Source organism: Emys orbicularis, chromosome 1 (assembly GCF_028017835.1).
Source record: "Emys orbicularis isolate rEmyOrb1 chromosome 1, rEmyOrb1.hap1, whole genome shotgun sequence".
Taxonomy (NCBI): Eukaryota; Metazoa; Chordata; order Testudines; family Emydidae; genus Emys; species Emys orbicularis.
In genome coordinates, this window is record NC_088683.1 from 223,891,441 (window position 1) to 224,035,619 (window position 144,179).

At 45.1% G+C, this 144,179-nt stretch overlaps 1 protein-coding gene across 1 annotated transcript; it reads right to left on the reverse strand.

Moving 5' to 3' along the window:
* Window positions 1-19,797: 19,797 nt before the first annotated feature.
* PDK3 (pyruvate dehydrogenase kinase 3) lies at window positions 19,798-104,661 on the reverse strand. The gene is made up of 11 exons (XM_065407026.1): window positions 104,556-104,661; window positions 71,823-71,964; window positions 59,043-59,114; window positions 50,065-50,249; window positions 48,057-48,146; window positions 37,462-37,539; window positions 36,559-36,635; window positions 34,786-34,887; window positions 34,421-34,531; window positions 23,245-23,358; window positions 19,798-21,121 (listed from the first exon to the last, which is right to left on the reverse strand). The coding sequence occupies exons 1-11, from the start codon at window positions 104,659-104,661 to the stop codon at window positions 20,978-20,980; spliced, it is 1,221 nt and encodes a 406-aa protein (XP_065263098.1). The 3' UTR covers window positions 19,798-20,977.
* Between the last annotated feature and the right edge of the window lie 39,518 nt (window positions 104,662-144,179).

Genomic DNA, 144,179 nt, shown 5'->3' on the forward strand with positions numbered 1-144,179 from the left:
TACTTAAATTGGTGCACCTTGTGCATTAATAGTGTGGGGTTGGGTGGATAAAATGAAACATACTCCCATAGGAGGTAGAAACCTGGAAAGCAGTAATAGGAAGCATGTATTGAAGGGATGAGCAGATTTATAGATATTCGCAGTGTGGTGTGTAAGGTTAATGATAATTTGTCTGAATAGGCAGAGATCATATCACAAAGCAACAAGGAGAGAGCTCTTTTCCACATAGCTCTGACGTGAAAACATCTAGAATAGAGTGTTCAGTTCTGTATACTTGTGTAATAGACATTTAAATACATACACTATCTGTCTATACACACACACCCCTAATCTAATATACACAGACACACGTTGGTTGGTTTAACTTACCTGGAAACATTTTAAAGATGAGCTAAACACATATAACATGTGTAGGTGACAATTATGTGGGGACATTAATGACCATTTACAAATATTTCAGGGGCTGAGTACCAATGAAAGAGAGGAAATATTTAGAGTAATGCAAGAGGGTACTGATAGGCAGAAAGTCATACAAGGAAAATTTTAACTGAATATCAGAATACAGACATTTAAAACTAAAGTAGTCAAACATGAGATGGCATACTGCTGGGAGTAATCCTGAATTGGCCTGGGTACAGGCTCAATGATCTAACAGGGCTTTTTGCCATCTCCAAAGTATATGATTATTTTAATTAATTCTAGGCATACAGCCAGCCTGATCTCCCCTTGTTGCTCTGTCTGCTCTTTCCTTTTCATCTTCTGTTATATTCTCCTTCTGCACCTTTTCATTCCTTCTTTCATGTTAATATGGGTCCAATCCTGCTGTCTTCACTCAAACAAGATTTCCTTAAGCGAAGTTGCAGTTTTGCCTACATAAAGACTGCAGGATTGGCTAATAGAGTCACCTCTTTCTTATTCACAACCCCATTTCCCTTCCTTTCTCTTACTCAAATTGTCTTTAGCTGTGTTTCGTCCAGTAATCCCCTTCCTTTCTGTCCTCCTCGTTTTATATTGAAATGCTCTAAATTGGTTTAAAAATCATCCTGGTGGCTCTGCCACCACAAAGTTCTGTTCTCTTTGTTGTGAACCCCAAGAAGAGGTAATTCTTCCCGCCAGTCATTAACCTGGGGGAGATATTGCTGCTGGCTGTGCTGAACTAGAAGCAAGAGGGCACACAGCCATATGAGTCATTGCAAGAGCAACTACAGCAAGAGGATTTTAAACCAACCGAGATATCTCTAAGAGGCACTTTCTAGAGTAGAACCACTCTTTAGGGTGGCCCACAGACAATAACGCTCCTCTGTCAGCCCAAGTGAAGCAGCAGAGTCTCCCTACTCCCCTTCCAAAAATGGTGTGGCCAAGATTAAACTCCCCTTGTTACAATGTACTCCTGGGCTTGACCTTCTTTCAGCTATACACCTTGATATGCTCATCCACCCGGGACTTCAGTGGAGTGACACCTGTAAAACAGCAGAATTTAAACAGCTCCAGGAACCATTGCTTCAATGAACAAACTGCTTGGGAACTGATTTTTGATACATGATGAAGTTTTCTACTGTGAATGCTGAGTGGGTTGGTAATGTATTTCAGGCAAATGTCACTCTTTTTGGCAGGGCATGTGAGCATGTGCATTAATACACGGAGGGGCTTCAACACAGCCAGCTTGCCACCTAGTCTGGAAATACAGTCAAGTGGAAGAACACCACCAAGCAGAGACAAGTTGAAAAGCAGCTCTCACTTTATTCAGCACAGACCTAAGTTCTAGCTTCAAGTGCATTACAAACTAACTCCCACATACAGTTTCCCTAGGGCAGGGAAGAGTGTTAGTATCTAGGTCTGTTCGTTAGCCTCAGATTGAATTTTGGGTTTGACTTTTTGATGCTCTGATACTAAAATGTGTAAACAAGGGACAAAGACATTGTGATGTTGCTTCTGCCTAGTCAGCTGGATTTGTTAGTACAATGGGAACAGATAAGAGCAGTTGACGTGTTACTTGAGAGCACATTTTAAGATTGCCTCAACCCCTATTACAATGCAAATTCAAGCAACCAGTCGGGAGGGGAAAAAGGCTTGGGGGGGAGGGGAAGGTATAAAATACTAAAAGACCAAAGAAATGCCTGTCCCTGACTGGAGCACAACCTCACTCCTTACCCCTCCCATGGGGTACAAGAGGGGTGGGATGAAGACCCTAGACCCAAAATGGAACATGACCCTAAGTTGTAAGGGGTGGGACTGTGGGCGTGCATTGAAGGTATATTTGGGCCTGCTAAGAAGGCGGTGGTGGGAATAGGGAAAATGGGGAATAGGGAATGGGAAATGAGTGAGCATGGGGAATGGGACATGAGAATGGGGAATAGGGAACGGGGACACAGGCAAGGCTCTGAGGCATCAGAGCTGGGAACGGAACACTGGGAAACAGACTCTGCCAGTGGGTAGAGCTATGGATATATTTGCTTGGAACTAACCCCAATAAACATTGCATTGCCTGCACTTCGGACTTCTGGTCTTCTGCTTTCTGTCTGCGCGACAAGAACCACGGGAGGGGTGAAGGGAAGGCCCTCTAACAAAGAGGAGGTTACTTACCTGTGACTGGAGGTTCTTCTAAATGTGTGGTCCCTATCTATATTCCACTGAGGGTTATGTGCATGCACCATGTGCTGGGAGCCGGAGCTTTTAAAAGTAGTAGTGTCCGTTGGTCAGCACATGTGCACTTGTACCGCCTTGTGGTTTTGCCCAAGGCGATAAAGGGTAGGGTGAACCAACTGCACCCTCAGTTCCTTCTCCACTGCAAATCCACTAGACATCCACAGCAGAGGGGAGGGAGGGCAGGTGGTGGTATATGGATAGGGACCACACATCTTGAAGAACCTCTAGATACAGGTAAGTAACCTCCTCTTCTTCAAGTGATGGTCCCTACTGTATTCAGTTGAGGGTGATTGACAAGCAGTACCTAGCTAGGGAGGATGCAAGGAAGATGATGGAACCATGGAACAGAGGACAGCCACACTGAACAAGGCATCTTTTGCAGAATCTTCCACCAGGTCATAATGGGAAGAGAAGGTGTGTATCGAACTCCACCTGGCTGCCCTACATATGTCTGCAAGCGTCACATTGTGAAGTGTGGCTGGAGTTGATGTGTGCACTCTCACGGAATGGGCTCATACCCCAAGGGGTGGAGGCAGTCCCTATACTTGATAACAGAGCATAATGTACCCCAAAACCCACTTTGAAATTCTCTGAGTGGCGAGGTCCTACCCCTTAATACTTTCTGCAATAGTGACAAATGGTCTAGGAGACTTCCTGAACAGCTTTGTCCTCAGGCAAGTAAAAACCCAGGGCCCTACAGACATGGAGGGAATGAAGGCAGGCAAGCGTATAGGACGGAAGGAAAGGTATTCCATTACAAACACAATCTGGGTCCGTCCACCACCAAAGGAAGGAAAGAGCCTCAGAGTGGGTGGCGGCACAGTCAGTAGGGACTGCCTGGAGTGGAGCATCAGAGAATGTGCTCTCTCAGACAGCAGAAGCGGAGATGAGCAAAGGCAGTGACATATGTGCATGCCACCATGTGGCCAAGAAGGGAAACAAGTTCTGGCTGGGACTGAAGGATTTGAGATTACCGAAGCAATCAGGAACCTATCCCGCAGTAGGTAGGCATGTGCATAGACTGTGTCAATGCATGCCCCGATGAACTCCAGAGACTGTATGGGAGCAAACATCGATTTTCTGACATTTACACTGATTCCCATGGAGGAAAGCAGTAGAAGCAGCAGGAAAGTCTATGCTCGAGCCTTGTGTCTGAATTGCGCTTCTTGCTGTCAGTCATCAAGATAAGGGAAGATGAGGGACCTTTGTTGCTGGAGGTAGCCCACCACAACAGAGAAGACTTTGGTGAAGACCTGAAGCACAGTTGTGAATCTGAATGATAGGACCCTGTATTGGAAGTGCCAAGGGCCCACTGTAAACCTCAGAAATCGTCTGTGGGTAGGGTGGATAGCTATGTGAAAGTGTCTTGCATATCCAGTGCTGTAAACCATGTGCCTCTTTCTAATGAAGGTATGAGAGTGTGACCATATGGAACTTTGACTTGCATATGAAGCAGTTGATATGACAGATCTAGGATTGGTCTCCATCCTCCCTTTTTCTTGGGTAACAGGAAGTAGGTGGAGTAGAAGCCTGTCCCTTGGAAGTCCATGTGCACAGGCTCTATCGCCCCTCTCTGTAGAAGGGAATCCACTTCCAGAGCAAGGATACTATCATGAGAGTGGTCCCGGAGGCAGGATCAGGAATGTGGATGAGGTAGCATCATGAACTCAACTGTATAGCCATTTCAAATGACATCCAGGACCCACTTGTCCATTGTTCTTGCACTCCAAGCTGAGAGAAAGAGCATTAGATGACCCCCGAATGCAAGAACGGTGGGGTGCAATGTGGTTGTTGGCTCTCTAGATGCTCTCAGAAATGTCACTTACATGAAGATAGAGTGTGTGATGTCAAGGGCTATGGTGATGGGCCAGGTGGATAGGACCACTGAGTCTTTTGACACTTGTGGGGAAGCTCATAGAGGCTCATAGTGATGGAAAAATGGAGGAGCTCTGTACTGTTCTGCAGGAGGTGGCAACAGAATTTGCACTTAGGTGCTGGTGTATAAAGGCCCAGTGATCACAGGGTGGCACTAGAGTCTTTGAGTGAGTGTAATGGATCAGTCTTCTGGTTGAAGAGTTGAGATTCATCGAAGGGAAGGGTCTTGATTGTGTTCTGTACCTCCCTTGGGAAACCAGAGGATTGTAACCAAGATTCCCTCCTCATCATGATCCCTATGGCCACAGTGCTCGAAGACATGTCCACCAAATCTACCATGGTCTGGAGTGTCATCCTGGCAACCAATTTGCCTTCCCCTAAAATAGCCTGGAAATGGTCCTGCTGGAGAAGTTTGTCCACAAATTCTGGTAATTGGCCATAATTCAAGAAGTCATATTTTGCCAGCAATGACAGGTAATTAGAGATGCAGAACTGAAGGCAGACGGACTAAAAGACCTTACAACTCAGAAGGTCCAATCTTTTACCCTCCCGGGAGTGGAATGTGGGTGTTGCTGTTTGGCCTGCTCAGTAGCAGCTTGAATAACCAGGATATTGGGTGTGGGTAAGCAAACAAAAACTCAGACCCCTTTGCTGGTATATGGTACCTCTTTCCACCCCCTTTGGGGTGGGCGAACAAGTTGTCTGGGTATGCCAGACAGCATGGGCCAGTTGGAGAATGGCATCGCTGATTGGTAGTGCCACTCTGGTCAGTACCAATGCATGCAGAATGTCCAGTAACTGATGCTGGAATGTGGAGGGCCTTAACCACCCTCTGTAACAGCTCCTGGAACTAGTGGTAGTCATCCGGGTAGGGGAGGAGGAAGGAGTGGAGGATGCTGCTGCATCCAGAGACGAGGAAGGGAACCACTCCAGATCTGGTGGTACCAGGGGAGTCAGGCTGATTGGTGCATCCTCCAACCCCAGTTCTGAATATCTACTGGATGAAGGCTGGAGTGGTGAGATGGGGGACTCCCCTCAGGCAGATCAAGAAGGCAGATACTGGGGCCAAGATCAGGCATATTTGGTGGTTGCTGGGGTGGTCCCAATGGACCTGGGTACCAATGGCTGAGGGAAGGGAGGATGTTGCCATTGGGCAGGCAGAGACTTGGGATGCTCTCGCCGTCGGTACAGGAGTGGCAGACCATGCGCACTGAGTCCTCAGACACCGAGAAAGCGCACCAGACCCTGGTTCAAATGGTAGAGCCGTTGGAACCGAGCGAATCACAGAGGAGTGCTCAGGAAGACGACCGGAAGGTGGCAAATGCAAAGCAGGAGAGCGGAGTCCCTTTGGAGGCAAATGCATTGGAAGATGCAGGAATCTCACCTCATCTATGGCAAACAGTTCATGAGGTCCAGGAATCAACACTAGTCTCCAGCGGCACGTATTCCACTGATGGAACCAGAGCCAGAATGGGGACAGAGGGCTGTCTTGGAACCGATGATTCTCATGACTTTGGTGGTACCAATGAAAAGGGGGTATGAGGCTCAGTGACCAGGACCAGCGTGTCCAGCATTTTATGCTTCTTGTTGTGCTTGTGGGCCTTGTAACGTGCCGTTTCTCCACGGCTGGAACTCAGGGAGGATGTGGTGTCTTTCTTGGGTCTTGAGGAAGACTTACTGCCATGCTTATGTGCATGCTTCCTTGCCTCATGGCTAGGCCCCGGCACAGAGCCTATAGTGCTGGTACCAGCAGAACCAGACTAGAGCTCCATGGTAGGAGGTGCACTCCTCGACTGCTCAGGCTGATGTACAGGGAGGGTTCCCTGGCCTGGACCCGACTGTGGCCTCATGGCAACCCCCATGAGGTGTTTCTTGAGGTGGAAAGTCCAGCCTTCCTGGGTATGGGCAGGGAAGGAGAGGCAGATACTGCATCTGGATGCAACATGGGCTTCCCCCAAGCAATACAGGCAGCATTGGTGCTCATCACTGATTGAAAATGAACAAGGGCAGGAAGTGCAGATCTTGAACCCAGCATCTTTGGCATATTCCAGTACCCAGGCATGGGTACGGGGAGGCTGAGGGGGGGAGAGGTGGGAAACTGCCAAAGCAGCATCGCAAAGTCCTTGAAAACTACTACTAACACTAAAATATACTACAAAAACAATAAAAATGCTAACTATATTCAAGAATAAAACCGATTTTTTTCAGAAAAAATTGGAAAGTGCGTCACAAGGTACAAGACAACAGCAGAAGCTCTGACTTGGACCATGCGACAGTGAAAAGAAACTGAGGGCACATTCAGTCCACCCGCCCTTTATTGCCTCGGTTGAAACCAAGGGCACATCCGTGGACCAACAGACACTACTACTTTTAAAAGCTATCCTCAATTTACAAGTCCAAGAGTTCCTTTTTTACTGGATCACAGCAATTTATAATTAAGAGAGTCAAATGTCAACACACTGCATTCACGCAAATCTGCAGCAAACAAGATCTGGCACTTATTTTAAAACATTAAAACTATTTCTCGTTATCAAAGTGATTTATGCTGAGTTGATTTTTCTGATTTGGCTGTCTGAAGGGTCTCAGGTATGCATGCTATTCCAAATAAAGAAAACAAGGAGGATCTTTTAAATATTCATACTGTATGTGTACGTAAGTAAAAAGTGACAGAAAACTTTCCTGCATAAGAATTAACATTAGTTTTCATCAGAGACAAACTCATTTTAAGTCAAAGAGTGATCCAAATAAGAGGTCAATTTCTCTCCCTCATGAAATAGCCCCAGAGGTTTCAGCGAGACCACTAACATGAGAAAAGATTGCTGGATCAGGTCCAGCATTTGTATCTAGTTATACCAATCATCAATAAAATTGGTGCCAGCTACTCAGCCAGCTGCCTGGAATTTTATTTTGAAACCCTAGGTCCCCCAATTAGAGAGAAAACAGAAATCAATTCATTGTTAAAATCACATGAATAGTGACCTCAAACGTAGGCGCACAAAACAAGTTCATTCTTTAATTAGAATGCAGCCAATCAATGATGGCCCAGTGAACAAATGATATCATTACTGCACCACCAGACAAAGTGACTCCATGTATATCAGTCGCTTGAAATAACGGAGCTCCAGGACAATGCAACAGGATCATCTTGTTTCGGTATTTGGGTTTTTTATAGATGTTTGAACCTTTATCTCAAAGCAGGAGACTTGTAACATTGTCCAGTGCCACAAACATTGCTTAGGTATAACTTATGACTGGTAAAGTTATTTTCATGCCCCATTAAAATAAAGATGTTCAGTTTGTGTACTGTAAAACAAGAACTTTCAGCAAATAACACCATAATAAAGCATACAGTGCGATATTAAGATCTAATGCTTTTAAATATATCAGCAGATTCAGACTCTTACTGAAACATATTTGAAGATCCCGAGTGCATGATATCATGTTTGTGCAATAACAGTTAAACTAGTGTGCTACAATACAGAATAAACCTTTTTGGCTTAGACACATGATGCAGCATACACAGTAGTCCTCAAACACTGATGTACTTTGCAAAATTTTGGGCACTATCTTGCAGAAGGTTAGGAGTTGTTGATGCCAGCCTCTTTTAAAGATAAATGAAGGTCACCAATCTCCTGCTGGAAAAACTAAACCTTTAGTTCACCAACATCCTGAAGTACAGAAACTACCACTCATGCAGCATACAGAATGGTATATGAACAAACAAAATGAAGAGAGAAAAGAATAAAATAGGTTCCTCTAACTGAATACAAGGTTAAATAGTTTATTTGCAACAAAATGACTCTCTCTTATATAGTGACAGAGTTGTCTTAAGCTTAGATATATAAAAGAATCATTCATGGACCAAAGTCATGTATTAAATGTGCTTCTACAGAACAGTGGGTCTATTAACATAAAACAAACATAAGATCAAGGTGAAACAAAACAGGAAAAATAAAAAACTTTGCATAGGGAAAGAATACCAGTGAGAAGTCTATACCACAACACAATGTGCAGCATGCTAAAATGGGTTTCGCATTTTAGGTGCCCACACACTTCACATACATGGGAAAACCCGGTGTCACTTTTTAAAAAACACAAAAAATACTAGTGACCCTATCAATTGAAAGTAGTCCAGTGTAATACAAAAAGTAGCAACACTTGTGATCAATGTTAAAGAGTGGGATTGAAAGTTACAATAATAAGGGATTGTCTATATGAAAACATACTGCAAACATAATTTACTTGTTAAATTGGCATTGCTCTTTATGATTAAACTTGATTAAGTGTTTATTTGACCGCATTACTTTTTTTCCAATCATAAACAATTTCCAATTACTTAGATTAAGAGCAAAGTAAAAGAAAGTGTTGGCAGCTACCAATTTAAGTGTTTTGCCTTGCTAACCTTCATTCCAGCAGAAGCAAATGAGGTGCATACTGTCCTCAGAACAGGAGACACATAAAAAGGAATATGTTTGAATGAGAGATCCAAGAGCAGGTTGTCTCAAAGGCTGATAGGGAACAGTCTTCTAATGAATTGCTTGGAATGAGTAACCGGCCCAGCTGATGCTTTTGATCAGAATGTATATTAGATTTAATTTACTAATTTCATTTTATACTACGGTTTGAAAAATCAGTACAACCCCAATAAAAATGAACAGCCCCAATGGCAAGAGACACTATGAATACAGACAAATTTGACTCAAACAGTTTACAAGTTTAATTTTTCTATTAAGAAAATTCTTCAGACAAAAAAAATACAGTGTAGAAAATATTTTAAAACTGATTACTATTTAAGACTTCTGGTTACACTAGCAGAAAAAATCCACATACTGAATAACCAGATTGAATTGCATTAAAGAAGTCTGCAAAATAAAAATGTCTGAATAGCGTAATGGGAGATGAGTACTAGTGTCATAAATTGGGTCTTTGATGTGATCCCGTGTCCTGGAGCTACACATCTTAATTATATTGCTGCTGCAACTGGTAGCTCTCTATTCTAAGACAGCTACTGTCAGACATTATAGAGTACATACTGACAGTTTTTGCTATTTCAATGCTATGTAATTAACCAGTTCCTACCTCCGAGATGCCAACGGGCAAGCAGTGAGGAAATGCAATACAGATTCCTTACAGATAATAAAAATATTTCTTGAGGAAAAAGAAAGTGACCTCAGACCTAGCAATATATTTATTCTTGTAATTTAGTTGAGTGATTAGAGAAAGAGACTGGGAATCAGGGAACCTGGGTTTCAATCCCTTTATCTGCCCCAGCAGTGTTAGGTAAGTAACTTAAACTCCTCTCTGCCCCTATTTTTCCTTCTATAAAATGAGGAAAATTATACCGTACTTACCTAACCTTACAAAGAGGTCTGAGATTTTCAAGATGAAAGTTGCCTGGTGTCATTTTGACAGTTCAAATATCCAATGTTATCTAAGAACATTTAAAGCCACAAAGATGCATGCACAAAAACAAACATTACAACTCAGAAAAAAAAGAAATAGCATTTAATTATGGAAAAATGTGGTGACAAGACAAACTATCCAGACATACATATAAATACTGCACATTGGAATTTTAAATATTTTGCAAATCTATTTTTCTCAAATGTAAGTAACATATTCCAAGACAACAAATAATGCTTTTCCATGCAAATCCAGTCTTTAAAATTAAAATAATTTAGGTATGAAAAATAATCCACTATATACTCATAATAATTAACCTTCCTGGGGTTGATTTTGTCATCCTTATTATTACTGAACAGGAGTGCTTAATAAAAATTCCAGTAGAAAAATATTACCATCTATAGCTTAAAATTATTCTGAATTACAGTATCCGACAAAAGTCTAGCTACATCTAATTAAACTGGATTAGCATGTCTCTGAAAAGGATTTATAGCATAGGGGAAAAAAGCGCTTTGCAAATTCAGTCCCATTTCATTGTTTAATTCTTAACTTTGACAGTATCAAAAAGCCAAAGTCAGTAATTCCTCATCTGGTACATTAAGGATTTTGTTTTAAAAATGCATAAAATTTAAAAATAAGAGACACGTGTAACAGAACCAGTTCGCAGACTCAAATCATTATAAGTTTCCATCACACTTACCAAACAAGTGTATGCACTAGAGTTCTAAGCATTTTGCTAGCTACAGGCTCAATTCAGACACAAGAGGTCACATACTTGTCCTATTCAGCTGCAGAACTTTCAACAGAGCTTCTACAGTTTATAGGTCATGAAGCCCAAGATTTCACAAGGCAAACACGAGCTTCTGGATAGCTCAAGTGCAGGAACTTAAACTGGCAAGGAATCACTATATCCCAATGAAATACATGGGAAGTAGCCTACACTGACTGCTGGCATTGTATCCATTCAACTAAGAGAGAACACTAATATTGACAGATAGGTGAGTCACTACGACCACATGAAACATAGTGCTATCATCTCTTTAAAATGGCTGCAGGATCTGCAATTTTTGTAGCGCCTTGAATTGAGAAATCCTTGAAGGTGCTCTGATACAATGGTGATGCACACAACACCTAGAAAGGTAAGTTCTACTGCCCCACCAGCAAATGTGAAGGTACATTAGCAAATTCCCAAAGCTGCTTTTGAATTGCTTAATTATTGCTTGGGAATGAAAAATCCTTGAGCAAAACCTAATCAAGTTAATTGTCAGAAGTGGCTGTATAGATTCTTCTCAAATGCCAAATGACAGCTGGTCTGTCCAACATGCTCCTGGGACCCATAAGAACCCCACAGTTTGCCCAGGACACCCATGGTTTTAAGCAACAGCAATATCCACCAGTTGCCTTTTGCCTTCCTTCAGTCAGCAACTGGCCTGCCAGATCCCAGTAAATTCAGATCTCAAATTCTTTATGCAGCTTGAACCAGATTGTGACGTACAGGAGTGAAGACAATAGAAAGGTATTAGAATGGTCTCTTTCCCCTTTTGCTTCACTTAGGATTCACTTATCTTTTGCTTATATGAACGGTGAGATCAATCTTTCCCTGATCGAAGGACTATGTCCTGTCTACCAACAAGTTTCCTGAGACTTTAGCAGAAAGTTTGGAAGTCTTAAAGACATACTAGAAAAATGAAATTGTACAGCGAGGAATTAATCACTTAAATTTCAAGCTTTTCAGGGGCAACGGTCTTCATATGCATTTGCACAATGCCCAGCACTGGGACCCTCATTCTCACGGGGCTTCTGGGTAATAAATATCAAATAAAAATGGTCAAGATTTTCGCAACTAGTGATTTGAGCCGCCATAAAAGAAGCCTGATTTTCACAGAGTGGGCATCACTGGAAATCAGGCTGGTAACAAGGTAAGGGATCTGCAGTCTTTAAGAGAGTTAACAGGCCCCGCTGAGCACATGGCTGCTCAGGGTGGAATATAAAAGGAAGGGGAAGCTGGGTCAAAAGGGGAAATAAAGGGAAGAGTGTGTCCTCTCCCCTGCTGGCTGGCTGAGGCAGGCAAAGCCTCTGGAGATTATTTGCCTAGTGTTTCTCAGCTGATTTGGGTTTTTGTTTTGTTTTGTGAAGATTGTGTGGAAAGGCCCTTAAAAGGTTTGGTGATTTATTTCCATTCCCTTGCTGGCAAAATGGCCCACCAGCTTACAGACTCCAAGTTGTCTCCAGTTGAGCACCCAAAATCACGTAACAAACGGATAGTGAGATAAAAGTCAAACAACCTACAGCAATCCTTGCACCAAAAAATGCTGGACATCAAGTTTAGAGTGTGTATTACATGTACAAGTACTGAAGTTCCTTAATTCTTTATGTTCTTCAATATAAACCTTGCTAATGTTTTTTCTATATACATGCTACTGTGTATATGTCCCTCTAACAGGACAGCTTTTTCTGGAACCCAATATCAGAGTTTTGCTGTGGTCTCTGGGTATTTCAAAAGAGCACTTCATATTTACAAACTGTCACATTGACCAATTGACTGGTAGGTGGCAACTTACTTTATTTAAATTTACCACAGGACCCTTTAAGATAAAACAACTACTGCAGTTGAATCCACTGACATTGAGGCGAGGATAGGGAGTGTTAGGAGCACCTGTTAGTAATATCACATTCTAGGCAGTAATTTCCCAATTCCTAGCCAAGAGACCTGAGACTCTCACTCTCCTATGAATATGCTGAGGGAACAGCAACTAATTTGATTCAGGAAATACAAGTCCATCAGATAGACACAGAATGAAAAACAGCTGTGATAAAAGTCACAGTCATAAGCTTTTGAGTTTAGATTATAAATGAAAAGAGGAAAGCAAGTTTTATTCTAGGATCGCTTGGGAAAGCAGATTTACGAAGACATCAGATGAATGTGTGACATCCTTTTTCAAAAGGCTGGACTCAGTATGGTTTGTGCAGTCATGAGTAAAGCATCTATTAAATTCTACAAAAATGCCAGGGTCGCACATACGCTTTTTGAGTTGTCATACTGTTTAGTAAGCAGCCATCTTTTGACTTATGATTCACAACTCTGCCTACTTGTGCTTCAAAATCCTTCTCAAAGCAACTATTTTATTCAATTTTGTTGACTAAAATTTTTTACAAAAGTATTGCAGTGTTGTAGATTCTTGGTATGGTGCCTTCATTAAAGAACTGGGTAATATAGACCTTGCTAGCATGAGGCTCTAGCTACCTTAAAATAAGTCATAATTATTCCGAGTGTCACAAGGGCCACCAGAAGATGAGTTAACTAAAAAAAGAAATTTAATTTACATTTCCTTTAGATTGAAAATGAGAAGGCCTGGTTGTCAAAGTAAATTGTTTCTGACAAGGTTATGAGACTCTTTGGAGTTGTGTTCAGAAGTTCCCTAGAAAGCAAGAACCTAGATCATATTTGACAGGAATGCAACAACATATATACACCTATATTTATTAAACAGGTTAAAACTTTCAACCTTAAAAATCAATCCAGAAAACTCAGATTACCTTGTAACTATGAAATAAATACACCTGAATGAAACCTACTGAGAAGTCATGGTACTAGAGTAGCTCTTTTTAAGGAAGCAGTTACATCGATTACGTGCAGATCATAGATATAATTGAACATAAAACAACCAGAAACTAAGATCTGGCATTACTAAATAAACCTTTGGGGGGGGGAAAACCATTTGAAACTCCCAAACCTCTGTGTCCAAGATAACCCGGGAAAAATTCAAAATGGCTGATAATAAAAACAGAACAAACAAAAACTCCACTATTTAAGTACTGATTTTGTGACACACAGTTACCCTGGGCTCTATACGGAAGTACTTCTGACATCAAAAGTAAAATCCACATCAAATTTGAAGAAACTAATGGTATGTTTACAGTTTCCTTGCTAAAACTTCCTAATACCCCCATTCAGCAATTCACTTAACCACCTGCTTAACAAAGTCAGAGAAATTTAAGCATGTGCTTAAGTTAAATAAGTACTTAAGTATGTTGCTGAATAAAGGCCTAAAAAAGCCCCTTCTGATTAATATAAATCTACACAGTTGGTTAGTTCCCTTAAAGACCTCACCACCATATAATCTTTTTTTTTTTTAATTTGACAACAATGAAAAGAAAAAAGGAAGGAAGATTGAGCATATACAATGAACAGCTGGTTCCCAGATTAGAAACCATTCCAACACAAACAAAAACTCATCTCCATGGAATCTCTTGAAAAAAGTTGACTACCCCTCTCCACACACATCTAAATAGCCAAACTTATTCAAAGTTTTATTTACCAACATTATAACCCATGCGCCCTCAAGGGATTAACAATATGATAAAAGTGCTTTGGCTCTCGAGCATGCCAAGTGACCCAAAACAGTTACCATTATGAATACTTTTCAGTGACCTATTATGCCAAGTGATTCTACCAGACAGGTATCTGCACCATAAACCATCTGACAACAATTTCATGCTATGTTAGCAGTTTCAGCAGAGAGAGCAAGGAAGAAATGGACATGGAGTCTCACACCTGAAGGCAGTCCCTGCTGAACAGTTTTGAAGCACATTGGCAGAGCAGAGTGGGGAAACTTGCACAGCCATTGCCCATAGTTTGTAGATGGAGGGCTTTGATTTCCAGGACTGTCAAACTGGCACCTTTCAGGGGTATTCAATTCAAAGGAAATTTTCAAACAAATAAATAAAAGAAATAAAAAAAGGCATGCTACAGTACTAAGTGGCACACATCAAAGTATCATGTAAAACATATACAGTCCTACCAATATTACCTAAAGTGTTTTGAATTGTAGAAGAAAGGAGCAAATTTAATTATGCCAATCTGAACTACTTTAAGGCATCTTTAGTAATGAAATTAAAACAAATGAAATAAAAGATCATAAAAATTAAGTCAACAGAGAAAATATTTTACGGAACACCACAGATGGAGATTGTTTTAAGGACTGTTGATAGTTTAGGTCCTGATCCTGCAAACAGATTGACTTGAATCGGATTACTCTCGTGAGTAGTTAACACATGTCTGTAAGTGTTTGCAGGACTGAGTCCTGAGGTTGCTATATCCTTAGTAGTTGTGTTTCTTTAATAATCTTTTGATAAACTCCTCTTCCTATTAAATACTAAAATAAATCATCCTTAGTGTAAACTGCCTCAGAGGATTATTTTATCGCTGAAACACATTAGAATATTTTCATTCATGAGTAAGTGAATATCCAGAAAGAGGAAATGAAGAGCTGTTACAAAACCACAGCATCTTTGCTACAACCAAGGAAACATACATACTAATTAAATGACTAACAATAGCCAACTTGGCATGGATAGTGTCGAGAGATAAATATACTTGACCCTAAAATTTAGGTGTGTTTATACAAAATTATTTAAATCAGTCAAGCTCACTTTGCAATTTATAGCACCTTAGATGTAAGCATCTAAAAGCACTTTATAAAAAAATTAAGGGTGAAATCAACGGGAGTTTTGCCACTGACTTCAACGTGGCCAAGATTTCACCCAAATGCTTTGCTAGCTTGTGAGATCACACCCCACCCCACTGAAATGCAGTCACCTTTAGGTTGGAAGCAAAAACTGTTTCATAGTGAACATGAACTCTGCACAACACTTAAGGCCATTAAAAAAAATATATCCAACTGGAGCTATAGGCAGGATTTATAACTGGAGATAAAATTTGGCAAGAACACCGAGATGTACATCATAAAAACAAGAATGGCCATACCAGGTCAGACCAACGGCCCATCTAGCCCAGTATCCTGTCTTCCAACAGTGACCTGCATGACATGCTTCAGAGGGAATGAACAAGGCAGTTTATTGAGTAATCCATCCCGTTGTTCAGTCCCAGCTTCTGGCAGTCAGAGGTTTAGGAACACCAGCACATAGGACTGCGTCCCTGACCATCTTGGCATTGACAGACCTATCCTCCATGAACTTATCCAATTCTTTTTTGAACTCAGTTATACTTTTGGCTTTCACAAACATCCTCTGGCAAGGAGGTCCACAGGTTGACTCTGTTTTGTGTGAAGAAGTACTTCCTTAAACCTGCTGATTATTAATTTAATTGGGTGATACCTGGTTCTTGTGTTCTGTGAAGGGGTAAATAATACCGCCTAATGCACTCTCTCCATACCATTCATGATTTCAGAGATCTCTATCATATCCCTCCTCACTTGTCTCTTTTCTAAGCTGAACAGTCCCAGTCTTTTTAATTTTTCCTCATGTGGAATCTGTTCTAGACCCTTAGTCATTTGTGTTGCCCTTCTCTGTATTTTTCCAATTCTAATATCTATTTTGAGATGGGGTGACCAGAATTGCAGTATTCAAGCTGTGGGTGTACAATGGATTTATATAGTGACATTATATTTTTTGTCTTATTATCTATCCCTTTCCTAATGGTTCCTAATATTGTCAGCTTTTTTGACTGTGCTGCACATTGAGCAAATGTTCTCAGAGAACTATCCACAGTGACCCCACAATCTCTTCCTTGGGTGGTAACAGCTAATTTAGACCCCCTCATTTTGTATGTATAGTCGGGATCATGCTCTCCAATGTGCATAACTTTGCATTTATCAACATTAAATTTCATCTGCCATTTTGTTGCCCAGTCACCCAGTTTTGTGAGATCCCTTTGTAATTCTTCACAGTCAGCTTTGGACTCACCTATCTTGCGTAATTGTGTGTCATCTGCAAATTTTGCCACCTCACTGTTTACCCCTTTTTCCAAGATCATTTGGGTATGTTGAGCAGCACAGGTCCCAGTACAAATCTTTGGGGTACCCAGCTATTGACCACTCCATTGTGAAAACTGACCATTTATTCCTACTCTTTGTATCCGATCTTTTAACCAGTTACTGATCCATGAGAGGATATCCATACTCCTTCAAAAAGTGGGAAGGGAACTACAAAACCATAGGAGGACAGGACCTCCATTTTAAATATTATCCAAAAGATAACACAAACTGCAGCAGCATAAGATTCCTTTGGTACTATGCTGGGTCACCGGGGAAAAATACTCAGATAAAGACAGCACCATCTACAACATTTCCAGACAATACTTACCTGAGCATTTAGCTATTCCTTGAAAGTTTCATTTCCAAGTACTGACCCAGAAAGACCCCTTAGATTGAGAAATTTAGCAGAATCAAGGAGCACAAGGTTTTATGGCTTTTCTTTTAAAAGGAACTTCAATAAGTATCTATCAACATTAGGTATTTGAGCTACAAGTCAGCAGATTAAGTTCAAGACAGACATGCCAGAGGATGCACACCAGAAATAATAAAGTTAAACCACTCCAATCCCATCAGGGTATGAGAGTCAGTTGTAAATTCCCAAGAAGAATCTAGGAGACAGTATGCATAGCTCAGTCTCTCTGTCTTTGTTAATGACAAAGTGCTGAAGACGTCTGTTCTAATCTACCGCACTCTGTAACTCAAGACAAGGGGATACAATAAAGTTAGAGGGCTATAAATCTGAAATGGATAAAAAGAAATAAATTTTTACACTACATAAAATTTAACTTTTGAATTCAGTGCCACAGGATACTGAGGCAAATGGCCTCATAAGATTCAAAACAGGATTAGACGCCCATGAATAAGAGCAGAATCTTTAGATACACTAGCTAGGATCAACACTGCAACAACTATCAATCTTAATTTTTCAGGATGTAAGTCAATTTTGTTTTTCTGGGAAACTCTCCTCCCTATCAAACTTCCCCTGCTGACAATTCCTCTCCACTCCCACAGGCCAACATGCTGCAGAGGGAGATTACTTGAGTTAGGGAGGTCAAACCTGGGGCAGAAGTGAGCTCTGTGCAGGTAGGTAGGCTGGTAGCTTAGGTAAGGCAGAAAGGGAGAGGTACTCCTAGGGAAATTCTGCACAACTGCAGCACAGCAGAAAAATGCCCTCCCCGCAGAATCCCTTTGCTTCCTTGCAGAAAATGGTTTCTGTGGGGAAGCAAAGAGAAGCTTCACCAGTGCTCACTCACCCCTCCTGGCAGCTCAGACGCATCTGTTCAGGCAGCCACGAGGAGAGGAGTCTGGGGATGCCCTGGCCACCCAGGGACGTTAGTCCCAGCTGGGGCTGGAGGGGGGTGGGGTAGGAGGAGGCCGGAGACAGAGTTTCCCTTCCCTGCATGAAGCAGCCAGGGCTGGGTCAGATCAAGCCCCAGAAACTTCCCCTGGCTACAGGAAGCTCCTCACCATGGGGGATGTGTGTGTGTGTTTCTGGGTGCAGGGGGGTGGTGAGGCTCGGGGGGTTCCAAGGATGAGAAGAAAACAGAGGAATTAGGGGTGCCTGGTGGAAAGAGGACAGAGTAGAATCTGCTCTCATCTCCCCTCTCTGAACTATCAGGACATGCAGAGGATTCAACGAATAAATTGCTAATTGCAGCCATTTCAGAGGACATGAGTTTTCAAGTATGTAATAGGATGTGAAGAAAATGTACACGACACCAACTCCTCTTCCCTAGAGTAGTAAGGAGCATCTGGTGGCCAATCTGCAAGTGACAGAAACTTTCTTTGCTTAAGGAGGACCAAAGCATTCATCCTATTCAGTAGTCAGATTAGCCTTGAATACCAAACAAATTGTTTTAGTTAAAGTAGTGACTCAGCAATTATGGTAACACTTGCCCTTCATATCTTCACTTCTCATTCACTGGCTTCTGTATTTATTTTCTTAATGTACTTCTGCTACACAAAAGGGAATTTCTGCTTAACATTCCTCTGCATGGACTATTTTATTCATTTTCATTTATAAACCACCAGTCAGCCAAAATTTCCCCAAACAGAAGCAGTCTAGACCTAAAAATCACTCAATGCGTCATAACATGACTTTTTCCTAATAACTGCAAAAATTTTACACTTTTCATACATATATTCCGTTCTTTGAAGTTCGTAGTCAATTATATTTTCAAGCAAATTTTACATTTTGCCACTTCTTGTATAATCAGTTTCACAGTCTCCCCATAAGACCAGTTTTCATCTATTTTTGGGGGGAGTCTTTCAAACAGCAACAAGGATACAACTTAAAAAGAAGGAGATTGTAAAAGTACAAAAGATGGCAGGAACAGATTTTTTTTCCCCCCAAAGTGACTAGATTTCTGGTCTAATGTGTCCTTTAAAATTAAGGCTCTAGCCATTTAAAGTATTCTTCAGTGACTACACTGATTTTTCCACAGTGACAGATGGACCACCTGGCTGTAGCATGTGAATGGCAGCTTTCTCTCTCTTTAGTGGTGTCTGCAACCATGGGGGATTATTGTTTAACATTGGCCCTCAATCCTGCACACAATTTTACAGGTGGTTAACTTCCATACAAGTATGTGGAAGTGTCTGCAGGATCAGGAGTTTATCTTTTCTCAGTTTGTGCATCAAAAAATGGGGTACTGAAAGACTAAATTGCTTACAAGGTGCTTTGAGATTCTTGGGATGAAATGTGCTATGTAAGTGCAAAGTAACATCATTACTCTAACTCAAACTAAGTTTTTTTAAAAAATATCCAGGAAGTTCTCACCTTTTCCTTATTTATCTAACAGACTAATTCTTACAAAATAAATGTTCAGGAGGACAAAGGGACATTTTGCTGAGTTTTAGTAAACAAGTTTTGTCTAGTTAAAATCTTGCAATATCTTTCAAAAAATATCAAAACACCACAGAGATACTGAGGGTACATCTTCAAGTACAGTTGTCATTATAACCCATTCTACCTTTACTCTTGTAGTTAGGATATTACCAGAACGCCTAACCTCTATAGTACACTCTATGGACCCACAATATCAGAGGCAATATTTGGTGGAAACTTGGTATAGTACAGCTTCTTGACATTCATAAGTAACTCTCAACCAATTTTAGAGAATGCTGTTTAATGAATCTCTCTCTCCTTGGAAGAAGTCATCAACTTATCAGCCATTTCCTATTTTTAATTATCCTTCATTGTTTCTATTATGCTCCCAGTTTAATAATATTTAGATCAGTAATGCTTTCCAAAAGCCAAGGTGCAACAACTCTCTCTATATAGTACAAATTCAAATTATCAGACTATTGTCTTTTGCTACATAGATAAATAACTTGGCAAATTATTTACCGTTTTACAACTAATCAGGTTCCAAGTGACCAAAATTCTTAAGGCAAATTCACTTACATGACTGGCTGTCTGGTTTCTCAGTATGCTTTCCCAAAAGCAAAGCAAAAAAGTATCTGACAGGCAAAGAACATCACGTATAAAATTTATTCTCTCACCTCTATATCAATGGGAGTTACTTGCAAGAATGGAGAGAAGCATTGACCCCTTATAATCTTTTCTTAAAATAATTAATGTGATTTATCATTTGGCATTTTGTGCAAATTCAGTAAAACATTAAGGTGCATATTAAGAGGTGAAAGTTGCAATGCCTTACAAGAATATATATTTTTGGATGCACTTGACAAATGGATTTGGGAATATGGGGAAAGCATCAATTTAAAGCTACAGATACCTTCTAAGAACTATGCATCTCTATTGTCACTAGCTATAAGATCTGAAGAGCCCAAAAGGATTTTATATAACAGATGACACTGACTGTGCAATATGAAACTGCAGCGAAGAGTGGATTTTCTAAGCACACATTCAGCTATGTTAGAACTTGTCTGGTACATAATATTGCTATGTCAGATGCTATTGACTATTAAAGGGATTCTACAGATTTTGCTGATTTTTATTTGTGCATAAAAACTGGCCTTTAAGAAGTAATACCCTTTCACTATACAGTTGTGTACTTAAGTGCAATCTCATTTGTCAATATAAAACCAAACTAACCAAGCATATTTTGGTAAAGTTGTTATAACACCACCCACACCAAAAATGCTTAGTGCTTTTCTTAAGTCTCATACATCACTTTGTTTTTGTAATTTCAGTGCCCTGATAGGACTTTGTATGGAAGTAATTGGCTACTATGGTTCAGAGGATTTTGGAACAAAGCATAGACTTTAAACTGAATGCAGAAGTTGTCTTCGGGAGAGACAAAGGTGGTAAATTATCGATTAGCTTTGTATTTAGATGCATCCCTGGGTTCACTGCTAGGATTGCTCCAGTCATCAGCTTCGGGTGTAGTCTTGTAGTGTCGCCATGCTGACTTATTAAAAACTGGAAGTCTTTCAAATGATTCACTTGAAAGAGCCTATAAAACGAAAGCAATGGTAAGAGATTATTGTACGTTTCTCAGCAACAAAGTGGTAGACATGATAACAGACTCTTTGTGAACACTAACTTCTGCATTCAACAAAAGTTTCAACTATTTACATGTCCCCCACACATGGTATTTTAGAAGCCACTTTGACTATGCTTATGGTGACTCAGTTCAAAATGGGTTGACCATATTGCAATAAAAATCCATGAAAAAAATCCATTTTGAAATGCTCCCCGTCTCCATGGGAATGGTGGCTACAAAGAGAATAAAAAGAAAGCGGCTAAAAGAAAAAAGTTTTAGGGGGCCCTTTAGTTGGTTTTTTTAGAACTATTTTGGCAGGTCCATTCCCCTAGATCAGTGAGTCTCAACCTTTCCAGAGGTCTGATTTGTCTTGCGTACCCCCAAGTTTCACCTCACTTAAAAACTACCTGCTTGCAAAATCAGACATAAAAATACAAAAATGTCACAGCACACTATTACTGCTTACTTTCTCATTTTTACCATATAATTATAAAATAAATCATTTAGAATATAAATACTGTACTTACATTTCAGTGTATAGTATATAGAGCAGTATAAACAAGTCATTGTCTGTATGAAATTTTAGTTTGTACCTACTTCACTAGTGCTTTTTATGTTGCCTGTTGTTAAACTAGGCAAATATCGAGATGACTTGATGTACCCCCTGGAAGACCCCAGCGTAGCCCGAGGGGTACATGTACCCCTGGTTGAGAGCCACTGCCCTAGATCTAACATGATTAATCTGAATCTAGAACTGAAGCCAGCTGGCTTGACGCAATCCAGGCAAGACTGAGATAGTGTTGGTGGGTCATGGGGAAGCAGCTGGAAGAGATGGTAGAATTCAAAGAGGGACCACAACTGTGAGTTGTAACACCAGTGCACAACTTGGGGTTTCTGTTAGATCCTGGGCTGCTCCTGGATGCAAAGGTAACAGTTTTTTTCTATTTATTGCATTTTCCTGGGCTGGTGAGTAAGCCCACCAACATTCACCTTCTCTCTCCAGTTAGGACCTTGCCACACTTATCCATACCTTTGTCAAACCAAGATTAGATTATTGTAATGCACTCGACGTGGGGTTACACTTTGGTACCATTCAGAAGATGAAGCCATTGGAGAATTACTTATTCAGTGCTTACTCAGTGCAGCTGCACAGACTAGCACTATGTGACATGCACTGGCTTGAAATAAGCTTCTGGGTTGGATTCAAGCAGTTGGCTTTAAATGCCCTGATTTATTTGCGACCTGGTTACCTGAGTGATGCCTCTCCCCCCAGGATATGCTGCTACAGTTGAGCTCAGCAGACACACTCGAGAGGGAACTCCCTTAATATAAGAGAGAGGGAGCGGCTGGCAGAACCTTCGCCATGAGAGTGTCTCTATTTTGTGATGATCTAGTCTGACCTCCTGTATAACACAGGCCACAAAACTTCCCCACAATAGTTCCTACAGCTTATCTTTTAGAAAAACATCCAATCCTGATTTAAAACTTGCCAGTGATGGAGAATCAATCCTTGGTAAATTCCAAACAATAATTATCTAACCTTCATTGGCTAGGGGCAAAGCTCGTTCTAAAGGGGTGAGCCCCAAAGATGGGAGAAGTAAAAGTGAAGACTGAGAGGAGGAGAAAAAAAAGAATAGAAATGGAACATTTTAATCTGTATCATTCTTCTACACTCCAATGTGCACTTCATTCCTGCTCTCCCAATTTAATTGTGGTCACAAGTGTCAGAAACCAAAAGAACAAAAGTATTAACAAAAGTTGCCTGCCATCACACCAGGGTCTTGGGTATCTCATCACTTAATATGGATCAAAATCAAAATATGGAACAAAGACCCAACATTAAGGGATAAAAAAATACTGGAAACAAGCTAATTCAATATCAAAGCCTGTGGTCAAAAATGCTACATTTATTCTTCAGTTTTTAGATTCTGTATGTCTGATTTAAATAAAGTACAATAATACAAGTTAAAAAAACTGTACATATACACTGGAAACAAATTTAAGTGTGAAATGAGGAACAGTTGACTGTTCTGTCTGACAAGAGAATTAATTACTGAGAGCTTTACTATCTTATGATGGAATCAAGTTGTTACCTTCAAATAAATTACAGCATCTGTACCCACGCCTTCCATTGAATAGAGCTTGAGATCTCCTTGAAAGTATCTAGCATAAAGACGAGAGATTGGCAAACCATACCCAAATCCAGCCTACAAAACAAAACAAAAATTTGTGGTGAGGAAGTTAAAAATCAATACACTGTATGAGCTATAATTATTTATCAAAACGAAGTTAAAGAAAGCTAATTACCCTATTTGCATCAATTTGCCCTTCAGACTTTCTTTTGTTCCTCAGCCTATATAACATATTGCAGCCTTCTTTCTGCCTATACAAGATTTACTCGCTTAAATATTAAAGAGAAAAATCACCACCAGCTGTATACATTTTGGCAACATACAAAAATAAGGACCAAATCGGATTAGAGGCTTTAGTAGACTAGCTCGTGCATGTGGTTACTTTCCCAAGAATACAGCTAATTTAGCAGCACAAACAGTAAGCAGTCCCTACCAAACAAGAGAGGGTGATGCTCTGTACAGCTCTCTCATGAGATAGCTTGTGCTGCAATATTCCATTCATTGGTGGTGGTACTGAGTAGCTGACAGCAGTTTATTATCTTGGAATAGAATGTGGAAAAAGCAAGACACAGCCCTGCATACTTCAGCTGATCTAGCAATGTAGACCAATGACTGTTGATGGCATGTTGCAACATGCTGCAATGGAGGACAGACGGGAGGTGTAGGGAAAGTAATGACTCCAACTTTATTAATAATATACAAAATAGTAATAGGCAGATAGTCCTTGCTATGGTTACCCATCATCAAAAAAAATCATGCTGCAGCATAGTAGCCCTTCTGTTGAACATTAAGGCCTCATACTGGCAGTCTTCTCTTTCACTGCAGATAGTTTTTACCTACAGATCCAAGCTTTCACTCTGTGACAGAGTGCAGAGAGTACCAGGTGAGCTTGCACACTCTGATCACTCAGTTCCCGCAGAAAAGGATGATTAGATAATGAACTTAAATTACCCCACTCAGGAGTGTGTGTGGGGGGGGGGGGAGGGAGGATGGGTGGGCTGAAGAGCCAACTGGCCCATCAGCTCACGACTGATAAGAAGGGCACAGGAAAGCAGCGAGGGGGAGAGAGGATCAGGGCTAGCTGAGCCCAGTCTCATGGAGATCTCAGAGAAAAAAGACCTCAGCTCCTCTCAGGCCCTGGGGGAAGGGCCAAAAGCACAGGGTACACTGCAAATAGTACTGCTGAAAGAGACTGTAAATGAATGGCACAGTTGGATAAACAACTAAGGGAGTCTAAGCAGGTTTCTGTGATGCAAAAAGACAGGAGCGGAGCATGCCCTGTTTCAGCCCCCCACAACGTGTGCCCAGCTGAGACAGAGAATCACAATACTTGTTATTTGTTTGAATCCCCCTATATTGGAAAGGACTTTCCAAAGCAAGAAAGATAGGCTGCAATAAACATAAAGTGTTTGAAAACTATGCTCTTACAAAGCAATGAACAACAAAATGCTGCCAAAAAAGTCTGAACTACAGCAAAACAACAAGAAAGGCAAACCAGAAGCACAGGAAAAGGACCAAAATGCTCATTTAACATTCAGTCATTTATATAATCTAGTCCTTGTGAAGAATCACATCCCACAAACGTGAACAAGCAAATGGCTGCTCCAGCTTCTTGGCTAACTAACTCACTGACTAGAGGAATCACTCACCTCTGTGGCTCCCTAGCAAGTCCACGCACTGTTTGGGGGGCAGTAATGATGAACAGAGCTGTTGTAAGAAACCATGTACGGGAATTCTAGTACCACCAATATCCAGTAACATGTTGCATAGTAAGGCTGTTAATGTGTCATCTTGACAGACTTCAGAGAAAAGTTACTAATAAGGTTAGTGTTAATAACCCTGGCTTGAGCCAGGCACTATGTACGTGAGTTGCTGTGCTAACTTCCTCACATAGCTCTGCCAAAGAACTTCAGCCCTGACCTTTTACAGAAAATCAACAATGGTACAAGCATCACATTGCGTACAAACTGCATTATTATAATTTTGCTCTGTCTTCTCCTCTTCATCTCCTTCATTTAGGACCTTAATTATAAAAGTAAAGTACATCATACTGTCTTCCTCTTGAGTGATACACTTTCAACTGTATGGAAAAGTAGAATCAAATTGCAATGAGTCACTCACTACACAAGCATATATCTACTGGGGGGACTATACTTATTGCTACGGCCACCATCTTGAAAGCTGAAACTTTCCATCAGTTCAGACCCAAAATCTGCCTCCCAGAAAAGAAGGTAAATATCACGTAAGGTCCTCAAGGAAATAGAGTAATACATGCAATGAACACACACGATATATATGTATATACATCAGGGGTTGGCAACGTTTGGCACGCGACTCGCCAGGGTAAGCACCCTGGCGGGCCGGGCCAGTTTATTTACCTGCTGACGCGCCAGGTTCGGCCGATCGCGACCCCCGCTGGCTGCGGTTCGCTGTCCCGGGCCAATGGGAGTGGCGGGAAGCAGCGCGGGCGAGCGATGTGCTGGCCGCGGCTTCCCGCCGCCCCCATTGGCCCGGGACGGCGAACCGCGGCCAGCGGGGGCCGCGATCGGCCAAACCTGCTGCGTCAGCAGGTAAATAAACTGGCCCGGCCCGCCAGGGTGCTTACCCTGGCGAGCCGCGTGCCAAACGTTGCTGACCCCTGATATACATTAAAATTATTAGTATGTATATTGTGTTACAAACAAAAATGTGTACACAGAGTGGAAGAGTTTCTTGTGAGAGGTGTACCTTATGATTCTTTAGGGCAAGACCTGGGCATTTTATATTTTGGAAAGCCAGGAAACCCCCATTCCAATACAATGTTTCTAGCCTTGGTAGACTGTAAGATATGTGGTGTTAGATCCTTAGCTGGTGTAAAATGGCACAGCTCCACTGAAGTCAACAATGCTACACGGGATTTACATCAGCTGAGGATCAGGCCTGGATTTTAAAATACACAATGGGATGCTATGTTATAAAGGTTTTACCAGCATGAGTTTGGGATGACCTACACAATTAGTGCATGGCTTCAACACTCATGAGTAATACAGCTATTCCAAATTCATATTGATAAAACCTTTATAACCCAGCTCCCATGACATATTCTCTCATGTCATGCAGCTTTATCATTTCTATCTTTACAGACACACATACTACACATACACACTCTTCCAGGGAAGTTGCCTGATTTTTATAGAAGCTAAATGCAGCGACCTGGATTGGTTTACAGCACTGCTCAACTTTTAAGTTGATGGCTATAACAGTAAGTTGGAGGGAAATGGAGGAGAGAAATGGTGAAGATAATTCCTGGAAACATTTGTCATGCTGCTTGTTATATAGTTATTAGTATCTGTGCTTCCACTGTGAAAATAGCTGTTTGTTTACTTGCTCTTTCTTTTAAATTAAAAAACAGCATGCCATAAACTCACTTCTCAAAGACTCCCATTAACACAGGACATACAGGCATATGTATCACTTGGAGACATCTCATTTTAAGAGCACATTTATTTCTTGTGAATCGTTAACAAGGGAAGAATTCTTCCTAGGACAGCAAAAGAATCAATTTCCAAAGAAACGTTTTAAAAAACAACACTCAAATCTTTGCTGGACATAGGACACTAGTTATTTTACTAAAGTTAAAAAGCATGTGGATTGGGAGAGCTAACAGTTGACATGATTCACCCTCAAGAGTTGATCAAGACTAAACAGAACCCACTTCCCCTAAATTTTGGGCACCCCCAGAACACACACTGCCTGTCCCCAGACTCCATCATGGAATCCCATTATCACCCAGTCTTTCTTGTTTCCTGTCCCTTACTTTTGTCCGTGCCATCCCACACCAATTCATTCCTTTATTCTACCTTTCCCTCACATAAGAACACAAGAACGGCCGTACTGGGTCAGACCAAAGGTCCATCTAGCCCAGTATCCTGTCTACCGACAGTGGCCAATGCCAGGTGCCCCAGAGGGAGTGAACCTAACAGGTAATGATCAAGTGATCTCTCTCCTGCCATCCATCGCCACCCTCTGACAAACAGAGGCTAGGGACACCATTCCTTACCCATCGTGGCTAATAGCCATTAATGGACTTAACCTCCATGAATTTATCCAGTTCTAGCCTTCACAACCTCCTCAGGTAAGGAGTTCCACAAGTTGACTGTGCCCTGTGTGAAGAAGAACTTCCTTTTATTTGTTTTAAACCTGCTGCCTATTAATTTCATTTGGTGATCCCTAGTTCTTGTATTATGGGAATAAGTAAATAACTTTTCCTTATCTACTTTCTCCACATCACTCATAATTTTATATACCTCTATCATATCCCCCCTTAGTCTCCTCTTTTCCAAGCTGAAAAGTACTAGCCTCTTTAATCTCTCCTCATATGGGACCCTTTCCAAACCCCTAATCATTTTAGTTGCCCTTCTCTGAACCTTTTCTAGTGCCAGTATATCTTTTTTGAGATGAGGAGACCACATCTGTACACAGTATTCAAGATGTGGGCGTACCATCGATTTATATAAGGGCAATAATATATTCTCCGTCTTATTCTCTATCCCCTTTTTAATGATTACTAACATCCTGTTTGCTTTTTTGACCGCCTCTGCACACTGCGTGGACATCTTCAGAGAACTATCCACGATGACTCCAAGATCTTTTTCCTGATTTGTTGTAGCTAAATTAGCCCCCATCATATTGTATGTATAGTTGGGGTTATTTTTTCCAATGTGCATTACTTTACATTTATCCACATTAAATTTCATTTGCCATTTTGTTGCCCAATCACCTAGTTTTGTGAGATCTTTTTGAAGTTCTTCAGTCTGCTTTGGTCTTAACTATCTTGAGCAGTTTAGTAGCATCTGCAAACTTTGCCACCTCACTTTTTACACCCCTTTCTCCAGATCATTTATGAATAAGTTGAATAGGATTGGTCCTAGGACTGACCCTTGGGGAACACCACTAGTTACCCCTCTCCATTCTGAGAATTTACCATTAATTCCTACCCTTTGTTCCCTGTCTTTTAACCAGCTCTCAATCAATGAAAGGACCTTCCCTTTTATCCCATGACAACTTAATTTACCTAAGAGCCTTTGGTGAGGGACCTTGTCAAAGGCTTTCTGGAAATCTAAATACACTATGTCCACTGGATCCCCCTTGTCCACATGTTTGTTGACCCCTTCAAAGAACTCTAATAGATTAGTAAGACACTATTTCCCTTTACAGAAATCATGTTGACTTTTGCCCAACAATTTATGTTCTTCTATGTGTCTGACAATTTTATTGTTTCGACTAATTTGCCTGGTGCCGATGTTAGACTTACCCATCTGTAATTGCCGAGATCACCTCTAGAGCCCTTTATAAATATTGGTGTTACATTAGCTATCTTCCAGTCGTTGGGTACAGAAGCCGATTTAAAGGACAGGTTACAAACCCTAGTTAATAGTTCCGCAATTTCACATTTGAGTTCTTTCAGAACTCTTGGGTGAATGCCATCTGGTCCCGGTGACTTGTTAATGTTAAGTTTATCAATTAATTCCAAAACCTCCTCTAGTGACACTTCAATCTGCGACAGTTCCTCAGATTTGTAACCTACAAAAGCCGGCTCAGGTTTGGGAATCTCCCTAACATCCTCAGCCGTGAAGACTGAAGCAAAGAATTTGTTTAGTTTCTCCGCAATGACTCTATCGTCTTTAAGCGCTCCTTTTGTATCTCGATCATCGAGGGGCCCCACTGGTTGTTTAGCAGGCTTCCTGCTTCTGATGTACTTAAAAAACATTTTATTATCTTTTGAGTTTTTGGCTAGCCGTTCTTCAAACTCCTCTTTGGCTTTTCTTATTACATTTTTACACTTAATTTGGCAGTGTTTATGCTCCTTTCTATTTACCTCACTAGGATTTGACTTCCACTTTTTAAAGGAAGTCTCTCTCTCACTGCTTCTTTTACATGGTTAAGCCAAGCCACAGTGGCTCTTTTTAGTTCTTTTACTGTGTTTCTTAATTTGGGGTATACATTTAAGATGGGCCTCTATTGTGGTGCCTTTAAAAAGTGCCCACGCAGCTTGCAGGGATTCCACTTTAGTCACTGTACCTTTTAATTTCTGTTTAACTAACCCCCTCGTTTTTGCATAGTTCCCCTTTTTGAAATTAAATGCCACAGTGTTGGGCTGTTGAGATGTTCTTCCCACCACAGGGATGTTAAATGTTGTTATAGTATGGTCACTATTTCCAAGCGGTCCTGTTATAGTTACCTCTTGGACCAGCTCCTGCGCTCCACTCAGGACTAAATCTAGAGTTGCCTCTCCCCTTGTGGGTTCCCGTACCAGCTGCTCCAAGAAGCAGTCATTTAAAGTATCGAGAAATTTTGTCTCTGCATTTCATCCTGAGGTGACATGTTCCCAGTCAATATGGGGATAATTGAAATCTCCCACTATTATTGAGTTTTTAATTTTGATAGCCCCTCTAATTTCCCTTAGCATTTCATCATCACTATCACTGTCCTGGTCAGGTGGTCGATAATAGATCCCTAATGTTATATTCTTATTAGAGCATGAAATTACTATCCATAGAGATTCTATGGAACATGTGGATTCACTTAAGATTTTTACTTCATTTGATTCTACATTTTCTTTCACATATAGTGCCATTCCCCCCCCCCCTCCCGCATGACCTGTTCTGTCCTTCTGATATATTTTGTACCCCGAAATGATTGTCTCCCATTGATTGTCCTCAGTCCACCAGGTTTCTATGATACCTATTATATCAATATCCTCCTTTATCACGAGGCACTCTAGTTCACCCATCTTATTATTTAGACTTCTAGCATTTGTGTATAAGCACTTTAAAAACTTATCACTGTTTATTTGTCTGCCCTTTTCTGATGTGTCCGATTCTTTATGTGAATGTTTATCATCTGATCTGGCCCTTACATTATCCTTCTCCATCCTCTGTTCCTGACTATAACCTGGAGAATCTCTATCAATAGACTCTCCCCTAAGAGAAGTCTCTGTCCGATCCACATGCTCCTCTGCAGCAGTCAGCTTTCCCCCCATCTCCTAGTTTAAAAACTGCTCTACAACCTTTTTAATGTTAAGTGCCAATAGTCTGGTTCCACTTTGGTTTAGGTGGAGCCCATCCTTCCTGTATAGGCTCCCTCTACCCCAAAAGCTTCCCCAAATATTCTCCAGCTCACTCTTCGGAAAGCAGACTTCCTATTTTTCATGCAGTGTTTTGGTGGACACCTTGAAGGCCACAAGGTTCAGATTCCAGGGATCTTATTTTAACATGACCCTGTTCTCTCAAGTAAAAGTACGCCAACTAACACACATTAATTGCTGTGTCAGGGCTGTCCTTGCTCTAGGACACAGAATACAGGCAATGGGGGCAAAACTCTGGTCTTTGAGAAAACAAGCTTTCTAACACCAATCTTTCATCACGCATTAGACTGTGCAGCAGATACATGGGAAATGTATTCCACGCTGTATTAAACATGCTCTATTAGCATATCTATTAGATCTAAATTAAAGCACATTTTCCCCACTATAAATAGTTACCTTGTATATATCAAGCAGATTTTAAATGTGTGACTTAAACCGTTCTCGTAAAGATTTAACTGTCATTAAACGTAAGTGTTAATGGACTCAATTGTTGTTTGTCAATTACAAATACATAGATCCCAAGACCTTGTCAGGATCAGAATGCTGGTAGCACCAATGCTAGCCCAGAGGGGGCCCTAAGCAGGAATATTTTTGGAGCCTCCCCCACACAACACATACTAATAATTAATGGGGGTAGCGGGAGGCCCTAAGCAATTGCTTAGTTTTTGCTGATGCCTACCACCAGGACTGGCTGCCATGGTAACAAGGTTTCTCCACTGACCTAATTTTGTAGCAGAAGTTATTGAAATAGAAGGAACATTCATCAATGAACAAAAACCAAAATCAATGTAACATTTCATACATTGTGTATGGGCTCGGTTAAAAAAATGGGAGAGAAAGTTAAAACAGAAAACTAAAAGTAATCATTTTACATTATACGACAAGTTCTGATATATGTTACATAAACTAAAATAAGTATCATACAATCATTTGAAGTATAGACCTTCCTTCCTATGCGGGAGTGATGGGTCTTTATTGAGTTAAGTTTTATGGTCTCTGATATTCAGTCATGTAAAAACATCTTCCTACGGTATAGCTGGGCTGAATGATTCAATTTAAACAGGAAATTCTTTCCTATATTATCCTGAACGATCTGATTTTGTGGCCAAAAAACTGAGCAGTTGACCATATCATCTCCCTCAACAATGGAATCAGCAATAGGTCTTATATCTCTCAACTCCTGCATTGGATGAAACAGGATGGTGAGCCTCGCTTTGGAAATCCTCTCCACTCTATTTAGATATCTGTGCTGTAGGTTCTCATTACTCTTGATATTTCCTTCTGAACTCACATGGGCCATGTAGTGATAGAACTCAGTGACTTCTCTCTCTCTCTCTCTCTCTCTCAATATTTGGTCCACTACCATAGGCGGCAGAAGTCAGACTTCCAGGGCAATAATTGCCAGGATCACTTTTCTTTCCTTCTTTCAATTGCTCATATGGGCAGAAGAGGTAAATGATGCCCGAAGATGGAGTAGAGTAGAAGAAAACTGAAGTATAAATGCTATAGAACAGATGTAGCCAAATTGCGGCTCGTGAGCCTCTTTTACAGTTAAATTGCGGCTCGCGGAGCCCCCCCACATCCCCATTCTCCATCTACCAGACTGGGGGCGGGGACTCAGGGCTTCTGCCCAGCGTCAGGATGGTGGGCCTCGGGGTTTCAGCCCCGTGGAAGGTGCGTGCTGGGCCTAAGGGCTTCTGCCCTGTTGGGGGGGAAAGCTCGGGGTTGGAGCCCCGGCTGGTGCTTCAGCCTCATGGGGTAGGGGCCCTGGCCGACACGCCTGGCTCTCAAACATCTGAAGATTATCATATGCAGCTTGGACGGTCAGTAAGTTTGGCCACCCCTGCTATAGAATTGCAACTGGCTTGTAGATTAGGAGACAAATAGAAGGTTCCATTCATGGAAAAAAATTGGTATGGGAAAAAATGAAAGTGGAATATAGTATCAATTACAGGCAGACAAATTTTACAGTGGAATTCCTAGAGAGAAAGTGATTTAGAGGGAAGGAGTTCCCACACAGATTGGCAGCACAAGTATAATAGTAACACCTTCCCCACCCCCTGAATTTTGTAGAATCTCAGGGGAAATAGAAGATGACAACTGGATAAGCAAAAGCCCCAATCCTGCAAGCACTGATGCACATGCTTAGAAATAAGCATGCTTGTCAGTTGTTGCAGGATTGGGTCCCAAGTGAGAAGGTATAGATTAACTGGATGAGAGATTAGATATTAAATGCAATGACTGTATACAGAATTAGGAAAGACAGGAAAGAGGTTTTTAACTGGATTCACAGATGGAAAAGAAGCGACTGAAAATGACACAGGAAATAATTTGCTCATAATTGTCTAGATCTTACAAAGTTTAAAAGAGCAGGAGTTTAGGAAAACCATAAAAGGAGAAATTAAAGTAGTGATGACAAAATGTGATTAAGGAATGAATAAGAGATTTTATCAGATTCATGGTATGGATGAGTTCTAGACAAAGGTGGTGCAGTAAGAAGAGAGATTGGAGTCAAGGAGAACTAAACAATTCCTGATACTGGGAACAAACTTCAGGTTTGAATTAAAGAGACCATTCCACGTTGTTAACTATCCAAGAGGATTTTGTAGAAAAAGAGCACTTCTGTTTTTGAAGCATTTGGTATTAATCTAGAATTTGAAAGAGTCAAAAGCAGCAATAGTTAGAAAGATGGGCTATAGAAAGATGAAAGTGCAAGTCAACAGAGATGTAGATTGGGGTTCATTTGCACTGAAGGAGCATCTGAGACTGAAGCAAACAATGTGATACCCAAAAAGAGAAGCAGATGGTTGAGGTGGAGCCTTGAAGCTCTCCACTCAAATAACCTGAAGGAAAACAGTAATTTTCTCTGTACCAATGAGATTGTTCCATGCCAAAAACATTACGTGTATGAACTAGATTGTAAGCTCTCTGGGGCAGGCATCATATCTTCTTATTTGCTTAGAAACTGCAAAACAAACTAATGGAGTTCACCACCACCACCAAATACCACACAAGAACATGATTGGTAGGAGAGTATTTAAAAGATGAAGAGGAGAGTGCCCAAGATACCATTTTTTACTTGACATACTCAAGGATAAAAACTGCATAAAAAACTGTACAGAACAAACAAGATGAGAAGAGGGGTATCTGTGATTAGAGGCAAGTGTACTGTAGGTCATTAACCAATCCTCTTATTAAATAATGGCAGCCAAGTGGTACACTAGTTAGACCAACTTTTCAATGATCCAATACATACAAAATGTATAAATCCTGTAACAAGGAATCCTACACAACAGAAGGGCCAAATCTGAAAAGTATTCCGCATCCAGCAGCTCCCATTGTTCTTAATGGGAGCTACCAGGTGCTGAACATTTTTGTAAATCTGGCACAGAAGATACTACTGAAGGGGAATAGATTGACAGATGCCACTATTAAAGAGCAAAGACTAAAATGAGTTACCTGGTGACACCACACATTACAAACAAATTTTGATTTCATTTTATTTTTAGAGGACAAAGACTTAAACCTGTATAAAAGTCATTTTTAAAAAATCTGATACAAACTCACTTCCTACTTACGGGCAGTGCTCTGTAAGTACTATAATACTGAAAAAAGTGGCTCAGCTAATTGGCTACTATTTGGTGTATATGCAAAACACTATAGGCTAGTTAATTTAGATACTAAACACCTTTCACATTAATCTGTTTTAAAATGCTGTACTGCAGATAGATATAGTTATTTCCAAGAATATGGTGTTCAGGACACTCAAAGGAAAGTAATTTCCTACTCCAAAGTTAAGTTGCTAAAAATGAATAATAGTGAAGAATCAACAGCGTTTTCTCCTGGTAAGTTTTGCCTACACAGATTTCCTGATGATATCCAATTTCTGTGATAGAAAAACATCAAGAAGTTTTAATGTAGGAAAAAAGATTACTCTAGGAGAGAGACTAGAGGAGTGTAACTGCACTTACATTCTGAAAAAATATTTTACCCTGACCCACAGATGCTTACCAAAGGTGCAGCTCTTGTTGGCTCCAAACTAGGCCTAGGTGCTGTTGAGTACATGTAGTTAAACAGACGATCTATTTTTCTCAGAGGGACACCACCTCCTTGATCACTTATCTACAGAAAAAAGTCAAGGTTTTACTTGAACACTCAATATCTGCTCGGGAACAGAAAGTTCAAGCATCAAATACAGACAAAGGATTATTTAAATTACTTGTAAAAACATTAATGCAAATGGGATGAGTGCCAGAACCTATACAGAGTACATAATTTAGTCCTTGTAAAATTAAAGATAAATTTATCAAAAACATTACTAATGTGAGCATTTCTTTGAAAGTCAGTTCAGCAATTTAAAAATATTATTAGTTTACCTTTATGGATAGATCTTCTTTCCCCAAAGTGACTAATGTTTTAATTGATGGATAGCCTTCTTTCCTACCTTCATGTAATTCCACTGTAGCTCTCATTGAGTTCTAAAGTTAAAACCATATGTTTTAGATTCTGATATATTCTCCACCTCAACTTTACCATAAATACTTTTAGTAACAATGTACAAATCGGATACATTTTCACTGTGTTATTCTGAAAAACTTGTGAATAAAACTGCCCTAAATTTGTATACATGGATACAGAAGAGGGTATACCTGAGTGAACTCAAGATGTACTTGACAGCAAGTCAACTATCAATTTATTACATTTTTATATTGTAATAGTTTACTGTAAGTAACTTAATATTTCTATTGGATACAATGCCATAAAGCACAAAACAATACAGTAGAACCTCGGAGCTATGAACACCAGAGTTACAAACTGACCAGTCAACCACAAATCTCATTTGGAACTGGAAGTACACAATCAGGCATCAGCAGAGACAAAACAAAAACAAAAAAAGAAGCAAATACAGTACAGTACTGTGTTAAATGTAAACTACTAAAAAGATAAAGGGAAAGCAGCATTTTTCTTCTGCATAGTAAAATTTCAAAGCTGTATTAACTCAATGTTCAGTTGTAAACTTTTGAAAGAACAACCGTGTTTTGTTAAGAGTTACCAACATTTCAGAGTTACAAACAACCTCCATTTCCGAGATGTCCGTAACTCTGAGGTTCTACTGTAAAGAAATGTATTTCTACATTAAATATACCAAGACCGCCCACCTCCACAGTACAGAAATTAACACTTGTATTAGTCATATAGATGAAATAAATCACTATACTTTGAAAATGACAAGTGCAAGTATAGTAAAGCCTTGATGTGCCTGACCCACATCAAAACTGTTATGTTGCAGTCATTTAATCAACACAATTTGCACTCACAGTACATCACAAATGTAACACCACTTAAAACTACTACTGTGTGTTTGACTTTTATATAAGTGCATTAATGATATTTTATAGTTTTACAAACACATCTACAGCATCATTCCACAAATTGGCACCAACTCTGTCTTAGAGAAAGTCACATATCATATAGCTCATGACCGGACAGGGGAAAGATAGCAGTCAAGTACATGCATATTAACGGAGAACACAAAAAGAAAAATATATTCTTTGGAAAAACTCCACATTGTTTTCTACTGAATTTATTTGTTTTCTTTAATTTATAACATGTGCCCAATTATGCCTTTTAGGGAACTTGCACATTATTTCACAAAACATACAATTTTTGCAGTTTAATGTCTCTCCTATTCTCTCTGCTTTACAGTTTAACTTGTCAGTTATTCTGAAAATTAGTAAACAATTTTTTAAAAGTTACACCATTCAAAAAGAAAACTGACATCCCTCAAGAGGAAAACTAGCACCCACCCAAATATCCCAGCATTTAAACCATCCAATAAGGCACAAATCCTGAGCAAAATAATAAGGTCTTGTACTGTACCATGAAGGTTAGTGTTAGAAATTTTACCACAAGCTGTTTTGAGTTAACCAAATGCAGAAAAGGGTACAACCATCACTGGAGTGTAAATGAGTGTGAAGTGTGTGCACTAGGGAAGGGCTCAAGGGCTAACTTTCATCACATCACTCCAAACTTTCAAAAACAAAAAATATGAGAACACGAGGAAGATTTTTTTTTGCAAACATTATGGCTGAGAAGAATCTTAACTACAACATGCAATTACAATCAGAGCATTAATAAATCTTGCCTACCTTGAACAACTCAAATAGCATATGAAACAGATGTGAGGGTACATAGACTACTTGAATAGGCTTGTCTGGAGCTTTAGCTAGAAATAAATAAAACTTCAGTTAGCTAAAAAAAAATTTCAACATATGCCCCTTGTGGTATCACAGTTCACTCCATCTACTGTAGTAAGCTGAATTTGGCCTGGTCCACACTAACCCCCCACTTCGGACTAAGGTACGCAAATTCAGCTACGTTAATAACGTAGCTGAATTCGAAGTACCTTAGTCCGAACTTACCACGGGTCCAGATGCTGCAGGCAGGCTCCCCCGTCGATGCCGCGTACTCCGCTCGCTGAGCTGGAGTACTGGCGTCGACGGCGAGCACTTCCGGGATCGATCCCAGAAGATCGATCGCTTACTTCCAGACCTGGAAGTAAGCATAGACGTACCCTAAGTAACAAATAAAGACAACTGTATAACTATGTTCTCTCTCACTTTCCAAACGAGTAATAGTAGAACTTGAAAACATACTTCACAATTAAACACAGAATGCAGTCATATCAGAAGATAAGTAGAATGAGGCCTGGTAATTACCTACACAAGGTAACTCGGAGGAAAGCAAATGCAGCTGCTGGAAGTGATATTTGATTCATCATGCAGCACTTTCCCCTCAGCATCAAGTATTAAACAAATGCTCCGCTATGTTAGGGTGCTCCTACCACTGGCGTCACTTTATTTAACTAATTAACTTCTTTGCTGCCCTAGAAGGGAGAGTAATTAGGAGGGCAAGGAAAGAGACATCTCTTTATATGATCTTTGTAACTCTATTGACTAAACAGCTAGCAATTATACTTGTTCTATTAAACTTATATACCCCCCTCCCCAGTATTTCCTAGAGCACTTAAAATAAAATGAACTTCCTATTACCATTGAATTCTTCAACTTCCAACTCTGGTGCAACCAGATAGTACTGCTCACACAACATCTTAGCTGTTTCATAAGCATCTGTGAAAGAATAAAGCAGCATACTTTATCCCGAATTCTGCATTTATGCAAAAAGGCTAGGAATGTTCATTCACCATCTCAGAATAACAAGGCTGCAAGCAGATATCTTTTTAGGCACTGATTTACAAGTCTGAAATCAGTGTGCATTTTCATGTTATTTTTACTGTATATCTATGTTCCCATCCCCCAAGAAAGGGCACATTATCTTAAAAAAGGATTTACTATTGGAAGTACTGAGTTATATGGGTCGTGCATGTAGAGGCAAACAGTCATCTTGCCTTGGGCCAAAGGGTGGGTTACAAGTTCTGGCAACTCTGGGATGGTTTAAGCAGAGTAGGTGAAAGCAGTTGAGTATAGGCTAGCTGCTGTTAACTAAGCCTGCCCTCAATTGTTTTTTATTTAGAGAAGATACAGTCTGACAGTTTCTCCTACTGTATCCACATGCTGTGTTGCCACACTGCTTCAAATCCTCTGGAAGGATAGAATGTTACACAACATACGTTTGGGGACGTTGGAGCTCAAAGAAGGCACAATCAAGATTGCAGGGTGGGATTGGTGTGTACCATAACCCTGTATTTAAGAGATTTAAGCACAGGTGCAATTTGACATTCTGGAAGGGTACAAGGCACTATAGGCCAACCTTAAATCTGAATTTACGAAGTTTTTAGCCAGTGAACTTCCCTTGTTTTTTGAATAAGTGGAGATAGTGCGGGGCTCATGGTTGCACGGCACCTGTGGTGGGGGAGTACAAAGGCTTCCTGGGAACACCTCACTGCCACTCAACTACCAGTTCTGCTCTCCTCCTGGCCCCTTCGTAACCCCGGTAGGATTGGAGGGACTTGGAGGAAGGAAGGGGGGGCAGTGAGGAGCATACATATCACCTGCAGTCAGCAAAAGGGAGTGGAATGAAGCCCCAAACTTTGTACTCCGATTTGGGGGGCTAGGTTAGAATGAGGGGTCTACGCACAAAACTCTTCAACACAGGAGTATTGCAAAAGTGTTAAGATGCTCATGAATCTCAATGGGATGTTCTCAGATGAATGAGACCAGATGAAGATGAATACGGTCCGATACAATAGCTCTGAGAGGGATTAACTGATGATTTCATCTCAATGAGCGTTCTCCTCCCCAGTCTACCCTAGCTTCTGTTGTGGAATACCAATTTTCAAGGCAACAACACTATGCAAGTGGGTTTTAAAGAAATTTGAATAATAAAGTGAACTCCTTATTGGGGGAGTTGAGGCAGAGCTTATCCGAGGAACCCTTTCCCCAAATGACTCCAAATTCACAGCCAGTAGTATATACCCTTGGCCTTAATATGGCACGGCAATATTATGATAGTTCAGTAGTACCACCATAGGTATGGTTGCACCAGGATTTCCTTTTCAACAGGGGTAAAAAAAAATCCTACAAACATTCTCTTTTGCGTTAGAATATAATTTAAAAATATTTATTGTAGTTTGTGCATTGCTTGATTTTTCTATAGTAGTTTATATTATTTGCGGTTTGTTCTGACTATTTTAAGAAGGGCCAAGCAACTGAATTTTTTTTAATGGCTTACATTTTCTTCAAATCCCTTTGTAATTTTTTCCCCCTGTGGTTATTTACCTTACTTACAGTAACTGTGGTTCTTCGAGATGTGGTCCAACATAATCCTCTCAGTGTACATAGGAATCTTTTGGCCAGCAGCTTCCATTGGCCCATGCTTACACCCTGTGTGTTCTTGCTCCCACTCCCAAGGGCATAAAAGGACAGAGCAGGGCCAACTGCCTTTTACTTCCTTTGCCAAAACAGAATCCAGGTGTTAAAGGATTCCGTACCAGCAGGGAAGGAGGGCGGGTCACAGAATACATATGGACAACACAACTCAAAAAGAACCACAGTTATGCAAGATATCTTTTTTCTTCTTCGAGTGCTTGTCCACACACACACTCTCTCTCTCTCTCCCCACTCCTGGTGACTTTCGAGCAGTAACCTGCTGCTAAGAATTGAATGCTCAGAGTCTATTTGAACAGCGATTGTAATACAGCTCTGCCAAAATGGGCAGCTGCTCTATATGTCTTTACAGGGCAATAGTGTTTAGGGAATGCATGCATAGAACTCCAAGTGGCTGCTCCACGAATTTCAGAAATGAGGACACTTCTGAAAGAAGTGGCAAGAGCCCTTGTGGAGTGAGCTTTAACTTGACCAATAGACTCTAATCTAGCTAACTGGTAACATTTTATAAAATCTGATATCCATTTAGATAATTTTTGGATTATACAGCCTGTCCTGTAATCCCTTCTGCAAAGGCAATAAACAATTTAGATGAGATCCTGAAGGCTTTAGTTCTAGATAGATAGAGAGTGCTCTTAACACATTCAGAGAGTGTAGCTTCACTTTACTGTCACTAGAGTGAAAGAAAAACATGTAAGCGAACAGTTTTGGAGGTCTCAGAGAAACTTTGTCCTTGTGAAAAACAGTGGGCCTGCCATGAATGCTTAAAATTCTCCTGTGAGCCGATGTAATCAGTACTAAGAATTCAAAAGCCATCCCCTCTCTATCCAGTCTCAGCCCCAAAATCAACCCAGCTAAAACCACATTAAGGTCCCAGGAGGAAGGAGATTCACATATATTGGAGAGAACACATGCATTAAGCCCTCGAGGACCCTAGTCACTTTAAGGTGTGATGATCTAGCGTAATCCTGTATTGGCGGATGCTGAGCTTTCATATTTGCTAGGTGAACTCTTACAGAGCTAACAGAGTCCTAATCTCTTTAATGAGAGGAGATAATCCAAAATTGTAGGAATATCAGACTCTGTGAGGGAGAGGTGATGCTGCTCTGCTCAAATAGTAATTCCCCCCCACACACACACCTGGCAATGTAAACTAATCTATTGTAAATCAAAATGGATCAAGATTTCTCCATGTTGGTTAACCAGCCAGCATCCAGGCTGAGTTGGTGTGGACAAAGGATGAAGAAGTTACTCACCTTGTGCACTAACAATGGTTCTTTGAGATGTGTGTCCCTAAGCGTGCTTCACTGTAGGTGTGCTTGCATGCCTGCGCTGCTGATCAGAGAACTTCAGTAGCAGTGTCCATTAGGCCCACACACACGCTGTCTCCCCTCGCGCCCTACCACAAGGCTACTCAGCACACATGGGCTAACCCCCCTCAGTTCCTTCTCAACCGCTCCTGGCTAGAAACAGAGCTATTCACAGTCCATGAGGACCATTACTTTCAATTTGCATCTCTATAGTTAGTCTCCTGGTTCTTAGTTGTAGTTCTAATTTTTCCCTTTTTCTTATCTTTTCTCCCTAAAAATAAAAAACAAAAGACTTTTCCCCCCACTCCTTTTTTCCTTCTCTCCCCCCACGGGGATGTGCCCAGGTCACCGGGCTTCAAGAAGTGCCTCTCTTGCAAAGAAACGATCCCTGTCACAGACAAGCACTCCCAGTGCATTCACTGCTTTGGGAAAGGACACGTTCAACAAAAGCGTGGTCTCTGCCAGCAACTCAGGCCCCGGTCTCATAAGGACAGATTGCTCAGACAGATGATTATCTTCATGGAACTGGCTCTCCGGACCCGCACCACGAGTTACCTAGCAGATGTGAGACTTCCCCTCAGGCCTCAACATCTAAATGCTGTGGGTTGAAGAAACAAGCCATTGACTCCTCTCACAAATAGTTGAAAAAGAGAGTGGAAAGTCCTTACAGCGAACCCTGAGATAGCCGCAAATGCTCTCTGGCACACTCGGTGCCGACGACACCAAGACCTTCTCAGACCAGTACCCATGGCTCATGAAAGTCCTCAGTGGCAGGCACCATTGACAAGCCCATGGTCCCGATGGGCACAAGCACTGAGTCAATGGCACCAAGGGACAAGGACATGAGTAAGCACTCCTCTAAAAAGACGTTGCTGGTACATGATCCTACATTGATACTGTCATCAACACCTCATTAGGCACCAAAGCGACCAGTATGGACAAGATCTCCATCCCTCCCGGTACCGCCAATGGCACCAAGTCAGTTGGTAATACTGGAATTCTAACACTCTAGGGACCTCTGTGTATCAGATGTACTGGAGCCTCCTCAGTGCCAAGACCTTCACGAGTTTTCGCCCGGCTCAGAAGTCTTCTGGACTGCCCCCTCATGTTCCTCCGCTCTCTAGTGAGGGCTCAGATTGCGAACCTGAGGAGGTGGCATCACAGTACTCATTTCCGGCTCTTTACAGTGCCTGATATCAACAGTAGTAATACTGGGAATCTTGGGCTGTATATTGCCACCATGCCTCTTGAGCTTCTAGTCCAACCCTCAAGGCACACCTCTTCAGCCGTGGCTTCCAGAGCTTTGGAACCTCTGGAAGAAATCATGGAGGAACACGGGAGCACTGTAGAGGAAGAAGTGACCCCAAGGACATATCCTCCTCCCCAGATAAGTCTGTCTACTTCCCCTGCCATCTCTGGTGGATGACTTTTGCCTCTTCCAGGACATGGCAAAGAGAGTGACGGACACTCTCCAAATATCACTAGAGGAAGTTAAGCACACCCACCATCATCTCCTTGACATACTCCACTCATCCTCTTCTTCAAAGATCGCTCTACTATTAACAAGGCCATTCTAGACCTGGCAAGAATCATTTGGCAGACCTCAGCGTTGTTGGCAGCTACTTGCAAGTGGGCAGACAATAAATATTATGGCCCAGCGTGGGAGACTGAGTTCCTCTTCTTCCACCCTCCACCCAATTCCATCGTGGTTAATTCCCACAGCCATCAACACCAGATGAGGTCCACTGCCTATGATAGGGACTGGAAGAATTTGGAAGCATACTCCTTGCTTCTTTTTCTTTTGGCATGAACTTGAAGCTTTGCTGGTTCATACGCTCCTGGGCAGCAGTGACCACAAGTGATCCAGGTGTGGGGTGAGCATAAAAATAGTCAGATCTCAAAGAGGGAACTTATTACCTCCTATCAGCTTTCGTTGACACTGGCAGTATGGTGGGTGATATCTGTCACAAAATGTGTGCATGTTCTAACAGACCGTCATTAACGCATTGCCAGTCTTTCCAATAATGAAGTATGCAGGATGTTTAGACGTGTGCGATTTTTCATGTACAACCTGTACCCGCATCTCTAATGTTTCAGCCATTCTTCTGAGGAGATTCTGAAAAGTTTTGTAGCTATCTGGATGTGATGGCGTCAAAACTACAGCCTCATCAGTTGATGAACAAATGGCAGCGAGAGTGACATCAGTAGCATGATCTTACTCCTAAGAGGCCTTTAATTGTCAAGAGATGCTTAGGCAGCTGCTAGGGTTGAACTCCCATAGACTCTACAGGGGAGGGCAATTTGTCTCTGGAGTGGATAGAGGAAGGCTTTCTAACATCTGGAGAGACCCCAGGAGCCCAGTAAAGGCAGGGGTGAGGTCCATAGGCGAACTGTGTATGGAGCCGAAAAGGGGATTGGGGAATACCAGATAGAACATCCCTCTCCCTATGATTCCTGTGTTTATGTTGATACACATGTACACTAAATTCTCTGACTGAGGTATAGTAGACTCAGGAGTCATTAGGAGAAGCCTCCATACTCTGGTCTGAGGCTGATTAGGAAAAGGAATACTCCTCTAATGGTGGAGCAGGAGTCACTGTAATTTCTTTGGGGACAACCCTTACAGACACCATATGTGCACTCTGTGCCAAGCTTCTTGTGCAGCTTGGGAAGCAGGAATTGCTGTAGCATGTATCAAAGAGGCAGGATCCCAGGAACTGGTAGCAGAGCCAGTGCTTACCAAGGAACTCTTGGAAGAAGACTGCTCAGATTTGGATGGATCTTGTTTACCCAGATCAGAGGCTGGTCTGAGATTTATCCAAGAGAAAAAAGATTTCAGTGAGCTTCTCTTGTTTTCTGAGTTTGTTATGAAAATGAACAACCAACAGAACATTTGCTCATGATGTGCTGATCACTGAATATAAAAATAAACATTTTAAGTGGCCACAATTAAGCGGTATAGCTGTCTTGCTTACAATACTTAGCAATACTTAAAACTGCTTGGAGATGTTTGTTCAGCCGCGAAGATTGAAGACCCAGTGCCAGATAACAGAAAAAAGTGTTTAAAAGCATTACCTGAAAAGAAACCTAACAACATAGACTTTACTAACAAAACTATACTACGACTATTCTAAAAGTAACTATCTACACAAATTTAAAAATTAACTATGCAAGTGTGCAAAAGTAAAACATATTGCTTGCAAGTCTGTGTCTCACCATGGGCAATAAGAAGGAACTCAAAGACAGTTGGTCCCACTCTGCCATTTTATGCTCTCCGGAGGGAGGCTTGAGGGCACTTACAATACAGGCCTGGGCTAACGGATACTGCTGGCCAAAAGATTCCAATCTCAAGAGCACTGGGAACGTGGGCACCAAGAGTGGAACACATACCGAAAAGCACTTGAAGAACTCACTTAGAAGGGTGAAACTAATAGATGTGGACCCTTGGTGTGTGTGGCTTAAATTATTGTAGAAACTTGAAATGTGTTTTCCGTGTTTATTTTTCATGATTAATATAAGTTACTATTTTGACTAATGGCAGTATCCTACTGCTGTGTTACAATGTCAACCTTACACCAGTCCTTAGAACAGAGCTCTCTATCCTGGGTGCATATCTTGATCCTCAGCAATCCCTTTGATCACACTGACACTGCTGAGAGTATTAGCCCCATTGGTCAGGAATGGGATGAGAAGCATGCATCACGATTACATTAACCGAATGCTGCTGCTTACTAGAGTCTTTCATCTTCCCTCTAATTAATTAATTCAATTTTCCTTGGCAATGCTTCTAACGTAAATATGATTAAGCATGTGGATTTCAGAACATGGCTCTTAAACCAGAAACTGTATCCTCAGGGCACAACTTCCAGAAGACGACCATGCAGAGTACAGGCTGAAAGCAACTAATGATTAAAGGTCTAGAAAACATGACCTATGAGAAAAGATTGAAAAAAACCCCTGGGTTTGTTTAGTCTGGAGAAGTGAAGACTGGGAGGGGGTGGGGAGGGGGAGAGACATGGTAACAGTTTTCAAGTACATAAAAGGTTGTTACAAGAAGGAGGGAGAAAAAATATTCTCGTTAACCTCTGAGGATAGGACAAGAAGCAATTAACTTAAATTGCAGCAAGGGAGGTTTAGGTTGGACATTAGGAAAAACTTCCTAACTGTCAGGGCAGCTAAGCACTGGAACAAATTGCCTAAAGAGTCTGTGGAATCTCCATCATTGAAGATTTTTAAGAACAGGTTAGACAAACACCGGTCAGGAATGGTCTAGTTATTACTTAGTGCTGCCTTGGATGCAGGAGACTGGACTAGAAGACCTCTTGAGGTCCCTTCCAGTCCTACATTGCTATGACTCTTTGCACAAAATATACATTCTTTGAAATCTACTTAGGGCAGAGCTCAAACTCACCGCACATGGGTACTTCTCAGGTTCACTGGCTACAGCATGTTAGTTTTTTGGTTTGGTGGAATATTTGGGGTGTCCCTTAGTCAAAATATGAGGTCATTTGAACACTAACCCTGCCCCCAGGCCTCCTCAAGACACAGCAACTTTCAACAAATAAACATGTGGATTTTAGTGCACTTAGAAAAACCAGTAAGCTAGTCTCAACTAGAGGTGGGTGACTTTATTTGGCAAATAGTAAATTTCCCAAGAAAATGCATTTTGAGGGACACTGAAACTATGAAAATGTGGGTCAAATTCAGCAAATAGTTTTAGCTGGAAAAAAAAACCCCAACATGAAAATTTCAAAAATGTCATTTCATATCAACATTTTGTTTCAAAATATCATTTCAAATTGATACTAAAATATTTCATTTTACCTGAATAAAAAAAAAAATCAGTTTTTTGTTTTATCAAGAAAAAACTAATAAATTCAAGTTTCAGTCTGAAACTTTTTTTTCCCCCCTTCTGATTTTTCAGTTCAGCAACTGAATCAAAAAATAATTATTCATCAACTCTAGTCTCATCTTTAACTAGTGGTGCTACTGTCTCACTGTAACAAAACGATTCAAGTGACTAAGGATTATATAGCCGTGCCCAAGTGATCAATACTTGTTAGATTTAAATGTTGTAATTCAGTAGCTTAAATTTCAAGACTCATCAATATGGCATCAATAATTACTATGGTTTAGAATAGAAAAACAAAAATCAAAGGAACATCAAGAATCCATTTTGATTATATTTCCTGCTTTGGCAATCTATGCCATATCTCCACCTGCTGACAAAAAATTGCAACACAATGCACACAACAGCTATCTTGAAAACACACTGCACAAAACAGCACTTCTTATAAGGCAGCCATCGTTAACTGATAAAAATAAACTGTTTCACCAATTACTATGTATACTGGAAAATACTAATTTATGAAGAATTTGCAACTGCAATGACTTCATAAAAAAAGAAAGAAAATCTGAATCTATGGGGTTAGAATTCTTTGATATCAAAATAACGCAAACTCTTATAATTTATTCTCAAGTTCTGTAATTTATAGTTATTTATAATTCATACACTACATTTCACATGGTTTCACCAAACATTCAAAAACTGCTTTTAAAAAAGCTCAGTAAAAATGAGGTCACTTAGGGATAGACTACTTACTCCAAAAGCAAAACTGGGATAAGGTTAATATTAATTTTCAAATGCTTATAAAGCAGCAAGACTGTAAGTGAAACATTACAGACACATCAACTGATACACAAATGTATAACAAAGGGTGAAATAAAGTATCACATTGCTTGAATACAGTTCCACTTGCAATCAGTACTATGCAATTAGTATATATATTTAGGCAGCTGCTACTTAAATATTAAAAAATGCTTTGTAATTCTGCTGTATTAGAGGCTTGCTGAACAAACTTATTCTGTAGGGTTTAGCATGTCCTTTTTCTTCCTTTTTAATATACTTGAACTTCTATACTGTTGCTTACACAAATTATGTATTTTATAGCATATATCAAAATAAAATTTTCAAGTACGTACATGGATAGATTGCGTAGTTTTAAAAAGGTGCTTTGTGTTCCACTAGTTTCTCACGTGGTGTCTCTCCTTCCTTCATAAGGATCATAATACCCTCTCCTAGCACTAAGGATTCCCTCCAACTATTTTCTTCATTTTTCTCCCCTCTTTTAAAGCATTGTGGGCACACTCCCTTAGAGGCAATCAGTTTTGCTCTTTGAGTTAATATGGAGGAAATCAGATCAACAGAGAACAGCATGGATACCTCCTCTCATGGGTGTAAAATGGTTTCTGCTTCCACTATGTTCATAGCCCTTGTCAACCCAAGAACTAAAGACCAAGATTTGATGCCCAACACCAGTTCTCATATGGCATCCCAATATTCTTCCACTAGATTACGTCCTGGCATAGTTGGCCAATATGTCTTCACATGATCAACTGAGAATTCAGATACACACATTCCATACACAGACGACACTAATAGGTACCCAATGTTTGTGTATGTATATGCTCAGATGTATATGTATAGAACACATATATGCATGTGCATTTATTCATGTGCGTATGGAACATTTGTGTGTGTGTGTCTACACATATGCACGCTCCATGGGAGCAACACTGTGTGACAAGGTGTACAGTTACATCAAAACTTCCCTATATGCTTGGTGCCCAAAGACAAAAGCCAAGAGTTTCTAAATATCTGAAGATTATTCCTGTATTGTAATACTCCTGGGGGAATTCTGCAACAAAAAAATAAAAATTCTGCGCACAATATTTTCAATTCTGCATATTTTATTTTTCAAAACACCACAATATAATCACATCAGATTCAATTATTTTTGATCATTTATTTCAAAATACCTGTCAGCAAGTATGTCTGTACTGTTACAGACAACAAAAAAGATTCAAGATTATTAATACAGAACTCGGAGTAATAATTCATTTAAAGTACAATACAGAAATATATTTCTTGCACCCCTCAGAAGCAGTGCAAAGGCTTGGGGGGAGTCAGGGTGACAGCGGACTTGAGGGAGAGGGAAGTAATTGCTGGGAAGGAGCAATTGTAGCTATATTAACATTCCACTAGTTTCAGATTTTTGGATTTTGAGGCCACTGGAAAGTGTGATCTAGTAGATAAAGCACCAGGCTAAGACACAGAGACATGAGTTCTAGTTCCAGTTCTAGTTCTGTCCCTGGCCTGCTGGGTGTCCTTGGACAAGCCTTTACTTCACCTCTGTCTCAGTTTCCCGATATGTAAAAAGGAGATAACTGTACCCACCTTCCTTGTAAAGTACATTGAGATCTACAGATGAAAAGTGCTGTAAGAGCTAGATATTATTAATATTATTAGGAACTTTGATATTTTTATGGCCTCACTATAAGCAACTGAATGTGTATCATTCCTTAGAGGTTTTTTAAAATTTTAATTAAATGGAAATATATTTTCTGTCTTGGACACCTTAACTAGTTATGTATGTATAACTGTAAATTGGGGTTTGAAACATAATACAAATATTAAATTTATCTCCTTACCTTTTACTACCTCAGCCACATTACAGGTAGGATCAATACTTCCAATATGCTTGGGATGAGCTGGATTAGTATCTCCACCAAAAAGAAGTGCTAAGAGGAAAAAAAGTTGACAGTTAAGTGAATGGCTATTACATTTAAAACAACATAAAAAAGTTAAATCAGATAATGTGTTGAAAAGATTCGGTGTCACTCTGCAAAAAGATACTTCACCATAATGTCAGTCCCTGATCAAGACTATTGCCCTCTCTCTAGGGAAAACACTTTCTTTAGTAATTATAGCTTGCAATATCTGATATAATATGAGAAATGAATGCATTGGAGTCCATTTATGTCTATCCAGAAGAAAGAGAAAAAGTCTCATAGTTCTCAGGATAGACTAGAGTCAGTACAGATACAAATGAATTCATATAATTATCTCAGTGCACAGCTATTACAATAATGAGGATGTTACAATAAGAAGGTCCCAGTAGGTAGGAACTGTAAGTATAAAAGGTTTCTAATACTTAGCATCCATTTGTCAACAATAAATTAAATAGAATTCTGTAGGGGTCAAGGCCAAATTACATGAAGCCTCTGTTTTCAAAACTTGTCCTAGCCATCTCTCTTTCAACACTTAAGAGAGCCATTTGCCCTTAACTAATCAAGGCCGGATCACTAGAGTTTGTCTACACAAAGAAATTCCACCAGTTTGATTAAAGGTGTAATATTAAACTGGTTTAGTTAAACTGCTGCAACTTTGTACAAAGTAATTATATAAGCCAGGTTTAAATTGGTATGAGTGTCCAGACTCAACGTTGCACCAGTTAACTAAACCAGTTAACATCACAGTTAGTTAAACGGGTGCAACTGTTGTGTTTAGACTAGACCTACAAACTCTGATAGGATGAAACCTTTATTTATTATTAACATTTATTTTCTAAGAGGGGCCTTTTTATTTATCTAGCTAGCTTTGTTGTCTTTGTTTCTATGTCTGGCCAGATTTATTGCTAAGTGGATATACTATTCTAATCTTTTTAGCCTTGTTATACTAGTGCAGTTAACACCTTTCACTGGTCATATTATAAAGAAGAGTTACTGGATACATATGTAATTGTTAGTAATACACCCTGGATTTAACGTTTTTCCTACCATATATAGTGTGCCCATGTTTCTAAGATGTCACAAACAGAAAAACATTGGACAGGGAATGAAACCCTAGAGCCCATGATGCAAATATACACTTCAAGAGATCACAAGATTGACCTTAACTTTGAAATGCAACAAATATTGGTTACTGGGAGCTATGTAAGTAATTCCTTTCACACTACAAGATGAATACCAACAATGGATACTTAAACAATACAAACCTGAGAATCTAATTTGAGGGAAAAGTATGAAAATCAGAACTACTGTGTTGATTAATAAAGGGAAGAATAACAATTGAAATCTCAGGTGAGAAATATAGTGTTTTTAGAAAAGAAAAAAAAAGAGGTTGGTGAATTAACAACAGGAGACAGCATAATTTGCTGGAAACTATTTAGCTCTTAAAATATGCACAGTGAACAAACACTATTCATAAACACAACAAAACTAAAAAGGTGGAAGACTTTTTTGTCTGATGATGAAACGTGTCAAATCTACAGAGCGGACTGGTAGGCAGAGAAGATGTAGTTATTTTACTAGTACCTAAAAATACCTTATACATCACCTTGCACACTGTATCTGCTAACAGGGTGAAAAAAAAAATGTAGTCACATTGACAAAATAGAACTGTTGAGCTTCACTGCAAGCCTATCACTTTGGAATACAGGGCTGTTATTCTGCTTAGTGGTTCAAATTAATTTCTAGACACCTCAAAAATACTGCACTACTTAAATAACCAATTGTCACAATATATCATCTACTATCTTCACCTCAGAATATTAAAATTAGTCATTGGTGCGAGGAATGCCAAATCAATGCTGTCATTTTAGGTTTATAAGCAACAACCAAGTATTCCTCCAAGTTGAAAAACAAAGCAATTACTTACTGTGCTGGTTAATAAGCATGCGGAAAGAGATGCGGTTGGTGTAGAACCTATCTAGAAAATACTGGATGTTACTGCTAACAAACGGATCAAAGCCATACTTTTCCTTGTACTCAATCACCCCTTGAGCCATGGTAGGAACCACATCATTGTGTCTGTTCCTTACTTTAATTAAAACTTCTAAAAAGCTGAAAGAAACACAAAATTAGAAACAGAATGTTAGAGTAACAGGAATCTCTGCATCTCACACCGCTGTTTTCAAATATTCATTTGCATATAAGAGTTTCTTATTGTTTATCCCCCAGAGTCTCCAAAAGTTTATCAAAGGAACAAAAGTCCAACTACATTACCTACCACACGTTATGCTAAAGGGAAATATATTAGGGTGCAACTGTATGTTCAAACTAGTGTAAACATTCAAGGCCTCTTGATAACTCTAGTTATGTCCCATAAAAATTTATTTAAAATTGTTTTCTCCAGACCTTTCTTCTCTGACAATCCAGAACAGATGTCACTACTTCTGCTTGGTTCGCAAATTCTGCAGGAGACAGTGGACTGGTGGGGAGCTGACTTAGAAGAGACCAGTTGGCTGTTTATCAGAATTACCAGAAAGGTCCCCCCAGTTTGTTTTTAGAGTAGATACCAGATGGAAGGAATTTATGAGGATGGTTATGTTTAAGTAACGAGCAGTATCGCCATGTGCACAGACACAATTCTGTTCAGTTTCTTTTTATGCCTCTAGAGGGCAGAAAACACACAATGGCGCTTTCTCCTTTTTCCTGTAGTATCTTCCCCTTTGAGATCAAGAGGTTTTAGGAGCTTACTTTCAGTTATTCTTTTTAATGGTATTGATGCAAGACAACAGTAGGCATATATTCTAAAATAGATGGAAAATGTTACTTTCTTGTCAAAGCAGACCAGAGCCTGTGATATTTAAAGAACTGCCCTTTCCTTTTATATACAATTCTTTTGAGGTACAAAATATTGAAAAGAACCATTCACATTTTAAAGAAGGATGACTTAATATCTTTTTATTAATCTTAAAACATGAAAAGTTAGCAATCTTCACCTCTGCCACATCACTGACATTAATGACGATCATATACTACATTGACAATAATGCTTTTTCCCTTCCTTCAGGATCAAATAGAAACAAATGCAACATACTTTTCAAAAGGAAGCAAAGATGGTGACGCTTTTATTAAGTTGTAGCTGTGTCTGCAAAACTCGGGAGTCTTTTTATATGCTAACTCTGAAGCAAATTCTCAATGGGTTTATAATGATCACAGAAGAACAGTATTTGACAAACTGGGTGAATAATTCATTAAACTAAGCACCACCTCTGGAAGCAAATAATAATACATTAGATTGTATGAAGTTATAGAAAATGGAAGACTGATTAGTCACTAGTATTTACTTCTTCTAAGGTCTTGTTTACACTACAGAGTTTTGTCAACATAAGTTATGCTGACGATCAAAAACCACTATAATCACATTGCTTGTGCATGTTCACATAACACCCTTTCTGATGGCAAAGCATGTCCACGGTTGGTGCTCTAGCATCGACAGTGAGAGCAATGCACTGTGGGTAGCTATCCCACTGTGCTACTCGCCATTTTCTGCAGCTAGCAATTGTGGGAAGGCGGAGTTGATCGCAATGCATCATGGGTGTAGACAATGTCCTATGATGCAGTTTTTTCCATCCCATCATTCCATAGGCTTCTGACTGCATTCTGCAGCATTTCCAACGGCCCGCTTACTGTGCGCCTGCCATCTCAGTCTGAAAGGATGGATCCTGCCCTGCTGTCTACTGTTGTGGTCACTGTTATGAACACACTGCACAAGATCATGCAGTATATCACAAGCTCCCAAACTGAACAGGAATCAGAGGTGTGCCATGGACCTTCTGTGTGCCATGGAAACAAGATTACTTTTGGCATTCACGGAGCAGCTGCACATGGTGGACCATTGCTTTTGAGCTTTGGAAACAAGCACTGAATGGTGGGATCGCATTGTGATGCAGGTCTGGGATGACGAGCAGTGGCTGCAGAACTTTCTGATGCGGAAAGCCACCTTCCAGGGACTGGGTGAAGAGCTTGCCCCAGCATTGCAGGGCAAGGACACCAAAATGAGAGATGCCGTCTCAATGGAGAAGCACGTGGCAATCGCTACGTGGAAGCTGGCAACTCCAGACTGCTACCGGTCGGTCATGGTTTGGAGTTGAGAAATCGACCGTTGGGGCTGCATTAACGCAAGTGTACAGGGCTATTAATCACATTCTGCTATGAAGGACTGTTACTCTTAGAAATGTGCGTAAAATAGTGGATGGCTTTGCGTCAATGGGATTCCCTAGCTGAGGAGGGGCGATAGATGGCGCACACATCCCAATTTTGGCTCCGGACCATTCTGCGATGGAGTACTTCTCTACAGTACTGTAGGCGTTTGTGGATCACCATGGGTGTTTCACTGACATCAATGTGGGGTGCACGCATCTTCAGGAACACTGGCCTGTACAGCAAGCGGGGACTTTCTTTCCAGACCAGAAGATTCCAATGGGGGATGTTGAAATGCCCATAATGATCCTGGGAGACCCAGTGTGCCCATTACTCCCATGGCTCATGAAGCCTTACAAGAGAAACCTAGACAGAGCCAAGGAGTGCTTCAATAATAGGCTAAGCAGGTGCAGAATGACAGTAGAATGTGCGTTTGACGGATTAAAAGCACACTGGCACTGCCTTTGTGGCAGGTTAGATCTAAATGAGGAAAATATTCCCATGGTCATAGCAGCCTGCTGTGCTCTCCATAATATTTGTGAGGTTAAGGGTAAAAAGCTTCCTCTGGGGTGGAGTGTGGAGGCAGATCACCTGGTGGCTGATTTTGAGGCTATTAGAGGGACACAACGGGGGCTATTCAAATCAAGGAGGCTTTGAGGCACCATTTTGACAATGAGCACCAGTAATGTGCCTTTCTATACAGCATTCTGCCATGCTTTGTTAACTTGCCACCTTGCATGACAAATTTGATGATTCCTGACCGTGATTTGTAGTCCACAAATAATCCAATTGCCACTGTGTATTAATTGCTGCAGAAACCACCATGTTTCACCAAGAGACAAATAAAGATTATCTTTCAGAAAGTATGTTTTTATTAAATACCAATTAAGAACACACACAAAACACTTGGTGGAAGGGAGATAACAGTGAAGGGCAGTGTAGGCTCTCATAGCTTTGTGTAAGTCCAGCTATCATTTTGGAAGCTGTCCGAATGGGTGGAGTGAATGGGGTACCAAGACGGGCCGGGAGGTTGCAAGGAATGTTTGGGAACAGTTTGGGGAGGGCATGGCAAGCAGTTCTGCATCGGCTGCAGGGGGGTCAAGCACGCGTGTATTCTGCTTGCAGTGTGATTAGGGACTTGTACACCTCCGTTTGCTCCTCCATCACTTTTATCATCCACTCCTGGCCCATTAAAATTCACTCCTGGCTGTCCTTTCTGCCCTGCCTATTTTATAATTTTTATTTAAAGTCTTTCTCCACACCCTGCGTTCTTGTTTTTCAGTCTCTGAGGATTGGAGCACCTCTCGAAACATGTCCTCCTTACTCCTCCTCGATTGCTTCCTTATCTGGCGGAGGTGCTCCGCAATTTTATAGGGGGTTCCCTGAAAGCCACAATAAACAATAAACACAAGCATGATTGTTAGTGCACTCCAGCATCAAATCATTATAGTAAAATACACATCTTTTTAAATACGAATCAGTTTCTCACTGTCTCTTGGCAAACACACAGCTCGGCGAATGCCCTAAATATGGTGAATTCGGCCCAGGGGTCAGGATGCTCAAGATGGGGCAAAGGGTCTAAGTGGTTTTTTTAAGGGGATCATTGTAGGCGACTAGGTACAAAATTGAAAATTCTGCCACCATTTTCCACAGCCATTATCTCAATCCTGAGGGTAAGCATGGATGCAAGAGTGCATCTCATGCATGCGTGGGGCTTCAGATCAGGTCCTTATGCTGCTCGCTTGTGTGGCCCTTCGGTCCCTGCATAAGGGATTGCAGGAAAGTTTCCTACAATGGGAGAAGGAACAAAGCAGCTCTGCCAAGGAATCTTTGGCAGAGAATTGGTGAGTACCTCCAGGAAAGTTTCCTAGAAATCTCTCTGGAGGATTCCCGTGAAATCTCTGTGCACATTAACACTGTTCCGTTGCTCCACAGGGGAATGTGAGGCACACACAAACACAACTAGTCTCATACATATCTATCCCTTCATCCACTTCTAGAATATAACAAAGAAAAGGACACTCTACCTCATATGCAGCATCAACTCAAGAAGATCACTTACCAGAGCTCCCCACGCATGCATCATGCACACCAGAGACGGAGTGCTGGGATTGGCTCAAACCCTCATGGGTCGAGACGAGGTCCTGGCTTGCCATGGTACCAGATGACCCTATTGCCTGTCCCATCTCATCCTCCAACTCAACCTCTCGTCCACAACTTCGTCCTCGGGGTCGAGTCCACTGTCTCCAACCCTGCCGAAGTATCCATGGGGCTCTTGGCAGTGGAGGTGGGGTCACTGCTGAGGATGGCATCCAGCTCCTTATAGAAGCCGTAAGTCTTCAGCGCAGCACCAGTGTGACCATTTGACTCTCTTGCCTTCTGGTACACCTGCCTCAGATCTTTTATCTTCGCACGGCACTGATATGTGTGCTGTTCGTAGCTCTTTTCCAATATGCCACGAAAAATCTGACTGTAGGTATCGAAGCTCCTACAGCTGGAGTGGAGCTAGGACTGCACCTCCTCCTCTCCCCACAGTGCCAGCATATCCAACAACTCAGGTGTGCTCCAAGCGGGAAAGCATTTGCTGTGTGGAGCCTCCATGGTCAGCTGGGAAGATGCAATATGAACCATCCATGCCAAGCAAGCAGGAAGTGGAATTTCAAAAATTCCTGGGTCTTTAAAGGGGGAGGGGTGTACCTGGCTGCAGGGCAGTAGAGGTCTAATTGCTGACCAGAGCATTCAGAATGGGCATTGTGGGGCACCTCCTGTAGGCCATATACAGCAACATAACCAAGCACATTGTCTACACTGACACTTTGTTGATGTAACTTTCCCACAAAAAGCTCTACGCCTCTTGTCAAGGTAGTTTTATTTTGTCAACAAAGCAGGAGAGTTTTGTCAGCAGAAGGAGTATTGTAGTGAGTACACCTCCATTGTTTTGTCGACAAAAACTGACTTTTGGAGACAAAACTCTGTAGTGTAGATAAGGCCTAAAAGTCAATATATAAGCATGTGGTGAGAGAGATCTTTGCTTGGAATTCATTTAGCTTGTTAAATTAGATATTAATTGCATTTTACCTTTTATTTTTTATAACCAATTCTGACTTGTATGCCTCATTACTTGTAATCACCTAAAATTTTTCTTTCTGTCGTTGATGAACTTGTTTTATCTAAACCAGTGTGTTTGGTTTTAAGTGTTTGGGAAACTCCATTCCAGGTAACTGGATTTGTGCATATACTTTTCTATTAATGAAATTATGGACTTTATATGAGCTTGTATTGTCCAGAAGGAGAGAGCTGGGCACTACAAGATGCACATGTCTGGGGGAAAGTCTGGGACTGGGAGTTTGCTGGTGTTGCCCTGCAGCTTAATTCATTGGTGGATGGCTGTAGCACTCAAAGTAGTATCTGGGAGTAATTCACATGCTGAAGGCTGCGTGTGAGCTGAGCAAGAGTGGTTGCTCTCACAGTAAACAGTATAAAAGGCACCCCAGGCTGGGGAATTGAGTGGCCACTGCTGTTCAACAGTCCAGATTGTACCTTGGGTAATGTCACATGTACCTCTCTTAATGAGTAATAATGTATCCATTTTCCCTAAAGATGCTTTCCCCTTCACCCTACATTGCTGATTGTGAAGGAATGTTTCTCTTTTAAAATAACATATTCACCATCTCCCATCTAATCAGAAATTCTTAAGTGCCTCCACAAATGGCTCATCTAGTCTTTCAAAATGACATCTTACTTTGCAAAATAAGCAGTAATGTGGACGTCTTAACAGACACTGCCTAATCCCAAATCTAAAGACTTTTAAAATAAAGAAGGGCTGTTCTTACATACTCACCTACCTTGATGATTGGACAAGCATCCCCTCTTCAAAACTACTTTAATGCTTAAGGCTTCAGAGATTCTTTTAAATAGGTTAGGCCTTTCTGATTATGTGTGATCTGTAACCACTGAAATCTCAGAGTTAAATGCCAAGAAAAGAGAGGTTTCAGTCCTTTGCTTCCTAGCTGTGAATGGCAAAATCATTTTTTTGGTTGCAAAGAAGTACAGTAACATAAAATCTTATTTTCTCTTCTGCAAATAGAGATATAGTGCTACAAGGAAACAAACTTGAATTTCTTTATGTTTCATATCAGAAAGCATGCCTGCCTAGAAACCAGAATCCTTCAGTGGTATAGAGGACAACATGTATTATAAAGGAATCTTTAGTTATTTCTGGGATGCAACTGCTCCTCGTCCTATCTTCAAAGATGCTTTGCTTCACTCTTGAAGATATTTCTGTCTATGAACTAAGATAGACCGAAACGTTTTTTAAAAAGGCTAACAACCTGAATATATTTGTTTATTTATGAGTTTACCACTTTTCCTTAATCTTGCTATGCCCCATGTCGGTCAAGTTGGCCCCTGATATTTTCACTTTAGACTGTAGAAGAGCACCAATTATTTCAAACAAAGCTCACATGACACCAGAATGAAGAAATTTATTAATATTCTGAGTTAGTCACTAGTAGCCAAGTTTTCAAAATACTGCATACTATTTCAGCAAAACCATAGTAAGTAACATTGAGTTGCACAGAGCAGGAATTCTTAGAAAACTGGTTGAACCTAGTCAACTTCATGTGCTTTGGCAGATGTGCATGAAGGCAGCATCAGTAAGAAGAAGAGGAGTTCTTTACCCCTTCATTTTATAACTGTCTATCCAGAAACAGTAGCTACATGAAGACAAGCTGAGATGATGTAACAAGATCCGTAGATCTTAGTAGTCAATACATTTGGAGAACTCTATTGGCAAATAACCTTGTATTTTTCATGAAAAATCTTTCACTGATGTCCCCACTCACAGAAATTACCTAGCATTAACCCCTCTGTTGCAAGGCTGAAGAGCTCCATAATTTGTAAACAGACCGAAGGAGCAGTTTTACCAAAACGTGTATCAGATCCAACTTCTGATCTGGCTTTTGTATCAACACAAGAGTGTCACCACAGCTTTAGCAGAGTAAGCGTGGCAACCTTCTGTAATGGCAATTTCTGAATAAGTCACAATTCAAGTGACTATCCATTTAGATTACTATTGATTGGATAGGTTAACCCTTTTTGACCTAAACACAAGAAAAGAGTTATGCAAAAACTTTCATCTCTCCACATAAAAGTGGAAGGCATTTTTGATATCCAGCTTATGGAGAAAATCTTCCACTTGAAGGATTTAGAATGAGAGACAGGCAGAGGGACTCATTTTAAATGGAACTGGTATACAAGTTGAGTGAGAAATTTGTGATGAAGTTTGAGAATCACTTAAAAACCAAGAATGAAGCATGAGGACATATCTTATTTACCTTTTTGGAAGAGAATATAGCTATTAGAAACGTCAGTTTAAAGTGCTGTCCTGGTCTACATAGGAAAAAACTAAACACTACATCTTACTCAACAGATCAGCACCAAGTCTAATCTGTTTACTTTAATGACTAAAAGAACTTATTACTTCAATACTGTTAGCACTGCAGAACCAATATAACTGAGGGAGTATCAGCAGAGTTTATTCCTTCTCATGCATCATCAACAAAATTGTCTACCAAGTTTCAAATGAAGGGCCAAATTCTGTGTTCAGTCATACCTGTGTAAACTCAAAGGAATCAAATGGTTATACAGATGTAATGGAGAACTTTTGGAACTTGCTTCCTCCTCAACTCTGTAACAGTCCAAGTCCATTAGCCTTCAGAGTCCCCACCTTTTCTCCCTTGACTATGAAGATATGAATGTAGGACAGGGCTGAATAGCAGAGGTGTTGGAGTCTGTTGATTAGTTTTTGTTATATTTATGCTGTTGCTGGGTTATTTGATATGATTTTGGGTAACTGATGGGTCTGCCTATTTATTAGTATATTTTTAAGAGTGTCAAGGGTGCCTACAGTATTGGATGGACTCTCTACATTGCAGTTTATTAAACATCTAAGGTAATTAAAAACACAGAATCTTTTCTTTAATGGTATTGATGCATGAGCAAGAAAGGAGCTAGTATGACTTTCTCATCTGAGGTAGAGTGTTTGTTACTGGCAGTAAGAAAATCAGAATAAGATTGATCTTCAGTGGAAGTTGTGGCTTGCTTTTCTCTGGTCTGAATTTGGCCCATGAAACCTTTCACTTCAAAGTCATTAGTCTGAATTCAGCTCTGATAGATAGCAATGAAGGGTTAAATCCTGTCCCCATTGTAATCAATGGCAACACTCCCATTGACTCCGATAGTGACAGGATTTCACCCGAAGTAATTTTTATTGTATGGTAAGTGTTCTGTTCCAAGTTATAGACCTGTTTGAAATATTAATACATTAACATAATACAGTAAAATACTATAATAGAGTACCTGAGCTCAAGGAAAACAGAGTACTTACGTATTTTTTTTTTTTTTTTTTAGTATTAAAAGTGTTTGGTACCTTTAGTATACCTTTATTTATATATAATTTTTTTCTTTCACATACCTTTAATTTAACACATTATACAGTATTGCAAGTTAGGAACTAGCAGGATACAGCATAGGTTATTCAAACAAACTTAGATTTTATGTTTGAGTTAGTACAAACTCAACCTTAACTACCTGAATTCTACATTACAAATTTGATTACTTCTGTGCTGTTACAATAAAGAGAAATCCTGGCTTGTAACAGCTCATTTTCCTATGGTGGTTTTACTTCTAAAATAAATCATTACTTACTTATCCAGAATATGAGGATCCTCAGGGCTTTTATTTTCATATTCTAAAAACTCAAGGAAACTTTGCATGTACCTGAAATATAAAGAGATGTGACATTAAGAACTGGGGTAAAACGTTCAAAGACACCTAAGTGACATAGAAGCCCACTCAGACAGATCATATCTGGCCATGGCACTCTTACTGAAGGAATATCAGGACTTACAGAAACCAGCCTCAAGCCACTCACCACACAAAGGGCCAGCTTCCTTCAAGACACAACCAACTTCCTCTAGAAACTCCACAACATTAACAACCTCCCTCAGAACACCATCCTTGCCATTGTGGATGTCACCTCCCTATAACCCACATTCCTCACAATGATGGCATCACCGCCTGCCTCACATATGTACAAGGCAATGGACAACACTCAGCTATTCCCCAAGCATACTGTCAAACTCATCCATTTCATCCTCACCCATAACAATTTTATATTCAACAATGCTTTGTCCAAACCCTGGGAACAGCCATGGGTACTAGGGTGGTTCTCCAATATACGACAACCTCTTCATGGGATACCTTAAGGAAGAATTTCTGGACAAATGCACCATGAAACCAACTATATACCTGAGATACATTGATGATACTTTCATCCTCTGGACAGAACCTAAACTCCCTCACTGATTTCCACCACAACTTCAATGATCACCACACATCCATTAAACTCTCTCTAGAACACTCCTGCACCAGCATCAACTTCCCGGACACCATGATCAGCTTCAGCAATGGAACCCTACTGACCGCTGTATACAGGAAACCCATGGCTCATCACACTTACATACACAGATCAAGTAACCACTCCAAATACACCAAGAAACCTGTTATCTGCAGCCAGACACTCAGATATCACAGAATATACTCAGTGGAGAAAGTCCAGGATACACACCTTAACACACTTAAAACTGCCTTCACCAAACAAGGACACTCCCCCAGAGAAGTAGATCATGTCATGGAACAGGCCACCCAAATATTCCAAGAGAAACTCCTTCAAAACAGGAAAAAACCCTCTGACCGCACACACCTAGCTGTCACCTACCACCCCACACTGGAATCCATACAGCGTATCATTTAATATTTACAACCTATACTTGTTGGGGAACACATCTTGAAATAAATCTTTCCTGAACCCCCTTGTCTGGTCTTCAAACAACAGACACCCCTGCTCCACAATCTCACCAACCTCATTATCAGAAGCAAGTCCCCCACAGACCAGGTCCCACCAACTCAAAGCAGCACCAGACCCTGCCATAACTGATGAAAAACTTGCAGACATATACAATGGTCAATACCCTCCAACACACTTTTCAAGATCCATGGGTCATACACATGCCTATCACAATATGTTGCGTACCTCATCCAGTGCACTAAATACCCCAATAACTATGTGGGTGAAGCCAGACAAACACTACACTTTTGAATGAATTCACAGAGAAAAATGATAAAAGACAAAGATACCATATCACCTGTGGGCAAACACTTTTCACAAAACGACACTCCATATCTGACCTCTCAGTCCGAGTCCTCAAAGGAAACCTACACAACACCTTCAACAGACAAGCCTGAAAGCTTAAATTCATAACTTTGCTCCACACTAAAATAAAGGCACTGGATTTATGGCTTGTTACAACAATCTGTAACCCACCAACCTCCCTTTTTTGTCCTATGATTGCAGCCGTGTTAACAGGCTACTTCACCCTGAATAGTATCTTACAATGAGTTAACTACTTATGTTAAACAATCTGTTACAACTTGTATTTAGCTGTGACACTCTTAGTAGGTTTCTCAGACCTGAAGAAGAGCTCTGCATAGCTCAAAAGCTTGTCTCTTTCACCAACAGAAGTTGGTCCAATAAAAGATATTACTTCACCCATCTTGACTCTCTAACAGGAGCCTAAATCACTTTTGAAATTTTTACCTTAGGACTACAATTTTGTTTGAAACAAAAACATATACAGTACACAAAAAGAGTTCCCTGCAAAGGCTGCTACAAAGTGGGACATTTCCAAGAAAAGCAAAAAAAGTACAGTCAGAATCAGCATGCATAAAAAATCTATAATTTAAACCAAAAAACAAAAATCCACACTTTTAAATAAAAAAATCTAATTTAAATAATCAATCTCTTTAAAATAAGTACATGTTCATTTTTTAAAAATAAACCTATTCAATATTTAATTTGAAATTGACAACCTATGTTAAGGCAAACTTATTATAAGCCCTAAAAATAATTTAAATACAAAAAATAATATTAAGCAGTACATGTTGGCTGCTAAGTTTTAAAGAAAGTCAAACCATTAAAATGGTTGAAGTCACTGGCTAAAGCACCTGAAATAGGTGGTCTTGGCAGTATGCATCAGAGCCCAAAATGCAGGTATCCGTGGCAATTGTGATGGTAAGGAAGAGAAGAGCTCTCCTACCAATGAAGTTGTTGGAACACTCAAGTCTCCTTTGAAGACTGTTTCCACTGGTGTGCAGTAATGCACCATAGAGTGCTGCAAAGATCTCATATTCGGATGAGCAAAGGGTGTGACACAGGTCATGAGGAGACTATCAGGCCCAGCAGTCTTTGGAAAAATTGTGTAGTTGTTCCAAGATTTGCCAAGGAGTCTTGAATTTTCAAAAAAAATCTCTCTTCTGGAAGAAAGTCTCTGGCCCAAGTGGAGTCCAGGACAGCTCCGATGAAGGTGATCCTTTGCACAGGTTGAAGTGAGGACTTTCTCCCATTTGACTGATAGTCTCCAAGACTGGAGGAATATGCAAATGTATAGGATCTGAGGAGACTCCTGTTAAGAGCTGACCCTTCGGAGTCAGTCGTCCAGATATGTCGGCAAATATTCCTGGGTGTCTGAAGTGAGCAGCAACCACCACAAGGCACTTGAAGACTCATTCGGCTGTGGACCAGCCAAAAGGAAGGACTCACCTGGTAGTGTCTCGTCCTCACACAAAGAATCTCAGGTATTTGATGTGAGTGATTTCCAAATGACAGTAGATATCTTTTAAACCAAGAGATGCATACTAATCTCCTGGAGATAATGAAGGGATAACAAATGAGCATCCTTAACTTGAATGTACCTGTTGAGGTTTTTGAGATCCAGGATCAGTCTCAGAGTGCCCCTTTTCTTGGTGATTAGAAAATAGTAGAAAACGTGGCCCTGAGACTAGAGTGGCAAAAATGTGTTTCGAGTCCTGTGTCAGAAGACCTTAGAATAGAGACTGGGGCTCTCAGAAGTATTGATGGGCCTGTCACAGTATCACACTGTGGAGACTGAGAAATCACTGCTGAGCCTCAAATCTCTTCCCCATCTAGTAGAGGAAGTGAAGACACAGGAAACCACGCATTAGGTTACCCACTGGGTCTCACCCAGACATAGAAAGCACTGGACATGGGCGCTTGTCTCAAGTACGATCACTGGACAAGAAGAGCACCTCTTGAAGCCCTTACATAGTCCCAGTGAGAGCTGAAGGTTCATAGCCTTCTCATACATGTCTAAACTATTTACAAAAAAATATTAAGCTAGACTAAAGGAAAGCGTAGTCCAGAAGAAGAAAAGGTGTGTTCCTTGTGCTCTCTGCAGTTGTGGCAAAGAAACTGAGGTATACACCACCTTCAACAGAGTAAGACAACAACATCACACTAGTGCAAAAACTCATGCACTCCCCAGCAGACACTACTCTTCAAATAATTCTGCAGCTCAATGGCAGGGGCACTGTATCCGACAAGTTGGAATCAGAGACCTCCAAAGTTATTTTTCTTAGCTTCAAATCTAAGTTCTTCAAACTTTCTATACTAACCTTATCAGACTGTTCAAAGCCCCATCTAACTAGGAAGTGGAGGGAAAAAAGTAACCCTAATTGAAACATATATCCAAGTCATCTGCAGCTGTTTCCCTAGCAGCTTGTAGCACCCTAATGCACAGAGTGAAAAATAAAGATTAAGAATGCAAACCTAGTCAGAGTGGATTTGGGGTTTTCTGAAACCTTGAACACTGGCTCAAGTCCTTGAATTGATGCTGTTCCATATTTTTCTTTTCTTTTATTTGAAGTTAGTTTTTAACCTGCTTTCAGGCACATTTATTAAACATCTTTTTACTTACCTAAGAGCAGTTTGAAAAACTATTAAACTTCAACAAAATAGAAAGGTATAAAACTGAACAAATTTACTTGAAATGGAGATGCACAATTCTGATAAATTAAGTATGTTTCATTATCAAAGTTACATTCTTCCCAATATGCTAAAGCAGAAACTGCCTAGGCAAACAGAAAAATGGGCAGAAAAGCAATTAATTTCTATAGCATAATCTGTTGATATACAAGTTATTTCATTCCATGTTGCACTTTCCTTTGATCATGAACATGGAAAGACAGATTTGAGTAGCTGAATGTGGGAACAAGAAGGGATTTAAGTCTGGACAAACAATGTCTGGCAACATTTTAGCAAAACATTACATATAGTGACTGTTACTCAGCATGAGGAAGGAAAGTACTACCCAGTAGTGGTGTGCTGTACCACTATAAAATAGACACACACATTATAGGATTTGAACTTTTAAAAATAACTAGCTGATTGGCATAATTTATAAACACAAAGTCAATTACAGTTTACAATTCTGGATGTGTCACTGAAATCACTGATCACAGCCTGTACAAACTTAAAATTGGTCTTCCCCTTGGCATTGAAGGGTTTGTGTTTTCCAATACTTGATTACAACTGTCTTTTAAAAAAAAAAAAAAAAAAAAGCAGCTCAGGAATATTAAACATCTGCAGTGTTAGGGTTTTTTTGTTTGTTAATAAAAGTAAATTCAATATGGCACACTTTCAGGTGAAAGCACTGTAAGAAGTGGCCACACTATCGGCTCCTAAATTTTCTCTTTATTGTTTACTCTACATTTTCTTTACTGGTGCTAGGAGTCTGTAGAAATAGCAGGGGCACTGGCCTACCATTTTCTAAGGTTTTCCTTTAGAGACCATCTCTGTTATACCTAAGCACTGAACAAATATATTATTATATCTTCACAGCAAGTCCTGTTAGTATAGTCTCAGTGTGTGAAGTGAAAGATTCTTCTTCCTCAAAATGGCAGTGGCATCTCCACTTGGGTAAAGGGATCAAGGATTGTTTTTCCACAGAGGAAAAAAATAAATTAAAATTAGCATTGTTACTATATAGAAGACGAGTACTTATTCTCAAAATGTGTTACCTATTTAAACCACTCAGTTAAAATAGGCATTTTGAAAAGGACTGTGTAGGGCTCTACTAATTTTTATAATTTGTCACCTTCAAGACTCCTAACAGCACTGGCTCCATCTGTTTGCTTTCCCTACCACTCCGTTCCACCAATGATGCTAGACTCTACTATCCATTGTCCACTTTTCACACCTTCACGCTTGCTTCCATACTGCACCTTACGCTTCATATGCCCTCCCAAAATTTGCCTATAAAGACCCACTTCTCCCAGGAAGCTAAGCAACTGCCCACCTATACTGGCTGTATTAGGGGCCAGTGAGGATTACTGGTAATTATTTAGTCATATATTTTAAAAAATCAAAATAATTTGGAACCACCAAAAAGTAAACAGGTCTATGTAACTCTATAATCTTATTACCATAACTCTGATCCTCTTTTTCCTTCCCCTCCAATTGTTTTAACACAGACTTATCTTTACTTAGATTATATACTCTTTAGTATGGAGTTAGTGTCTCTTGTTTGGGCTACCCCCATGACAGTGGGGCCCCGGGGCACTAATGTAATACAAATAAATAATGTAAATTACCATTAACTATTGCACTACTGATTGGCAGACTTGTTGCTAATTAGCAAGTAGACAGATTAATCAAAAAATGACTAACGCATCACATGACTTATTTATTTTGTCAAACGTTGTTTAGTTTTACTTGTTTGATAAAACCTGGCAGCATATTAATAAATACAACGTAGTATCTTGTTAAAATAACAAGATTTTAGAATTACATCTGCTGACAAATTTTGCTGAAGTAAGAAAAGACTATGATTTGGGGAGGGGAGTTGGCATTTTATAAAGTGCGCCATTTAGCTAAATGTAGATTAGTAAAGTTCTGCTGTACAAAATTCAGAAACTTCTTTGAATAATGCTTATAAACAAACAGTTACTCACTTTCTCATAACTGTTCTTCTTTGAGATATGCTGCATACATCCATTCCACCGTATGTGTCTGTGCGTCTTGGGCACCAGTGCCTAAGTTTTCCCTAGCGGTACACGTAGGGGCAGCCATGCCCACGCTTTGGCTTCCCTCATGATCCAAGCCAAGGGTATAGAGGATGGAGACACGCTGACCATCCTTGAATTCCTTCGTACTGGAATCCAGATGATAGACTGTGGTGTGCTGGAGAAGGAGGAAGGGTTGTGTACTGGACATATGCAACACATCTCAAACAACATCCTCATGAGAAGATGAGTTTTTTCTTCGAGTGACTGCATATGTCCATTACTCTGCAGGTGACTCCTAAGCTGTTTTCAGTGGAAATGGGTCTAGCACTCTCATCGGAAGAGGGACTGCAGGACCGCTTTCCCCACATTTGTGTCTTCCTTTGCTGTGGCAGTAACTGCATAGGCTCTCTCAATTCTATCTAGAGCAGGGATAACTGATGAAAGAGAAACCATATGGAACTTTAATTTTTGTATGTATCTGCTAGGTCCAAAGGTATAGAATGAATCTGACAACCCTTCTGGCTCTGGGTATTAGGAAATACTGGGAGAAAAAACCCTGATCTGCTGTTAAGGAGATATCTCCTCTACAGCTCCCAAAGAATGTACAGATTGCACTTCTTGCCTTAGTATAATATTTGGAGATGGGTCCGTGAAAAAGAACTGGGAGGGAGGCAGAAGAGAGGGATACAGAGAAACTGCAAGGTATATCCCAATATCATGGTGTTTAGCACCCATTTGTCTCAGGTGATAATCTGCCACACACTTAGGAAATGGGATAACTGGCTCCCAAAGGGAGGGAAAGGGCCAGAAAGATCCAAGCTTATAGGTATGCTGTCTCTGACTAAGACATAAAACAGGCGGCTTAAAGGCCTGTGGCTGACTGGATAAAGTGACTGAAGAGGCAGAAGGTGGTGAGGCCTCCTTCTTTGTGACCTTTGTTTTCACCTAGAATGGTCAGGTTGTCTGTAGGGATAGCCTGAGCTGGAAATGAGGACGATATTTTGTCCTCTTTGTGGCCAGTGTGCATAGGCCTAGGCTCTTTAAGGGTATGTCTACATAGCAATTAAACACTTGTGGCTGGCCTGTGTCATCTGACTAAGACTCGGACTGCAGTGCTGTAAAACTGTGGTGCAGACATTTGGGTTTGTGCTGGAGCCCAGGTTCTGGGACCCTCGGGTACTTCTGCAGGAATCCCCGAAGACTGCAACCACAAGGAATGGTGAGGTTACTGATGTCACCATGACCCTCGCTGCAGAATCTGTGGTATGTAAGGAAGGCTGCAAAGTAGATCAAGAAACCAGACAACTTTCCACCAAGAGGCACTGAAACTCTTCCTTGGAGCCATCAGGCAATTTATTTACAAATCTAGACACTGCCTCCGAATTTGAATAGTCATACCGAGCCAAGAGGGTCTGGTGTTTGGCAATGTGAAGTTGTAACCCTGCAGTTGAATAAATCTCTCTCCCAAAAAGCTCCAGCTTTTTTACATACTTTTCTTTTGCGATAGCCTTAGGTCTACCTCGACAGTGTCCTTCATTCACTGCAGCCACTACCAGTGAAACTGGGGTAGTGTGAATAAAAATCTGTTCCAACCCCTGGGATAGAACCTGGCATTTGCCCTCTGTGAGCTTAGCCATTGGTGGAATAGATGAGTGGGTTTGCCAGAGTGACCCGGTTGACTGCATTATCACCTCATTCATAGGAAGAGCTACTTTCCCTGCAGTAGCCGGGTGCAATATGTCTGTACGCTTATGCAGATCCTCCTCCATCATCTCCATCTAAATTCCAAGATCTACAGCCATTCTTTTCAGGATCTCTTGGTAGCTTTATAAGTCATCTGGAGGATGGAGGAAGCTTCCAGTACCATAATCTCATCCAGTGACAAGGATAATGTAATCAGAGGAGGCAAGGCAGAACCCTCATGAGGCTGATCTTGCACCACTGAGGTAGACAGCTGGTCCAAGGAAGGGTCCAGAAATTTGGTATCCAGAAGCTGTTTGGTACCAAGTACTAGCAGTCTCTCAATACGGGGTAGGGAAGCCTTCCTTCTCATGATCTGCTTCTATGAGGAAGAGGAGATGTCCATCTCGATGCTAGAGGCATCCCCACAGGCATCCAATAGGGCCAATGAGGGAGCTGATACGGCATCAGAAGACAATTGTGCCTAGACCAAGCCTACCAATCCTTCAGTCTGCTCATGTCAGAATACCTTCTGTGAAAGTGGGAATGGGTTCTGGAGGAAACCCTGGACTCTCTGAAGTAGGAGACATGGACCCACTTTGGACTCCAACAGGGAGTAACAGTACTCCTAAGGCCAAGATGGTGCGGTACCAGAAGACATCCTCGGATACTGGGATTGGGATCTATGTTAAGACTGTAATACCAGGGGTAGCATCAGAGGCTTCCCAGCTATTGGTACTGTGTGTTGAGGTGAAGCAGGTACTAAGAGCCTAGACACTGTCAATGAAAAAAATCATTGAGGATGGTACCAGTCTTGAGACTGGTGAGGCTGTAACAGACTCCAACATCGGTACCGAAGACTGCGCAAATTGTGACAATTCTGGCAGAGGACCTTTGCCTTGAATCAGCAGTGAGAGTGGTACCAAAAGGCACAGCAAATCCTTCACGGCCACACAGATCTCTGGTATTGTCAGCACTGAAATGGATGGTAGTCATTGCTGCTTACAGTGGGACAATCTACTGTCATCACCAATGAAACAGCCAGTCTTGACAGTCCTGGGGCAGGCCAATCCTGTGAGAGCCACAGTGGGCCAGTACTGGAGAGCAGTGAGACTACGGACATGCTCTACGTTCAGTAATGGAGTGGCCTTCCACTGCTGAGGAGTCCCCGCACTGAGGACTTCGAAGAAGTTGATGCCATCTTCTTCTTAAGCTTCAGACAGGAGTGGTCCAAGCTCTTATGCTTTCTAGAGGACAGCCCCAGCGGAGGGGATCTCCTATGATTTCTGTCTGTTGGCAAGGCTGGGGGAGCATGACTAGAATGAGTGGTTAAAGAGCTCCCATGAGCCAAGTGAGTGGTTCTGATGCTGGGCAAAGAGCACCCTCTATGAGACTGTATCTAAAAGATTAGATCTCTCTCTGCTTCTTTGTTCTGTATTTGAAGCAGTGGCAGATCAGACACCTGTAGTACTCAAGTAACCTCACCCAAGTATTTTGAGCAATGAGAGTTCAGGTCACTAACGGGCATCGCCTTATGACACGGAGAGCAGGGCTTTTTACCAGAACACCTTGGCACAAGCTCTTCAAGTACCTGATGAGGCCCAGAAAGACTCACATAAAGAAAGTAAAATAAGGTTTAAAAACAAGAATAAAAGGAATAAAGAAAGAAAACCACCAAGAGAGGCAATAGCAAGTATCCCTAGTAAAAGTTAACTATAAAAAATATTGTTCACAGAGGAATGTTTTTTTACTGTAAAGCACTGAAATTCTCTGGCCACTGATCACGGATGGTAAGAAAGAACTGAAGAATAGGCAGGATGGCCCTTTATACCAGGGGTGGCCAAACTTACTGACCCTCCAAATCGCATATGACAATCTTCAGAAGTTTGAGAGCTGGGGCAGGCATGCCGGGGCTTGGGGTTTCAGCCCCACAGGAGGCACCTGACAGGGCTCTGAGCTTCAGCCCTGCGTGGAAAGAGATCTTGGGACTTCAGCTCTGCAGGAGGTGCCTGCCGGGACTCAGGGCTTCAGCCCTGCACGGATGGGGTCTTGGGATTTCAGGCTCACAGGAGGCACCTGCCAGGGCTTGGGACTTCAGCCCTGTGAGAAGTGCCTGCCTGGGCTCAGGGCTTCAGCCCTGTTCCTGCTGAAGCACCGAGCCCCAGAAGGCATGCCCTACAGTGCTGAAGCCCTGAGACCTCCCTCCCTGCTGGGAGGAAGACAGAGGCGACATGGGGGGGAGGGACACACACCTGGGGTCACGTGCCTTCTGAGAGTTTTGCCAGGGTTTGATTGCCCCACTCCGTCACAAGGTGCTGCTGGGTCCCCTCCTCCCTGCATGGCAGCTGCTGGAGCCGGCAAGCTGGGAGCTGCGGCCAAGGGGAGAGGCAGCGGCAAACAGCTGGGAGCTGCAGGGAGAGCCACGGCTTTTGCTGCTACCTCTCCATATGGAGCTAAAGCAGTGGCTCCTCCCTGCAGCTCCCAGCTGTTTGCCACTGGCTCTCCACATGGAGCTAACATCCGGGAGCTGCAGGGAGGAGTCAGTGAGGCTAAGACCGGGGGTATCCTGACAGGGCATGGCTCAAGCTGTTGGAGGGGAGGGGGATAATCTTTAAATTGTGCCCTCCCCTCCCCCCAGCAGGCACCTGTCGTCTCTAGCAGAAGCCCCTAGCTCCACCACCCCACCGCAGGGCAGAAACCCTGGGCTCCCCACACTGCACGAGCTGCACTTTAACAGTACAAATGCCGCAACTACACAGCCACGTTAAAGCACTGCTGCGGCAGCGCTTTAACGTTGCTAGTGAAGACATACCCCAGTGTGGCAAACAGAAGTTTACTTTTCTTGCTCGTTTGGTATATCTTATGGGAGATAACCTCCAGTTTTGGGGTATACCTGCCTTATTTCTCAGCAGTTTGTCCTGAATTTGGTATTCTCAGTTGTGTCCCACACTTGTGAAAAATTCACAGGTTGATGGATTTATGACGATTTGAAAGTATTAGACAATATTTAAAATATGACATTTAGAAGGTGATTAATTTCAGGTATAATCAATTTTGTCCAAGATTCTTCATCAATAAATTTTTTAAGTGACCTGTTAAGACGCTTGAATTTCAGCCAGAAAAAAAAAAAAAAAAAAAAAAGATTTATTCTTCTGACATTAATGAGTTAGTAAATTTGGCCTTATACAAGTAAATATTTTTCTTTTTAAATAACATCTGATTGCCAAAACAAAATATTTGAGAGAGAAACATAACAGAAACATAATTTGAGGAAATACAAAAATCAATATCTTTTAACAACGCTTTAGAGTCAACATTTATACGACATGGAAATACAACACTGAAAATATTTGTTGCGATTTCTCACAATCAAATCTTATCTGTTACAAGTCCAAACCACATGTATTTCTATTTTCTCAAAAAACAGCTTTCTTTCTGATCTATTATTTCACACATCGTGTTATTAAACAGAAGATCAAGAATTTAATCTTCCTAAAATGAACCTATTACAATAACAAATAAACGTAATACATTCCTCTACTCATGGACTTCAAATGTCATTTCCTGAACCATTACAAAAACTCCATCTGTGAGTTTAGCAATCAGTTAGACCTCTGCGTCATCTTGAAGACATTGGTGATTCATTAATATGCTGACAATAAAAGACTGTTGTTCTTCAAGATATGTTGCTCTGACTTGGGTGCCGGCTGTGCCGGGGGCAGCTTATCCGATGCGGCCTGGGAGGAACAGTGGGAGTACGGAACTGGTACAACAGGTACACCCCATGGGTTCCAGTACTGCCACTGAACAGGCCATTGCCCCTACCTCCACACCGCTGCCACAGAAGCCACGCTGGTCTCGTGGGCCGGTGGCGATTTGCCTTTTATAGGTGAGGGGCTGAACTCCCCTTAGGCTTGGACCATGGCCCTTCTGGTGACCAGGGCAGAGCCATAGATGCCATAGTGCCTGCCCAAGGAGTGGTACTGGGGAGCCGGAGACCGGTGCAGCGACCAGGAACGATTCCACACCAGGGGTAATCGATGCCTAGAGAAATTCCGCAGAGTATGCAAAGGTATTTTTACATAAATTTTGTGGATTAATTCTTCTCAAACATGAACAGCATGAAGAGCTGTGCCTTGTGGCAGAACTTGTTCAGAGCCCTATGAATGTAACCAAGGAAGAAGTTTACAGACCTTTGCTCAATTTACAAGTAAAGTAGAGATAAATGTCACTGAGTAGATGCCAGAATTTGGTATTAACACTAATACAAATCAGCTGAGAAGATAGGATGAATAGTTTGTCTCAGGCCAACTGGACAAAACTACAGAGTTTTGCAGTCCAAGGGACCAACTGAATTAAAGTTTTAAAAACACAAGCTATGAGAGCAGGAAAAGCTTAAATCAGTTTTCAAATGTTTTGATGAGGGGATAGCTGGAGAAAGAAGAAACATTTTAAATGTGCAGGGACTTATTTCTTCTGATGAGAGAATCCATGACAGCTACAATTAAATTAGGTTGATGTTTAGTCTTCCCTTTAAAAATGAAGCAGGCCTTGTAGCAGCTACTGATTTAGAACTCTAAAATCTTTCACTGAAATCACTCATGCACAGAATTTCTGGGCTCCTACTCAAAAAACCAATTTATGGAGTCCCCATTCTACCTCTGAAAATTGTATCAGAGTATTTGTTTAGTATCAGACAGCAGAAAATGAGGCCTCATTTGTATATGTATAATAGTTCAACGGGGAAAAAATGTTATAAAAATAAATTATTCAAATTAGAGAACTGGATAATAAGATTCATTTTCACATGTAAAACTTTTAAATACATTTACAGAAGCAGAAATATACTGATTTCTTAATTTCTTTCTCATTCTCCATACTTACCAACTCTGAACTAGCCCAACTGAAGGCCTGTTTAGCAAGTTATCAGGCAGCAAATTGACTTCTCTCATGGTATTAGCTAGCCGCACAGGAAGTTCTTTCCGTAGGAACATGTATGATGTTTTCTCACATGCATTATCACGTCCTGTTAGAAAAAATAAAGAATTCTATTGCAATAGACTATGGTTTAGAATTTGCAGCTCTAGAATGAAATAAATGTTGCTGTTAGAAAACAAAGACCAATTAAAGTACCCTTAAGTCTGGTCCCCCTTTGATCCCTCCAGTTCCCTTCTCACTCTTCAGGACACCACATTTATCTTTACCTCTCTAGCTCCTTCCCCATGTCCATCTGTCAGTATCTCTTTCAAACCCCTTTCCTTCATTTCATATCTTCAGGTTGCACCTGCCTTAAAAGGTTCTGTTCCCAATTCATTCTTCCAAGCTCTACCCAATCGCTGTTTGTCTCCAGTGCTCAAAACCTCTACCCCAGCCACACTCACATGACAGAAAAAAAACTTACTACAAAAGAAAAATAATTTACAGTAATTTTCTCCAATATCAGGAGGCTTTTTTCCTATTGCTTTTGTTGTAGAAGCAATTCCATAATAATTGTACTTCTACAATGCTCTTTTCTACAATACTAGCACTTCTGTTCTAGAAAAGCTACTAATATTGTAGAATCATTTTTGATACAAGGATTACTTAGATTCACTTTTAAAATGAGTATTAAATAAACTTGCCTATGCAAGATAAAATACCTACTAACTCTTTTCAGCACTCTTACTACTTCATCAAGAGTTATAATCCCACATTTGGGATTGCGGAGACTCTGTAAACAAAACTACACAAGATAGTTAAGTCCCAGGCAGACTGCCAAGAGCTACAAAAGGATCTTTCAAAACTGGGTGACTGGGCAACAAAATGGCAGAAGAAACTCGGTGTTGATAAATTCAAAGTAATGCACATTGGAAAACATAATCCCAGCTATACATATAAAATGATGGGGTCTAAATTAGCTGTTACCACTCAAGAAAGAGATCTTGGGAGTCATTGTGGATAGTTCTCTGAAAACATCCACGCAATGTGCAGTGGCAGTCAAAAATGCGAACAGAATGCTGGGAATCATTAAGAAAGGGATAGATAATAAGACAGAAAATATTATATTGTCTCTATATAAATCCATGGTACGCCCACATCTTGAATACTGTGTGTAGATGTGGTCACCGCATCTCAAAAAAGATATATTGGAATTGGAAAAAGTTCAGAAAAGGGCAACAAAAATGATTAGGGGTATGGAACGGCTTCCGTATGAAGAGAGATTAATAAGACTTGGACTTTTCAGCTTGGAAAAGAGACGACTAAAGGGGGATATGATTGAGGTCTGTAAAATCATGACTGGTGTGGAGAAAGTAAATAAGGATGTGCTATTTACTCCTCATAACACAAGAACTAGGGATCACCAAATGAAATTAATAGGCAGCAGGTTTAAAAACAAACAAAAAGGAAGTATTTCTTCACACAATGGGACTGTCCCTATAAAATCAGGACATCTGGTCACCCTAATCTCTCTTCATTTCTAAGGTGAATTTTTAAAACTGTCATACTTCAAGACATTGCTTTGGAAACTATTTATATTCTGTGCTTCCAAAGTCAAAGTTTAGTTAACATTGCTATAAAAATTGCCTTTTGCATTCTAATAGCATTACTAAATAGGGAAAGCAAAATAAAATTAGGCCCTGGTCCACCAAAAAAGTTGACTCTGTAGCTACTGGTCTACAAAATCTTTGTGCCATAGCTGAAGAAACCTATGAGCAAATTATTTCTGAATGGCAGCATTCTGTGCATCCTTTCCCCCATACCTACAATGGCAGTTGTGAACAGCCAGACTGTCATACCAGTATATGGCAACTTGGCTTCTGAGGGCTTTTCCAAGAATATTCAGCAGCCATCCAAAGAGGAGGCATAGTCAACATAGCCTGTTAACCTCTAAAGAGGTTGGAAAGGGGAGTGAGCTAACATGTTCTTTCTAGCTGTCATTTCTGTTCATCTAGTCAACTATAAAAGAGCAAGAAGAGGACAACAGGGCTCAAGTATTTAAGGGGAGAAGAAAAGAAAAAAAAAGATTCTCCAGTAGTCAGGTGAAACCAACAAGTCTTGCCAAGAAACTTTCAATCCTCGCCCCCAAACATATCTCTCCTACGAATGGATTTTGTTGGGCATGGGGAGCAAGCAATTGTGAAGAGGACTGACTGAAAAAGAGAGACTGGCACAGCTAATTCATTTCAGGAACAAGACATTTTCCAAGAATTGGATAATGTTATTCTGCCATTTTGCTAGAGTTAACTAAAGTTAATTTACCACTTCCTTAGTGATTACAAGTAAGAATAGGGTGTGATGGGGTGTCCACCCCATTCGAGGCCTAAAGGTGTAAATTATGCCAATTAACCTTAGGCTGCACCTGGAGGAAACCTAGGGAGTGCTATGGCCTAATTGCAGATGAAGTCCAACTGGAGAGAGGATCTGGGCAGGGTCTATAAAGAGAGGAAGTTGGCAGGCTGCAGGAGGAAACCTGCAGTTGCACTCCCTGATACAAGGGGGAAAGAGCAAGAAGCTGCAAGGACAGAGTAGGAAGCAGTTCAGGGAAGGAGTAGTAAGGACTAGGAGAGTAAAAGTCCAGAGCTGCTGGATTGAGGGTCCCTGGACAGGAACCTGGTGTAAAGGGTGGGCCCCGGTTCCCCTACCAGGAGAAGCACAGACCAGGCAGTGGGGAGAGGACCGCCTGGGACAGTTTGCCTGCAATACCCTGGAAGGGGGAAGAATTTAAAGGGGACTTGGCCCAAGGGCTAAGCTATGAAGAGGACAATGCTGCAGGTATGTCAACACTGGAAACTCGCTTTGAAGTGCGAGTGTGGTAGCGCACGAGCGCTGGGAGAGAGCTTTCCCAGCGTTCCTGGTAATCCACCTCCACAAGGGGATTAGCTCCGAGCGCCGGGAGATAAAATGTTTTTATATTTTTCTGCAGTTTTGGTGGGGGTTAGTCTTTTTAAACCATTTGGTGAAAGTGACACACCTTCACAAAATATTTTGGTCAAACAAATCTACATTTTTTGCTGCAAAAATTTATCAAAAATGTCACCCCACTTTACTACTTATCTTTCACTAAAATTCAGCTTGTGCCTTTTCAGCTGTATTCTCTAAGGCAGTGGTGGGCAACCTGCGGTCCGTGGGCCGCATGCGGCCCATCAGGGTAATCCGCTGACGGGCTGCAAGATGGTTTGTTTACATTGACCATCTGCAGGCACAGCTGCCCATAGCTCCCAGTGGCCGCGGTTTGCCGTTCCCAGCCAAAGGGAGCTGCGGGAAGCGGCGGCCAGCATGTCCCTGCAGCCCGCTCCGCTTCCCACAGCTCCCATTGGCCAGGCACAGCAAACGGCCAGTGGGAGCTGCGGGCGGCCATGCCTGTGGACGGTCAATGTAAACAAACCGTCACGCAGGCCGCCAGCGGATTACCCTGACAGGCTGTGTCTGGTCCACAGGCCGCAGGTTGCCCACCACTGCTCTAAGGCCATGTCTACTCTACCACTTTTGTCCATAGGCGCGGACTCCGTGGGAAAACCATGGGAAAAAATTAGTGGGTGCTTTGCACCCACCGGCAGCCAAACTCCCCTCACCTCCCGCCCCACCTCCTTCCCCCCCCCGAGAGCCCCACGTCCCCGCTCCTCCACCTACCTCCCAGCTCTTCCCGCCGCCAAATAGCTGTTTGGTGGTGCTTAGGACTTTCCAGGAGGGAGGGGGGAGGAGTGGGGATGTGGCGCGCTCAGGGGAGGAGGCAGAGAAGAGGCAGGGCAGAGGTGGGGTCAAGCACCCACCGGGAACAGTGGAAGTCAGCGCCTATGCTTTTGTCGATAAAACTTATGTCGCTCAGGGGTGTGAAAAAAAAAAAAAAAAAAAACACCCGAGTGACATAAGTTACATGGACAGAAACGCGGATGTGGACAGTGCTATGTCAGCGGGAGAGCTACCACTCATGGAGGCATTTTTATTATGCCGACAGGAGAGTTCTCTCCTGTCAGCTTGGAGAGGCTACATGAGCGATCTTACAGCAGCCCAGCTGCATCAGTACAGCTGTACCACTGTAAGCTTTCTAGCGCAAACATGGCCTAAGGAAATTGAAATTTCCTTTGAGTTTCCACTTTAATCTTAAAATGTATCATTTTACTAGATTCCCATTGTGTGAATAAACAAAAGCATTCATTGGAGATATCTGTGTCAAAATATATACACAGGTATTTGAAAGCATTGGCGATGCTTACGGACACTATCCTTCACTGCAGAGCTTAGTTGAGTGATTAGGTCTTTGACTCAGTGACTATGCCTATTTTCAGATTTCCCACCCTTCCCCAGGAGTAGAAAATTCTATGGCAATATCCAAACAGACTAGGTAGGCTCAGAGACCTGTGTTTTACTTGTCATGGGCTATAAGTATTTCACTATAGGCAAAAGAGAAATTGAAAGTGTCTTTTGTGACTATGACCAACACAACTGCTTCAAAAATGAACAAAAAATACAAGGTACTGATTAAGATACGTTCAGGCAGCCCAAGAAAGGTTAAAAGCATTGCTATGCATATAATAACTAAGATTTGCAATTTGAAAACCCCTCAAGCACATTGCAACTGGCACAATCAAGGTCACACTTTAAGGCAGTCCCATTATAATCAGTTGAACAGCACAGCATTCAACATCTGTTCACAGATAATGTACATTGGTAAGACAGCGCCCAATCAGGTTTAAAACAAGCATTTGAAGCTTTTTTGGTGTGCTCATTTAAGGCATGTCAATCAATGGACTGTTATGTTCTACTGGCATCAGTAATTATTGTTTTAAGGCTCAATCCTGCAAATACTTAATATTATTTTACTCACATGCATTTCTTGCAGGATGTGCCCCTTCAGTTACACATAAGTAAATATTGAAAATGTTGTATTAGTCAGCAACTGCTAGACACCGAAGGAACTAATTATGAAACTGTATAGTTGCTTTCAATAAAATACACTGATAATTAAGGCTGCGTGTCGGTCACGAAGTCACAGGTTCCATGACTTTCTGGGACTTGTGTCTTCTGCATTTACCGGTGCAGCTGACCCCGGGGCAGCCCCGGGGCCAGCCACACCGGCTGCTACTTGGTCGTTGCCCCGGAGCAGCTGGTCCCGAGCGTTGCCCAGGAGCAGTAGTCTGGGAGCAGCAGCGGCACCCTGAGCCACCCTCCCACCTGGAGTAGCAGTAGTCAGCACTGCCGGTCCCCCCTCCCCAGCAGCGGCGGTGGCAGCGAAGGGGGGGGGGCAGAGTGCCTCCCAGTAGCAGCGGTGGCACACCGGGCCGACCCCCCCTCCCTGGCAGCGGTGACGCCCCGAAGCACCCCTCCCCTCACCAAGCAGCAGCATCCCTGGGGTCCCAGAGCACATTGCGCCGGAGCGCCCCTCCCCCCCAGCACCTAAGATTTAGCTAGGGGTATTTTTAGTCAAAGTCATGGACAGGTCACTGGGCCATGACTTTTTGGTTATTGCCTGTGACCTGTCCATGACTTTTGCAAAAAATACCCGTGATTAAATCATAGCCTTACTGATGATATACAATAGGAGTCCTATTTTGTCATGTACTTTATTAGATTTTAAAAATCTTAGCATTTTGGACCCCATGTAACCACCTGTTAATGGTTTTCTTTGTGTAGCTACTTCGAAAAATTCCTGAAGGAAACTCAGGTAAGGGGCAGGAGTCTTATTTGTCAATGAAATGACAGATTTGGCCCTCAACCCATAGATTTCTGGTCACCCTAAGGGGACAGAACGATTTTCATGTAGTCCCAGGATTTCTGCAGAGTTTCCTTGACTCCCACCTACAGTCTCAGCAGTTGGGCTGCCATGCATCAAAAGCCATCCTCAAAAAGGAATGGGAAGGTAGGGAAAGAGAAAAGAGGAATTACTGCTCATCTGACCAGCACTAACTGTGGATGTTTTTCCAGACTGAAATCCACACACAAATGCAGGAAGCATGCCATGTCCAGGGGTTGATCTTTAGCAGTTCCTTTTCCCATCCAGAGCTGCAAAAAGGACATCCCACTTGGGCTATGTCTACACTACCGCAGTAAGTCGATCTATGCTATGCAACTCCAGCTACATGAATAACGTACTTTAGGTCGAGTTACCGCGGGGGGGTCGACGGGAGAAAATCTCCCGTCAACTTACCTTACTCTTCTCGTCGGGGGTAGAGTACAGGGGTCGACTGGAAAGCGATCTGCTGTCAATTTGGCGGGTCTTCACTAGACCCACTAAACCGACTGCCGGTGGATCGATCCCAGAGCGTCAATCCCGGCTGTAGTGTAGATCTGCCCTAAGTCTGGGGCAATGGAAGAACACAGCTGAGCCATTAATCTTTCCTCACCATGGATTTGGCCCCTAATTTAGACCATATTTTGTTACCTTCAATTCTGTGAAGCAGAGGATAGGATATGGTCCATTATTTTAGGGAATTACTTCTTAAAACACTTTTCACAATCAAGATTGCCCAAGGTGCTTCCCAGGAACCATCATTTATTAAATTTCACAACCTTTTTAACATGTTCAAACTAAAACCAACCTTTGAAAATGAAATTTCTGAACTTATTGTAGTGTTCTTCAAACTTTTTGTTATGCTGATCAATTTTTTCTTTAAAAAAGTATCATATGTCCTGTCTCCTACAAGTATGAAGTGTTTTTATGGTTTTATTTTTACCACTACAGTTTAGTCAATACACATACTTCAGGTCAGATTTTAGTACCAGTTATTCTGGTGTAAATATGGTGCTCTATGAGCACCAACAGAGTAACTTTGAAATTACATTGGTGTGGTTGAGATTGGAATCGGACCCTAAATTTATAAAACATTTATAAAGCAGCCTCTTCCAAGGCACTACACTATAATATAGATGTATAAAATATAACATACTACCATGCTTTTAAGATTTTGCATGAAAGGAATAAATAGCAGAGGAAAGGGATGTCCAATGAAGAAAAGGCCAGGCATCGGGAGGAAATATTTTAAACCTGAGGGCCAACAGTGATCATACTTTATATTTTCCCAAAATGTGTTTTTTTAACATTTTTTAAATTGAATTTTGTAAAAGAGTTGAAGACTTGGCAGATTTCAAGGGGGAACAAATTACAATGGTATAGAAAGGTAAACCACATGGTACCATAAACATAGCTCTTGTTATAAATTACTACTCAACAGCCTGCTGTTTTCATACTTCAAGTAATACATCACAAATACAGCTGTATGTTGTCTTGTTAAATTATATGAAATTAAAAAGCACGTATAGCTCTGAGGAGTCATGAATTCCTGCCTAGAAGATGCTAAATTACAAGATATCAAATTCTGCTGAAGTGTGATAAGTAGAAATGTGATTGAAGAAAAAACAGAACAGAATCTGAAAGTCACTATTACGGATAAAAGAAGGGCTGCATCCTAAAAATATATTCACTTAAGTAGTTCCCACAATGAAAGTGGAACTACTGACAGAGTGGTTGGGAATTTTTCAAACCGGTTTTCGCATTGGACAATACCAATTCATCAACACAAACCTTTTGTAGAAACAGTTTCTGAGATCCAGGAGGGAAATTCTGGTGAGAGAGAGTCTCTAGAATAGCCAACAGGCCCAGGTTCAAGTCCCAGCTCTGCAATTCTACCTTATCCCAGATGAACACCTGAACTACCAGGTTATTGGCTATCTGGGATAGGGGTCATTCATTGGGCAAAAGAGAGAATGACTCTATAGCCTGGTGGTTAGGGCACATACCTGGGATGTGGGAGCACGGACTTGAACCTGGGCTTCCCACATCCCCGGCGAGTATCCTGACCACAAGGCTATTGGATGGGTAAATCTCTCTCTCTCTCCCTCACCCAAACCTCCCGATGCAGAATGGAAAAGATTTTTGAAATCTCAAAGTTTTGCAGGACAGAAGAACCGTTTCCCATCCAGCTCTAACTCAGATGAGTAAAGAGCTTAACTGTTTGCAGAAATGGGACCTAAAAGGAAGAAAGCCTCAGGTTTAGGCGCTCAAAAGCTATGGGATCCACACAGCCTTGTGCTTGTGCACAGACAAGTGTTATATCTGATATAAGGGAGGGAAAGAGTACACAAATATTCAAGTAGGGAGTTATGACAGCTGGTACATGGCTTGTTAGTGCTTTTTACCAAAATAAATTAAAAAGGTAATACCGTGATCTGTACCAAATTCTTACTTTGGTATTAAATCCATACCTAGCCACCATTGCCTCAACTGTAAGTTATTAATCCTAGCCTCACATTTCTTGTTTGGTATTTTAACCCTGGCCTTTTCATTTTTTAGATTTTTTTATTTTTACTCTTTTTTGTTTGTTTGTTTTTTTAAGATTTATAAATTTAAACTCTTCCCTTTTTATTTTTAATTCTTGTCTGTATTTTTAAAATTATTTTTAGCTTTCACCTTTTCATCTATGTTTATTTTGTAGAAGCTTAACTAGTTTGTATTCAAGTGAATACAAGTGAGTTACCCTCAAACTCTTAACCAGATTTTATTTTCTGTAAGTGATGGATGTACCTTCTTTAAAATATTATTAAACATGTTCCTTAATGAGCAAGAATTTTTGTACAGAATTTATAGTCACAAGCTGAATTACATTATATTTACATATATACATATTTCTAACTTAACAACCACAAATAAAATGAAACCTGACTTTTTTCAACAGAACAACAAACAGATTCCAATGTATTGAATAATGTATTTGTATTAATTAATCTCCTCTTCAGTGGAATTCAGTCTGCTGAAGAAGCATACACCTTTCTCATACTGACTGATTCTGGTTCTCCATGGTGATAACGCTTTCATCTCGGTGGTGGGTTTTTTTGGTGACAAATAGTTAAGTACTGAGAACCCCCCCAAGTTTTAGTCACATGTCTATTGATTAAGCACAATGGAATTGTAACATCTAAAGTTGTTGGTTCAAGACTTTTCTTTTAAAGTTACTCACTCTTTAAAAACACTGAACCCCCATGGCTACTTTAACTTACACTGGGCACATTTTGGCCCCCAATCTGAAGGTCAGGTAAGTGGTACAAAACCACATTTGCTCCCCACCCAGAGTCTGTGTCTCCCTTCACCAGCTATAGCTCAGTATGGAAGTCCTAAGTCTTCTGACCCTGTCAGAGGCCAGGACATTATTCAGTTAGACATTTCAACTATTTTTTTTAAATTATTTTTAGCTTTAACCTTTTTAATCTATGTCTATTTTATAAGGGCATAACTAGTTGGTATGCAAGTGAATACAAGTGAGTTATCCTCAAAACTCTTAATAAAAGGCCAGATTTTATGTATACCAGACAAAAATTTTAAGAGCCCACTAAAAAAAAATGAATATTTTTGGGAGGGAGAACATTCTTTCGGCAGCTTTTTAGAATAGAAGTGTCAGTTTTATAAAGATTTTTAAATACCATTTCAGATGTAGTCAACCGAACATATTCAAGAATCTGCTGTAGAAAAAAAGGTTTCAAGATTGTACATCAGAAATGCAACATATTAAATGTGTTTTTACAGATCCCTGCATGTTTAATTAAGAGTCTGAATAAAACACTGTGCAGACATCCCTACTGAGGAATTAGTAAATGGTTTGCATGACTGTTGCAGCTCCTGTAGAGAATGTAGAGTGGTGAGATAACAGTGTTGTGAATTCAGCACTTCCGTTCTTAAAATGTCCCCTCATTCCAGGTACTTATAGTGTCCCAATCAAAATTTCTACTGAGCAACTTGATAAACACATTTGCTGTACAGAGGGGATTTGAAAGAGGGATTTAGATTTTATACATGCACAAGATAAGCAGGGCAGCTTGTTTTGGCTATGTTCTGGATTCTCTTCATCACACTTGGCAACAAAAAACACAATGCATTTCCTTTAGAAAACTATTGGAAAGAAACCATCAGAAGAAAATCTGCTAAAAAGAAAGCAACTTCTTAAAGAACAGTGACTCTTAAAACCATGCAGCCAAGAAGGAAAGCCAGAATTACTGCAACCAGTTTAATGAGCCTCAGGCACTGAAAGATACTATAACAAAGAGTCTGGATTTTTATATAAGATTATACACTTTATTAGGTGTGTAGGCACAACTGAAAGCAAAACAAAGATTAATACTAGCTAGCTACAAAATGTAATAGCTATAAACATTCTGTGCCAAATTCAGTTCTGGTGTAAAAAGGTACAACTCCACTGGCATCTGTGTGAAATGGGTCTATGTCGTAGAACTGACTTTAGCCTGCTCACTTCTAGCTAAAATGACATTTACAATAGTAATTAAAAATTATTTAAAAAACACTTTCAGAAGAAAGTTAGAAAACACAACCAGAATTAGAAACCTGAGAACTTGGGTGTATACCAGTTTCACTGGAACCTGGATAATTTACTTCCAAATGGCAGATCTACTTAGCCCTTCACTAGCTAATGATTCAGTTTTCTCAAGTGGTCAATATACTAGCTACATACAATGTTTACAGAAACATTTTACCCTCCAAGAGTATTATTTCCTGAGCAAATCTATGGCATCATAACAAAATTCAACTGTTTGTTGGAGCTGCAGGTAAATGGAATGTGCTGATGTCCGAATTATATACATTCATCTTCTCTGATTACTCCCAAGTGCTCTTCATGAAGCAACAAAGTTTTGTTTAATTCCATTTGAAAGAAAGAACAATAAGACCAAATAGTACTTTATCCAGAAAAATTCTTGGTGGGGAAAGTGGACCAGCTTTTTTAGTTCAGAGCTTGGAACAGGCTTCCATGTTTGTTGAGAACAGGGACAGATTAAAGCAATATGAAATCCTAATCATGTTCCACATGATCCCACCCCAGCAGCAAGGCCCTGAACCTCTTCAAGGTGACACTGGCAGGGGCCAGCAAAACCAGAGCAGTTTGCTGAGCTGGTTGGGAGACCAGCAACATTCCTCTTTGGACAGACTGGGACTCCCTTGGAGATTGGACAACACTATGAACAAAGAATCACAGGGCTGGAAGGGACCTTGAGAGGTCATCTAGTCCAGTCCCCTGCATTCATGGCAGGACTAAGTATTATCTAGACCAGTGGTTCCCAAACTTGTTCCGCCGCTTGTGCAGGGAAAGCCCCTGGCGGCCCGGGCCGGGTTGTGTACCTGCCACGTCCGCAGATTCGGCCGATCGCGGCTCCCAGGGGCCGCGGGTCGCTGCTCCGGGCCAATGGGAGCTGCTGGAAGCAGTGGCTCAGCCCGCGCTGCTTCCAGCAGCTCCCATTGTCCCAGAGGGGCGAACCGCGGCCACTGGGAGCCGCGATCGGCCGAACTTGCAGACGTGGCAGGTACACAAACCAGCCTGGCCCGCCAGGGGCTTTCCCTGCACAAGCGGCGGAACAAGTTTGGGAACCACTTGTCATAGAAATTCCTGTCCGTTCCAGCTGAGGAATAAGGAGAGACGGACACAGCTAATCAAGCAAGGAGCCCCGGGAGGGGCGATCCGTTTATTTCAATTGCAATTGGGTTCGACCTCATAAGTCAGCAAGAACAAAGAAAACACTTACACCAAAGCATTATATGCAGCTGCTTATGATAATTTATCGCTCTATGATTGGCCAAAATTTGCTATCATTACCATACATAATTAGCAAGCTACGTGTATCTGCCCCTCTTATGACCCCTTATCGTTCATTTACTTGCCCCCTCCTCCTTGCTTATTTTGCAAACCAAGCAGTTAGTTATCTACAGGATGCAGGCACAGAAAGTTCCATTGTCTCCAGGTTTGGAGTTTGGCTACATTTCCTCTCGAAGGAACTTCCTGAGTTAAGACAACCCATAGCTGATGTTTTCCCTTCTTCTTTCTCCCATGTGTACGTGACAAATTTGCCCCCTGGCAGTTAAGTAGAATAATTTTATATCACACTGATCTAGACCATTCCTGACAGGTGTTTGTCTAAACTGCTCTTAAATATCTCCAATGATGGAAATTCCACAACCTCCCTAGGCAATGTCTTCCAGTGCTTAATCACCCTGACAGTTAGGAATTTTTTCCTAATGTCCAACCTAAATCTCCCTGTAATTTAAGCCCACTGCTTCTTGTCCTATCCTCAGAGGTTAAGAAAAACAATTATTCTCCCTCCTCCTTCTAACAGTCTTTTACATACTTGAAAACTGTTATGCCCCCCCCCCCTCAGTCTTCTCTTTTCCAGACTAAACAAACCCAAATTTTTTCAATCTTCCCTCATAGGTCATGTTTTCTAGACCTTTAATCATTTTTGTTGCTCTTCTCTGGACTTTCTCCAATTTGTCCACATCCTTCCTGAAATGTGGCGCCCAGAACTGGACACAATACTCCAGTTGAGGCTTAATCAGCGCAGAATAGAGAGGAAGAATTACTTCTCATGTCTTGCTTACAACACTCCTGCTAATACATCCCAGAATAATGTTTGCTTTTTTTGCAACAGCGTTACGCTGTTGACTCATATTTAGCTTGTGATCCACTAATACCCCCAGATCCCATTCCGCAGTACTCCTTCCTAGGCAGTCATTTCCCATTTTGTATGTGTGCAACTGATTGTTCCGTCCTAAATGGAGTACTTTGCATTTGCCCTTATTGAATTTCATCCTATTTACTGCGGACCATTTCTCCAGTCTGTCCAGATCATTTTGAGTTTTAAGCCTATCCTCCAAAGCACTTGCAACCCCTCCCAGCCTGGTATCGTCCGCAAACTTTATAAGTCTACTCTCTATATCAGTGGTTCTCAAAGCCGGTCGGCCGCTTGTTCAGGGAAAGCCCCTGGCGGGCCAGGCTGGCTTGTTTACCTGCCACGTCCGCAGGTTCGGCCGATCGCGGCTCTCACTGGCCGCGGTTCGCCGCTCCAGGCCAATGGGGACTGCAGGAAGCGGCACAGGCCAAGGGATGTGCTGGCCGCGGCTTCTCACAGCCCCCACTGGCCTGGAGCAGCGAACCGCAGCCAGTGGGAGCCGCGATCGGCCGAACCTGCAGACGCGGCAGGTAAACAAACAGGCCCAGCCCACCAGGGGCTTTCCCTGAACAAGCGGGGGACCGGCTTTGAGAATCACTGCTCTATACCATTATCTACATCATTAATGAAGATATTGAACAGAACCGGACCCAGAACTGATCCCCGTGAGACCCTACTCGTTATGTCCTTCCAGCATAACTGTGAACCACTAATAACTACTCTCTAGGAACAGTTTTCCAACCAGTTTTGCACCCATATTATATTAGCTCCATCTAGGTTGCATTTCCTTAGTTTGTTTATGAGAAGGTCATGCGAGACAGTATCAAAAGCTTTACTAAAGTCAAGATCTACCATGTCTACCACTTCCCCCCTATCCACAAGGCTTGTTATCCTGTCAAAGAAAGCTATCAGGTTGGTTTGACACGATTAGTTCTTTACAAATCCATGCTGACTGTTACTTATCAACTTATTATCTTCTAGATATTTGCCAACTGATTGCTTAATTATTTGCTCCGTTATCTTTCCGGGTAAAGAAGTTAAGCTGACTGGTCTGTAATTCCCTGGGTTGTCCTTATTTCCCTTTTTATAGATTGGCACTATATTTGCCCTTTTCCAGTCTACTGGAATCTCTCCCGTCTTCCATGACTTTTCAAAGAATCACTAACGGCTCAGATATCTCCTCAGTCAGCTCCTTGAGTATTCTAGGATGCATTTCATCAGGCTCTGGTGACTTGAAGACATCTAATTTATCTAAGTAATTTTTAATGTGTTCTTTCCCTATTTTAGCCTCTTCTGAACCTACCTCATTTTCACTGGTATTCAATATGTGAGACGTCCAACCACCACCACCGCCGCCGCCTAGAACCTGGCGTTCAGGGGTGGGGAGGATCCTTGCTGACAACCCTTCATGCAAATCTATGATCCCACGAAAGCATACACTTTAAAAAAAAAATGGAAGCTCAGATTTTGAGCTATCAAGTAACTCCAGGAACTCAATCTCCAGGCACACGCTTATGGGTCTTATGCCTTTATCCAGCACTAGTTGAGAATAAAGATGTCGAGGGGAAGGGGTAAAAAAGCAACACTTGCAACCCTTAGAACAGTCTGCATACCTGCAAACATTCAAAACACCACATCTTCATGTGTTTTTAAAACATGCTTAACTAGCATGTTCAGAGCAAAATTTTTTCAAATCAAAGAATATGTTCTTCGTTCAGGAATATATACCCATGCAAAGTTTGAAACAAAGCTTAGTTGTTAAAGTACGAAAGATAATTAATAAAAACAGCTGGAAAATAATTTTTATTCCTATTCAGATAATTCAGTGGCCAAATGGATATTTTAAACTTCTTGGCGCACATACACACAAAATCTCTTATGGTTTGAGGGAATATATGAACAGTTTCAGCTCAAAAGGTAACCTAAGGAAGTTATAACCAACTTAAAAGTGTATTTAGCAATGGAAACGTCTCACCACAATTAGAGACAATAGTGGTATCCAGAATTAATATAATTGTGGTATGCAGAATTCTTCCCTGGCTGTCTAAAGAGTGAAACATTTGGGAAAACAAGTAGTTGGGAACTGAAATGTTATGATGGGAGCTTGTCCATTTCTCATAAAATGGCTCACAAAATGAAAATGTTTGATAAACCACTAAACTAGCCCTTCACATCAGAGCATCAAGATAACCACATCTATACAATGCACAAACAATAATGCAAGAGGTTTTTTTAGGTTCTAATGTTTGCACTTCGACATTTTTTGCTACTAGACAAATTTGTCATGATAAAATACATATGTCAATTTTGCAGATGTTTTGGGAGTCAATCATGCACAGTCAACCTCATCAAAAACAGGACTGGGGAAGTCATACTTGTATTACCCACATTTTTCCTTCTTTATTGTAAAGATGTTCAAGACAAGGTGCACTTTTTCTAATAGAACAACATTCTACAGCAAGGAGTCTTAATCACCGTGATGGACAGAAGAAAAGTACTACATAATATTCCTAACTGGGAGAAGGAAGAAAGCAGAATTACTAGGCAGCTACATTCCCTCTAAGGCAGGGGTCTCAAACACGCAGCCCGCGGGGCTCTTGCGTGTGGCCCGCCAAGCTCCCCGCCCCACCCCACCCCTCTGCCTACCCGCAGGATTGCCCCGTGGCGTTGCGAGCCCCGCCCCGCTCTCTGAAGCAGCTGGCAGCATGCCCCTTTGGGCCGGGGGGAGGAAGGGGGAAGGAGGCAGAGGGCTCCTGCATTGCCTCCTTCCAGGCACTGCCCCCTGCAGCTCCCATTGGCCAGGAACAGGGAACCACGGCCAACGGGAGCTTCGTGGGAGGTACCTAGAGGAGCAGCAAGAGCAGCGCACGCACAGAACCCTGAGCACCCCCCTCCAGGGGCTGCAGGGACATGGTTCCAGCTGCTTCCTGGAACGGAGCAGTGCGGGGCCGGGGGCCAGGGCAGGTAGGCAGGGAGCCTGCCCTGGCCCCGGTGCGCACCGCTGCCACCCCAGAGCCGCTCTAGGTAAGCGGTGCCGGGCTGGAGCTCGCACCCTGCACCCCTACTCCCTGCCCTGAGCCCCCTGCCACATCCCACACCCCTCCTGCACCCCAACCCCCTGCCCTGAGCCCCCTGCCACATCCCACACCCCTCCTGCACCCCAACTCCCTGCCACATCCCACACCCCAACTCCCTGCCCTGAGCTCCCTGCCACATCCCACACCGCTCCTGCATCCCAACGCCCTGCCCTGAGCCCCCTGCCACACAGAGCCGTAACTAGATATTTTTGTGCCCGAGGCAAGGGAGAGGGGCGGCACGTCCGGCGGCAATTCAGCGGCGGGTCCCTCAGTCTCTCTCGGAGGGAAGGACCTGGCGCCGAATTGCCACCGAAGAATGAATGAAGCAGCGGCGGTAGAGCTGCCGCTGAAGCGCCACCGCTGGAGAGACTTTCTGCACCCCTCAGCTTTGCGTGCCCAAGGCAAGTGCCTCACTCGCCTCGCCTTTGTTACTGCACTGCTGCCACATCCCACACCCCTTCTGCACCCCAATCCCCTGCCCTGAGCCCCCTGCCACATCCCCCACCCCTCCTGCAACCCAACCCCCTGCCCTGAGCCCCCTGCCACATCCCACACCCCAACTCCCTGCCCTGAGCCCCCTGCCACATCCTACACCCCTCCTGCACTCCCTGCCCTGAGCCACCTGCCGCACCCCTCACCCTCTTGCACCCCACCCACCAACGCCCTGCCCTGAGCCCCCTGCCGCACCCTGCACACCACCTGCACCTCGACTCCCGGCCCTGAGCCCCCAACGCACCCTGCACCCTTTCTGCACCCCCTGGGGGTAGTGTTGGGGTGGGGACTTCGGGGAAGGGGTTGGAAGAGGTGGGGCAGGGGTGGCGCCTAATGGAAGGGGTGGAGTGAGGGCGGGGCCAGAAGCAGCGACAGGGGGTGTCAGTGATGCGGCCCTCGGTTCAATGCACTAGTCCTCATGTGGCCCTCGTGGTCATTTGAGTTTGAGACCCCCTGCTCTAAGGTGTGTGCCTGGGCAGCCACACACAAGGGAATGAAGGGTCTAGGAGGCACCTAATTAGTGGAGCCGTGCAGGCGTGGCTGTGGCTCCACTAATTAGATGCCTCCTAGACCCTGGAGAGGACGTGGAAGATGAAGGGGGGGAAATAGGGGGTGGGGGTGGGGGAAATATAACATGGATGGGGTCAGGTGGGGGTGGGGACTACGTTTGGGGCGTCCCAGCCCCACCTGGGCTGCATGCAGTAGCTGGGGAGAGACGCCCGCTGTGACAGCAGGCAAAGGAGAGTCCGATTTTATCTGTTTCAGCCCCAGCTGGGCTGTGGAGGCTGGGAGAGACTGAGTCCCACTCTCAGATCTCCCAGCTCCAGCTGTGCTGTGGGAGGAGAGACTTCTGGATGGAGAATAATCCAGTAACTCTGGTTTGTTTGTTTTTAAAAGGAATCCAAATAATCTCTTCTCCCCAAAACGGTCATTAAAAATCACATTTAATAACTTTTTTATAATCACAAAAGTGACAATGTATTATTTATGCCTAGCTTTTGCATCGGATGGCATTTCAGAATTGCTTAACTGGTACATAGATTAATCTAGTTCCTAAAATGAATGTTACCTCCACCAGCTGTTTAAAATGTTTGGATTTAGCTTTGTCTGGGAATATGTAGTACAGATTTAAAGTTTGATTTGCAGTATCACTCTTATTTTCTAACCTGTCATGTCCCAGCCCCAGCTCAGGGGCTGCAGTGGCCAGGAGAAATGCCTCTCCCCAAACAATTTCTAAAACTTAATGGATAGCACTTGGATTCCAGACAAGTGATTTCCATTAACTTTTAGAATTCGTTTGGGGAGAGGTATTGGAAATCATTAAGGCCAGATCTTTGCTATCTAGTATAGCTCTGGCTCTTCGGAGTACTCCCATTGATTCATAAGTAGCAAGCACTAGGTTTGGTATTAGGTGCTTTGTAGGACGAAGACCTTATTTGCAAGCTCTTTGAAGCAGGGATCTGTCTGCAAACACCAAAGCCATGTGTAAAAGGGGCTTGTAAAAACTTAATGAGCCCACTCTGAGTTTTTAAGTTGGTGACACACAGTGTGAAACCAGAAAACTTTGCCTGTTTCTACAGGGCTCTGTTGCATTTGCACAGCGTGGGTCCTAAACACTAATTTAAAATACCCATAACCAACCACTTGATGTTTTATTTCCTTTCATATTTTCAGTATTATTTGTTTATTTATGGTTTTGTTTGCTCTCTGTGTTGCTTTATTATTTATTTTTACTGTTGTGTGTGTGTGAAATATTAAATTAAGAGTTGACATCCCATAGAAATTGTATAAGCCTGAGTGAATGCCTTTTACTCTCCTTTCCAGTATCAGAAAATATTGTATTAATATTTTCAAAGAGAGCATGATTATTTCTAGTTGACGCATAGATTTGTTTAGCATCTTAAAGCTGAGCTATGTGTGCAAATAATATGCATGCAAGAGGGATAGTTTTGTGGACTGCAAAAGTCTGTTGCATGCTAGTGTTTTGGCAGATGCTTTATTTTTTTGAGAGCAGCTTTCCCTGAAGATTTAGTGGTCTATGCTAGTAGGTTATTAAATTGGGCCTGTGGTGCATATTTTTTATGCTTTCACTTAATGGCCATGCCTTTTTTATTTATATAGCTGTTTTCGGTATGCCACATTTTGGTGTGTTTACTAGCTTGAGTAGTTAGAAAGGATGATAAAATACATGTACTCCAAGAGCAGTGTTAATTTTCTTTTTATTTGATTTCATATTAAATAAACATCTTAAGTAGTGCACCTTGTTAATTATCCCTTGTTTTAATATTCTCTCTTCTTCTTCCATACCTAAGAACTTTTTAAAAATATATATTAAATCTAGGTTTTTTGTTTGTACTGGTGGCGCACATCCACACATTACCTCAATATTGGTGCTGCACATAACAGAATTCATTCCGCACATGGATGGAAAAATTAGAGGGAACATTGCTAGGCAGCCTTTAATATATAGTCTATAGACAGCTGTTGACATGTAGTATAAAGGTGGTCTTAACACACTATGCTATTAGAGGGGAACACAATTGGAGTTGTTCTCTCTGATACATAATTTGAAAAATTTTCCTAAACAGGTATTAGCTTGAGGATGACTTACTATCCTGAGTGAAAAATACCTATTCCACCCACTCAACACAGTGGTCCCCAAAAGCCATGTATTTAACTTACACTGCCACATCTCTTCCCTTACACACACAGGCGCCGACTTCTGCTCCCGCCAGTGGGTGCTCGACCCACCTCTGCCCCCAGCCCCGCCCCCACTCTACCCCTTCCCTCAAGTCCCCACCCCCGCCCTGCCTCTTCCCACCCCTGCTCCGCCTCCACTCCGCCCTGATTCCATCCCCTTTCCCAAGTCCCTGCCCTACCTCCTCCCCGCCTCCTCCCTTGAGCGCACTGTGTCCCCGCTCCTCCCCATCCCTCCCGGAGCGCCACCAAACAGCTGTTTAGGTGTGGGCAGAAGTGCTGGGAGGGGGAGGAGCAGGAACACAGCACACTCAAGAAAAGAGACGGGAAAGAGGTGAGGGGAGCTTGGCTGCCGGTGGGTGCGGAGCACCCACTAATTTTCCCCCGTGGGTGCTCCAAGCCCGGAGTACCCATGCAGTCGACGCCTATGCTTACACACTCCTCCCTTCAACCTCACTCCTCTTCCCAGCCTGCTTTGAGGCAGGGAGAAGAGGAAGGAGGCGTGTGAAGGTTGCTACCACAAGCTCCAAAACATTAAAGGGGCTCTCTACCACATAGCTATTCTACTGCACCTGGTTCTGATCCTCACTGCCCTACTCCTCCAGTAAAAAGAAGTGGTTCTGGCTGCTCTCAGCACCAGTTCCAGTTGCATTGATTGCCAGCTCTCCCCTTACCCTGAGAAATGCAGCAGCTCCTCATCCCAAATTAACTCAGTTGGCTTGGCAGGCTTTTGAGCCCTGCTCATATATTACTACTTCCACTAGAGACTATAGGCATTCAAAATATATCACTTTATTTAGATCACAATGAAATTAGTTTAAAATTAGTTAGTATCGCCACTGCAGACAACATGACAAAGGGAAAAATGCCAGGTTTCAAGAGTGTCTTGGTTCACAAAAAAAATTGGAGATTGTATTGTATCCGATAAAAGGATGTATGAATCTCCCCAAATGACTACAGCTACTTCATAAATGGATGAAGAAGGTGGGAGGGTAAAGAGAAAAGTCAGGCCCCATAATAGGATTAGAATATCCAATCTTCAGGACAAAGAGGCTTGCCTTTTTATTTATTTTCCAGTGCCATATATGCCAAGGATGATAAAAATTGCAACAGGCAATGACTCATTCATGCTAGCTGTTTGTGTGGACAAATATTTATTTCTTCTGAACTTATATATTATCCAGCCACCAAGCAAAAAGCTACCTTTTAAACCAAGTTCAGTGAAAGAGTTACAGTTTGATTATAGACAAGATATCAGTGTGAATTAAGAACACACTTCCTATCTAGGAGTTGGGAATTAATATATTATCATTGTTAATTATTTGTATTGCCATAGTGCCTAGGATCCCCAGTCATAGACCTGGATCCCAATGAGCTAGGCACTGTACAAATGTAGACCAAAAGGATGGTCTCTGCCCAAGAGAGATTACAATTTAAGTATAAGATGAGACAATAGATCAGGCCTGCACAACATGCGGCCCGGGGGCCGCATGCGGCCCGCGTGGGCTCTTTGTGCGGCCCGCGGGGGGTGAGTAGGTGGGCTCACTGTGTGGCCCGCAGGGGAAGGAGGGTTTGTTTCTGTGGGGCGGGCGGCGCTGGGGGGGGGGAGGGGTTGTTTCAGGGGGGCTGGGTGGCACTGGGGGGAGTGTTTCAGTGGCGCTGGGGGGGTTGTTTCTGTGGGGCGGGGGGTGTTGTGTTTTGGGGGGCTGCGGGGCCGGGGGGTTTCAGCGGGGCCAGGGGGTTTCGGCCCTCAGCTGTCTTCTTTGGAGTAATATGGCCCTCGACGCTTTACGAGTTGTGCAGGCCTGCAATAGATGGATACAGACAGATTGACGGGGGAGTACAAGGAAACAATGAAGTAATACCAGTCAGCATGATAGGCAGAGGTCTCAGCATATCAGCAGCCTAACTGTTGTCAAGTTTTTGTAGGCATCACGGAAAAGAAGAGTTAAGGAGGGATTTGAAGAAAGAGAATACATTAGATTTGCAGATGTTTAGGGGGAGCTTCTCTCAAGCATGAAGTACTGCATGGGAAAAAGCACAAAAGTACTTGTTTGAAAATTTAAGAAGTGGGAGATGGAGGCTGGCATCCTGGGCTATGACGCAGGAGCTGACCTTTCAATGGCACATGAGAGAAAAGTAAGGTGGTGATAAGTTGTGAATGGCCTTAAAAGTGAAGTCAAGTAGCTCATGTTCGATGAGATGAAGGGGGAAGATAGTGGGTGGATGCAGAGACAAGGATGACATGGTGAAAGCGACTGTGACGTTGCACCCCATAATGCTTTATAGAAATATGCTTACAAACGTAAATATGACATAACTGGAATATGTTTTATGCTAGATATGCCATGTAACATATCTGTGCAAAGGTTATGTTCTTCTGCACATATTCATCCTATTTGTATGAATCTATCATTCTTCTATCAGAAACTAGGAATATCAAATATAACTCTGAGGTCCTATTGTAATTATGCAAAGTGTGGGCCATTAATGGTGGTTTGGAATCTTGATGGCTCCCATTAACCAGGACAATTGACTGTAAATGGCTCTGTTTACTTGCAAGCCGTCCTGAGAGTCAGGCCAGAAGAATGAAGGCTTGGAGTCTTACAGTGACATGTGATCATGTCACCTGAACTGGAATCCATCTTTAACTTGGTGCTTTTCCAGAGAGGGACAAAGGATTCCCGCCTTATACAAAAGTTATATAAGGGAGTGGAACAGAACAAAGGGGGCTGCAGTCATGAGAAATCCCCTAGTTACCACCTGAGCTGGAACAAGGACTGTACCAGGGGAAAGGATTGGGCCCAGACTAGAAGGAGACTAGTCTGTCAAAGAAGCTTATTGGAACATTTCTGAGGGGGAGATTTACCTGCATTTAGGTTCCTACTGTATTAGGCTTAGACTTGCATGTTTTATTTTATTTTGTTTGGTAATTTACTTTGTTCCGTCTGTTATTACTTGGAACCACTTAAACCCTACTTTTTGTATTTAATAAAATCACTTTTTACGTATTAATTAACCCAGCGTATGTATTAATACCTGTGGGAGCAAACAGCTCTGCATCTCTCTCTATCAGTGTTATAGAGGGCGAACAATATATGAGTTTACCCTGTATAATCTTTATAAAGGGTAAAACAGATTTATTTGGGGTTTGGACCCCATTGGGAGCTGGGTATTTGAGTGCAGGAGGCAGGAGCACTTAAGCTGTTTTCAGTTAAGCCTGCAGCTTGCGGGGGACGTGGTTCCGACTTGGATCTGTGTTTGCAGCAGGCAAGCTTGTCTGGCTCAAACAAGGCAAGGTACTGAAGTCCCAAGCTGGCAGGGAAAACGGGCTCAGAGGTAGTCCCAGCACATCAGGTGGCAGACCCAAGGGGGTTTCTGTGACCCAACCCATCACAGTGATGTGCTATGAAAATGATCTTTGCAGCAGCTAAATGCGTATGAGCACAGCATGATTGCATTTGTCATGGCCAGAGAGAAGTATGTTGCAGTAATCAAGACACAAGGTGATGAGAACTTAGATTAGCGTTTAGCAGTGTAGATGGAGAGGAAAGGCTGTATCTCAAAGATATTATGCAGAAAGGATATGCAAGATTTAGACATAGCCTGGATGTGAGGTCCTAGAGAGGGGTCCAAGTTGAAAATGATCTCCAGGTTATGGGCATGAGCAACAGGCAGGATGGTGATGGTGTCCACAATGATCGAAAAAGGAGGTCGCAAGAGGGGACTTCGGGGCGGATTATGAGCTCCATTTTAGCCATGCTGAGCTTGAATTGATGGCTAGACATCCATGTGGAGGTGTCAGAGTTTAGGCTGTACAGGAAAGAAGACTGGAGTACAGAGGTAGATCTGTGTCTTCATCATAGAATTTATGTTGACAGGTGAGATTACCCAGAGATAAGGTTTAGAGGGAAAAGAGAAGGTGACCAAGACAGAGACCTGAGGAAACTTCAGAGAAAGCTAAAGAGGGATATGAAGATGATCCTCTGAAGGACACGTTAAAGAAGTTATCAGAGAGGCAGGAGAACAACCAGGAGAGGAAAGAGTCATGGAAGTCATGGGAGGATTGTGGGGTGAGGTGGGAGGATGGGGGCAGTTTGGAGCGTGCAGGGCTGCAGCGGCTGGGGAGAGACCCCCCCCCCCTTCCCAGCCCCAGCTCTAGGGCTTCCGCAGCGGGCGGGCGGGGGGGGGGGGGGGGGGAGAGATATGTATCTCAAGACAAGCCAAGGGTTCTCACAAGAATTTCTTTGGTGACCTCAGAGTGCAGCCACCAACTCTTGCTAGTGGCCACTCTGAAAATTTTTCCTAAAATGCTTAATTTTAGGAAAAACAAATAAACATGCACATGTCCAAATCGTTGTAGTTTACTTATATAGGGTTTTTTTGTTCTTGTTTTTTTTGCGCAGACTCAATAATAAAAATAGTGTACAGTGGTCTCTATTCTTTACTGGACCTAAACAGAATAGAAATACAAATAATATGCTTTGCACGTTCTTGTATTTTTTGTTGTTTCTTTTGCTTCTTTGGTCGCTTTTTATAAAAGACTTACTAGCTGGTAAGTCTGCTGCTATGAAACCTGATACTTGTATTTTAATATCGCTTTTCACAGCCTCCCAGCTAGCTTAGTAGCTGGCTGGGAGGCTGTGAAAAGTGATATTAACAAACATACAAATATCACTTTTCACAGCAGATTTACTCAGCCCCGGCAAGCCCAGGGACAAATTAAACCCTGGATGGAGAGGTGCTCCTCCAGCATTTGTGTCTCCAGAGGGGGGCTTTAGGGGAGGGGCCACTTCTTTGTCCCCTGCCCCCAATCACCGCCCAGGAGGCTGTGGCCGCAAGAAAAGCCTCTGGTGGCCGCATCTGAGAAACACTGCTTTATAGGAATACAGATCCACATTAGACCTGAGTGGACTATGGTTTTAAATTGAGTTTAGATATTAGCATGAGTAATAGGCCAAAAGCATGTGACCTTTCTTACTATTTCCTTCTTTTTGGAGGATTGTTTGTGTTAAACTTGTAGTGACTCTTGAAATACCAGTATTATATTATTTAAGGTTAGGGATGAGGTCATAGAACTACAGGAAATATGGTTTATTACATGGATTGGCAGCCTTTAGCATGCGGCCCATCAAGGAAATCCGCTGGTGGGCCAGGACGGTTTGTTTACCTACAATGTCCGCAGGTTCGGCTGATCGCAGCTCCCACTGGCCATGGTTCACCGCTCCAGGCCAATGAGAGCTGCAGGAAGCAGCAGCCAGGACATCCCTCGGCCGTTGCCACTTCAGGCAGCCCCTATTGGCCCGGAACGGCGAACCGCAGCCAGTGGGAGCTGCAATTGGTCGAACCTGCAGACGCTGCCGGTAAACAAGCCAGCCCGGCCCGCCAGCGGATTTCCCTGATGGGCCGCCTGCCAAAGGTTGCCAATCCCTGGTTTATTAGATTACACATGCAGTAAATATTTGGTTTGTTTAGTTTATTATAAAGAAATGCTTAGTTCTCTAGTTAGGAAGAAATATGGTAAAATGAGATAAGAAAGCCTTGAAGAAAGAGGCCCAGTCATTAATCTTGTCTTGATCAGGGCAAAGAACAGGGTTTCAGCTGGCCTTAGCTAAGATTCAATTACCAGCAATGACATCAGTTGTTTGTTACAGTGAAGGAAAAAAACCAAGGTTTCCTATGTTTTTTTGTCAGAACTTTCCTTAACTCCCCATCCCTCCTTGAGTCAAACCACAATGGGAAGGTACCTCCCACACCTGATCCTGTTGTAAATATTTTGGCCAATGCTTATAACTGTAATGTTGCTAGGATATGGAATATAGGCATGTAAATGCTTAGATTTGTATTTTGAATGTAAGCAACAAGTGGCATTTGGACTAATAAAGGAATGCTTGTGTGGAAACTGAGTCATGATATACCTTAAAAACTTATTAGGAAAATTAGTTCCAACATAATTGGTGCTTTCAAAGGGCCAATTTCATATAGCTGAAAACAATTATGACCTTTCAGCCTGGGAGGAAGAATTTAGTTAGAAAAATGTGAAAGATAATTAGGAATGTTTAAGAATACTTTATTAGATACCCAAAAAGCCACAATTGAAGAAGGCGGCTTTATTGGTAAAAAAAAAAACGATCTGGTTTAGAGGGGAAACAAAGGCAGCTCTAAAACAAAAAAATAATCATTTAACAAATGGAAAAGACGGGAAGCTGACAGTAATAAAGATAAGTCAGGAAATGTGGAAAATTGATAAGGGAAGCAAGGGGACAAAAGGGAAAGACTATGGCCAGCAGAGTTAAGGACAATATGAAGGAGTTTTTAATGTATATTAGATACAAAAAAGAATCTTAACAATGGTATTGGTCCACTACTAGAGGGAAATGGAAGAATTATCAATAGTAATGCAGAAAAGGCAAAAGTGTTCAATAAACATTTATGTTCTGTATTTTGGAAAAAAGTAGATGATGTAATCATATCATATGATAACACTCTCCCCATTCCACTGGTATCTCAGAAGGAAGTTGAATATCAGCTACTGAAGTTAGACATTTTTAAATAAGCAGGTCCAGATAACTTGCACCCAAGAGTTCTAAAAGAGCTGGCTAAGGAGCTCGCTGGACCATTAATGACGATTTTCATTAAGTCTTGGCACACTGGGGAAGTTCCAAAAGACTGGAAGAAAGCTATGTTGTGACAATATTTTAAAAAAAGGGTAAATGGGATGACCCAGGTAATTATAGGCCTGTCAGTCTGATATCAATCTCAGGCAAAATAATGGAACAGCTGATACAGGACTTGATCAATAATATAATTAATTCCAATCAACATGGGTTTATTGAAAATAGATCCTCCCAAACTATCTTTTTTATAAGATTATAAATTTGGTTGATAAAGGTAATAGTGTTGATGTAATATACTTAAACTTCTGTAGGGCGTTTGACTTAGTACAACATGACATTTTGATTAAAAAACTAGAACAATATAAAGTTAACATGGCACACATTAAATGGATTAAGAACTGGCTAATTGATAGGTCTCAAAATGTAATTGTAAACAAGAATCATCATGGAACGGGTGTATTTCTAGTAGGGTCCCACAGGGATTAGTTCTTTGCCCTACGCTATTTGGCATTTTTATCTATGACCTGGAATCATCACTGACAAAGTCTGCAGATGACACAAAAATTGGGAGGAGTGATAAATAATGAAAAGAAAAGGTATTGATATAGAGCAATCTGGATCGTTTTGTAAGCTGGGCACAAGCAAACAATTCATGTTTTAATATGAATAAATGTAAATGTATATACATCTAGGAACAAAGAACATAGGCTATACTTACAGTACGGGGGACTCTATACTTTGAAGTGGTGATTCTAAAAAGATTTGGGGGTTGTAGTGGATAATCAGCTGAACATGAGCTCCCAGTGTAATGCTGTGGCCAAAAGGGCTAATGCAATCCTTGGATGTACAAATACAGGAATCTCAAGTAGGAGTAGAGAGGGTACTGTACCTCTATATTTGGCATTTCTGCGACCACAGCTGGAACACTGTGTCCAGTTCCGGTATCCACAATTCAAGAAATATGTTGAAAAATTGGACAGGGTTCAGAGAGGAGACACAAGAACGATTAGACGATTAGAAAACCTACCTTGTAGTGACAGACTCAGGGGGCTCAGTCTATTGAATGTACCAAAGAGAAGGTGAAGGGGGTTGATTATACTCTAAGTACCTACATGGGGAACACATATTTAATAATGGGCTCTTCAATCTAGCAGACAAAGGTATAACCTGATCCAACGGCTGGAAGTTGAAGCTAAACAAATTCAAACTGGAAATAAGGCATACATTTTTAACAGTGTGAGTAATTAACCACTGGAACAATTTACCAAGGGTCATGGTGGATTCTCTATAACTAAGGCTGCGAGTCATTCACGGAGATCACAGAAGTCACGGCTTCCGTAACTTTCCATGACCTCCATGAATTTTGCAGTCGCAGGTGCGGTTGACCCCAGGGCCATCCCAGCAGTGGGGAAGCCCTGGAGCCAGCCACACCGGCCGCTGCTCTGGTAATCCCAGGCAGCTGGTCCCCAGCACTGCCCTGGAGCAGCAGTCCAGGACCAGCGGCAGCGTCCCAAGCTGCCCCCACAGCCGCTGGGGCCCTGGGCCGGCCCCCCAGCAGTGGCAGGGGGCCCTGCACTGCCCCTCGTCCCCCTTCCCCCCAGGAGCAGCAGCCCTCAGGAGCACTCCCCTCCCAGCAGGTAAAATTTAGTCACAGGTAAAAGTCATGAACAGGTCACAGGGCCATGACTGACTTTTACTAAAAATACCCATGACTAAAACGTAGCCTTATCTATAACTGACCATTTTTAAATAAAGAATGGATGTTTTTCTAAAAGATGTTCTCTGTATTGTTTTGGGGAGGTTCTGTGGCTTGTGTTATATAGGAGGGCAGATTAGATCAGTGGTTGTATTGTTTTTAAAATTATTACGAAGAACAAGTTTAAGCTTTGTTGTAATGTCCGTTGTTTGCCTGCACTGCTCAAGACCTGAAAGCTTATGTAGGAGGAACGATTTGAGTTGGCTTCTTAAATACCTTCATGCTGTTTCACATCTGATACTCCTTGATGAAACATAGGAGCCTTGTCTTATAACAGGCTTATTCGAAGTGATACAAGCTACGAAAGTGAGATCTTGGAAGAGTGTTGCCGTTTTCATAATGTAATAAAAGTACTATAATGACAAATAATAATTAATAATAATAGTGTGTAATAAGCATGTCATAAAAACAAATTTTATATTTCCAAGATCACTGCTTTTATAATTTATACTCAAGTAAAGGAGAAAATCCCTGGAAATATTCATTTTCAGGAGGGGGTTCGCAAGACTTGACATTTTAGTGAAAGGTGTTTACAAGTTGTTAAAGTTTGAGAACCACTGGGATAGATGATCACAATGATCCCTTCTGGCCTTGAATCTATGATTACTTTTCTGTAACAGCAATTGCTGTAATTGCCACAGAAATGGAAAGGGAAGGAGGTCCATGAGACCCTCCCATATTAAGACATGGAAATCTCATCTAGTAAGACATTTGAAGAAGTCTGAGACTCCAACCCCCAAGGCGTTATATCTTAATGGACTGCTACAAATCTACAGTCTGCCGTCCCATTCATTGCTAGCTCTTTTGCACATTACAAACATAGGTCCTGATTCACGGATGCCATGCTCCTGGAACCCCAACACTGCACACATTGCTAACATCAAAATCAAATAATTGAGCATTGCTGCAGCTGGGCCACTGTAAGCTCTCTAGTGTGGCCACTCTAAGCCAACAGGAGAAAGCTCTCCCGTCAGCTTAATTACTCCAGCCCCCGCGAGTGGTGGTAGCTCTCCCACCGACATAGCACAGTCCACCCCAGCACTTAAGTCGCCATAAATTATGTCGCTTAGGGGGGTGGCTAATTCATACCCCTGAGTGACATAACTTATGTCAACTTAAGCTGTAGCGTAGCCATAGCCTTTAGTCACAGGACATTAATTATTTGGATGAGTTCCTTCCCCGCCCCTCCCCCACCATCCAAGTAGTGGCTATTTGATATTTGAATTTTTATATATTGTCATTTTAAAAAGGAGGGGAAAGTCTGATCCCTACTTTTTACGCTACATTTAAATTTAACCTTATAGCTGCAGAATCCATCTCACAAATGTCTTAATGCTGAACTATAGCCGTAACCAAGGAAATATTAGGGTAACTGGCCAAGCCAGTTCTATTGCTAGCCTAATAGCTCCAAAGCACTTAATTATGGGTTTTTGATAACTCAACCTATTTTTCTTGACTGAGCTCTACAATAGCCATGATTGTATTTAAAATTTGGGAAGTTACTATGTGACTCATTCCAAAAAAAAGTTTGGGCCTGAAGTAGGAAAAAAGTGGCCAGTCCTTGGATGAATGTTGTTTAAGGAAAAAACATCTAAGTGTATGGATTGATTTAAATGAAAGCCCGAAACTACTTTTGGGAGGAATTTAGGGTACGGTTTGAGTATAAGGTTGTCTCTGTAGAAGACTGTACGGTGTTCCAGTCACAAGGGTTTGCAATTCATCCATTCTGTGTACCAAAGTGATTGTTACAAGGAAAGCAGTCTTCACAGACTGGAGAATTAACAAACATGAAGCAAATGGTTTAAATCGGTGTTTCCCAAACTTGGGACGCCGCTTGTTTAGGGAAGGCCCCTGGCGGGCCGGGCCGGTTTGTGTACCTGCCGCATCCGCAGGTCTGGCCGATCGCGCCTCCCCCCGTGGTTCGCTGCTCCAGGCCAATGGGAGCTGCTGGAAGCGGCGCGGGCTGGGGGACGTACTGGCCGCCGCTTCCAGCAGCTCGCATTGGCCTGGAGCAGCGAACTGTGGCCACTGGGAGCCGCAATCGGCCGGACCTGTGGACGCGGCAGGTAAACAAACCGGCCCGGCCCGCTAGAGGCTTTCCCTACACAAGCGGCGTCCCAAGTTTGGGAAACACTGGTTTAAATGGAGGACCCATCCAAGTAAGTATCACACTAAGGCCCCATGCTGGGTGAGGGGAGATTTACAATGCTAGAAGGAACACCCTAATAAATCCTTTACAAAACTTAATCACTGAAGGGTGAGAGAACACGGTATACTCTTGAATACTAATAGCTGCACACCACGCTATTAACTATTTACAATAAAAGTTACTAAACGAGTAAAGAGGAGCACAAGTGCAAGTGACAGGTAGCTGGCTCCACAGGAGACAAGGAGGAACTGAGGGCTGGTTGATCGCTCAGCCCCCTTTAAACCTTCAGTTGAGGGGCCCCCTCAAGGGCATGAAGACCACAGGTGGATACTGCTGGCTAAAGTGTTCTGATCTCCAGCACACTGGGTTCGTGCACACCAGAAGTGGGACACATAATGGACTTATCTACACTTACAGAGCTGCACTTAGTGAGGATGCTACCTACACAGACAAGAGCTTCTATCCTTAAGCTTCATCGTAGATACTCCGCCTCCCTAAGAGGCGGTAGCTATGTCAACAAGAGAAGCCCTCCCATCGACATAGCTGTCTACACCAGGAGTTAGGTCGATATAACTGCATTGCTCAGGGGTGTGCACAGAAAGTTGCAGTGCTGTAAAGTGGCAGTGTAGACAAGGCCTTAGAGAGACAAGGTTGGTGAGTACAAATGAACTCTCACAGGAAAACGATAAAAGATAAAAACACCACATCAGTGATGGGTAAACACTTTTCACAAAGCAATGACTCTGCATCTGACCTATAAGTCCTCATCATCAAAGGAAATCTGTACAACACTTTCAAAAGACAAGCCTGAGAGCTTAAATTCATAACTTTGCTAGATACTAAAAATGATGGACTGAATAGAAATGGTGGATTTATGGTTTATTACAATCTGTAACCCACTCACAACCTTTCTCCCACCTCCACCCTTTCCTCCCTGTGACTGGACAGGTGTTAATGGGCCACTTACCACACATTTCACGGGACCATTCAAGGTGAACTACTAAACAATCTGTTTCACCTTGTATTTGAGAGACAAGGTGGGTAAGGTAATATCTTTTTATAGGACCAACTACTGTTGGTGAGAGAGACAAGCTTTCCAATCTTAGGGCATGGCTACACTTGCAGATGTAGAGCGCTGTGAGTTATACCAGCCTTTGGAGACCGCAGCAGGGAAAACGCTGCCCTGTGTTTATACTGTCAGCTGCAAGCACACTGGCGTGGCCACACTAGCAGCTCTTGCAATGCCACAAAGAGCAGTGCATTGTGGTAGCAGTGCAAGTGGCTGCAATGTGCTTTTCAAATGGGGGGGGAGGGGCAGAGTGTGACAGGGAGTGTGTTTGTGTAGGTGTTTTGGGGGGCTAAGAGTGTGTCAGCATGCTGTCTTGTAAGTTCAGACAGCTGCAGACCCCCCCTCCCTCGAGCCTCTCTCACACACACAAGCAAGCAGCATTCCACAGTAATGGTTGCTTTGTCCTGGAGCAGATAAGCATGCCGGCTATCAGAAACTGAGCTTTAAAAGGGCATATCCGCATTCCTGTAGCTGATTTCAAAACAATGAGAAGAGTGGCCACTTGACTTCAGGGGATTATGGGACGTTTCCAGAGGCCAATCACAGTGCAGTAATGCAACACCTCGTTCACACTGACACCCGGATCTTTCAGCCAGGGCACAGCAAGCTTTATGCTTTTCCTGGAGGTGGATTACCAGGAGCGCTCCAGCTGCAGAGTCCAGGCACTCTATGTGCCTTGCCAGTGTGGACACATCGGGAGTTAGTGTACCCGGGGCTGCTTTAATGCGCTCTAACTTTCAAGTGTAGCCAAGCCCTTACACAGAGCTCTTCTTCAGGTCACCTTGTATTTAGCAGCAACACTCAGACTATGTCTACACAACAGCAGCTGCACTGCTGTAGCACTTCTGGTGAAGATGCTCTAAGGCTATGTCTACGTTAGCCCTTTTGTCAGTATAACTTATGTCACTCAGGGGTGTGAAAAAACACCCCTCTGAGCGACATAAGTTACACCTACAGAAGCGCCGGTGTGAACAGCACTATGTTGACAGGAGATGCTTTCCTGCCTATATAACTACCACCGCTCGATAGAAGGACTCTCCCATTGGCATAGAGCAGCTACACAAGCGATCTTACAGCAGCACAGCTGCATCGGTACAGCTGTGTCGCTGTAAGATTGCTAGTGTAGACATGGCCTAAGCTAATGGGAAAGAGCTCTCCCTTCGGCTTAACTCCTACCTCCACAAGAGGCACTAACTATGTCGGCAGGAGATGTTCTCTCACCGACATAGTGCTGTCCACACTGGCACTTAGGTCAGTATAACTTACGTCAGTCAGGGGTGTGGATTATTCAAACCCAAACCTGAGCAACATGTGTTATACCAAAGTAATTTGTAGTGTAGACATAACCGGAGTTAGTTTCCCAAACCTGAAGAAGAGCTCTGCGTAAGCTCGAAAGCTTTTTTCTCTCACCAACAGAAGCTGGTCTCACCCACCTTCTTTCATTATTTTTGCACTCACACATGCTAACAATGAAAACTGACTGGTCAGTTTGACTTTCTGGGTTGTCTGTAGAGGGGAATCAGAGGCCTTGGCTACACTTGAGAATTCACAGCGCTGCCGCGCGAGTGTAGTTGTGCCGCCAGCGCTGCAAGAGCTCTCTCGCAGCGCTGCAAGTACTCCACCTCTCCGAGGGGAATAGCTTGCAGTGCTCCGAGCGAGCGTGCAGTGCTGCAGGCGCTGATTACACTGGCGCTTTACAGCGCTGCACTCGCTGCGCTGGGGGGGGGGCGTTTTCACACCCCTGAGCGCAGCAAGTTGCAGCGCTGTACAGCGCCAGTGTAGCCAAGGCCTGAGTCCTTCGGACACTCCTAGCTCCAGCCTGTTCCCCGCCAGCCACACCAGCAGCGTTACCCCAGGAGGCGCCGCACAGAGGACAAGCCAGGGCGTGCAGCTGTCTGGGCAGCTTCCTGGGAGCACCCGGAACAGCCAGCAGAAGTTTTCCAGTGGGAGGAGACACATGAAAGCTGCCGTAGTCTCAGGGGACGCAGGAGCCCGCTTGACAAGGAGCCTGCTCGGCCTCCCACGGCGGCGGCCCCTCCAAGCTGGGCGGGCTGAGCACCCGGCCCAGCGAAGGAGCGAGGCAGAGAGCGAGGCCTCTTCACCCACAGCGGGGCTGGGCGCATCACCGCCCCGTGGTGCGGCATGTGCCTGACAAGTATCACCGCACTCAGCCCCCCCCCAACCACACACACGCCAGGGGGTGCCAATGCCACCCCCCGCCCCTCCCCCAACCGGGCGGGGGAGGGGTCTGCGCATTTCCCTTCCCCCAAGAGAGACAGCAGCCGGGGGCCCCTGCTGCGAGGGCAGCTGGGGCTGACACCTCCACTGGGGGCGCCACTCACCGAAGTCCAGGAACTGCTTGATGGAGAGCGGCGAGGGGGAGAAGCGCGAGTAGTGCTCGATCTGCTTGGGGATGGGGCTCTTCAGCAGCGCCCCGCACAGCCGCATGGCGCGCCGCTCCCCGGGCCCGCCTGCGCGGCTCGGCCGGGCTAGTGAGCGGGGGCCGCGGCGCAGCCGCCCCCCCTCATGCCGGGCAGCAGCGAGGCCGGCTCCGCCTGTCACGGGCAGCCAACGGCGGCCGGCTGCTGGGAGGGAGGGAGCCCGGCGACAGCACCTGACGCGCGCGCGCACCCCCCGCGCGCTGCCTGGGCACTGCGCAGCCGGCAACCGCCGGGCACCGCCCCCCCATCACCCGGGCGCATGCGCCAACTGCCCCGGCAGCGGGCCCGGGCTGGTGGGGATTCGGGGTTGGGGGGGTCAGGTTGACAGGAGAGCGGTGTAACCGCCACCCGGCCTCAGACGGGGGAGAGACTGTCACACACAGACACAGCGACACCCTGCATGTCCTTCCTGGCACAGGGGAGAGACTGTCACCTGCCCCCTTCCTTGCCTCCCCCACAGAAGAGAAAACACTGTTACAGGCCCAGCAACCACTCTCACATCCACAGCAGGGGAACCACTGAATGAAAATACACCCAGCCAAACGCTCCTCTCTCCCTCCCTCCATCACACAGGAGAACAGCCTGTAGCACACCCTTCACCCCCACACAGGGAAACAGGTAACATGTTCACTGCCAAAAAAAAAAAAAGTGTGTTTTTACATAGAGCTGTTTAATGGTGTAAAATCCCAGTGGAGACAAAGCATTGATAGTTTTACCGAATGTAGCCTGGTGGCAGTGTAGGTTGACCTCAACTAGCTACATCTAGGTTAAAAACTACTTGTGATTTATCTCCATTGATCTTGTTTCTAGAGTTAGGTATCTCAATGTAAAATGAACCTCTTTTGCAGTGAAAAAGCCAGAGACTGTAAGGTCTTGTGATCTGGGAGTAATGGTGTATTTTTAACCCATGTTAAGGTAACTCCTGTTAACATTCTATTGTAGATAAGGCAAGTTGTAGTTTCAACCCACATTAGCTGGTCAAGGAAAACCTTCAGATCCCCCCATGGACCAGCGTAGATAGGTTAAAACTATAACTGCTTCATTAGGATTTTAACAAGGCTTAAATACCGTTTTTCCTAGTGAAGTCACAGCCTAACTCACCCAGTAATACTGCCCATCTCCACATAGGTGGGGACACTAACACATACAGTAATATCCACCTGAGAGAATATAATGCATCAAAATCTTCTAATCTGAGGGACAAAGTGAGGAGCACACATGCAGTGCTCACGTTTGTCCATGGTAAGGCAATCTCTCCACATGCATAAAAGGTTAGGATTATCAAGTGTAGAAAGGTGACAAATGTTACTGTCTTTATTAGCCATACATAGCAAAAAGACTTCTGAGTATTGGCAGGTGACCTAGCCTAGAGTGACACTATTAACAGCAACTGCATAGGTAAGAGTGGGAGCTGATGAATTAGGTGTTAGACAGTTGGGGGTCATTTTATCTCAGTGGGTGGTAGCCATGAGTTGGGCAGGAAGGAGCACTGCTCTTTTGTGGGGGTGGGAAATTATTAATGTAGGTGGGTATATTAGTCTGGACAGGGCAATTAGGGGCTAAATTTAGTATCAAAGTAAGCATTAACTTCAGGGCAGGAAGTGAGGGAGCAAAAAGTTTGAGGCAATGTTATCGGGAGGAAAGGGAACAGCCAGATGTAGTGCAAAAAACAGAGTGAGAGAGAAAGAAAGGATTTGGGCCAGCTGATGCTATATAGAGAGAGGACGTTGAACGCACCAGCATACAGTACTCACTTATTAAATGAAATGTTGGAACCTGTACCTGGAATTTATGGTGCAATCTGGTCCTTCACAATAAAGCATAATTTATTGATATTCAGGGAGAGGACTGCTCCATAGCTAGTGTATCAGATGTAATCTGATACACTCTTTAGAGCCCTCATCTGTAAGGACTATTGTCAGTGTATACTAACACAAATAAAGCATTATCTATGTTATTATGTCACAGTAGCACTTGGATGCTTCAACGGTGACCAGGGTCCCATCATGTTAGGTACTGTACAAACACATCATAAGAGAAAATTCCAGTTGCAAAAACCCTCCATCTAAATAGTTAAGACAGGCAGAGGATGGGAAGGGAAAGAAAGGCAAAATGATTTGCCCTTGGTCATAAAGCACATCAATGGCAGAGCTGAGATAGAACCCAGGTGTCCTGGGTAGTGTCACATCCACTGAACCAAGTTGCCTGTGTAGTAATGCCTTAGACCATCCAAATATTTTTAAAAGTTTTTGTATTTTTTCTTTTTCTTTTTGAAAAGCCAAATCCCAAAGCTTCCATTGACTTCAACAGAGTCAAAATTTTACCCCTTAGTGTGCCTACTGTGACAGACCCAGACCAGTGGGGTACAGGAGTCTGGTAGAGGGCAAATATACTGGTCACTGGATGAGTAGTTTTCTGTTCCCTGAGTGACCAGACCTATTGGGATCCAGGAAGTGGGCGGGCGAAGCCCGCCCACTGCTAAAGGATCCCCCCCAGCCTAAGGGGGGGGTCCACAGGACCTGGAGACCAAAAAATTACGGGGGACAACTAATAAAAAAAACAGGGACAGGAGTGAGGTCAAAGGGTCAAACGAAGCGAACCAGACAGGGACACCGAGCAGAGAACCCCGGACAGCGCCCACTGCTCCTCGAAGGCGTCAAGGGAGCTAGTGGACGCCGCCCAGAGGAACTCCGCCCGGATACGTGAAAGAACGGAGGACCTGAAATACGCCCCACAGTCACAGGAAACTCCATCGGCCAACCTCCTCACTCTGGTTTTATAGATGGCCAGTTTCGCTAGGGCCAGAAGGAGGTTGACCAGGAGATCCCGCGACTTTGTGGGGCGACGGATAGGGAGTGCATAAATAAAAAGGTGAGGAGAAAAGTGCAACGAAAATCTTAACAAAATATCCGTGAGGAGCCGGAATAGGGGCTGCAGCCTGGCGCACTCCAGGTAAACATGCGCCAGGGTCTCCCTCACACCGCAAAAGGGGCAGGTGTCTGGGATAGGGGTAAACCGCACCAAGTACACGCCCATGCTCACGGCTCCGTGAAGGAGGCGCCAACTGATGTCCCCGGTGGGCTTCGGGATCAGAGCAGAATAAAGGCTGGCCCACCGGGGCTCCTCACCCTCCAGAGGTGGCAGAGGGTCCCGCCACTTCGTATCGGGGCGGGACGCGAGGGTGAGGACATGAAGAACATGTAGCACGAGCGTGTATAGATGTTTCCTTGGCGCGGTCCGGAACAGAACCGGCTGCAGATGGTGCAGCCGGCTCATGGCGAATGGACGGGGAGGGGGCTGGTTGGGTCCACGGGGCAGGGGCCCGATGAAAAAGTCTGGGGGCTCGGAGTGGAGGGTGGGCGGGGCGTGCCCTCTCGCAGGACCCGGTCGAGATAGTCCTGAGCAGCGGGCGGCAAAGCGGCCCTCACCTCCTGAAGTACGCGCCGGGGAGTACGAGGTCTGGAGAGCCCCATGCGCTGAGCGAGCGTCAGGGGATCCAGCCAGTCTCCCCGGTCGTAGTCCAGGAGGTCTCCGACTTTGGTGACTCCTGCTAGGACCAACCTCTGGCACACCATGGGGGACTCCGCCACCTGCACACAAAGCTGGGGGTTGTATAGCAGGGGCTCCGCGAGGAGATCTGCCCCCATGGTGGCCGCCACGGACCTGGTCACTGAAAACAGTTTCCAGGTCCGGAGGAGGTCCTGGTAGAAGACTGGCAGCTCGGAGAGGCCTCGCGGAAGACCTCTCGGATGGAGACAAAGGAGCTGCCGGTCATATCGGAGCCCTCGGAAGCGGCGCAGGAAGGAGTGCGCCAATACGCTCCATGCCGGACTACCTGCACCATAAAGGAGCCTCTGCAGGGCCTGGAGGCGGAAGACGTGGACCTGAGCGTGCAGACACTTCAGGCCCTGCCCTCCCTCCTCCAGGGGTAGATGGAGAACCCCCGCAGAGACCCAGTGCAGTCCTGACCAAAAGAACTCCAGAATCAACGTCCGGAGGGTGGTCAGGAAGCCCGGGGCCGGGACCAGGGTGTTGAGCCGGTACCAGAGCATGGACAGGACTAGTTGATTGAGCACCAGTGCTCTCCCTCGAAGGGAGAGACACCGGAGCAGTCCTGTCCATTTCCGGAGCCACTCCGACACCCTGCCTTCTAAACCTAGCCAGTTCTCCGGCGGAGACGGATGCGTGGCAGAAAGGTAAACGCCGAGATAGAGCAGCGGACCCGCACTCCACCGGATGGCCTGAAGCGCGGGTGGGAGGGAGCTCGCCTGCCACCCGTCCCATACCACCAGGCCAGAGCTCTTGACCCAGTTGACCCGGGCGGAGGAGGCCGCCGAATAGATGGTCTGGCAAGCCTCCACCCGCACCAAGTCGCCCGGGTCCTGGACCACGAGGAGCACGTCGTCAGCGTACGCCGACAGGACCAGCCGCAGCTCCGGCTCCCTCAGCACCAACCCTGCCAACCTCCTATGGAGGAGACAGAGGAAGGGCTCGATCGCCAGAGCATACAGCTGGCCCGAGAGGGGGCACCCTTGACGTACTCCTCGCCCGAAGCTGACCGGTTCGGTCAGGGTCCAGTTGAGCCTGACCAAACACTCTGCGGAGGCGTACAGCACCTGGAGAAAACCCACAAACTGGGGCCCGAAGCCAAACGCTCGCAGAGTGCCCAGGAGATACCCGTGGTCCACCCTGTCGAACGCCTTCTCCTGATCCAGGGACAGGAGGGCGAACGACAGACCATCCCTACACCCGAGTTCCAAGAGGTCCCAGACCAGATACAAGTTGTCGAAGATGGTGCGGCCCGGGACGGTGTAGGTCTGGTCTGGGTGGATCACGTCCGCCAGCACGGACCCTAGCTGCAGCAAGATGGCCTTCGCTACGATTTTATAGTCCGTGCTGAGGAGCGAGATGGGACGCCAATTCCGTAAATCGCGGAGGTCCCCCTTCTTCGGCAATAAGGCGAGCACGGATCACCTGCACGAAAGAGGGAGGACCCCGCCCTGCAAGGACTCGGCCAGACGGTGACAAGGTCCGGGCCGAGGACGTCCCAAAACACGCGGTAGAACTCCACGGTCAGCCCGTCCATGCCCGGAGATTTATTGGTGGGCATGCGGCGGAGGGCTTCCGAGAACTCGGCCAGAGTGAGAGGCAGCTCCAGCCGGTCTCGGTCGCCCGCGCTGACCGTCGGGAGTTCATCCCAGAGCATTCTGCAAGCGTTAGGATCGGTCGGATCCAGGGAGAAAAGGCCTGCGTAGAAGGCCCTGGCCCTCCCGCACATTTCTGCCGGATCCGTGAGGGGGGTGCCGTCCTCTGCTAGAAGGCAGGTGACGTGCTTCTTGGCCCCCCTCTTTTTCTCCAGGGCGTAGAAGAAGCGGGAGCCGCAATCCATCTCCCGAAGGAGGCGGATGCGGGATCGAACAAAGGCACCTCGGGCCCGATGGTCCTCGAGGGTCCGGAGCTCTTCCCGCTTCTCCCAGCACGCTCCGCAGAGGGATGGATCACCGGGGCTGGCGGCCAGACGCCTCTCCAGCTCTAAGACCTCCCGTTCCAACTGCCCTATCGCCGCATCCCTCCGTCGGCTGGCGCCCCAGGTGTAGTCACGGCAGAAGAGCCGGGCGCGTACCTTCCCCAGGTCCCACCACCGCCTCGCCAGGCCAGCCAGAACTCCCGGAAGGACGCCACGAAGCCCACATCCTCCAACAAGCTATTATTAAAGTGCCAATAGGCCGGCCCCGGCCTCTCCGCGCAGAGAGAGGCTGTCACGGTGGCTAGATGGTGATCTGAAAAAGGGGCCGGCCGGACGCTGGAGGAGTGGGCCCGGGAAAGATGGAAGCGTGACATATAGATGCGGTCCAACCGGGAGTGGTACGACCGATGGACCTCCACCCGGACAAAAGTGAATGTCGAAACGTCATCCGGGTGGTGGTCGCGCCAGACGTCCACCAGGGAGTGATGTTCGATGATCTCCCAGAGGACATCCGCGGCGGCCGGGTGCTGCTCGGTCCCCGAGCGGTCCCGTTCCTCAAGGGTGGCGTTAAAGTCCCCGCCCAGGACCAGGCACTCGCGAGGATCCAAGGTGCCGAGGAAGGCGGACACCTGCTGATAAAAACACAACCTCTCCGGGCCCAATGTCGGGGCGTAAACGTTGACAAGATTAAGCACAAGCCCCTCCATGCGGGTCCCGGTTGCATGGCACTGGCCGTCGCCTCAAGAGGCTTGGTGGCCACTAGCGGGGTGCCATCTGCAGCCGGGTTGGTGGAAGAGTCCAGGGGCTCCTCGGAGGCGGGAGCGGAAGCAGTGGGTAAGGGGACGGAACATGGGGAAAGGGGGGCCGAGGCGAGGTCGCTCAGATCGAGGCCCGCTGGCAGAGGGTCGTCCTCCCCCTGGGTAACCGGGGTCAGACCCAGGGCCTCGATCTCCTCATAAATGGAGGGGAGATCGCCATCCACCACTCCAGGGCTCTCCCCGCCAGCACCCGAAGCGACGCTCGCCTTGGTGCTTGCAGGGGCTTCAGATTGTAAGGGGGCGAGAGGGGCTCCATCAGGGGCTTTCATAGGAAAGGACTCTGGAGGAGGGACAGTGCTATCCTCTGATGTTGCCACGTCTTCCCCAGCCGGCAATGGTGGACAAAATCCACCCGGGGGCAAAGCGGAAGGCTCAGCATCGGTGCCCCCCTTCCTGGTCTTCCAGGGGGCTACCGCATCAGATGGGAGGAGCGGAGCTCGAGCCTTCCGCTTGCCCCGCTTCCCCTATACTAAGGACCAACCCTCCATGGCATCATCTGGGGGCTGGCTAACAGGTGTTGGGTCAGGGAGCAAGCGCGAAGGTTTAGGGACTCGGGGAGGTAATGGTGGGGTAGCATGTAGGAGGGAGGATTCTCCCTGGGGCATGCCCTCTTCTATGCCCGGCGGTATCCCTACCTCACCCTCCTCCGCAGGCCCCGCCAGATCGCAGGAGGCAGAGGCGGGGCCCTCCCGCTCGTCTAGGTGCACTGGGGGAGATACCCCTTGGGCCCGAGCGGGAGCATTGGTGGGCCGGAAAGGAGGAGGGGCGGCTTCGGGCGCCGGGCAGCTAGGGGCGCCGGCGATGACGGGGCCGGCGCCCTGCCGGGGCTCGGGGGTCCCAGATGTCCCTCCGTGCCGGGCCAAGGGGCAGTCCCTCCGGACGTGTCCCATTGCCTGGCAGAGGTAGCACCGGGCCTCCCCCGTTGAATAATGCACCCGGTAGCGGGCCCCCTGGTAGGGGACCAAGAAGGACCCCTCGAGCGCCTCACCGTCACGTGCCGCCAGCGGCAGTTGTAACTGTACCTGCCGGCAGAATGAGAGGACATGACGGAGGGCGGGGTCTTTGCAGCCCAATGGGAGAGGGCTGACCACAGAGATCGGCCTTCCCAGGGTAGAGAGGGCGGGTAACAGGGCGGCATTTGGAAGGAAGGGAGGGACAGAAGTCAGGACCAGTCGGGCGCCCAGGTCTTCTAGCGGCTCCAGGAGGACGTACACGCCCCCCACCGCCAGGCCCTTCTCCACTGCCTCCTGGGCGGCGGCCTCCGATGCTAGGAAGAAGACGACCTTTCCGTACATCTTGGAGGCCGCCACAATGGCCGTGGGCCCCACCACCCTCGCCAACGCCCGCACGTAGGTCTCCACGTGGGGCGAGGCGGGTACCAGGAGGCAACGGACGCCGTGCTTCCTAGTCAAGGTGGGGAAGGGGCCCCGGCCGCTATAGATGGTAGCAGAGGCGGTGGATGGGGGAGATGACGTAGCGGCAGGTGGGAGGGCCGCCGCCATCTGGGTGTATGCCCTGGGGGCCGGGGGAGGGACACCCACAGAGCTGGTGGAGGGAACAACAGGGAGGGACGCCGCGGCCGGTTGCGGGGCCGTGGCAGTGGGGGCACCCCCTGCCATGGAGGGCCTGGTTTTTTTAGCGGGGCCTTTACCCTTTTTTGTGCCCTGGCCCTTCCTGCCGGCTGGGGGGACTCCCCCAGAGTCAGAGGGGGCGAGGGACGTGGCAGCAGCGGAGGTCACCTTGTTACCCGCCGCTGCCGGTGTTCCAGCAGGGGTGGTAGCAGGTGGCTCAGCAGCGGCGGTTGAGGTAGAGGCTAGGGGGGACGATGGTGGGGCGGGTGGAGGAGGGGCAGCAGGGTCTGCCCGAGAGATCCCACTCGCCTCGTCCCCTGCCATAATGAGGACGGGGGCAGAACAAACACCGGAGGGGGCAGGGAGAGGGGAAGCAGGTCGACCACTTCTCCCCGCTAGGCTGCAGGCAGGGGAGGAGGGCGCCAAAAAGGGGTGGGCTGGATGGGAGCGGGACTATCAAGGGCTAGGGGTCAGTCACTGACTCGGGGAGGGTTTCCGGCTCCTCTAGTCGCACCAAGGAAGGGGGAATATAACAGCATTGGGGGGTGCAGTGAGACAAGGTCAAACTAAAACGGGAAGGGGCACAAGCGCAAGGGAGGGGACATGGGCGCACGAGGGGAGGGGCTAATCAATGCAAGGGGACCACAGGGGAAGGGGAACAATCAGGCTGGGAGTGGGGCAGAGGAACCACGGGGCTAGCTTCAGAGGCTGGGGCGGGTCAAACAAACAAAGGCTGCAGAGGGAAAGGGCGGGGCAGGCAAACAAGCTGGAGCTAGCGAGGGGCTGGGGCAAAGGGGAGGGGTAAAAGGCAGCAAGGGGCAAATGCGTAGGCAGCAGGGGCAAAGCTGGGGGCTTGCTGCAGGGAGGAGGGGGTCAGTCCAAAAGGGGGGGGGCACGTGCACCCACGTGCGCTTGCAATGAAAATAAAGTCTTTTAAGGTTGGCTGCTGTTTCAGGCCCAATGGTGGCAACAGGGCATGGCAAGCCTAGGTGAGCAGCTGAGTCCCAGAGGTAGGAGTTCGAGGCAGATGGTGAGTAGCCGGTGGGGGTGGTGGAGGGGGCAACGATGATGGTGGTGGGGGAGGTCGGGGGGGACACAGATGGACCAGGGGGCAGGCTCCACGCCACACCCCCTGTGTCCCCACAAACACAGTCTAGACCCCCACCACAAGAGCACAGTTCAAAAGTTACTCAGTCCGTAAGGGCCCCCTCCACGGTGGTCTGTGGAATTCCTACGCGCTCCCCCACTGGTAGATGGTCTTCTTCTTCTCCTCCTCCTTGGGGCTTCAGCAGCTCCCAGCAGCAAACACAGCAGCTCCAGGCAGCAGTCCGGTGGCCAGCAGGAAGGACCCCTCTCAGGTGGAGATGGTAGTGGTGGTGTCCACAGCAGCAGGAGCAATGGCTGGGGTTTCTCCCTCCCCTCCTCTGGGGAGTGGGCTAGCAGCCCCCCCCCCCAAGGGGCTGTAACTGGAGCAGCAGCAATCAAGGGTGCGGGGGGTCTAGCAGCCAGCCAGCAAGTAGGTAGCAGAGAAGGGGGGGGGGTTCTGGCCCAGCCAGGGGAGTAGCTGGAGTAGCAACAGTAGCTGCAGTTGTAGGGAGAGCCCAAGGCCTAGTAGCAGGAGGAGCAGGCCCCTACCTTCCTCCCTCCAAGCCAGAGGGCTACAGGAGAGCGATCTATGGGACAGATCTATTAGTCCCAGGTCAAGCAGGGTTTCTGTTCCCTGAGTGACCAGACCTATTGGGATCCAGGAAGTGGGTGGGCGAAGCCCGCCCACTGCTAAAGGATCCCCCCCAGCCTAAGGGGGGGGTCCACAGGACCTGGAGACCAAAAAATTACGGGGGACAACTAATAAAAGAACAGGGACAGGAGTGAGGTCAAAGGGTCAAAAGAAGCGAACCAGACGGGGACACCGAGCAGAGAACCCCGGACAGCGCCCACTGCTCCTCGAAGGCGTCAAGGGAGCCAGTGGACGTCGCCCAGAGGAACTCTGCCCGGATACGTGAAAGAACGGAGGACCTGAAATACGCCCCACAGTCACAGGAAACTCCATCGGCCAACCTCCTCACTCTGGTTTTATAGATGGCCAGTTTTGCTAAGGCCAGAAGGAGGTTGACCAGGAGGTCCCGCAACTTTGTGGGGCGACGGATAGGGAGTGCATAAATAAAAAGGTGTGGAGAAAAGTGCAACCAAAATCTTAACAAAATATCTGTGAGGAGCCGGAATAGGGGCTGCAGCCTGGTGCACTCTAGGTAAACATGCGCCAGGGTCTCCCTCACGCCGCAAAAGGGGCAGGTGTCTGGGATAGGGGTAAACCGCGCCAAGTACACGCCCGTGCTTACGGCTCCGTGAAGGAGCCGCCAACTGATGTCCCCGGTGGGCTTCGGGATCAGAGCAGAATAAAGGCTGGCCCACCGGGGCTCCTCACCCTCCAGAGGTGGCAGAAGGTCCCGCCACTTTGTATCGGGGCGGGACGCGAGGGTGAGGACATGAAGAACATGTAGCACGAGCGTGTATAGATGTTTCCTTGGCGCGGTCCGGAACAGAACCGGCTGCAAATGGTGCAGCCGGCTCATGGCGAATGGACGGGGAGGGGGCTGGTTGGGTCCACGGGGCAAGGGCCCGATGAAAAAGTCTGGAGGGCTCGGAGTGGAGGGTGGGCGGGGCGTGCCCTCTCGCAGGACCCGGTCGAGATAGTCCCGAGCAGCGGGCGGCAAAGCGGCCCTCACCTCCTGAAGCACGCGCCGGGGAGTACGAGGTCTGGAGAGTCCCATGCGCTGAGCGAGCGTCAGGGGATCCAGCCAGTCTCCTCGGTCGTAGTCCAGGAGGTCTCCGACTTTGGTGACTTCTGCTAGGACCAACCTCTGGCGCACCATGGGGGACTCCGCCACCTGCACACGAAGCTGGGGGTTGTGTAGCAGGGGCTCCGCGAGGAGATCTGCCCCCACGGTGGCCGCCACGGACCTGGTCACTGAAAACAGTTTCCAGGTCCGGAGGAGGTCCTGGTAGAAGACCGGCAGCTCGGAGAGGCCTCGCGGAAGACCTCTCGGATGGAGACAAAGGAGCTGCCGGTCATATCGGAGCCCTCGGAAGCGGCGCAGGAAGGCGTGCGCCAATACGCTCCATGCCGGACTACCTGCACCATAAAGGAGCCTCTGCAGGGCCTGGAGGCGGAAGACGTGGACCTGAGCATGCAGACACTTCAGGCCCTGCCCTCCCTCCTCCAGGGGTAGATGGAGAACCCCCGCAGAGACCCAGTGCAGTCCTGACCAAAAGAACTCCAGAATCAACGTCCGGAGGGTGGTCAGGAAGCCCGGGGCCGGGACCAGGGTGTTGAGCCGGTACCAGAGCATGGACAGGACTAGTTGATTGAGCACCAGTGCTCTCCCTCGAAGGGAGAGACACCGGAGCAGTCCTTTCCATTTCCGGAGCCGCTCCGACACCCTGCCCTCTAAACCTAGCCAGTTCTCCGGCGGAGACGGATGTGTGGCAGAAAGGTAAACGCCGAGATAGAGCAGCGGACCCGCGCTCCACCGGATGGCCTGAAGCGCGGGTGGGAGGGAGCTCGCCTGCCACCCGTCCCCTACCACCAGGCCAGAGCTCTTGACCCAGTTGACCCGGGCGGAGGAGGCCGCCGAATAGATGGTCTGGCAAGCCTCCACCCGCACCAAGTCGCCCGGGTCCTGGACCACGAGGAGCACGTCGTCGGCGTACGCCGACAGGACCAGCCGCAGCTCCGGCTCCCGCAGCACCAACCCTGCCAACCTCCTACGGAGGAGACAGAGGAAGGGCTCGATCGCCAGAGCATACAGCTGGCCCGAGAGGGGGCACCCTTGACGTACTCCTCGCCCGAAGCTGACCGGTTCGGTCAGGGTCCAGTTGAGCCTGACCAAACACTCTGCGGAGGCGTACAGCACCTGGAGAAAACTCACAAACTGGGGCCCGAAGCCAAACGCTCGCAGAGTGCCCAGGAGATACCCGTGGTCCACCCTGTCGAACGCCTTCTCCTGATCCAGGGACAGGAGGGCGAACGACAGACCATCCTTACACCCGAGTTCCAAGAGGTCCCGGACCAGATACAAGTTGTCGAAGATGGTGCGGCCCGGGACGGTGTAGGTCTGGTCTGGGTGGATCACGTCCGCCAGCACGGACCCTAGCCGCAGCGAGATGGCCTTTGCTACGATTTTATAGTCCGTGCTGAGGAGCGAGATGGGACGCCAATTCCGTAAATCGCGGAGGTCCCCCTTTTTCGGCAATAAGGCGAGCACGGCTCGCCTGCACGAAAGAGGGAGGACCCCGCCCTGCAAGGACTCGGCCCAGACGGTGACAAGGTCTGGGCCGAGGACATCCCAAAACACGCGGTAGAACTCCACGGTCAGCCCGTCCATGCCTGGAGATTTATTGGTGGGCATGCGACGGAGGGCTTCCGAGAACTCGGCCAGAGTGAGAGGTAGCTCCAGCCAGTCTCGGTCGCCCGCGCTGACCGTCGGGAGTTCATCCCAGAGCATTCTGCAAGCGTTAGGATCGGTCGGATCCGGGGAGAAAAGGCCCGCGTAGAAGGCCCTGGCCCTCCCGCACATTTCCGCCGGATCCGTGAGGGGGGTGCCGTCCTCTGCTAAAAGGCAGGTGACGTGCTTCTTGGCCCCCCTCTTTTTCTCCAGGGCGTAGAAGAAGCGGGAGCCGCGATCCATCTCCCGAAGGAGGCGGATGCGGGATCGAACAAAGGCACCTCGGGCCCGATGGTCCTCGAGGGTCCGGAGCTCTTCCCGCTTCTCCCGGCACGCTCCGCAGAGGGATGGATCACCGGGGCTGGCAGCCAGACGCCTCTCCAGCTCTAAGACCTCCCGTTCCAACTGCCCTATCGTCGCATCCCTCCGTCGGCTGGCGCCCCGGGTGTAGTCACGGCAGAAGAGCCGGGCGCGCACCTTCCCCAGGTCCCACCACCGCCGCGCCGAGGGAAAGGCACGCCGCTGCCCTCGCCAGGCCAGCCAGAACTCCCGGAAGGACGCCACAAAGCCCACATCCTCCAACAAGCTATTATTAAAATGCCAATAGGCCGGCCCCGGCCTCTCCGCGCAAAGAGAGGCTGTCACGGTGGCTAGATGGTGATCTGAAAAAGGGGCCGGCCGGACGCTGGAGGAGTGGGCCCGGGAAAGATGGAAGCGTGACATATAGATGCGGTCCAACCGGGAGTGGTACGACCGATGGACCTCCACCCGGACAAAAGTGAATGTTGAAACGTCATCCGGGTGGTGGTCGCGCCAGACGTCCACCAGGGAGTGATGTTCGACGATCTCCCGGAGGACATCCGCGGCGGCCTGGTGCTGCTCGGTCCCCGAGCGGTCCCGTTCCTCAAGGGTGGCGTTAAAGTCCCCGCCCAGGACCAGGCACTCGCGAGGATCCAAGGTGCCGAGGAAGGCGGACGCCTGCTGATAAAAACACAACCTCTCCGGGCCCAATGTCGGGGCGTAAACGTTGACGAGATTAACCACAAGCCCCTCCATGCGGACCCGGAGGTGTAGCAGGCGGCCTGGCACAGCCTCGGCGACCCCCAGCACCTCGGGCCGTAGGTCGGGGGAGAACAGGGTCGCCACTCCAGCCGTACGAACTGTGAGGTGGCTAAAATAGACTCTGTCCCCCCACTCCAGCCGCCAGCTAGCTTCAGCGGCCGGATCCGTATGGGTCTCCTGCAGGAAAATCACAGAGTACCCCCCCTCCCGAAGAAAGGAGAGCACCTGGCTCCTGCGGAGACCCATCCTACAGCCCCGGGTGTTTAATGTTGCAAAGATGATTGGTGCCATGAGGAGGGCTGGGGGGGATCCTCGCCGGCAGAGACGCTCACGGCCTCCGTCGGGCCGCGCAACAATCCGTGACCTACCCCGTGGGCGATTAAGGAGTCACGAAAGAGGCGGACCCGTTGGTAGGCCGCAGCGGCCTGCCTCCCGGTCCTCTTACCCTCCCCCATGAGGGCCCTCGCGGCCCGGAGGATCTGATGAAAATCCCCCCATCGCTGGAGTGCAAGCTGTACCTTGTTGCGGGAGCCACGGACGTCCTCAAGGAACTCCCGTAGCTCCTCTCTCAGCGTATGGGGGGGTGGGGTTACTGATCTAAGGCTTTCCCCCAGTGGGGCCCCTGTCACAGCCCCGTGGCCCACCGAGACGGGCAAACAGGGGGCAGACCCTCGACGTGGCGTCCGATGGGCCGACGCCACGTGGCCTGCCTCAGATCCCGGCTCACTGGGGGGCGGCGGAGGGAAACTAGCAGCCCCTGGTGGGTCGGGACAGGGAAAAACAAAGGCTGCTCCTTGGGGGTCATCCTCTGGGATAAGGAAGGAGACAGCCCCAGGGGCGGCAAAAGCATCACGGGAAGTGGAGGGGACAGGGACAGGGTCGGTGTCAAGGGTAGGGCTGGAATCAGGAATAGGGACAGGGGAAGGGGTGATATTGGGATCGGGGGTCCCAGCAGCCAGGCCACTGGGTGGGGGGGGTAACACCCCGCAAATGGGCTCAGGAATTTGCGGGGAGGGAGGTGGGCCCTCTGCGATGCCAGGCTCGTGCTCCAAGGCAGATGGTAAGGCCACGGCATCTGTAGGTGGAGAAACAACGGTGGGGCCCCCACCCGGGAAGGAGGTCGGCTGCCCCTCAGCCATGAGGGAGTCCCCTTGTGACTCAGGTCCCGGTTGCATGGCACTGGCCGTCGCCTCAAGAGGCTCGGCGACCGCTAGCGGGGTGCCATCTGCAGCCGGGTCGGTGGAAGAGTCCAGGGGCTCCTCGGAGGCGGGAGCGGAAGCAGTGGGTAAGGGGACGGAACATGGGGAAAGGGGGGCTGAGGCGAGGTCGCTCAGATCGAGGCCCGCTGGCAGAGGGTCGTCCTCCCCCTGGGTAACCGGGGTCAGACCCAGGGCCTCGATCTCCTCATAAATGGAGGGGAGATCACCTTCCACCACCCCAGGGCTCTCCCCGTCTGTACCCAAAGCAACGCTCGCCTTGGTGCATACAGGGGCTACAGATTGTAAGGGGGCGAGAGGGGCTCCATCAGGGGCTTCCATAGGAAGGGACACCGGAGGAGGGGTAGTGCTTTCCTCCGATGCTGCCACGTCTTCCCTAGCCGGTAATGGTGGACAAAACCCACCCGGGGGCAAAGCGGAAGGCTCAGCATCGGTGCCCCCCTTCCTGGTCTTCCGGGGGGCTACCGCATCAGATGGGAGGAGCGGAGCTCGAGCCTTCCGCTTGCCCCGCTTCCCCTGTACTAAGGACCAGCCCTCCATGGCATCATCTGGGGGCTGGCTAACAGGTGTTGGGTCAGGGAGCAAGGACGAAAGCTTAGGGACTCGGGGAGGTAATGGTGGGGTAACATGTAGGAGGGAGGATTCTCCCTGGGGCATGCCCTCTTCTATGCCCGGAGGTATCCCTACCTCACCCTCCTCTACAGGCCCTGCCAGAACGCAGGAGGCAGAGGCGTGGCCCTCCCGCTCGTCTAGGCGCACTGGGGGAGATACCCCTTGGGCCCGAGCGGGAGCTTTGGTGGGCCGGAAAGGAGGAGGGGCGGCTTCGGGCGCCGGGTAGCTAGGGGCACCGGCGATGACGGGGCCGGCGCCCTGCCGGGGCTCGGGGGTCTCGGATGTCCCTCCGTGCCGGGCCAAGGGGCAGTCCCTCCGGACGTGTCCCATCGCCCGGCAGAGGTAGCACCGGGCCTCCCCCGTTGAATAATGCACCCGGTAGCGGGCCCCCTGGTAGGGGACCAAGAAGGACCCCTCAAGCGCCGCTCCGTCACGTGCCGCCGGCGGCAGTTGTAACTGTACCTGCCGGCGGAATGAGAGGACATGACGGAGGGCGGGGTCTTTGCAGCCCAATGGGAGAGGGCTGACCACAGAGATCGGCCTTCCCAGGGTAGAGAGGGCGGGTAACAGGGCGGCATTTGGAAGGAATGGAGGGACAGAAGTCAGGACCAGTCGGGCGCCCAGGTCTTCTAGCGGCTCCAGGGGGACGTACACGCCCCCTACCGCCAGGCCCTTCTCCACTGCCTCCTGGGCGGCGGCCTCCGATGCTAGGAAGAAGACGACCTTTCCGTACATCTTGGAGGCCGCCACAATGGCCGTGGGCCCCACCACCCTTGCCAACGCCCGCACGTAGGTCTCCACGTGGGGCGAGGCGGGTACCAGGAGGCAACGGACGCCGTGCTTCCTAGTCAAGGTGGGGAAGGGGCCCCGGCCGCTATAGATGGTAGCAGAGGCGGTGGATGGGGGAGATGACGTAGCGGCTGGCGGGGGGGCCGCCGCCACCTGGGCGTATGCCCTGGGGGTCGAGGGAGGGACACCCACAGAGCTGGTGGAAGGAACAGCAGGGAGGGACGCCGCGGCCGGTTGCGGGGCCGTGGCAGTGGGGGCACCCCCTGCCATGTAGGGCCTGGCTTTTTTAGCGGGGCCTTTACCCTTCTTTGTGCCCTGGCCCTTCCTGCCGGTTGGAGGGACTCCCCCAGAGTCAGAGGGGGCGAGGGACGTGGCAGCAGCGGAGGTCACCTCGTTACCCACCGCTGCCGGCACTCCAGCAGGGGTGGTAGTAGGTGGCTCGGCAGCGGCGGTTGAGGTAGAGGCTAGGGAGGACGATGGTGGGGCGGGTGGAGGAGGGGCAGCAGGGTCCGCCCGAGGGGTCTCACTCTCCTCGTCCCCTGCCATAATGAGGATGGGGGGAGAGCAAACACTGGAGGGGGGGTAGGGAAGGGGGAAGCAGGTCGACCACTCCTCCCCGCTAGGCTGTAGGTAGGGGAGGAGGGCGCCGAAAAAGGAGGGGGTGGATGGGGGTGGGCTATCAAGGGCTAGGGGTCAGTCACCGACCCAGGGAAGGTTTCCGGCTCCTCTTGTTGCACCAAGGAAGGGAGGATAGAACAGCATTGGGGGGTGCAGTGAGACAGAATCAAACTAAAACGGGGAGGGGTACAAGCGCAAGGGAGGGGACATGGGCGCACGAGGGGAGGGGCTAATCAGGGCAAGGGGACCGCAGGGGGAAGGGAGCAACCAGGCGGGAAATGGGGCAGAGGAACCACGGGGCTAGCTTTAGAGGCTGGGGCGGGTCAAACAGACAAAGGCTGCAGAGGGAAAGGGCGGGGCAGGCAAACAAACTGGAGCTAGCAAGGGGCTGGGGCAAGGGGGAGGGGCAAAAGGCAGCAAGGGGCAAATGGGTAGGCAGCAGGGGTAAAGCTGGGGGCTTGCTGCAGGGGGGAGGAGGTCAGTCCAAAAGGGGGGGGAACGTGCACCTACGTGCGCTTGTAACAAAAGGAAAAGCAGTTTAGGCTGGCTGCTGTATCAGGCCCAATGGTGGCAACAGGGTATGGCAAGCCTAGGTGAGCAGCTGAGTCCCAGAGGCAGGAGCTCGAAGCAGATGGTGAGTAGTCGGTGGGGGTGGTGGAGGGGGCAACGATGATGGTGGTGGTGGGGATCGGGGGGGGGACACAGATGGACCAGGGGGCAGGCTCCACGCCACACCCCCTGTGTCCCCACAAACACAGTCTAGATCCCCACCACAAGAGCACAGTTCAAAAGTTACTCAGTCCGGGAGGGCCCCCTCCACGGTGGTCTGTAGAATTCCTACGCGTTCCCCCACTGGCAGATGGTCCTCTTCTTCTCCTCAGGGCTCCAGCAGCTCCCCAGCAGCAAACGCAGCAGCTCCAGGTGGCAGTCTGGTGGCCAGCAGGAAGGACCCTTCTCAGGTGGTGGTCAATGATGGTGGCATCCCCAGCAGCAGGAGCAATGGCTGGGGTCTCTCCCTCCCCTCCTCTGGGGAGTGGGCCAGCAGGCCCCCCCCAAGGGGCTGTAGCAGCAGCAACCAAGGGTGTGGGTGGGTCTAGCAGCCAGCCAGCAAGCATGTAGTAGAGAAAGAGGAGGAGCAGCCCCCTTCCTTCAGGCCAGAGGGCTACAGGAGAGTGATCTATTATCCCAGGTCAGACAGGGTTTCTGTTCCCTGAGTGACCAGAGCAGGGGCTGCACTAGAGTAATCAGGAACCTGCTAGAACCAGTTAAGGCAGGCAGGCTAATTAGGACACCTGGAGCCAATTAAGAAGAAGCAGCTAGAATCAATTAAGGCAGGCTAATCAGGGCACCTGGGTTTTAAAAGGAGCTCACTTCAGTTTGTGGTGTGAGTGTGAGGAGCTGGGAGCAAGAGGTGCAAGGAGCTGAGAGTGAGAGGGTGACGGTGTGCTGCTGGAGGACTGAGGAGCACAAGCGTTATCAGACACCAGGAGGAAGGTCCTGTGGTGAGAATAAGGAAGGTGTTTGGAGGAGGCCATGGGGAAGTAGCCCAGGGAGTTGTAGCTGTCAGGCAGCTGTTACAGGAGGAACTATAGACAGCTGCAGTCCACAGGGCCCTGGGCTGGAACCCGGAGTAGAGGGCGGGCCCGGGTTCCCCCCAAACCTCCCAATTGACCTGGACTGTGGGTTCTTCCAGAGGGGAAGGTCTCTGGGCTGTTCCCCAACCCACATGGTGAATCTCTGAGGCAAGAAAATCCGCCAATAAGCGCAGGACCCACCAAGATAGAGGAGGAACTTTGTCACACTGGTGTCAGGGGTGGGATCTTGGGGTGCACAGTGCGGCGGAAGAAGGAGGGTGATTTTAAAAAAAAAAGAGGGTTTATTTTTTTCACCACAATGGATGACGTAGTGCGGGCACTGATACAAGCTACGGCGGCCCAGAAGGAGGCTACCCGTGTCCAGGCAGCTGCCCAACAGGAGGCAGTGCGGCTGCAGCAAGAGACTAATCGCCTGCTGATGGACCAGGCTGCTCAAGACCGAGCTATGTTGCGAGAACTGGTAAACCAGGTAAAGTCCCTTACAGAGCTGAATCGTGGCCATGATGGTACGCGGCTCATACGGGCCAGCCATTGGCTGCAGAAAATGACACGGGAGGATGATGTAGAGGCATATGTTCTGGCCTTTGAGAGGACAGCCCTACGGGAGGCCTGGCCTCGAGATCAGTGGTCTGGCATCCTTGCCCCATTCCTGTGTGGGGAGGCCCAGAAGGCCTACCATGATCTGCCTGAAGAGGCTGCGGCAGACTACCCCCAGCTGAAAGCAGAGTTCCTGGCCAGATCTGGGGTAACGACAGCAGTGCGGGCCCAGCAGTATCACGGTTGGAGGTACCAGGAAGACAAAACCCCGCGGTCCCAATTGTATGACCTCATCCATCTCACACGAAAGTGGTTGCAAACAGAGTCCCGGAGTCCGGAAGAGATACTAGCGGTTCTGGTCATCGACCGATACATGAGGGGACTACCACCAGAACTTCGTGCCTGGGTAAGCCAGAACGAACCCTCCAACTATGACGAGGTTGTCGCCCTGGTAGAGAGGCAAAGGACAGCGAGGGAGCTGACCCGACCAGTTAAGGAAGAGGCACCCCGGGTTAAACTAGCAGCACCAATCCCTAAAGTTTGGGTGACTGGGCCACCAGGAGGGCCCAGGTGGAAAAAGAGAGGGGCTGAAGGCCCATCAGAGGCCCCAAAGAGTCGGAGCACTGAGGGAGAAGAGGATCGTGATGTTAGACTACCCAAACCAAGAGACCGGAGAACGCCTAGGACTCCATACAGATGTTATGCCTGCGGGGAGTGGGGACACATAGCTGCACAGTGTCCCAATGCTGAGGAGCCTATGCAGTGTAACCTGGGGAACTGGGCAGATCCATGCTCCCTAATCCACCTTGTGGGGGTCTCACTAACCCCACATATGTATACCAGACCAGTGAAACTAAATGGGGTAGGGACCACGGCACTGGTTGATTCGGGGAGTGCTATCACGCTTATCTCAGGGAAGCTCATGAAGCGTAGTCAGCTGCTGCAGGCTAAACGTACGGGGATAACATGTGTCCATGGGACAGTTAGTTACTACCCCACCAGCCCAGTAAAAATCAAGATCCAAGGGAACACTACTGAGATAGCAGCAGGTGTAGTCCCTAAACTCCCGTACCCGGTGCTCATAGGGAGGGACTTCCCAGGGTTTGGAAACTTACTCCCAGTAGGGGGATTGGAGAAAGATGGGGACCCTAAAATTGGTGAGGCATCCACAGCAGACTGTCAACCCCCAATCTTCTCTGAAATATCCCCAGATTTGTTCTCCACTCCCAGACAGGGTAGAAAGACAAAAAGGGAAAGAAGGGCAGCTAAGGCCTTGGGAACCCGAATACTGACCCAAAGCCAGAGGGTCGCTCTTGTAGGTAGGCGGACCCGCGCAGCTGAAAAGGAGGCCACGCAGGAGGGAGAAGCAGCTGAGTCTGACCCCCACCCTAATGCTTCTGAACCAGTAGAGGCAACAGAGACTGGGCCCCTAGATCTTGGGCAGATTAGCCCCGGGAGAGGAAATTTTGGACGGGACCAGGCAGAAGATCCAAGGTATGACAACATTAGGAAGGAGGTGACTGGAAATAGATGGGGTCCCCGTGGAAGGGAAAACCCAGGGACCAGGACCCTACTTCATAATGAAGAAGGATCTCTTATACCGGGTTGCACCAGTACAGGGGCAGAAGGTACAGCAGATCCTAGTACCTCAAAAACACCAGAATGCTGTATTAAGTCTTGCTCATAGTCATCTTTTTGGGGGGCATTTGGGGGTAGAGAAGAAAGACCCTGGCACGAGTCCTACGACGGTTCTTCTGGCCCGGAGTACATGAAGAAGTGCGGAGGTACTGTGCCTCCTGCCCGGAGTGTCAGCTGCACAGTCCCCGTCCCCACTTGAGGGCACCTTTAATACCCCTTCCCATCATAGAGGTCCCCTTCGAGCGAATAGCCATGGACCTAGTGGGACCCCTGGAGAAGACGGCTCGGGGCCACCAATATATACTTGTTGTTTTGGACTATGCTACTCGCTACCCAGAAGCCGTCCCCCTGCGGAACACGGCCTCTAAAACTATAGCCAAAGAGCTGGTGGGGAACTTTGCCCGAATGGGGCTACCGAAGGAGATATTAACCGACCAAGGAATCCCATTTATGTCGAAGCTAATGAAGGACCTCTGTACGCTGCTCCATATACATACCCTGAGAACTTCGGTCTACCATCCGCAGACTGATGGGTTGGTAGAAAGGTTTAACCGAACCCTCAAGGCTATGATAAGGAAGGTGGTAAGTCGGGATGGGAAGGATTGGGACACCCTACTACCCTACCTTATGTTCGCTATCCGGGAGGTACCTCAGGCCTCTACTGGGTTTTCCCCCTTCGAGTTATTATACGGGCGTCACCCCCGTGGCATACTAGATATCGCCAAAGAGATCTGGGAAGAGGAACCCAATGAGGGGAGAAATATAATAAAGCATGTAATGCAGATGCGAGACTGGATAGCCCGGGTTACCCCTATTGTACGGGAACATTTGGAGAAGGCACAGGAGGCCCAGCGAACCCATTACAATCGCCAGGCAAAAGTGCGACAGTTCCAACCAGGGGATCGGGTTATGGTGTTGGTACCCACGGCAGAAAGCAAGCTTCTGGCCCAATGGCAGGGGCCCTGTGAGGTGGTTGAACCCGTGGGGGAAGTAACCTACAAGGTGCGGCAGCCAGGACACAGAAAACAAGAACAGATTTATCACGTTAACCTTCTGAAACCCTGGCATGCACAAGAGGCATGCACAATGGTCCAAAGAGACCTAACCCAGGAAAACAAGCCTTCCAAACAGGTGAGAGTGTCTCGCAATTTAACACCAGACCAGAAGAATGAGGTGTCTGAGATGATCTTCCGGAACCAAGATGTGTTCTCGACAAAACTGGGTCGAACAACCGAGACATATCACCACATTGTCACGAACCCTGGGGCCAGAGTAACAATGAGGCCCTATCGGGTGCCAGTGGCAAAAAGGGAGGAAATAAAAGCAGAAGTAAAAAAAATGCTGGAGTTAGGGATCATCGAAGAATCCCACAGTCAGTGGTCCAGCCCCATCGTGCTGGTGCCCAAACCTGATGGCACCACAAGATTTTTGCAACGAGTTCCGGCGACTAAATGAAGTATCCCAGTTCTACGCTGTGATGGGTTGGATCACAGAAACCCCCTTGGGAGCTGCCACCCAATGTACCAAGACTACTTCTGCTCCTGTTTTCCCTGCCAGCTCAAGACTCCAGGACCCTGTCTTGCTGAGCCAGACACTCCAGTCTGCTCTAACACGGACCCAGGGTCTGGATCACTTGTCCCAAAGCTGCAAGTTTACCTGAAAACAGCTCACAGTAGTGTGCTTGTCTTTAGCACTCAGATGCCCAACTCCCAATGGGGTCTAAACCCAAATAAATCCATTTTACCCTGCATAAAGCTTATGCTGGGCAAACTCATAAATTGTTCGCCCTCTATAACACTGATAGAGAGATATGCACAGTTGTTTGCTCCCCCAGGTATTAATACATACTCTGAGTAAATTACTAAATAAAAAGTGATTTTATTAAATACAGACAGTAGGATTTAAGTGGTTCCAAGTAGTAACAGACAGAACAAAGTAAGTCACAAGCAAAATAAAATAAAATGCGCAAATCTATGTCTAATCAAACTGAATACAGATAATCTCACCCTCAGAGATGCTTCAGTAAGTTTTTTCTCAGACTGGACACCTTCCAGGCCTGGGCACAATTCTTTCCCCTGGTACAGCTCTTGTTGCAGCTCAGGTGATAGCTAGGGGATTCTTCATGATGGCTCCTCTCCCCCTCTGTTCTCTTCCACCCCTTTATATATCTTTTGGATAAGGCGGGAACCCTTTGTCCCTCTGGGTTTCCACCCCCCCTCACTGGAAAAGCACCAGGTTAAAGATGGATTCCAGTTCAGGTGACATGATCACATGTCACTACAAGACTTCATTACTCACTTGCCAGCACACACATATACAGGAAGACTCACAGGTAAACACAGTCATCTGCAGACAATGGTCCTTGTTAATGGGAGTCATCAAGATTCCAAACCATCATTAATGGCCCACACTTTACATAATTACAATAGGCCCTCAGAGTTATGTTTTATATTTCTAGTTTTAGATACAAGAGTGGTACATTTCTACAAATAGGATGATCACACTCAGTAGATTATGAGCTTTGTAATGATACCTTACAAGAGACCTTTTGCACAAAGCATACCCCAGTTGCATTATATTCACTTATTGTCAAATTTTTCTAAAACTATCCCAGTTACATTATATTCACTTATTATCATGTTTTTATAAAACCATATAGACTGCACAACGTCACAGACGCGTACCCCATACCTCGCATAGATGAGCTAGTGGACCGTCTGGGTAATGCCCGGTACTTGACTACCCTAGATTTGACAAAGGGGTACTGGCAGATTCCCCTTGCAGAAGACGCAAAGGAAAAGACTGCGTTCTCTACACCAGAGGGTCTTTTTCAATATACTGTCCTCCCTTTTGGACTACGTGGGGCCCCAGCTACCTTCCAGCGCCTCATGGACAAGCTATTATGCCCGCATAAGTTATGCTGCTGCCTACTTGGACGATGTGGTCATTCATACCCCAGACTGGGAAACCCACCTGGAGAAGGTGGAGGCAGTCCTCGATACCTTCAGGCGAGCTGGCCTTACAGCAAACCCTGCCAAGTGCGCTGTAAGGTTTACAGAGGCCAAATATCTTGGCTACATTGTGGGAAAAGGTCTGGTAAAACCCCAAGTGAACAAGTTAGAGGCCATCCAAAATTGGCCCCGACCAAGTCGCAAGAAACAAGTCTGGGCGTTCCTAGGTGTGGTGGGGTATTACCGACAATTTATCCCCACTTTGCCACAAGGGCAAGCCCCCTGACAGACCTAGTGAAAGCCCGTGGACCTGATCTGGTGAGATGGTCTGACGCAGCAGAGGAAACATTCACAGACCTACAGACTGCCCTCTGCAGTAACCCCGTACTGATAGCCCCTGATTTCACCAAGGAGTTTATCCTGCAGACGGATGCATCGGAAGTAGGGTTGGGGGCCGTTCTATCACAGATGGTCGGGGAGGAGGAACACCCAATTCTATACCTCAGTCGGAAACTCCTTCCAAGGGAACAAAAATATGCAGTGGTGGAGAGAGAATGCCTCGCTGTAAAATGGGCCATGGAAACATTGCGCTACTACCTGCTCGGGCGCAGATTTGTCCTCGTGACCGACCATGCCCCTTTTCAATGGATGCAGTGGAACAAAGAGAAGAACACAAGGGTGACCAGATGGTTCTTATCCCTCCAACCTTTCCAGTTCCGTGTGCAACACAGAGCAGGGAGCCATCATGGCAACGCCGATGGCTTGTCACGTGTGCACTGTCTGGCGTCCCAAGCTGCCCAACCCCTTGGCGTTGAGCAGGGGGGAGGGATATGTGACAGACCCAGACCAGTGGGGTACAGGAGTCTGGTAGAGGGCAAATATACTGGTCACTGGATGAGTAGTTTTCTGTTCCTTGAGTGACCAGAGAAGGGGCTGCACTAGAGTAATCAGGAACCTGCTAGAACCAGTTTAAGGCAGGCAGGCTAATTAGGACACCTGGAGCCAATTAAGAAGAAGCTTCTAGAATCAATTAAGGCAGGCTAATCAGGGCACCTGGGTTTTAAAAAGGAGCTCACTTCAGTTTGTGGTGTGAGTGTGAGGAGCTGGGAGCAAGAGGCGCAAGGAGCTGAGAGTGAGAGGGTGTGCTGCTGGAGGACTGAGGAGCACAAGTGTTATCAGACACCAGGAGGAAGGTCCTGTGGTGAGAATAAGGAAGGTGTTTGGAGGAGGCCATGGGGAAGTAGCCCAGGGAGTTGTAGCTGTCATGCAGCTGTTACAGGAGGAACTATAGACAGCTGCAGTCCACAGGGCCCTGGGCTGGAACCCGGAGTAGAGGGCGGGCCCGGGTTCCCCCCAAACCTCCCAATTGACCTGGACTGTGGGTTCTTCCAGAGGGGAAGGTCTCTGGGCTGTTCCCCAACCCACATGGTGAATCTCTGAGGCAAGAAAATCCGCCAATAAGCGCAGGACCCACCAAGATAGAGGAGGAACTTTGTCACACTACAATAATTTTCTAAGAAATTTTTGTTTCAAAGGTAATTTTCTTCTTTAACAATTTCACCACTTTGCATTTTGTGTTATTTCTGTCTAGACTTCAGAATTGCTCATTGTTTTTCTAGCCTTTGCCACTGGTTGGTTATTTCCTTAATATACAATAATAAAATAATTTTAATTTCCGAGAAAGATATTTATGTCTCTTCTCTTGGAGGCATTATTTGAATTTTCATGTCTGAGAGCAATATTGAGAGAGACTTAGATTGTGGGTCTGACAGGAGAACAAAAAGGCAAGGAAAACTGGCGGGTGTCACTAAGCATCCTAAATGGCAATCCATATAGTTAGTGATGGGGAGATGTCATAATAACAGATGTAAGATAATGACAGGCTTCTACTCAGACCTGGTATGTCTTGTGCACTGAACTTGGACTCCAATCCTGTAAACACATGTGATTAACTGTATGCATGTTTGCAGAATCAAGGCCATATTGCACACCTGGGCATACCAGATAACTAGTCTCCCAGAGAATGGGGACTTGATACTGCTCCAGATGAGGTAATTACAATTTTGCCACTACTCAAAAACAGATTCATTGTATGTTAGTGGGTATTCAAATTTCTAAAATGTTACCTTCTGTGTCTATCTCACAGGGAAAATACAAGTCCATGTGTAGTCCAAGAACATGTTTGCTTTTTGTTTCATTTTAAGAACTTCAAAGGCAAATCTTTATCCAATTCTGGAAAGCACTTAAGTATATACTTAAATCCTATTGACGTCAATCAGCCTTAAACACAAATGCATGTGTTTTTCTGAGCTGGGAGGCCTTCCTGAATTGGGGGCCAGAATTCTGCAGTGGTTGTGGTTTAAGTCAGAATTCTGCAACCATTTTCTGAAGATTCAGCAATACTAAACTAGCAGTTTTGAACCTCACTCTGGAAGTCATAAAAAGTATTATTTTTCCAACTCCAAGTGATTAAATGTGTTCTTTAGGCTGACTGTGTCTCACTAACATAAATATCACAGATTTTTCTGAAGAATTCATGCAGAAAGATAGAACTCTGACCCCTCAAGGAAAACCAAGAAATTAGAACAGACAGTGCCATAAGCTTTTTTCCTTTATTTTACAATATGACCCTCAGTTGTCTTACCCTTGGAGAAAATCACACCTGCATTTAGTATTTTATAACATGTTATTTATATATTTAGAACAGAAAGAAAAGTTAACTTTGTGTGTTGAGAGGTCAAGGGGTTGATATAATTTTCTTCCAGTGTTTCTTAATACTTTATTATTTATTAATAAATTATTTACTTTATTAATACATAGTTTATATCTTCAAAGCATTATTCATTAATGCTCATAATAAGGGACATAGTATTACCCCATTTTATTCACTGGAAACAGAGAGCCTCATTCTCTCCAGTCTTTCATCGTATGTAGTCATAGTAGTTATAAAATGGTACTGTTCTAATTTGGTAGTTTTTACATCCCCTTTGCACATGTGTAAATGGCTATCTATGGTCTGAGATAATGAACTATCCACCCCACAGCAGAATTCACTCAGAGAATTTGTGAGTTGCTGTGGGCCGACAATGATTCAGTGTCATAGATGTGATTAGAACTAAGGCAGTTTGATGTGGTTACATGCTCTGTCCTCCAAACTATGCTGCCTCCTTCAGGAAGGATTACAACAATGCAAATGTCAACCTGTGTGTTTTTTTTTTTTAAATCAAATATTCATCATTATTTATTCTATAAATTCTTGCTGTATCTTTCTTGGCTCTACTAGATTTTACAGTTTGCCTCTAAACTAGAAATTTGTGCCTCTAGCTCTGACAAATTTATTGGCACAAATATTTTTGTCCAGGAATTCATGAGTAGAACTAATTTACAAGATTAAAAGATCCTTAACTAAGGGACCATGTCTTCCTCTATGCTTAGGCAGGGCCACCCATGCTGATAGGTGCCCAATAAATACTATAAATAATTACACAGCTTCCAAGTACTTTGGAATGTTTGAATAGCCTTGTTTATGACCTCTGGTCTATTACCCTTTTCATCTGTTCCTCATCCCCAGCCACATGGTCTGATTTCTTCCTCCCACCCTGCTCCATAATTTGCTTTTAGCTAGGGCACCTCCAGAATATAGTGGCTGGACTCAATGGTCATTTAAACTATTCATAGACATAAGATATCCCATTCTCTGCAGCAAGTAAAGTGATATGTAGACACAGTGTGTTCAAAATAGAGTATATTTGTGTGATGCTAGCAGACCAGGTGCCAGATCATGCCAAACCCCTAGGCCTCAACCGAACTCTGACCAATACATAGGTGGAAAACAGTCTGATCGTTCTTGTGTTCTTTTGGTCCACCCATCTCCCAGCCAGCAGTTGTCAGACACCTTCCTTTTCCTCCCAAAATCTTTCTTTTAAGGACCACAAAAGGGAGTGATGGATGGAATAGCTCATTCCCACATTCTTTTGTCCACCAATTAAGTCTAATTTCCATCATACCGATTTTGGTCCTTTGATTTCTGGTGTTACCCACATAATTGGGGACACCCTACCTATTCCCTACCAGTGGCTCAAGGCGTGACCCAATCAATTTAGACACCCCCTACCCCATCCTTTCTCTTCCAAGGGCTTGGGGCATAAGGCACCTACTTACTCCCAGGGCTCAGGGAGCAACCTGGTCAATTTAAGTACCCACCATTACCCTCAGGGCTCTAGGCGCCTGCGGGACCTTTTCCCAATGAAAGAGCCTGAAACAGCTGTGCTCTAAACATCTATTTATTAGCAAGACACACAGAATACACATGCCAAGCAAATCTCTTATGCTCACCACTCCCAATATACAGACAAATTTCATCTGATGGCCAGTCAGGATTTGTCTGGGGGTTCCCGGTGCTCTTACACATCATGGTCGTGTAGGGTATGATGTCTTGTAGCTTGTTGTTGTACTGCAGTCCAGAGTTGATTCCCAAAGAGCATTATTTTTCATTTACATTCAATAGGTAAAACTAATTACCTCCTTCAAATTTACTAAACCTATCACATTATCCCACACTCTTACGGAACAAAAAAATGTAACCAATCACACTGGCACCTATGTGTCCTCCTTCCTGCCCAAGTTTTTTACAATTTATCTTTCATGCCCAAATTGTCACTTCTTTGTGACCTTCTGTGTTTGTGCTGATGGTCAGAGCCTATCTTACCATTTGTTGAGTGGCTCTGTATGCTCGATAAAATTTCCTAGCGCCTGGGTGTCTTTACTTTACAATCCTTTACAACAACAATAGTGGTGCTCAGCACCCACCAGCCACCTGCTGATGAGCCCCTTCCCAGGGCTTCCCGCCGCCACTGATCAGCTGTTTGGCAGCGTGCGAGAGGCACTAGGGGAGGAGGAGCAGGGACAGGAAGAGGCAGGGAGGGGATGGAGCCTCGGGAGAGGGGGCGGAGCAGGGGCAGGAAGAGGCGGAGCAAGGGTGGGGCCTTGGGGGAAGGCACAGAGTGGGGACAAGGCCTCGGGAGCAGGGGTGGAGCGCTCCTGGAGAAAGCTGAAAGTCAGAACCTGTGCTTGGTGGTAATAACTCTTGTTAGGGACATTCCTTCGGTGGGCATGCTCTATCAGCAGCAGCAGAGCATTCTTTTTTTCAATTTTAGTGGTGAACTCCCTGGATTTCACCCAAGGCTGGTTTAATATGGGGGGGGGGGTGTGATTAGGTCTCAGGCCTACACTGGTGCCACTCTTCTCTTGTTTACCATTCATGATCTTAACACAGTCCCTTACTTATATCAGTTTGCATTAGTCCAGACAAAAAGGCCGTCTTTCTGCAGCCCTTTTGCACCTTTTCCTATCAACATTTATTGTTATAGATTATTGTGACATTTTTGAACTTTCACTTATTTCTCACAATTGAGCTCATAATGAGTGTAAATGTGTAGGCCCCATTATTACAACATAATGCAAGTGTGCACAGTCTATCAGTTTTTCAACCAATGTGTTGTCCAGTTCTCCTCTGAGGAGAGATAGATGACATCAGTTAAAATGCTAATGGTCAGTCTCATCTCATTGGGCAGCTCTATAATAAGAGTTCCAGTTTTACTTATGATCTCACCAGCAATACCGCATTGGGCATTTTTAATCCAAAAAGGCATCTCCTCTAGTATATCTTTGGCCTAATTTTCTTGGCCTAATCTTTTTCTCATTATTTGTCTACCTCCTTATGGAGGATCTTGACAGATAGGGCCAAATCTTGCTCATCTTATCCATGTAGTCCCATTGATTTCAAAATGGTGAGTTTTAGAACCTACACAGCACTTTACAGAGGAGTTGTGATAATTGTTAACGTTTGTAATGTAGGTAGATATTATCCCATTTTACAAAGGGGGAAAATGGGGCACAGAGAGGTTAAGGCCAACATTTTCAAACTTGAGTAAATGAAGTTAAGCACCTGAATATATTTAAGCATCTAAGTGACCTTATTTTTAGAGGTGCTGAGCACTCATAGTTCAGACTGAGGTATTGGAAGCTTTGACTTATCAGTAGCTTTAGATTTAGGTACCTACGTTTAGATATCCAGGTTTGAAAATTTTGTCCTATATGATTTGACAAAAGGCCACAGAAGGTGTCAGTTTCAGAGCAGGGATTACTCCCCTGCTCAGTCCTCTTGCACTTTTGAGCTGAATCTCCTTTTATACATAGGTCATGCTAGCTACGCAGCAGAGGATTTGGCTCAGTCACAGACAGCTGTCTGGTAGTCAATTTTCAATGATACTAATGTTGTTGTAGCCATGTTGGTCCCATGAGGTGGGTGAGGTGATATCTTTTATTAGACCAATTTCTATTGCTGAGACAGACAAGCTCTGAAGCTTACACAGAGCTCTTCTTCAGGTCTGGGAAACATAGTTTAGAGTGTCACTGCTAAATACAAGGTGGAACAGATTGCTTAGCATAAGTATTTAATACATATTTCAAGGGACAATTTCATGGTGAAGTGGCCTGTTAATGCCTCTCCAGTCGTAGGGGGGGGAAAGGAAGGCAAGAGGCAGCTGTGGGGAGAGGGGGTTGTTAGTACTAGTGTCATTTACAGTAGTCCAGGCAGCACTGTGAAATGACTTTGGTGGGGGGGGCACTGAGGCGACCACCCAGGGCACCATGGTTCGGGGGGGGGGCCATGCAGCAGCACAGAGATTTGCACTGCCAGCAGGCAGAGGAGCTCCACAAACTCACAGAAGAGACATGTTGGGGACAGGAGCGCTGCCAGCTTTTCCGCCGCCCTAGGCGGCGGAAGGTCCCGCCCCAAAATGCCGCCCCCAACAGAGGCGGCAGAAGGTCCTGCCACGGAAATACCGCTGCAGTCGCCGCCCCCCAAATCGCAGCGCCCTAGGTGACCGCCTAGGTCGCCTAATGGGTTGCGCCGGCCCTGGTTGGGGAGCACCCAGATTTCTCTCTGCTTCCTCCCGGCAGAGGAACATGGGGTGCGGGGTCACGAGCAGTGACTCACAGATACTGCTCCCCCCATGTTCTTCTGTGCCCCCCTAGGAGTCTGTGAGGTGGGGAGCAAGAAGCAACACCAAGCACTCCATGCATCCAGGTCACTTTCCCCACCTGAGCTGTGCTGTGAAGTGAGCATCAGGAACTGCTGCTCTCCTGCCTTCTCCTTACACAGCCCAGATGAGGAAAGTGATCTGGATGCAGGGAGCCCATGGCTATCTTGGGAAGAAAGAGGGCCTGAAATGTACTCTTAAAAAATAAAAGCTGAGATTCTTTGTATATGAGTCCCCTGAGGTTTGTCTCCTAGATGGTGGGGGAACCTGACCACACCCAGTTACTTGCACTGGGAGGCTCCTGCACAGCCCCTAGTTCCTTCCTTCTTACATAGGCCCTTACCCCTTGCAGGCTTTCTTAAGTCTCTCCCGGGGAGTTTACTGCACTCCACGTAGGTTCAGGGTGAAGATCTTCTGGCTGGGAGGTCCTTGTGGCCCCAGGTGTCACACAAGCAGTTGCCTGATTAGCAATCCTGCTACTTCTCCTCCCACTCTAGCTGACTGCCGTCTCCTCCCTTTTAAAGGCCTCCTGTCTATCATATATGACTAACAAGGCCAGAGGGGCAGGGCTAGCCTCTCTGGTACCTCTGGCACCTTCCTCATTAGTATGGGGTGTGTATACCCCATCACATTCTTCTCTACATTTCCATTTCCAAGGCATTCAAGGGCCCATAAAATCCAACTCTGGTATGAGTGATTCTTCTGGCCCTCACCCAACTCTGGACTTCCCATAACTCATTCCCACCTGCTTGCATACCAATGAACGGCTCTCATGGGGCTGTTCTCTACAACTCACTGTGTAACTGCCTCCCCCCACTCTCCATGCAGCAGAACCATGTCCATCTTACTGTAAAAAAGGCCCCCACAGCTATGGAGGATACAGCTGGATTTACCTCACAGTGGGGGTTCAGTGCATCCATAACACACTGATGAGAGTACAGAACCCTTTGTAGATATCTAAGATCACTTACTTTGTAAAGATTGTTCTTTGCCTGTTTTTCATAGACATCTAGGGCCAAAATGTTCAGGAGTGGCTACTGATCAAAGATGCCTCAAGTTTTGGGTGCCCAATTTGAATCACCAAAGGCCTGATTTTTAAAAAAGTTTGGAGGATCCACTCTTCCCATTGACTTCAAGGGCCACTTTTGAAAATCTGACTACTTTTTTTCTAGCTTTTGTGCTTTAGATATTTATGATGTTTTTATATTTTAATAGGATACTGTGCACTTAATAGATAAAAGCCTTAGCTGCCAGACCCTCACACATGTGACTAGTATTTACTCATGTGAGTAGTCCCACAGAACAAGTCAGACTTGGCCACACATGCTCATTTTTATAGTCTTTTGTGGCCTGCTGTACACTAGAAATTGGTCAGTTTAACTCTGTCAGTCGGGTGTGAAATATCCACACCCCTAAATAGCACTGATAAGCCAACCTAAATCCCCATGTAAACGGCACTAGGTCAAGGAAAGAATTCTTCCATTAACCTAGCTACCTCCTCTTCGGGAGGTGGATTACCTACACCGATGAAAGAACCTGTGCCAGTGGCAAAAGTAGTTTCTACACTGAAGTGTGCCGCTGTAGCATTTTAAGTGTAGACAAGTCCTATTTCTATACCATGTCCTGTATTTCCAAAACTTTGATACTGTACATATTTCAGTTTCTGCTCTTTAGTATCTAGGAAGCAAAAGTTTTTACAGTGAATATTTTTTCTGACTGGGATTGGTTAATTCCATTCTTAATGAACCATTCAGAATATTACATCACTGTTGCTATAATCTCTCTAAGGGTATGTCTACACTACAAAATTAGGTCGAATTTATAGAAGTCGATTTTTAGGAAGCAATTTTATACAGTCGATTGTGTGTGTCCCCACTAAGCGCATTAAGTTGGCGGTGTGCGTCCACAGTACCATGGCTAGCGTCGACTTTCGGAGTGTTGCACTGTGGGTAGCTATCCCACAGTTCCCGCAGTCTCCGCTGCCCATTGGAATTCTGGGTTGAGCTCCCAATGCCTGATGGGGCAAAACATTGTCACGTGTGGTTTCGGGTACATGTCATCAGTCGCCCCTCCCTCCGTGAAAGCAATGGCAGACAATCATTTCGTGCCTTTTTTCCGTGCAGACGCCATACTGCTTTCAGTAGATGGTGCAGTAGGACTGCTAACCATCGTCATCCAACCACCGCTTCCACTGCAACTCTGCTCTCCTGGTGCCATGAATCCACCTTGCAGGTCCTCTCATCGTTCTTTATAAATATCTGTCTCGGTGTGACAGTTCTGTTTGTTTCTCCTTGATGAAAACCCGCCACCTTGGTTGACTCTACTTCCCTGTAAGCCAACCGACCTCCCACCTGCGATCACCCCTTTCAGAGGCAATAAAGTCATTATTGTTTCAAAATCATGCATTCTTTATTAATTCATCACACAAATAGGGGGAAAACTCGCAAGGTAGCCCAGGAGCAGTGGTTGAGGAGGGAAGCACCGGGTGGGGTGGTGGATGAGGGGAGGAGGAAAGGACAGTGCCACACTACAGTTCAAAACGTATTGAATGCCAGCCTTCTGTTGCTTGGGCAATCCTCTGGGGTGGAGTGCCCATAGCCTCCCCCTCCCCCCACACACGTTCTTGGGTGTTTGGGTGAGGAGGATATGGAACTTGGGGAGGAGGGCAGGCGGTTCCCATACAGGGGCTGCAGCAGCAGTCTGTGCTCCTGCTGCCTTTCCTGCAACTCCATCAGATCCCTGAGCATGTCGGTTTGCTCCCACATTAGGCTCATTAGTCTCTGGGACAGAGATGATAGGGGGAGTGTAGAAACATTTGCAGCTGCATGAGGGGAAAAAAGGGAGAGTAGTACCCACAACGAGCCGGTTCTGAGAGCGTGCGGAGTCGGTCGACGCTACGCCCGGCTCATGAGACAGCTCATGGTGTCCGACACCATCAGGTGGTCCAGAGACATTTATACGGAACACATCACAGGACACTGCCAATACCACACTGAGTAACTGAGACCACTGACCAGGGAAATAACCCACTTCCTTCCCTGACGAACCAAGGGACGCACCCCACCCATGTACTCATTCGCTACACCGATACTGACTTGGACTCCTTATACATTCCATGGGTGGCGTACCCGAGCCCACTTATCCACTGACACTTGAAAAACTCTTACACCCCAATCTGGGTCTATGCCGGTTATGTGATATGTATGTATCTCTTCACCCTTGCAACCGACACCTATAATCCCTCGTAACCCAAGCCTGACCCCAGATGTACAGTACCTTCCCTCTTAACTTGTGTATATTTAATTTTAAACATTCACTTTAAAAAGATACTTTTTAGAGAACAAAGGGAAGACTACTTCACACTGAATCAAGCGATTCACGTTACATAGCACATGTGCTTCACCCACCCCCACCCACCCCCCCGCTCGCACCGTGTGGCTAGTATCAGGGAAGATCCCTCTCAGCCAAAGGTGAACAGCTCAGCATGAACGGGTCTCCACCCACCACATGGCAAAGGCTTTTAGAGTACCTCCAGGAGAGCTTCATGGAGATGTCCCTGGAGGATTTCCGCTCCATCCCCAGACACGTTAACAGACTTTTCCAGTAGTTATACTGGCCGTGAATGCATCCCAAGTCTTCAGGGCAAATTAAACATTAAACACGCTTGCTTTTAAACCCTGTATTATATTTACAAAGGTATGCTCACCAGAGGTGCCTTCTCCGGTTTCATGGTCAGAGAGCCCGCTTTGGGAGGGTTGGGAGGGTATTGGCTCCAGGGTAATGAATAGTTCCTGGCTGCCGGGGAGAAGGGATTTTCTGCTTGCCTGCTATGCGCTTGCCTGCTACACGGATTTTTCTCCCCATGCAGCAATCAGATCCAGTACCTCTTGTTCGGTCCATGCTGGAGCTCTTTTGCGATTCTGGGACTCCATGGTCACCTGTGCTGATCAGCTCGCTATACTGGCCAAACAGGAAATGAAATTCAAAAGTTCCCGGGGCTTTTCCTGTCTACCTGGCCAGTGCATCTGAGTTGAGAGCGCTGTCCAGAGTGGTCACAATGGAGCACTCTGCAATAGCTCCCGGAGGCCAATACCGTCGAATTGCATCCACACTACCCCAAATTCAACCCGGCGATGTCAATTTCAGCTCTAATCCCCTTGGGGAGGAGTACAGAAATCAATTTTTAAGAGCCCTTTAAGTCGACAAAAATGGCTTCGTCGTGTGGACGGGTGCAGGGTTAAATCGATCTAACGCTGCTAAATTCGACCTAAACTCGTAGTGTAGACCGGGGCTGAGAACGCTTATTTTTCATCATCATAGAGCATTTGGTAGCCTTATACGCTAACAGCTGGGATTCAGTGTAATGAATTTCAAGTGGATGTCAAAGGGGGGGGGGAGAGATTGCATGTTAAGCCATTAAACAAGAATAACATGGTCATTACTTTATTCTAGATGTGACTTTCATTGTAGAATTTTTATTTTACTGAAAAAATCTATTCTGAAATTATTGTAACCCCTATATCAAAGTTCACAAGCACAAGTATTGAGAATGGGTATAATACAATTGAAAATCTAACAGAAACCAATAGCAGTTATTTTGGAGAAATTCCCACAGAGAATTACATTTCCAAATCATGTTTTACAAAATGACAGAAAAACAGCCACTATATAGAGAAACTGGTACGAGTATAGTTCTTTACACTTCAGATGCACATTACAAATTACAGCCATTCGTAATGCTGATTTTTCTCAATAATAATGTATAAAGGCAAGGGAGGAAATACAGCACCTTTAAGGATAAATTAAGGCAGCTGACAGTAGGAGGACATGTTGGGATCACTTCCTATATGTGGAAAGACAAGGGTCTTTAAACTTTCTCAAACTTCAAAAAGATTTGGGTTTGTTTCTTACTTTTACTCATTTTGTCCATACCTAGAGTTCACTGGGATAAGTTTGGATGGGTTATTCCTATGTTGCTCAAAAGCCTAACAGCATGCAAAGACAGGTACTTCACATGAAGTAAAAATACAGTATTTACATTTGGAAGTCCACAGGTGGTGTTACCAAGGAGTTGCACTTGTATTAGAATCTAGCCCCCTGCTGATAGTCACTACTCTCTCAGCCGTTTCTGTCTGTTACTTGGGGAAACTCCACTTGTATCCCAATACACTCCTTAGCAAAGGCTGAAACTCATTACATTTAGAGTTCTCCATCCTGTATCACTCACTCATGCCCGTCACCCCAATCGGGGTATGGGCCGCCAACCACAGATCTCCAGAGTCCTTTATCCTGGGCCATTTGCTCTAGCTGGTTCCAGGTATAGCCCATTTTTATGCTATCAGCCTGAAGGTCGCATCGCCAGGTGTTTCTTGGATGGCCTCTTTTCCGCTTGCCTTGGGGCTGCGACCTGCGCCGTCTTTCTTGACTCGTACATGGTCCTCACATTCCATGTACCGATGGTAATCCTCCTGGTTGCAAGAAGGGTAATCGGCTTAGTGGCTTCCTCACGACTTTCACCACACAGCGTCATGCGTCTTCGAGTTGAAGACCCTTCTTTTTCCAGGCTAAAAGTCTCTGTTATCTCTATTGTTGGCGTTTCTGTAGCAAGTTGATTTTTTACGGGGTGGAGTTGCTAGCCCCACGCCCAACCCTCCTCCTTTATCCTGACTTGGGACAGGCAGATGGCCCCAAAGGACCTCTCTGGTGGAGTTCATCCTGTATAATAGATTGTAAAATATCAGGGATTTTCCAGTGAAAGGAGTTCTTTATTTGTAGTCATAGGAAGAATGTGCATCTGGGAAAAGGTGTATAAGTAATTAACTCAGATGTATTACAATGGTTTTTAGAGTACAAACTGTTTTCCTCCATTAACTACTGAGGCACTCTGAGTTAGCTTAGTGATGATTTAGGTCAAGAGAGGAAATGATTACTTTCTTAAATTACATAGGACATCTATTAGATAAAACCTCTCCCAGCCTTTTCCTTTCCCTTATTCTGGATTTTTCTTGCAATTGTTCTTTGGCTGGAGATCATTTCCTTTCTTTTTCCTCACCACAGGGTTTGACCTTGCCCCTTTCCTAACAGCATTTTTTAGAGGAGTGAGGAGAGGTGTGCATAGTGAAAGAAAATCTTTGTACTTGTCTAATGCCCTGTCTATACTGCAATAATAACTATTAAGCACAATTCTGAAACTTGATTGTAATACAACTGAAGTTGGGTGAAATTTTTTCAAGAAATAGTTTTTTCACTGAAAAATGCAGTATCAGTCGACCTGAAATTATTCGCATATTTGTGGATGGATGTCCATATTTAAGGATGATCCTGCTTCACACCCTGGAGGCACACCACTATGAAAATCCCATTCTAGCAGACCTGTGGACCGTAACATGAAGAAGAATAGGAAACTTTCTACATGCTTACCTGACAAATTCCTATCTTTGAATAATAAGGTCCACAGATCTGGCCCACCCTGGAGACAGATGGATCCAGAATAGAGACAGAAATTGGCATCCATTTTGGATTTGGGTTTGTTGTCATTAAGTGGAATTTACCATGCTATACAGTAGGAGAAATTATTATGTTTTTTCCTTAAGATATATTTAACACAGTCTATAATTTAGGAAATAGATTTGAATTATCCTAACTTCCACAGTTCTGTCTCGGCTTGAGGAAACTTCAGGAGTAGAGCTGAATGATTTTCTGATGGAAATTTCACTTCCCACAAAATAAAGATTTTCCACAGAAAAATGTCAGTTTTGCTTGAAAATGTTGATTTTCTCTTAGAAAATCATTCCCAGCTCCATGGCTCCCCTGCTTTTCAGCAGCCTACCATCAGGCAGCTGAGGAGCCTGGGTTTCCAAGCTCCCTGGTTCTGTGGCTGCTGGTTAGGTGTGAAGCCGAGCTTCTCAGGGAAAACAGTTTGTTTCAGGAACATCAAAGAGTTCCCACTATGGAAATATTCTGGTGTTTCCAAGAAAAAATATTGCAGAATTTCAGTTCTGTGAAAATGTTCAAGTTTTTTTTTTTTTGTTTGTTTGGTTTTTTGGGGGGAGGGGGGGGGGTGTCTTGACTTGGGATAAAAAAACATTCTGAAAATGCAAAAATATTTGATAGAACTGAAATTCTTTCCACAGCCAGCTCCACTCTGGAAGCAGGGCATTCCCCTGCTGTCACAAATAGGTCTGGTTCTGCCCCCATTGCAAGCAGGCTGTAGTACCCCACTGTAATGGATCTGTGAATCTTATTACTCAAAGAAAGGACATTTTCAGGTTAGCACAGATACATTTCCTTATTCTCTCCTTTCCCAGAGCTGGGGTCATAGGCAAACTCGGCCAGGTAGTAAGAGCCTCCACTGCAGTCGTAGCAGCCTCTCCCCAACGTTTGAGGTTGCTCCTTGTAATCAGACAACTTTTCTCCCCTTTATGGTATTTCTAGGCATATCTCATCCTTCAAACTTCAAAGATTTTTTTAATCCAGTATTGTATCAAGTACTTACTGAAATCGATGTACATTACATCCACCGGATTCTCTTTGTCTAATACACATGTAATTATAACCTTTTAGATAGCAAGTGTGACCTGATCATTTTATTAACCTGTGTTCCTTGTTGCTCATTGGGTTCCCTCCCACAACTGTTTACACATAGATTTGTTAGTTATTCATTTTAGATTTTACATGGGACTAAAATTAAACTCACTGGATCATAATTTCCTGTCTCCATTTTTAAAATGTTTTACAGCATTATTGTGACCAGTAAATCTTTAATTGCTCTTAAATTATTTCTTCCAAGTGTTGTTGGTTTTTTTCCCTTGTTTGTTTCACGTGTTCATTCTACATTGCTGATTTGCAAATTCACCACAGAAAAACTGCCTGCATTGGAACACAAGTTAAATATTATCTTTAACCTGTCTGTGATATCATGACCTTCAAATATACTCTTGCACCTTCTGCTGATACTTTGGCATGGATGTAATGCTTCCTGCCAGATTCTGAAGGCCCTGAATATTTCTCCATACTGAAGAGTGCAATAAGCAGTGTATTGTAATACAGATTTTGTTTGGTTTTCTGTAACATTTCACAAACTGAAGCTTTGTGCCTATCATTTTAAAACAGTTCTACAAACCTGTCTCCTTGTCTAGTCCAGAATCCTGGCTTCTAATCCACTCAAACAGTGGCAAAGTTCAGATGAGGGCACAAATGTCACAGCTCAGACCTATGTCTGTAATGGAACTCAAGATGAACCCCAAATCAAAACCTTCCAAAATTTCTATTCACCCGTATGTTTCTACCTCCCCTCCAGCTATGTATACCACTCTCATTGCTATAATATTCAAGTACCTGATCTTGGGAGAGTTTGAATCTGGATCTGAATTCAGGGGCTGAGGTCCATCTCTAATTTGGTTAGATGACAGCTATTCCAGTGTTATCTTTCATGTAATCCTCATGGGTCTCTAAAAAAAGAGTTTCCTAAAAGCACTAAGGGCAAGAATGCCACAACTGAGGCACAAAAAAATCCCAAATTTCTAAACAAATTTTTAAAAATCATTTCCCCCTTCTACAGAAATAACATTTTCATGACTTAAGTTCTATACGTGTTCTGCTGTTTAACGTATTTAATTTTTTTAAAGATTACATTATTTTAACATAACTACAGTACATGCAAAAGCCATTCTCCTGCAAGCATTCATTTGACTAGTGAACATAACCACTAAGCAACACACAAAATCTTATCTTGCAAGATATTCTGGTGAGCAGTAAGCAAGACAGTGCCCAAAGCACTCCAGACCTGGGGAAGAAAACCTTTATTTGGTTGTTTGCTTTTTAGATTGGAGACATTTAAGTGGATTTATTCCACATGAAAGGTGTAAAATCACAAACACTGGAACTTGATCCTCCTTCCAAAGAGTAAGTACAGCACAAATGCAACTTCCTCGCATTTATCTGCAAGCTGCACCTGCCTCGTGATAATAAAAGTAATTAAATGCTATGCTTCAGGACATAAACTGATAATATATACCGATCTGACTATAAGCAAGACATTCCTGCCCCCATGCAAACCATTGTACTGTTTGGTAGCTTATTATAGGGTGGATTAGATTTTTCTGACAGATTTGTTATTGCTTGGAACAGCACCTCTGTTTGAGTGGATTGGGAGCCAGGGTT

Bases quoted from the DNA above. Each gene is read 5' to 3' on its own strand.
- PDK3 (XM_065407026.1), bottom strand. From the start codon at position 104,661: ATGCGGCTGTGCGGGGCGCTGCTGAAGAGCCCCATCCCCAAGCAGATC. The intron at 71,965-104,555 runs GTGAGTGGCGCC...TTTTTCTAACAG, and splicing joins CAAGCAGTTCCTGGACTTCG to GACGTGATAATGCATGTGAG. The intron at 36,636-37,461 runs GTAATAGGAAGT...ATTTATTTCTAG, and splicing joins GGAAGTTGAAGAATTCAATG to CTAAAGCTCCAGACAAGCCT.